Below are 144,179 nucleotides of genomic sequence, written 5' to 3'. Positions count from 1 at the left end.
TGACACCCTGATCATATGCCTCCAAACAGTGAAATAAACATCTGTTCTTTAAACCACCCAGTGTGTGGGATTCTGTCATAGCCCCCCAGGCTGCGGGGTGGGATGGATGTGAGCTCAGCCCCACTTCCGGGAAGAACGCCATTGTCTTCAGACTTTCCCACCAGAGTCCTGGAAGGCTGGACCTTGGTTTGTGACTCCTGAGGGCCCAGGACCCAGAACAAAGCGGGAGCCCAGTGAGGATACATCAGGGGAAGGCGGGAAGGAACTGGACAAGCTCTCAGGAGGAATCATCCTGGAGCTTAATGCGCTGATTTGAAATATCACCAGGAAGGAAGAAAGAAGCATAGCAGTAAAGGAGAATGTTATCCCAGAATATTAGAAAAAAACAAAGACCTCCCAAGCATATGGAAGAGTTTCAGACAATGAGAGGCTGTCACAGACTTTGTAGCGGAGCCACAGGCCAAGGGGCTGTGAGCCTGGACCCTTAGGCTTCAGGTCATCACATTGGAGCAAGTGGTAATTTGTGTGGGAGAAAAACAGTCAAGTAAAAGTCCTATCGGTGGATCTGAACAGAGCTTGCAGGACCTTGTGTTTTGTTTTCTTTTTTTTTTTTTTTTTTTTGCGGTACGCGGGCCCCTCACTGCTGTGGCCTCTCCCGTTGCGGAGCACAGGCTCTGGACGCGCAGGCTCAGCGGCCACGGCTCACGGGCCCAGCCGCTCCGCGGCATGTGGGATCTTCCCCGACCGGGGCACGAACCCATGTCCCCCGCATCGGCAGGCGGACTCTCAACCACTGCGCCACCAGGGAAGCCCTGTTTTCTTTTTTCTAATGTGTGAAGAAATGCACAGACATCAGGATGGCCACCGACCCTCGAGTTGGGGTCCCCCCCACCGAAGAGCCTCCCGTCCTTCCCCCAAGTGTCCAGGCTGCTTCCCCTCACCCAGCCCCCACCCCCTCCAGAAGGTGTCCTTCCCTGGCTGGGGGTGGGGCTGGCTACACTGGTGGATTTCAATGTTTCTGGCTGTTCCTTTTTCTGAGTCCTCCCAGGTACGTCAATGAGCAATTTGGAGAAGCTGCATGGGGCGCTGTTAGCCAGACACTGTCTTAAAGTGGGAGCCGCAGCTGAGCTTTACTCTCTGCCAACATCCCGCCCGCTTCCAGAGGCACCAGGCATGCTGCTCTGTCTGCACAGCCCAAACACATCCCCACAGCTGACGGCTTTGAATGGGAAGCCGTACCATCGTTCTGGAGCAGGGAGTGACGCGTTTTCGAGATTTCCAACTAGCTTTGAGCAAAGAGCTGTCTCTTTTTGGTTAGCCATCCTTCTGTCACACACTGCTCAGATGCTTCCCCTTCCCAGCGTGGTCAGCATCGTGGTTTCAAGACAAGCACGACTAAGGGAACTAAGACAACAAGGAAATTGTCCATTTCTGGCCTAATAAGAGCATTTATTAACAGCACGAGTACAGTCGTTAGTTGACCCCAAAGTCCTCTCCCGTTACAGATGACCCGTTTCCATCTTCTGGCGCGGCTAGAAGAGACTTCACCTGATTCATTTTCATTATTTTCCAGAAATGATCCATTTTCCATGAAATTGTGTATAGAGTTTATTTCATTCCTAGAAGTCATTATTTTGTCATGAAAAATCCCAAGTGCCCTGGCGCACAGGGGGATAAAATTAGCCTCAACTCTCATCACAGAGCAAAGGGTGATTTTGCCTCCGTGCCTGAGTACCAGGCTTTGAGCAGCTGTCTTAGTCTGCATCGAGTGGGGTCTGCTTTAAGGGATGGGAGGCAGCCAAGCGCCCTCTGAAAGGCTGAAGGTTGCAGAGGGCCTGACAGGCTGTTTACTACGCAGCAGTGACACCTGGGAAAGCATCCCCAGGCCTGGAGCCGCAGGCTGGCAATACTGACAGGTTCCAGGAGGGATTCTCCCAAGCAGTGCTGACACGCATGCTCAGCTCTCTAGTGTGCGTGAAAAGATTTTTTTCATACCTTCAGGGAAGAGTTATTGAGGGGCCGTGGATATGAGACAAGACAGCAAGGTTCTGTTCTCTCGCTCAGTGCCAACATCTTAGGACTATTTTGAATGTCACTTAAAAATCTGTAATGTTCTGGGCTTCCCTGGTGGTGCAGTGGTTGAGAGTCGGCCTGCCGATGCAGGGGACACGAGTTCGTGCCCTGGTCCAGGAAGATCCCACATGCCGCGGAGCGGCTGGGCCCGTGAGCCATGGCCTCTGAGCCTGCGCGTCCGGAGCCTGTGCTCCGCAACGGGAGAGGCCATACCAGTGAGAGGCCCGCGTACCGCAAAAAAAAAAAAAAAAAAAAAAAAAAATCTGTAATGTTCTTAAATAGATTCCGCAGTTAATCAGGCATAATTCCACATCCCTCTGTAATGCGATTTAAGTATCTATAATTCCCAAGCAGCCTCCTGGATCTCGTGTTGTGTGTCAGGCTGCGGAAGACTGGAAGCAAAGCCCACATCTTAACAAGGGCACTTCTTCCGAGTCACCTCTTGGGATGCGAAAAGGAATCATTGTGAAAACACTTTTTCACCTCTATTAACCACTCACTTTATAAAGACGCTGTCAGGCTTCATCAGGAGCTGAGGACGTGGGATGCTAAGTCATATGCCTAGGAAATCTCCCTGAATTCCCAGATGCTGCTTGAGGGAAAAACAACATTGGGTCCAGGAAAAAGCAAAGCGCAAGGTGACATTTACAAGAATTGATGACAGAGCCTTGAAACACGGAGCCTAATTACCCACCGCTAGTTATACCTGCCAGCTGCTGGGTCTCCAAGTCCAGGCCTCCCCACACGAGCCCCTCGGCTGTCAGCCCTGGCTGGGTCTTTGCAGGAGGCAGAGGAACTGCTCAGGTGTCCACATGGTCTGGCCAGCAGCACACTGGCCTCGGGAGGCTTCCTGACGCGGATGCTGGGGCCTCCCTTCACGCATTCACTCATTCATTCATTCATTCAATCTGCCCAGGGCTGCAACGTGTCCCAGATGCCCATCTGTGCTCTGAGGCTTCAGCGCACACCTAACAGAACCACCATCCTGCCTTCGCAGAACCTGCAGACAAGAAGCAAAGTTTGAAACATGTAGACTGTGCCAGAAGGCGATCGGGGCACTGAAGGGGGGGCCAGCAGAGAGCGGAGGGCAGTTTACACCTGGAGGGGGAAGGCAACAAGGAAGTGAGAACAGGCAGGAAGCCTTAGTTCCCCGAGTGGGGGGCAAAGGGCTGTCGGGAGGACAGACGGGCAGCCAGCAGGGAGGGAGCCCCAGAGCAGACCCCTCGGGGCCCCTCTGTTCTCATGGGCAGGCACTCCCTAGGGGCAGGAAGTGAAGCGGGGGCACAGGCCACGCCGGGAATAGGTGGCAGAGGTACAGGTGGACGTGAGGATGTCTGGGGGCCAGGTAACGCCAGGGGATGTGAGCCGAGTGGAGGGGGGATTTCAGGAGAAGGACTTGTGGCCCAGGTATATTCAGGGTCAGCCTTCCTGGATTCCTGACTGTGGGTGATGACAAAACGGAACCAGAAGACTTACAGCTTTGCAGGGAAAGGGCAGGCGCGCTCAGGGTGTGGGCAGGGTCACGCCTGGAGCTCACCGGACCTGAAAGATATAGGAATGGCTAGAAAATGCCATCTGTAAAGAGGAAAAGGCTGGGGGGGGGGCAACTTGAATTAGAAAAGAATAGAGCTCAGGTGTGGACACGGTAAGCTTGAGATGCCTCCTGGACATCCATGTGCGCGGATGTGGGTCTGGACTAGGGAGAGGTGCCGGACAGAGATCTCACAGCGCCACGGAGCCTGCGTCCCCGTCTGTGAAGTGGAGAACACAGCGCTCCTTCGTGGAGCGGCCTCGATCCCCCGTATCACGAGGGAAAGGCAAGAATCCCAAGGAGACAGAAGAGGACAGGCGAGGTACAGGACACCTGCGAGCATCCCTCGACGTCCTCATGGTCTCATTACAGAGCCGCTTGGCGACTTTACCAGGAAGGGAGACGTAAGTCAAGCTGCCAGGCTTCGGTACATCAGGTCGGATGAATTCAGCAAGACAGCCTACGTTCGAATCCACCTTGGCTTCTTTTAGGAATTAACTCATGATGCAATTATAAACTAATTTGGATTAAATAGCAGGAAAATAAAGTTATCTCTATTATTTTAAAGACTGAATCCTACGCTCCTTAATCCCCACTATTTACTAGGCAATGTGGATATCTAACCTCAGTGGACACATAATAACCCTACAGAAATCACTCCTTTGAGCTGCACCTCCGCTGTCTGGGGCCCTCGTCCTGCACCTTCCCATCCTGAGTTCCATCAGGGCTCTCCCTCGGGGGCGGCAGTAGAGGCCACGTGATGGGCTCTGCTAGAGGCCCCTAGCAGGTGGCATGCTGGCCACAGCATCCCGTGTTTACTGGCATGGCAGGCAGCATTACCTAGTCCACGCCCGCATGCTGCCATCGGCTCACGTAAATACGGAGGCTGAGAGGCCCCAGCACTGTGGTCTGCAAGCGGAAGGCCCAGGAAAGCTGGGGGTGTCACTCAGTCCAAGTGCAAAGGCTTGAAACCCAAGGGAGGCCCTGGGATCTCCTGAGACACATGCCACTTTCAAACAGCACAACACCGAGGGTTAGCACGACAGACAACAAAAAGGCGTGAGAAGGAACGGCCTGATTCCACCAAGGGTGCCGAACCCAACAGGACCAATGGCAAATCCTGGTATCAAACGGAGAACAAATGGCCGAAGGACTCACCGCGGACAGTGGAGTTCAGACCCGGGGCTGACGGACACGGCACAGACAGCAAGGATGTGGGTCCAGGAACTGGGTGAAGGTCGGGGTCCCAGGGATGGGTGGTGGGCAGAGCTGGAAGGGCCGCCATAAAAACTGTGGAAGAAAACAGTGACCACCCACATGGGAACAAACAGAGGCCACTTGTGCGGAGATCTCCGTAGCGAAGGCGCCGGCCCCGTCTAGGTGACTGGAGAGACAGGACAGGTGAGAGGGACAGCTTCCTCGTGGCGTAGATGTCAGCCTGGGCGAGCCCTGATGGGGCAGCTCATCAGAGGCAGGGCGTCCTGTGGCTGCTTAGAGAGCGGATTTGCTTTCTCTCGTGGGTCCTGAGTTGGAAGCAGGAACAAAACTTAGGGCCGCAGCTGGGGCCGGTCTGGGCTGACGGCTACGGAGGTTCTGGGGGGCTGCTGCCTGTGGGCTGGAGCCCCCTGTCATGTGGCCTGGCACCTCTGTCCGTTTATCCCCTGGTCCAGCCTTTACCATCCTCTTCCTGTTTCCCCTCCTGGAACAATATGAGACGTTGCTGTAATTTCAAGCAGAAATGTTCCCACCCTCATTAGCTCTATTTATTATACATCGTTTCGTAAACTGTTATGCATCTTCATAAGCAGATATACTTTCTATCTTATGAGATACGGTCCTCCACGTCATTTTTATAGGGGCCAGTACTCCACGTTCTGAATATGGGTTTATGAATGAGTCTAACATAATCCTTAGGTTGTTTGTAATTTCCATTACTGTAAACAACGCTGCGATGAACATCCTTAGAGCTGCATCTTTGCACAGCCCATGAATAGATCCATCAATATTTCCTCAGGGTAAAATGTCTTGAGCATCATATAAGGAAAACTGCTAATGGCACGAGACTTTTAAGGCTTCACTGTACATCTTCAGATCTGCTCCCTGAAAACAGTGTAAATTTAAACAACGCTATGGGAGTCTGCACTGTTCTGAAAGGCATGCCATTGTTGAGTTGAAAAGAAAACAGGAGGAAAATGGTGGGTGTGACCGTTGATGGCTCACCGGGACCGGTGCATCTGAGGCCTCCCAGCTGGGACGAGCCCACACCCGCCTTCCTCAGGCTCTCGGTCCAGCCATTGGCACTTCATCCTCTGCTCCAGTCTCACAGCGGCCCCAGCAAGCCAAGCTCAGCCTCCGGGCTCTCTGCTCGGAGCTCCCCGTGCCAGTTCTCGCCCCCGGGCCCACCCCCCCACCCCATCCTCGCTCCATCCGTCTGTTCCGAGGGGAGGACTGCATGTCGGGTGTTTATTTTTTCCTCGACCCCCAGCGCAATCAAATCATTTTTAGATTTGCTTATTTAAATGTCGGTTGTCTGACCTGCTTCCCATCCTCCCCCCACCCCCACCCCAGGAAATACACGCTCCAGTGAGGCAGGTGCAACCCACCAGCCTCACACCTACTGCAGTGCTGGGCGAGGGACACCTGGACGGGCTCATTTAGCGAACGAATGAATGAATCAGTGAGTGAGGGAGTTAATGACTGAACGAAGGGGCCCTGTGCCCATTTTTTCGTTAGAGCGTGAAAATATTTCCCTTTTCTTTTGAATTGTAGAAGCGCTTTGTCAGTCTCCGTGTTAACCCTTTCCTAACTGCGGCAAGGCCATTTCTTCCTTGTTATTCACAGTCCGATTCTTTTAGGGTCTTTGGACTTTACTTATTTGCAAGCCAGAGTCAAGTTTACTCTCTTCAGTAAAAACAGTCAGAAATATTGGCTGTTTTCTGCCTTTGATCCCACGCTGGACACAGAGTTACCACCACAGAGGTTGTACCAATAGTCATGTATCTTTTCTGATTTCTTTGTTTACAGCAAAATGGTTAATCCTATTGGGATTTGCTCAGGAATCAGAGAAGGGGTGACTGCTCCTTCCTGAGTTTAACTGGATCCCATTCACTCTGCCCGGTTGTCTCTACAGCACTTCCAGGCACCCGCCGGGGCAAAGCAGGTCCAACATGAGACCCCCCTGGGCACACCCACTTCTCCCTAACCAGGCAGACCCTCTGCGTCCACTTCTGCCCATGGCCCGTCCCCAGGGCTCTGTTTCTCTGGGGCCCTGTGTGTCTGCAGGTGGCACCCCGCCCCCATCAGAGCACAAGTGTCAGCGGGTCTTCCAGCTGCTGGTAATCCTGGACCCAAAGCCACAGACTCCCAGCGGCCCCTGTGCGGTGCTTTCCTCTTAAACTACAAAGCACACCGACAGCTGAAAACACAGTGGCCAGCCTGCCCTCAGAGAACCTGTCCGCCCTTCACGAAGACCCCATGACCTTCAGAAAGGAGCTTCCCCTGACCCCTGTGGGGGTTCCCTGACTGCGTGGGGAGGGGCTTCCCTGAGCATTGGGCAGGGGGCGGGGGGGTGGTGTCCTCCCACTTGGATGCTCTGGTACATCAGGCAAAACACTCAGTGAAACAGGTCTGACACCTTCTGTTTTCCAGAGTCTGGTTTTTCTCTCCCTTCCTGGTGAGCCTTCGTCCCTTTCAAGGATGGTCTAGGAAGTCGGCTGTGTTGAACTAAATACCTTGTAATTACTCTTTATCATTTAAAAAAAAAAGAAAAAGTAATAAAATAAAACAAGCTGCGTGGTAGTTTCCATGGAAGACATACAGTCCTTTTCTAAGGAAGCTTCCAGAAGGCCCCAACGTGTAACGGGTTGCCGGAAACCCCCAGTGGAGATGTCGTTTGCCTGTGGCTATGGGTGGGTAAGGGGTGCTCCAGGGTCACAGGAGCCCAGGCAGCCCTGGGGCCACGGAATGACAGAGGGGGCAGGGGTGTCTGACCAGACAAAGAGGACGCAGGTGGAACATCAGATATGGACGAGTCCCATCAGGTTCTTGGCCCCGAATTTGCCTGCCTGACGCTGCCCCGAGTCCCGTCTCTGAGCCACTGCGTGAGGGCTCCAGGACGTGCTGACTGCAGCCGCCTGAGGAAGGACAAAGGGAGGCCTCGCCCACCTGCGTGATCCTCTCCGGGGAACTGAAACTCAGGGATAACGCTGAGTGTTTCTGAGTAGGCAGACTCGGCGACACTGTTCATGTATCTGTCTTATAAATGAATGAACGGATTGTTCGTATTTGAACTGTTGAGTGTGCATCTTAAAATAAAATTATGGGGACATTCTAAGTCAGAAATGTTCCCCAAAAACATGCATCACCCAACTGCTGTCGGGGGGTCGCGTAAATATTCCAGAGCAGCCTCGTCGATCACAATGAAGCTGAACTAATGATACCTTGTCGTAAGGAAGCACAGACAGGACGAATCAAGAGTCACAGCTGGCTGCCCGGGCAGCGAGGGCACCTCCTCCTCGAGCTCCCAGGGCAGCTGGCCGGGGCCATCAGGCCACCGCTCCAGAGTCGCTGCCCTGAGGAAAGCCCAGTGGTGCTCTCATTCGTGTGTGTGTGGTCCCTAAATGTCAGGTCTCCCGCATCTCACTCTGCGCTTACATAAGCAGGAACTTCTAGACTTATGTGAAGATGACGTCCTTCCCAGACCAGCTGTGAGCAGGACCGCCCCTGGGAACCGTGGATTTGGAGGTCGGGCCACCGCTGTCACCCTCAGGGCGCCAGGACACAGAGTGTCCCTCCTTCCCTCTTGTGCGTGCCGATGCCCGGGAGAGAGGCTTCCTCTTGCGTCCTGAGTTTCCGTGAAGTGGAGTTTCACGCAGAATCGTGACTTCGGAGCCTCTTCCTGTATCCGCTCCCCGTGTTGTGGGAGGAAGCTTTATCGCCACCCGTTCTCCTGCGATGCGTCCGTCACTCGTAGGAGGGGGCTCTTCTCACTCCGTGGACACTGGCCACGGCTCTGGACCATGGAAGGTGAACAGACCAAGTCCCGGCGCCCCGGCAGGAGCAAATGGCTTGTGCCCGGCAGGGTGGGCTGCTCTCCTCCAGAGCTGCGTGTGCTGCAAGGGCTGCTCCTCCGACGGCTGCGCCAGCCAGAGTCTCAGCGGACACCCTGGGGCCAGGAGTCCCGTAAGCGAGGAGTCCCTGCTGAGGGCTGGCTTGTTTGCGGCACAGCCGAGAAACGCCCAGGAGGTTGTGTGTGAAAGCAAACTGTGAAGCTGCCGTGGGGCCAGTGACTCCCGCAGAGAGTGTGAATCACTCTTTCCATCACCATCTCTGTGCTTCCCCCCACCCCAGGGAGACGTGTGTTTCTCATGCCTTCAACAGGGACATGGGATCAGGGACCAGCCAGGCGACCTTGCAGTTGGCCTGTTACTGCGCTTCAATACAGGTGAGTATAGGCGTTCCTTCAGGCCCATCAACTACTGAAAATAGATCATGGACTCCAGTCACTAGCTTTGCAAGAAAAGCAGTGGGCTCGAGTTGGAAACTGTTAGGCTAGATGAAATCTAAACTCCTCTTTCTGGTCTAAAATTCTGTCTTGACAGAGAAAAGTGCCTCTGTTCATCATTACTACTCTTACCTTTCTTATTTCCTTCTAGATTTTTCTATGGTCCCAATCGAATATGTTTTAGTATTTGTATTATTTATGGAGGACACAAGGAATTTCAGCCTTAGAATACTTACTTTAAATGTAATAAATATTGGATCACAGGAAAACTCTTTAATTGTCCTCCGATTATAGTCGCAGCTCTAGTGAGGCCAATGTAAATCCACCTGTCTGTATTGTCACAGTATTGGTGGGTAACAAGCCACCCCCAAACCTGGCGGTCCCTGTGAGATGGGTTCATTCTCACGCTGATCAACCTACAGGGCGACTGCAGACTGACTAGCCCAGGCTGGGCTTGTCTGGGGCTCAAGCCTGTTCCATGAGGGGCAATGCTGGGCCCAGGCAGGAGGGGCAGAGCAGCTGGGCACCAGATCAGGGTACCCCAGGGGCTCCAGGGCAAGGCCACGTGAGCACACTGGCTCTGTTCCCGCCCTCTGACACTCAGCTGGCCACAGCATTCGAGTGACCAAGCCCAGATTTTCTCAGACGGGAAAACGCATTCCAGGCAAAGCGATCGGAAGAGGGATTAAATACTGGCTGAAAAATAACTGCGTCTCTTGTGTGTATAATGCACCCACGCATCAGAATCAGGTTCAAAAACACCTGTAAAAAAAACCTCATGTAAGGAAGCAGCCACGGGCTGAAATCAACATCAAACGCCGAACACACAAACTCTGACTTGACATCTCGTGGGGAAGACACCAGATTGGGGCAGCTTGCGGAAATCCGCAGAACACACCCAGCTAATCCTACCGGTGCCCCCCAGGTCTGAGGCTCCCCCTACGTCAAAAGAAAACCTCTGTGAAAACTGGAAGTCTTCATACAATTGTGAAGCTACGATTATTGTCAGCATTAATCAGACAGACCCATTTTCCGATGTACATAATCATTTTGAGATGATTATTAATAAGCACTTAAGTTCTATCGGTGGCTTTTTATTTGTCAATTACATTGCAAATTACAGGACAGCTGAAATCTAAGTAGAATTACTGTTCACATTGTAGGGAAAAAAATGAGCTCAAAGTCAACGATCCTATAGGAAAACATTCTGGCAAAAGTCACATAGGAATCCCTCATAATTTTTAGGAAACGCCAGGGCCAAACCTCAAGCTTTCAGACCCTGGTTACTGAGTTGTTGGAAACCTCCCTGCAGTTCAAAGTGGCTGGATCGGTAATTAACCGAGGGATTCATCCTCCTCCCTGCTGACAGCTCAGTTTTAGTGGCACTAATGGGACCATCTCAGAAATCAGCTGGTCTGCTCTCTAATTGCTGTCAGAAACCAAAGTCTGAGCTCAATTATTCTAAAACAAAAACAGACATTTGGGGTGTGGATCCTTCAATATTTAATTGGACTATATCTGGCAACACTACCGAGCAGGTCAGCTCAATTAGTATCAGGAACACCTCTCCCAGCCAGCTTGCTTTGGAGCTGTGAGCCCCGCACCTCCACATTCACATACTAGCATCTTCATACACCCACACTTACATTTTCCCGTTCGAGTCACTCATTTTTTTCCCTGAATACTTTTATTTTGAAGGGAAGCGTATACCACTGTGAAGTTACAGGTTGGATGACCTAGTTATATTTTTTATAATACTTTTAAAAATAAAATTATCAAAATTTAAAAATGATCATCCCTGTGCAACTAGAACCACCCCGCATGCCTCCAAGAGCCCCCCACTACGGCTGATTCAAGACCCACTTCAAGGAACAGACCTCATGCCTTCGACAGACCTCCATGTCTGTCTCACGGGTGACAGACTTCTCAGCTTAAGTCAAGTCGTCGGCAGCGTCACACCAAGGTAGCAAGGTTTTGGTCTCAAATAATTGCCTTTTGAGTTGGTGTGGGGACCCCTCACTGGGCTTCAACCCAGAAGTGCTTCCAGCAGGAGAAGATGGGCCCTGGTCTGCATCCCACCACCCAGCACCTGCCCCCACCTGCCCACTCCTGGAGAGGCCGTGACGTTTCTACCCGGTGCTGGTGACAGAGGATGACTGCGTAGCTTTGCCCTGGGGCTTGTTGTCTGTTGTTGTGATTACCTGTTTGTTTGTTTCTCTCTTTGTTTGTAGTTTAGAAACTTAAAGCCAACTGCTGTCCCCCTGTCTTCCGACCCCCTTCATTTTGATTCAGGATTTGTGTATTCGTATCTTGTATAATAGAGATGTCTGGAAACCATGTCAAACTCGGGGAAAACACAAATAAACAAGCAAACACACAAACACATACGTGGTAAAAGTACAAACAAGCTACACAAAAACGAATAAGTGACCACGTTTGTAAAGTGTGACCTGGGCTGATCGCTATATGCTTCACACACTGTGTCATTCTTCTGTTTTCCCACTAGTGATTCCTCCACCTTAGCAATTTATCTGGCGCATAAAAGGTGAAGTTTCCTAGTTTCCACTAGGGGGGATGTTCAATTTTGTTTGATTCTCTGGGCTTGGGTTTCTACCTCCAAAAACTCACCCATCTTTTTCCTTTTTTCTTTCACACTGCCACCCTTCTGAGTTCCACTCAGGGGACGATGTATGGGTATTTGTCTGAAGAAGGAGTGGGCTCAGGGCCTCACATCTGAGGACTGGTACAGGGATGGTGCGATCCCACCAGCCTGACCACCCACATCCCTGATGGTCAAATACAGAAGCCAGTACTGCACTGAGATAAGAACAGCTACCAATGTGGATGACCTAACATAGGCAGGAAGGGAGCACATCATCCGTCAGCCCAGACCCACTGCCCCAGTGGGTGAGCGCTGTCAAGGCCGTTTGCAACTCCCCAAAACTTTCAAATATTTTAAGAGAGGTGGTGTTCTGTCAGAGGGTCAGGCTAGTCCAGAGGTTCTTGTCCCTGACACGCAGGCTCTCCCCAGCATGCCCAAGGAAAGTGGCCTGGGATGATCCAAGGTCATGCCAAGGACAAAGCGTTGCAAGGCAGCTCCAACCAGGAGACACAAATGGTCAGTCGCTCTTGAGATAATTGCAGACTCCACCATGAGGGGATGGAGGGGCCCCATGAGGACCCACTAACTTGATGTCATGAGCAGACAACCTAGAGGGAAGACTCAGCATTGACCTGGTCCAACCCCAGCGCAGAGTGACAGCATTTCCGATGTGGCCAGTGTGATGGAGCCCTGGATGGTGCAGACAGCACGTGAGCAAGTTAAAAGGAGGGGCCGGTGATGGTGGTTCCTGGAAACAGTCAGATCTCAGTCCATTCATTTAATAAAATTATACTGACACCTACTATGTGCCAGGAAAATAAAACCGTATTAAAAATGAGAGGCGTGGGCTTCCCTGGTGGCGCAGTGGTTGAGAGTCCGCCTGCCGATGCAGGGGACACAGGTTCATGCCCCGGTCCAGGAAGATCCCACGCAGAGCAACTGGGCCCGTGAGCCATGGCCGCTGAGCCTGCACATCCGGAGCCTGTGCTCCGCGACGAGAGAGGCCACAACAGTGAGAGGCCCACGTACCGCAAAAAAAAAAAAAAAAAAAAAAGAGAGGCATGCTCTCTGCTGGCATGCCTGCTATTTTATGGGTAGATGGAGAGCAGCAGTGGAGAGAGGATTGTGGGATGAATGGGGAGGGCAGGGCGCCCTGGAAGCGTTCGTCTACAACTTTACGTTCTTTTTAAAGTTCCGAGCAGCTCCCTGCACCAGACATCCTGCACTTCTTTATTTATGGTCTGAAATTGGTGCTGGGCTGGACCCTGCCCTGGTGCAGGCCCCTGGAGTTCGCTGTATCCCTGGGCTGATTTCTGTGGCCCTGCCTCACCAATAACATTTTAAGTGACTTCTAAATTGCTTCATTTATTAAATATTCGCATGAGAACAGAAAATAGGTTGATTCATTTTAGTGAAAGGGCTTTTTCTTTTTTTCTTAAAAACTTTGTGGAAAAACACCCCATAGTAATGGTGGGCCTCAGGCTGGTCCAATGGGAGAAGAGAGAGGCATTTTTTCAAGCCATAAATGAGACCATCTCCCAACACACTCTGTGAGAAACTAGGAACAAGGAGGCAAAGTTGTTCGTTGAGAAGCCAGGCTCAGGGCTGCAGGGGAGCCGGGGGACCAGCTAACTTGCTCTGCCCCCCACTTCCTTCTTTCGGGGTCTCCAAGCCCTCACAAGGTCACACGCTGAGCTGCAACCATCCATCACCGTTCCCAAGGCCGGCACGAGGGCTGCACCTGCCGCTGGCTGGCCGGAGACCCAGTTCCTCTTGACCGGATGGGGGAGGCTTCTATGAGGCACACGGGGTGCCTGGGGTCCCAAGCGTCCTCCCTGGGCAGCACATGTAGCCATAGCACCCAGTGCCCAAGCCCTGAACAGGAGATTTATTACCCACGTGCCCGAAGCCTTCATTAGGAGTTGGAAAAACAAAAACATTCTGGAAAATACTGGAAAATAATAGCAAAATACTTATTGGCCTCTGCCCCTGGTTGCTGGCATGGGGCTCCAAAATCCCTTGGAATCTCCTGGGTGATTAGAGCATCCTTTGTCCTAATGAGGCCACTCTGGGTGGGCTTCCGGATGGGGGCTGGTCGCCAGAAAGAGCCGCGGCCAGAAACTTGGGACTCTCAGCCACACCCCCACCCCCCAGGATGGGCTGGAGACTGAGTTAATACTGACCACGCCCATGTGATGAAACCACTATAGAATCCCAATGGTCCGGGGGTTAGGGGAACTGCTGGGCTAGTGAACACAACCACGTGTCGGGCGGGTGACGCACCCCAACTCCAGGAGGACAGAAGCCCCTGCACTCAGGACCCTCCCAGACCTCGCCCTGTGCATCTTCACGTGGCTGTTCACCTGTGTCCCTTATCGTATCCTTTTCCTACAATAAACCAATATATGTCAGTAAGGGTTCCCTGAGTTCCGTGAGCCCCCCCCATCAACTCATCGAACCTAAGGAGCGGGTCTCAGAAGCCTCTGAGTTAGAGCCACATTGGACAGAGGTTGTGGGTAACCTGGGGATTGGCATCTGAAGTTGGGGGGAGCAGTCTTGTGGAACTAAGCCCTTAGGCTGTGGGATCTGACACTAACTCCAGGAAGATGGTGTTAGAACGGAGCCAGTTGTAGGAAACCCAGGGTGTCACAGAGCTGCTTGGTGGGGGAAAAACCCGCACACATCCCGGCTCAGAAGCGTGTGGGTGTGTCAGGCGCGAGAAGACTGAGTTCTCCTAAAATGTCGTTTTCCATCAGCCACCAAGCAGCAAATATTTTTATAGCCGCGCTTCCTAAGTTTCATTTCAAATTCAAAAGCGTGCACATGGAGCCCCACTGATATCATCCAGGTTTGAAAAGGGGAAGAGCCACACACGGTCAGCAGCCCTCCCCAGGGGGACCTGGTATGTTTCCAAACCAAGATGCTCCTTTGCCAGAAACCCTAGAGCCACTAATTATGAGAAGGCTTAATTTGCAGACATGATGTTGCTGAAATGTTCAGACGTCAAAAATGTCAACTAACTTGAAATGTTTTTTCTCCAAAATATAATTCCCACACCATAAAATTCACGCTTTAAAAAAGTATATAGTTCAGTGCTTTTTAGTCATGATTACTGCAGCTTCATAGTAAGTTTAGAAATTGAGAAGTTTTAGTCTTCCAACTTTGTTCATCTTTGTCAAGATTGACTGGACTATTCTGATTACTTGAATTTTTATAGGAATTTTAGAATCAGTTGTCTATTTCTTCAAAGAAACCAGATGAGATTTGACAAGAATTGTGTTGAATCTGCCAATCAGTTGGGGAGATTTCGGAGATTAGCTTCACTGATTTTCTCCATTGTTTTTCTATTCTCTTTTTCATGTATTTTCTAATATTATTTCCTTCTCTCTCCTTGTTTTGGCTATAACCTAATCCTAAAGTGGAAGGTTAGATTATTGATTTGAGATCTTTCTTCTTGTAATATAGGCATTTACTGCTATAAATTTCCTCTAAATGCTGCCTTACCTGCCAATGCTTAGCAGACTTCTTTGAAGAAATGGACAAGCTGCACCCCGTAAGTTTCAATATTTGAGTTTTTGCTTTGATTCATCTTAAAATATTTTCTGATTTTATTTGCAATTCCTTCATTGAACCATTGAATACTTAGAGATACGTTGTTTAATTTCCAGGTATTTGTGAATTTTGCAAATTTCCTTATGTTTTTGATTTCTACCTTTATTCCCTTGCGGCTTGAGAACGTACTTTGTAAGATTCCAAACTTATCAAAATACTGAGGCTTGTTTTATGGTCCAACAGGTGGTCTGTGCCGGAGAATGTTCCACGTGCACAGAGAATGTCTGACATATATTCTCCTGCTGTTGAGTGCAGTGTGCTACAGTGCCTACTAGATCTGGTTGGTTTACAAGTTGTTCAAGTCTTTTATTTCCTTGTTCATCTTCAGCCTGGTTGTTCTCTCCATTACTGAAAATGAGATATTAAAGTCTCCAATAATTATTGTTGAATTGTCCATTTTTTCAGCTTTTGTTCATGTATTTGAGTCTCTGCTTTTAGATGCATATACACTTATAATTTCTATATCTTCTGGTTGGATTCACTCCTAGAAAATATACTTCTTTGTGTTGAGAAACAAATTTTCCTATATATTCCCATAATATAATGTAGCAACTCTGGAAAGTAGATTCTTCCCCCCACCCTCCCCAGGGTTTGATGTTGCTGTTTGTTTTGGTTGTCACTGCTGTCATTGTTGTTTATTTAGTGATTTTCTTAACTAATTCTCTGAATTCAGTATTCTTTGTCATGTTTGGACACTAAGGTTTCTGCTTGGTTAGCTTAGCAATCAGCTAATAATTGGACAGAGGTTTCTAAAACAACTGGAATCCATAAGTCTCCCAATCTTTGCCACGGGGTTCTATGAGCATGTTAGGACACACCTTCAACACTCAACCAAGCATCTGACAACTCTGCCTTAACCTTCACTTCCTGCTTGTGCAGAGCCTTAAGGTCAGCCAGAGGTGAGAACTCAGGGCCTCCTCAGGTCTTCCTAACTGTCTTCTCTGCCCTGTACATGCAAGTATTTTCTAGATTCCCAGGAATAACCCTGGTGGACAACTCATTCCCCAGATTTTTAAAAATCTTTTTAGTTTGTCTAATGTTTGTCTCAACTGTTATCCACCACCTCAGGTAGCTGCAAAGTTAACAATTTCCTCTACTGTTTTTGACAAACGCTTTCCATGAAAAAGGCACTTTGCATTGTGCAAGCTCTGAGTTAGGTTAAATAAAGACCGCCTTGCACGTGAGGTCTTCCAGGGAGCCACCAGACAAGTCCAATCATGACAGCCATCTGCAGATAAGACTTGGAAGGAGCTCCAACCCTGCCCCTTGAGGTGAGTTTTAGGCTGCTGGGTTTCACTATAATTGGAGGCTGCTGGTTTTTAAGGCTACTGTGGAACTGCAGAAAGGATATGAGAATAGGACAAAATAAAATGCTACAAGCTTACTGTTCTGACCAAGATTCAGTTGTTATTATTGAATAAATGTTCTTCAGATTGCTGAAAAGGTTTGGTTCATTTCAGGTTCTGAAAAAGTTGATTCTGACAACTTCTGCAGCTTTCTCATTGCTCAAAGGAAGAGAGAACTTGGGGAGGTTCATAATCCACTATCTTCAGTGACCTCATTCAGCTTGATTTTTATTGTCCCTGTCCTGTCAAGGGTGAGGGTCCATCTCAGAGGGAGACCCACAGCAAGTCTGCGTGGACGAACTAAGTCTGAAGCTTGGGTGAGCCCTGGGGCTCGTCTCCCGCACAGCTTACGTGGCTCACCATGAGGGTCTCCCCCGTGAGCTATAGCTGCACAGCCCTTCCCTCTCCTCACCACGCATTGCATGAAATAACTTGTGCCAGCCCGAAGGACTGGCTTCCAGGAGAGGGCTCTCACCAGAGCCTAGAGTGCCTTGCTGGCGTCCTCATCTTGGACTTGCACCCTCCAGAATACCATGAGACATAAACTTTGTTGTTTAAAAACCACACAGTCGGGCTTCCCTGGTGGCGCAGTGGTTGAGAGTCCGCCTGCCGATGCAGGGGACGCGGGTTCGTGTCCCGGTTCGGGAGGATTCCACATGCTGCGGAGCGGCTGGGCCCGTGAGCCACGGCCGCTGGACCTGCGTATCCGGAGCCTGTGCTCCGCAATGGGAGAGGCCACAACAGTGAGAGGCCCGCATACCGCAAAAAAAAAAAAAAAAAAAAAAAAAAAAATCCACCCAGTCCGTTTTGTTACAGCAGCCCGAGCGGATTGATGCAGGAAGGAATAAACTCAGCCTGCCCTATAGATTCTGGATTTGCCATTCCTATGATCACCTACAATTCCTTGAAATAAACCTCTGTTACACATAAATATCTTACTGGTTCTGCCGCCCTGGAGAACCCTTATACATAGGGCATAATGAATTCTGTCATGGCTTCATCTCTCGGTAAAAGTCATCGTGAAACACAAAGGGCAAGCCGGAATTTAAGGGGGATCGTTCTCATTTAGGGTTTGCCTGTTCTTCGTCCTCTATTTCTCTGTAGTTGCCACGCTGGTTTTAGCTGTTGCAGTCCTCAAACAAGAGGTGAGTCGTCAAGTCCATTACTGCGGCAGCACCTGGGAAGGGCCACGTTCTCCATGATGGCATAAGGACTTCTTGCCAGCAGCCACCTGACCCTCCCACCATGTGACCTTGGCCAGAGGACATGCATCACAACCAGCTAATGATGAGTCAGCCCGTGCCCTCATTAAGACAGGAGCTCCAATCTCAGCTTCTTAATAACTCAATCTGACCAAATAATTAGAATCACATCCTGCCAAGAGTTGCTGGTCTTAGAGAGTTAGGGGGGCTCCATGCAGAAATTAGAGATGAAATTTCACCTGATTTAAATTTTATTTAACAGATACTCATCGGGCCAGGAGCCATTGGGCAAAACACTCTCTCAGCAGTAAAGAAGCATGTACGTCTATAGAAAAATTTAGTGATAATTATATAAATTATATATAATTATATAAATTATATATAAATATAAATTATATAAATTATATATAATTATATAAATTATATATAAATTATATAAATTATATAATTATATAAATTATAAAAATAAAAATAATTACATCTGAAAACTCCTTGGTTTAAAAATTATCATAGGGTCATGCCTGCTTCTAGAAAATTCTGCCCGTGTGTGTGAGCACTTCAGGGCTAGAAATACCAAAATCTGTGGCATTATGGAACTGCAAGTTAAACAACAATGACCAGTACACACCTATTAGAATGGCCAAAATCCAGAACATTGACAACTCCAAGTGTTTGCGAGGATGTGGAACAACAGAAACTCGCATTCATTGCTGATGGGAATGCAGGATGGTTTAGCCACTGTGGAAGACGGTGTGGTGATTTCCAACAAAACTGGACACACTCTTACCATACTACCTAGCATTCACTCACCTTGGTATTTACCCAAAGGAGTTAAAAACGTATGTCCACACAAAAACCTGCACGTAGAGGTTTAAAGAAGCTTTATTTGTAATTGCCAAAACTTGGAAGCAACCAAAATGTTCTTTAGTAAGCAAATGGATAAATGACACTGGCACATACGGAAAATAGAATATTATTCAGCAATAAAAGGAAATGAGCTATCAAGCCATGAAGAGACACGGGAGGAAGCTGAAATGTGTGTCACTACGTGAAAGATGCCAGCCTGAAAGGGCTACAGACTCTGTGATACCAGCTCTGTGACATTCTGGAAAAGTACAGCTATGGAGACAGGACGAAGACCAGTGGTTGCCCGGGGCTGTGGCGGGGAGAGAGGGATGAATGGGCGGAGCACAGAGGATGTTTAGGGCAGTGAAGCCATCGTCTATGATACTGTAATAGTGACACATGTCGTTACACACCTGTCCAAATCCACAGAACGTGCAGTGAACCCGGATGTAAACCGTGGAGGCTGGGTGACGATGGGTGTCAGTGTAGGCTCATCGATCGCAGCCAATGGACCACCCGGAGGGGGGTGCTGATACAGGGGAGGAAAGGGCAGGGGGTACATGCGACACCTGTACCTTCTGCTCAGTTTTGCTGTGAACCTAAAACTACTCTAAAAAATAAAGCCTGCTTTTTAAAGTGAAGGAGGGACGCAGAAGGGGCCGTCAGAGTGCTGTATGTGAGAAGAACCCAGCCTGCCCAGCTGGGTCCCCGAGCCCAGAGATGCTGGAGGAGGCAGGGGGAGGGATCTGGATTCGCGTCCTTCGCGTCCGGGTCATCAGGGTTGGGAAAGTCGTCTTGGTTTCAGCCCAGTGAGACCTGGGCGGGGCTCCAGCCACAGAGCCCTGAGGTAACAAACGTGTGTTGTTTGAAGTCCCGAGGATTGAGGCAGTAACCTGACACCAGCGTTACTTCACACACACCGCTGCCGCGACGCTGCTTTTCTGCAGGTTAATTTTTTTTCACTTAACAATGTATCTTAGAGATTATTCCCCATCTCATTCTTTATCATGGTTGCATAGTATTACCATTATTTATTTACCCAATTCCTATAGATGGGCATTTTGGCCTTTTGCAGTGTTTTTTTTTTTTAACTTCAAACAATGCTGAGCTAACGGGCATGTGGGCCCCCACTTCCCCCTCTGCCATTTTCTGTCTGGGAGGAGAGCCGGCTTTCGGCTGCCTCTCCCTGTGCTGGGGCAGGTGGATCTCACCCTGCGAGCTTTGACGCCGCATGTAATTCCAGAACTCTCCATCAGGAACTCACACACGTCTCAGCATCACCTTGCTGGGGACTCTAGCTGCTAATCACCTCATTTAAATGTCTACTGCTTCCCTCTCCCTCCAATGCCCAGGGGGTGTCAGGCAGGCGCAGTTAAATCAGGACCCTCCCTGCTGAGGCACCTCCCGGAGGCTGGGATCCTGCCCGCCCCCTCCCCTCCGTAAGCGGGAACCCCCCACCCCACCCCGTGAGCTCCTCCGAGATCCCACGGACACAGGGGACCAGGCGTCCAGGAACGGCGTCTGCAGAAGCAGCAATTCAATCACAATCGAGGAAGAAAAACACACATTTTCTCTCTGTCTCTGCCGATTTGGAAAGTGGAGAAAGTTGATTTCAAGGGGCCCTTTGGGAAATAAGAGGCAACAGGATTTGGAATAACTGTGGGAAGGAAGGTGAGGGAGTAATTACAACCGGAGACAACAGCCATCCTCAGAAGGGAAGAGGGGTACCGTGGGGCGGCCGCAGGCAGCTCAGGGGCCCTCGGGAGTGGAGAGGGGCCTCCCCCGAGGGGCGTCTGATGTTTCCCAGCCCCGAAGGCCAAGAGCACGCCGTCCTTCCCTCCGCCCGTCAGACAGCCCAGGCTCGGTGGGTGATGGAGGCATAACCCCAGAAGGGTGCTGGTGATTCCCGCCAGCCTGTGGCGCTCCCCAGGGTCAGGGAGGCGAAACACAGGATGCTGGGCCAGTCTGCAGAGTCACTGGGAGGGACAGAGAACCTGGGTTTCTGACCAGTACCCGGGTGATTTGGACGTGATGGACCAGAGACCCGGACTGGTCCACCTGGCTCCAGCGTGGGCTGTTCTGGCTGAGAAGGGACTTCCTTCCATCTCACTGGGCAGACGTGGAAGGAGCAGGGGGTTCAGACGAACATTTGGAGAAACGTGTGGTTTCCCCCGCAGGTCACCAGGAACCTGCCATCAGCCCTCTGTAACCCCTAAAAATGACAGATGGGATAAAGCAGCGGCCAGGGTGACATGGCATCTGCAGTCCAGCCACACCCTCAGGCCTCTGACTGCAGACCCCGGCAGAGTGACGGGGACGTCGACTTTCATCCCCCCGGTCTCCTCCCACGGGGCTTGGCCGGCCTCCGGGGGTGCCACGGCGCACAGGGGCCGCTGCGCTCACTCTGCTTCTCCTAACGCAGGGGCTGGTGGGCGTGCGGCGAACGCGTTCTCAGGTGCTCAGTGCGGAACTCTGACGCCTTAGAAGCCAGTGGGCCCGTGATCCAGTGTGTTACCTCAACAAACCCCTCTTTTTAAAAGATCAACCTTGTCAGGAAACGAATCCAGATAGACACTGAGAGCCATCGGGGAAATCTGCCATCACTGCAACCTGAAAGTCGCCCCCATAGGGCGACCACAGGGCACGTCAGCTCACGGGAGCCCAGCACTGGCTACACCAGGTGCCCGAGACCCCTTCCGCGGAAGACAGCGGCAGAATCGGATTCTAGGCTGGTCTGAGCTTCAGAGAGCCTCCAGTCCCTTTAAACAGAACTTCTAGATACTTGGGACAGAAGCCATCGGAGTTTATCTCCTTAGGAGACAGCGCTCAGGAACGTAACAACTGTAGAGTGACTTAGCACAAGATGCAGACGTGCCTCTCCCGGAGACCACTGTCCGAATCGTCAGCCTGGCCAGGGGCCCCGTCTGCCCCAGGGCTCCCCCAGACCGCCTGCCTTTGCACCTTCCAACGATCACTTCATTATCACCGAGGTAAAACACGTGCTTAAAATGGCAATGGGTCTATGTCAGACGACACAGGAGCCAAGTCAGAGCTCCAAGGGCCAAAGCTGGGGCATTTGGGAGAGAAAACGAATAATGCAGTATTGGATTATAACCCTAAATGCAGATAAATGCCCGTGCACCCATACAGTGTGACTAGATGACTGAGTAAATAAAGGAGAGAAGAGGCAGGTTCCCGTGCGGCACAACCCCAGATACTTTACGTAGATACTCCGCCCCCGAGGACAAGGTACACTTAGCGCTTCAAGAGTAGAGTGCGGACAAGCAACACCGGAAGAGAATCTTCCGAACAGAAACACCTCCGCCAGGGGTGCAAGGCCCACACCAGCAGTGATCAGTCGGGCTGACAGGATGTGAGGAGAAGGGACCTCACCTCCATGGTCCTGCTACCAGGAACCCATTGCCCAGCCCAGTCATGAGAAAAACACAGACGAACCCCCTCTGACGGACCTTCTACAAAACACCCGCATCACCCTCCCCAAAACCATCCACGTCATCAAAACAAGGAAAGTCTAAGCAGCTCGCACAGCCCAAGGACACACATCTGGTGTCACGTGGGATCCCGGATGGGCCCGGAGACAAAAAAAGGACATCAGATACTACCTAATAAATGTAAATAAATATAAATAAACTGTAGACTTCAGTTAACATAACAGAATTGTCTGTTCAGTGTAACAAACGTCCCCACTAATGTGTCAACAGCAGAGACTGACTATGAGGCCCATGGGAACTTTCTGGACCATCTTTGCAACTTCTCTGTAAATCTAAAATTTACAGAAATTGGGATTTTGTAATTATAAATTTACAAAAATTAATTTGTTATACAATTAAAAGTTTATTTAAAAAAAATTTTAAGTCATAAGACCCTAAAATTTTCTGGGGTCCAGCTCTCTGCAGCTCATGAGGGAGCATTCAGTCCTGACTTTTCTGCCACCAAGAATGCCCAGCGCTGGAGCAGGTGACCCAGGACGTCCAATGAGAGAGCAGGAAGCAGGGTGTGAGCACAGCTGCCCTCCACCCACTGGCCTAATTGTTCGGACGCACGGAGGGGACGGAAGCTCTGGGTGACCTTGCCTGTTGCTTATACTTCCCACCCAGGGTGGTGACACTCGTGCAAATTATTTGGCTTCAGGTCTGATTAGCCCCCCTGGTCAAACCTGCTGACGGCCCACGGCCCGCGGCCCACCGGTGATCTCCTGCCAAAGAGAGTCAGGCACACTGCTCCCCGCACGTCTCAGGAAGGGGTGTCGGGGGCTGGATACCCGGGAGGCAGGTCTGAGGTGAGCCTTGAAGGACAAGAAGAGGTTTTGCCAGCCGGGTGAGTGACCTGGCCCCTGCCCAGGAAGGGCTGTCCACCCTGACTCGGGCTGACTGTGTAGGCTGCTGCCCAGATAAAAAGGTTTTCAGGAAGCCCTAAAAGGAACAGCGAAGGTCTGAGCAACTCCACCATCTGGGCAAGCTCTTCCCTGGGCTCCCCGAAGGCATCTGAACCGGAGCAGGGGGCTGGCTTCTCTCTGGGCAGGATTGGACTTCCTTCCAGCTCCAGAGTCCAGTGGTGTTGACTCGACCCCTCTATCTCTGGCCTTGTACTTAGATTCTGCTGTGGGCGGAGGTCTGTTTCTCTTCCCATTTCAGGTCTATTTGTCCTAAAATCCTGCTTCAGCGTGAACAGGCTGATATCCTGTCAGTTACCTACCACGTTCCCGGGGCCAGGGGCCTCATGGTACCCTCTCCGCGCCGCTGTCCACCCAGGACAAGGCTGTGAGGCTGGCCCCTGACCCCCTGATCTCTGGGGCAGTGGCAAGAATCAGGATGCGTTCCCACCGCCCTAGAGACCCTCGGGCTCCTCCCCTCGCCTTCAGCCTCTCCTTCTGAAGCAAGTCACCAGAGTCCAGCCCGCACTGGAGGGGGTCCCGGGGGTGGGAATGCTGCTCCCCCTCCTGGAAGGGGGATGGGCCACACACATCACTGGAAGTTCTCCCATCCAGAGCTTCTTCCTCCCAGGTCCCCCACCTCTGCCCCGTCCCAGGTTCTTAGCTGGGAGGGATGCAGCCTGGGTGGTTTTAATTCTCATGCGATTTCAGTGCCCCTGAGGCTCAGACCTGACTGTGTAAGTCCCCCCACCCCCGCCTGGGGTGGCTCCGGGCCCTGTGTCAGGGTCGTGCTGGTGAGAGCACACAGCCCAGGGAGTTTCCTCCGCAGCCTCGGAAGCAGGGACCAGGGTTAGAACAACCCCAAATCCTGGTCTGGAACGCACACCTCCTCCTATTTCTTGAATCAGGAAGACAACAGCTGCTTCTTTCTGATGTAAAACGTTTGCAGAAGCCACTAGAACGTGTGCTGTCAGCACGGGGGGCTGGCGTCTCCCCACCTCGCCCTCGCCCCGCCCTGTTCCGCTCGGGTGCAGCTCTAGACTCTGATCTCGCCCCACCTGTGTCCTCTGCCCGGAGCCAAAGACATCCAAGCATCCACCTGCAAAATAGAGCTTACACTTCTTTTCATAACTTTCTGTACTTTTCCTTTTTCTTTTTAAAAGAATTGCTTTTAAAATTAGACTGAATGCTTAATATGGGTAAGTGTGGTTAAAAAGAGAAACATCCTTAAGTACAGATTTTTACCTGTACCGTCCCAGAATCAGGGATTCCTCCTGTTGCCCCCAAGGGCACAGCCACCTGGGCCCAGGCACCCGGACGTCAGGGACCAGGGTCAGGAGCGGGGTCCCCAGACCCCGGCAAGCTTGACAAGTCCTGCGCACCAGAGGTACCCGGAGTCTGGCGGGCACCCGGCCTCTCCAGGCAACGCTGCACTGTGTCTTCACTCCAGGGCTCACCGCACACGGGTGCATCTCCCACCATCGGGCCCAAGTCTCAACGTGTCGAAATTTCTCGCACTGAGCCTTCCTGGTCCCTCTACCACTGATGCTGGCTACACAGTGACGGCCCTCGAGGTCTGGCCTCTCTGCCCGGAAGGAACCCGGGGAAGGTGCTGCCCTCCAGGCCCCTGTCACCCCAGTGCCACTCACCCCACAACCCAGGGGACACGCAGAGTCCCTGAGCACCAGGCCTGCGCTGGCCCTTCCTCCTCCGGCTGCTGCCGCGTCGGGCGTGAGCCTCACGGGGGCGGCGGGGGCATCGCTGTTTCTCCTTCACGTAACTCATGAATCGTTGATCACAACGTGCTCGTCTCCAGCGGAGGCCCGTAGGTGCGACCTTCAACCTCATAATTGCAGGATGCTTCTCTCTGCCTTGCTTTCGATCAGCCCCAATGCCGGAGGCGGGTGGGGGTCTGCTGGGCGCTTGAGCCTGAAATCCACCCCCCGACCCCGGGACAGGGGCCAGCCAGGGAGAAGGCTGTGTAAGAATCCTGTCCTGGTTACTCAGCGGTTTTGTGCCCACAATGTCTTAGTTCAAAATCCCAAGGTGTGAGGTCCCTGAACACCTGTGTGCCCGGTTCCTCTGGGGACAGAACAGGCTCGTAAGAGAACAGTCCGTTCAGGGTAGCAGTTTCCCACGTGCTGCTCTCGGCCATGAAGGAGTTTTCCCCGGAGAAGAGAACGTGGAGGTCAGTTCGTCTGGCAAACATGCAGTTGAACCACGTTTGGTGGCTTGAACAAGCGAGGATCAGAAGAGGAGGGTGTCCTTCAACCGCCTTCGAGGACATCTGGCTCGGGGCGCATCCGCCATGAGTCCCTGGGAACCCACCTGAGACCTGCGAACCCAGCCCCGCCCCGAGGCTCGTGGGCCAGCCCGGGTGAAAGGGCTGGAGATGCTCTGGGTGCCCCTGAGGTTGCACCACACGTGCCGCCACTCTCTGCCTCCGATTACACAGCAAACGTTCATCGTGCCCTCTGGGGGCCAGCTCCACGGGGGCCAAATGCCAGCCTGGGTTTGGGGGACGCAGCTTCCCTGGACCTGAGTGTCCAGTGGGCACTGAGGGTCACGTCCTGGATTCATCCTGCAGCTCCTGGGAAGCATCCAGGTGGGAGAGCTCCCTGCACGGGCCCTGCACCACGTCTACCTTCCCCCGTCTGTGGCCCTCCCCGTCCAGACCGCAGGACTCAGGGCTGCACACATGGACGGGCCCTCCTGTCCTCCTGTCCACCTTCTCTTCCTCCCTGAGTGATCAGTAAATCCCATCAGTCTGGCCCGTCCCTCTGACGCTGCCCCTCCCAGGCTTCTCCAGAGGATTTCAATCAGGTGTCCCAGTGTCTCTGGCCATCTCTTCCTGGAGGTCCAGTCAACGCTACGTATCCCTAATACACAAACATTAGACCAGGGTTCTGCACAGATAGATGACTTATTACAAGGAAGCGGCTCGTTGATCGTGGGGATGGAAAGCCCCACCATCGCGGCCTGCAAGCTGGGTGCTCAGGACACCAAGGGTGTAGGTTCCAGCCCAAGGGCAGAGGGAGCCCCTGCCCGGCTCGAGGCCAGCCAGGCAGAGAGAGCAAAGCTCCCTCCTCCCCCTGTTTCCTCCACTCAGGCTTCGCAGACCGGACGTGGGCCCCACGCTGACGAGGCGCCCGCTTTGCTCTGCCCTCTGGTGCAGATGCTAATCTCTTCCCGAAACACCCTCAGACACACCCACAAGCATGTCCAACCAAACCTCTGGGCGCCTCGTGGCCCCCCGCAAGATGACACATAAATTCACCATCACACACCACGTTCAAATAGATTCTCACTCTTCCACATTCCAGCCCCGACGCCCCCTCCCCGCCGCCGTCCCCATCAGAAGATGGTTTACCATTCACTGGGCGCTATAACCACAAATCCCAGGAGTCCTTTCTTGTCCCCACGTGACGTCCGTCCCAGCAAGCCTCGCTCTCTGTACCTTCGGAACATCCAGGGATGGGTCTACTCCCTGCGTCCCCCTATCCACTCGATCCACGCGGCCACTGCTTCCCGGGACCACGCCACCACCTTGCAGGGGGGCTCCGGTGCCCTGCTGACTTGGGACATCTCAGCAGGGGGACCCCGCCCAGCCCAGGCTGCCCTGCTCCTTCCCACCGTCTCGCACCTTCCCGGAGCTCCGCCATCGGCCCCCATTCCCCACCCCCACCACGGGGCAGCTTTAGGGAGCAGGAGGGGCCCTGGGGGGGCAGAGGGTGATGGACAGTGTTGTCCCCTTGAGGGCCTCATGCCGATGGACAGACACGCACGGTCCCACCTATGTGGGTGGGGCTGCAAGGCAGGTGCTCAGAAGGTCAGAGGCGCCAGGACAGGCGGGCCCACTACCGGCGGGTGTGTGGTGCAGATCCCTGAAGATGCAACGCAGGAGCCCAGCCAGGCGGCCTGAGGGGCGCTGGGGACACTCCAAGCGGAAGGATGGGAGATGACAGGCCCGCAGGGACCACACGGAGCTGCTGGTCTGCGGGACCAAGACGGGGACGGGGAAGCCCCCACAGGTGACGGGAGGCTCGGGCCTTTGATGCAGGAACCACAGTTGGGCAGCTCACGCAGGATAACCTGGTGGCCGCCACTCAGCCCGCCGGACAGGCTCCTTCCTGCATCTCTGCTCTCTGTGTCCTCAGTCACCTCCCCGGCCGGCATCACATGGAGGTAGAAACACATAGCAGTATCGAGGCAAAACCTGCTCCTACTTGAGCTGCAACCGGAGGTAGAAGGACTGACCACGGCGTCCTGGCTGGAGCTGCCTGGGATGGCCACCCCGCTGGCAGAGCAGAGAGGGTGAGCAGTGCCACTGTCCTCCCGGCACGGGCCCCGTGGACCCCACAGAGGACACCACACACAGAGGACTCTGCTGGTCTTTCAGCACCTTCACCTGTGGGACCCGCCTCCATGGGGGACCCAGGATCCCTCAGACACACTCTCTCAGGGGCGCTTGCAAGGAATTTTAATGCTTCATCAACTGTCCCTGCTATTTCTAGGAACTCTGCAGGTATTTAGTGACTTGATTATTGATAAAAGGAACATTAACCCCCCCAGCCCTGGCCTCACATGTGCCAGGGCATCTAAGGCAGTAAGAGGAACATGGGCAAACGCCCTGCCCCCGGGAGCCCCTGCAGGGGAGGAGGGGACACGCTGGGAGTGATGACACCCTGGATGGCCTGGCGGGGTCTGTGTGGAGGGGTTTTGGGACAGACCAGGCATGGCCCTGTCTCCTTTCAGGGCACTGGGCCCTCGGCTGCCCCAGCCCGGCTTCTCCCTCCCTCCAGATGCCGGCTCCTGCCCAGAGCTGCAGCTTATTAAAATTTCAGGCCGACTGGTCTTACCTAGAGCTGTCTCTTCCATTTTTAATGTCTTCGGCTTATCAAACCTGCATAAGCGGACGCACCCATGGTCCGCGGTCCCTGTCTTCTAGCAATCTGTAATTTTTCCTGTTAATTTCACAGCGATGGAGAGCGGACGAGAGTTGGTCAAACTACATGAACTTTCAAATTACACGGCTCTTTGTGTCAGAGAGGAGGGCTGGACCCGGGGGCATGTTGCCGAGACTGCCTCCCCCGTCGGTTTCTTGTGGGGGGTTAAAGACAGAGTGAGATCCGCAAACAGAGGGCTTTAATCCAGGCCTGTGTGGAGATGGGGCCGCAGCCTCCCGCCGCCGTCCAGGCTGGGAAGCCATTCGAGGAGGAGTCCTAGCTCCCTGGGTGTGGCATCCAGTTGCTCAAGAGCAAAGACCGGCCAAAGACCTGCCCGGGGACTTCCTGGAGCGACTTGAAGCCCTGGTGGGGTGCTGTCCCGCTACAGCCCCGAGGGCAGTGAGCGCCAGCTGAGCCCCCGTGTCCAGAGAGCCTCAGACCCAGAACAGAACCAAATAAACAAGCCACCATCGCCCGAGCCTCCTGGGCTCCTTCCTGGGAAGGAGGCTCATGGACCCAAAGCAAGACGCGGGGCCATCAGCTGCCCCCTGTACAGTGTGAGCTGCCCCAGGTTCCCCGAGACTGGGGGATGGGGTGGCCCTGGGGAGGCTGGGGACGGGCGAGTCTCTGGGGAGAGTGTGAGGGGGTAAGACCGGGGGTCCCATCGGGGCGCTCGGTCAGGGATCTCTAGAGAAACAAGCCAAAAACGGATGCTTTAAACGACTTGCTTGGCTTCCTTTTCACTTAAACAAATAATGGCCCCTGAAGAAGAAATGGAAACTACAGATAAGAAAGAATAAGCCCTCTAGTGACATCTGACCTGCAGGAGGTGCCGCCCCTGCCAGGCGCGGTCCCCTCAGGCGACCTCAACTCCGCCCCACAAGGTGGCCGAGCCCCTCCCCCCGGGTCACCCTCCGACCCGGACTCCGGAGAGGCCGCGTCCCCCACCTCCTGGTCCCCCGTGCGCCCACGCTCCTCTGAGTTACCGCTGTGCGTTTCTTCCTTAACATCTGGGCTCCCGACCGTCTGGAGTTTCCAGGGATCCTTCCCAGCGCGGAGCTCCCTCCGATCCCCTGCGGGGTCCCAGGGAGGGGTCAGTGAGACTCGGGCCCACAGTCGGGGGTTCGTTCCATAAACGCAGATGGAAAGTTCTGGTGAGAACAGGGCAGGAAAACCACCCCGAGGGTCAGGAGGGCAGGAGAGGAGATAGGACCCAAGTGCCCCCCTTCACATAAATGCTTAAAGTTACAGGTCACACAACAAACTGTGAAATACGATACACGCCACATCCTGCTTTGACAAGCAACACAATTCGAAACCGTTTCTAAACGACAAAAAGTCTCTCAAATACCAGAGACAGCTAAGCGTCATCATCACCTGTCCGGGTGTCCTCTGCGTGGACCATGACATTTAGTTGAGCCATGAAACAGGCACAATTCACACTTTTTTTTTTTCTTAACTGTATTTCAGCAAATCACTAGATTTTTATCAAGATACGTCTACTTTGTGTTTGGCTAAAAACAATGAATTAAAGATTTAAATAATAAAATGTAACTGTATTGAACATATACGCATCGTGGATACATTTTCATAAAAATGCAAATGAAAGCTTAAGAGAGAAAAATAGAAACATTTTCTATGTTTTTTTAAAAAAGTTATTTTATCCCAAAGGATTAAGGATTATTTATTAAAACTAAAAGGCGAAATGGAAATTATAAAGAACGAATGCCATGGGAAAACACTAGAACAATAAAGGAATCGTGTTTGTCCCGAAGAAAATCTCAGGTGATTGAAAAAAATACAAAACACGCTGCCATAAAGTTTGAAATTTTATGAATAATTTTTGTTGAGTGTTTATTAGACTCCAGTCACTGTTCATTTAATTGTCACACCAACCTAAGCATTTAAATTAAAACGACCTCAAAGAGAATAAATCTGGTTTCGCTTTTTTTTAAGTGAATTAACTAGTATTAAATTTTAATCAAAATAAGCCTGCTGGTCAGTCGAATACTCGATATCCATCTAGCTGTCAAAACGTCGTCACTCTCAAAGGGTGGTCCCGAGGGGCTTGGGGGAGGGCAAGGGAGGTGTGGGTCCAGGGCACCAAATCCAGCTGTGGGACGAACGAGCTGGGCGGCTGTGCAGTGGGGTTCCAGTTCACAGTCGAGTGTCGTGTGCGCGGAACTCGCCAAGAGGGCGGATCTCAGGTGTTCCCACCACACACACAGAACCCGGGGGAAGAGGGTCCCGGTGGGGGCGGCGTGTTAATGGGCTTCATTGCGTGGCAATTTCACAGCCTGTGTACACAGCGTGTCCCCAGGTTGTAACCCCTACATGCATTCAGTTCTTAATTGTCCGTTTTCCCTCCGTAAAGCTGGGAAACGTCCCTCTCCGAGAGCGTTTTGTCCGCACCTACGAGGGTGCAAATTTTAGAACAAGATGAACTGCTTCACGATCACGAAGCACGGCAGGTGCCCGAGTCCCTTCAGACCGGGCGTGGACGGCACAGGAGCTCAGACGCTGGAAGGAGGCCTCCTCCAGGGAACCCACCCGTACTCTCCACCTGGGCAGCAGCTCGGCACCGACCTCCAGGCACGAGGCATCCATGGGGCGGGAGAACGGAGCATCCTCCCTGAGGCCCGAGCCACGTGGTCAGAGGCTGGAGTCTGGGGCCGCAGGAGCTGAAGCAGGCCCAGGCCAGGTTCTCCCCAAGAAGGTGACCCTGAGCTGTGACCACAGGGAGGGTTAGTCTGTGGGCCAGAGCTTCCCGGACGTGGACGGCAGGGCTGCTTCCAGGCACGTGGGCCAGGTGGGTCCCCGACAATGCGACCTGGCCCTCCAGGGCAGAGAACCCTGCTCTGAGCTCACATCTCCCTGGGAGCGTCCATCAGAGAAACGCTGGTGGAGAGCAGGAAACTACCCGAACACACCAGGGACACCTTGCTTCAGAGGGCGGCCGCCGCGGCTCTCACACCCGCACTGGGGGTTGTGCGCAGGGCCGCCGGGGGTCTTGGGCCATCAGCACAACGTGCTCTGGAGCATAACCTTGGCCTTCCCCTGCCCCTCCTCCTCCTGCGATCCTCCCCCAGTGACCTGCTGGGACCCCGGCCACCCCGTCCTGCCCCACACGCCACCTCGGCTTGTCCCCTCCGTTCCTTCCCTGCCCTGTGAGCAGCTGAGAGATGGTGACGGAGGCCCTGCCCCAGCCGGGGCAGTGGAATTTCCAGAAGGGATTTCTGCAGCATCTCCAGAGGCAACAAGAGACCGAAAGAAAGCAGCTGGGGGAGAGCATGGAGCAGCTGACCCGTGGAGAACAGGAAGCCACAGGAAACCCCGCGACCGGCATGTGCCCCCCGGTCCCTTCCTGCAGGTGGAAACTTCCGGAACATTTCTGATACCAGGCAGTAAGGGAGTGGACGTTTCCTCCGAGACCAGTTAGCCGTGGGGTGGGAGTTGCCCGCAGGGTTTGCTGTGGCCGCCGCAGGGCAGACCCAGGAGCCGGGTCCTGGGAAGCCAGGTGGTGCCGCCAGGAGGTGAGGTCGCCCGGCGGCTACTGATTGACTCCACTGCATCCTCTCCCTGCAGCACAGCTGTGTGACCAGCTCACGTGGCATCGGCAAATCCCACACGGGCGGGGCGTCTCCTGGACCCCTACACAGCCTAACCGCAGTTTTAACTCTCCCCGTGCAAGGCACAGGGCGCTGGGGATGAGAGCAAACAGCACCTTCACATGAAACCCCTTCAATCTCCAGACACTGCCGGTGAGCACAGTTTGCACAGTCTGGTGACTCAGCAGGAGGTGCACCACCACCCAGGTCCTGACCAGAGCCCTGCGAGCTCCCTCCGGCCCCTCCGACGGCCACCCGCGTCCTGAACCCTGCCGCCACCGGGAGGGTGGAATGTGGGCAGCCGGGCGCAGGTGAGGCCCACGAGTCAGGAGGGGTCACGTGAAGGACAGAACGACAGCAACGCAGGACTCCCTGCCTCCTTCCATCCCACACCTGTGTCAGAGGACAGGTCAGCATCCCGTGTACAGGCTGGGGCGGGGGTCTCCCCTGCGGCAGGACAAGGACAGTGCTTAGGGGCCCAGCAGCACTGCTTGCAGCCAGGCCTGCAGGGCCAGCGACGCAGATGGGCGGCGGGGACGGGAGGGGACAGAGGGCAGTCCAGGGGCCGGAGCCCCGGAACATCCCTCACGGCCGGCGCTGAGCAGGGCTTCTCGGGGCAGCGGCTGGAGGGCTGGGAGCCCCCTCACCACCTGACAGAACCGGGGGGAGCCCTCCTTGACCTCAGATCAGGCCTCTGTCTTCCTTCTTGGCAGACGCCCTGCCTCCTCTGGGCTCCTGCTTTGTCACCTGTGAGCGAGGACAGCGCCTTCTCTGGTTTGTCCAGAGAGTAAAGCCAGGCTGCTGGAAGAACCCGCCCAGCCTTACTTTAAGAATCGTAAGCTGAGAGCACTTGGCCCCAACAGAGAAACAGGCCAGGGACCGGCTCGCAGGAGACCTCACTGGAACGAGGGATTCCTTCTCACTGAGAGGTCTGTTTCAGGGAGGAAATGCGGGGAATTAAGACTGACTTTCTGCACATTGGGTATCGCCTCTCTGCTGGGGCTCTAGACGTGGCCTGGACGGGCTTTGCCTGGCCGGGCAGCAGGGCGGCTGCCTCATCACCCGCGTGCGGCGTCTGGACGTGAAGGGCGATGCAGCAGGGTCCTCCATCCCACGCCGAGGGGCCTCCGAGAGGCACAGTGTCCCTGGGAGAGAAGCAGATTTTCCTGCCAGCAACTAAGAAGGAATCAGCTGGACGGAGCCAGCAAGTAATGCCACCAGGTTTGGGAGAAATGAAAGTCTGCGTCCCAACGAGGAAGGATGTCACGGTTGCACGGGGAGAAGGAGAGGAGAAGCCGCTGGGAGTGAACCGGGCTGGGGGGTCCGCCAGCAGGGCTGTGGGCGTGCGCTGTGCAGTCAGGGGCACAGCCACCAGGAGGTGACCAGAGAGGTCGGAGGAGTGAGGGAGGCCCTCTGGGGACCGACCAGTCACCCTGCTCCATAGGTGGGCCCCTGGGATTTGCGCTGTGCCTAGGAATGGGGTAGCGGGGAGAGGGAGGAAGGGACAGGGTCTCTGTCTGCCAGGCTCCTCGGAGAACAGGGGCCCTGGTGCTCCAGGTCTCTTGGCTTTAGCTGGCCCGGGCGGGTCAGGGGGACAAAGGGGCAGGCCTGGGCCTCCAGGTGAGGCCGGGAGGGACCTGAAGCCCGCTCGCAGCCTCCTGGCTGACCGGCCCCTATGGGGTCAGTTTGCAGCCCAGAGGGGCCCCAGCCTCACTTCGGGAAGCTCCCAGTTCCCTGGGCCGTCGGTTCCCTTGGAGCCCCCGGTCAGGCGCCTCCAGCCACTCCCAGCCCGGGAATCAGACCATCAGGGCTGTGGCAGCCCCAGAGCAGCTGCGAGAGCCGCTGCCGGAGCTCGGGGAGAGCTGGCCAACAGTGCCCCCCGGTGGCCGCTGTCACCTCTGCGGCCGCAAGCCGCCTTCCCGGGTCCGGCCTCAGCGGGACACTGGGCAGGGGACGCCCTCCATCCCTGGTCAGGCCTGCGTGTGCCGCGGAGGCTGGCTGTCTAGCTGAGTGTCCGTGTGCTCGTCGTGAGTCCCTCAGTCCTGGCCACAGCTGCTCCGGGGCTGTCTCTCTCTGTGTCTCCGCCAAGGGGGGAGGCCTCGAGGTCCTGGAGGCGCCCCCGAAGGGCATCTAGCCTGGCCTGGTGGATGGGTCTAGGGAGGGCTTCCTAGAGGAGGCGACACCACGCTGCCAATATTGCAGAAAGACTATGACATTGGCCAAGCAGAGGTGTGAGCTCGGGCACATGGGCGCCTAAATAGAGGGGAACCAGGGGCGAGGCGGGAGGGAAGAGGGGCAGCACATGCGGAAGGACCGGCCCCGGAGCGGAGGGGGCAGCGGAGGCCGTGACGAGTCATCATCTTGCAGGTCACGAGTGTGTTTATCCACCACGTTGCACACCTTGAACTCACACAAGGTTGTAGGTCAATTGTGTCTCAATCCAGCTGAAAAGAAGTCTCTTTGTGGAACATTAACGAAGAACAGGTGAAACACAGATAAAGCCTGGAGTTGGGGTCGCGGTGAGGTGCCCACGGCCGTTTCTCCCCGTTGCCAAGTGCACGGTGGGGTCGTAAGGTTTCAGTGTCGGAGGAAACTGGGGGGGGGGGGGGGGCGGCGTGTGCAGGTACTTTCTGTGCCCTTTTTGTAAATTTTCTCTAAATCTAAAATTATCCTAAAGTAAAAGTTATTTTTTTAAATCCACCTGCCCTCTGACCCCCTCCCCCCAAAACAATCTCTAGGAACCACTGGGGGGTTCACTGGAGGCTTGCCTCGGCCAGGCCTCTCCTGGGCACGGTCCACTCAGCCACCCGGGCAAGCTTGGAGCTCTCTGGACAGGAGGTGGCCTGGTCACTGTGTTGGGGGCCCTCAGCCTGGGAGGGCGGCCCCTGGAACACTTCGAGCGTCGCCTGGCGCCTTTCCTGCGCCGGCTGTGTCTCCGCTTTGTGGAAGGAGGACGATTTTGCTGATATCACAGGAGAGCTGAACCATCCCCTTGGGTCACGCGGGCAGCAGGTTCCAGCCGAGGTCTCCCAGCCTCAGCACCGAGGTGGCTGCCCCACAAACGCCAGCAGCTGTGTGGGGAAGTTGGGGACACTGCTCTCTGCTCCAGATGGAAGGCCTGGCCCCGGGGTGCCCTTGGCTGTGAGGGGTGTCTGGCCCGAAGGTGGGGTCCCAACGCTAACAGGGCTGGCCCCTCCGGTCCACGGCCTGTGAACTCCACCTGTTTGTGGCCTCTCAGGGGGTCCAGGGCGCGGGCAGGGCTGCGGGGATGGGAGAGGCCGGTACCTCCAGCAGAGCCGGCTATGGGTGAGGCGGGCGGACTTCTCCCTCCTCGGCCTGGCCCGTGCGTCACTGCCTGGGCCGCCACCTCCTACTCTGCCTTCAACCTCCTCCGTCTCCTCTTCCTCCCATCTTCCCCCCACCCCGCCCTCCCCTGCCCTCCCCCGCCCTCCCCTGCCCCACAAGCCCCCCCGACCCCCCCGCGCCCCCCCCGCCCTCCCCCGCCCCCTCCTCTGCTCACCTCTGGTTCCCTTCCAGCCCCTCCCACACACAGCCACAGCCCAAGGCCCCGTGAAGGCAACGACGTTCTTCCTTTCCTTGTCACTCCCGAGTGCACACCTTCCATCTGCCACGTGCTGCCCCTGTTCCTTTTCCTCTGTCCCCACGTTTCTCCTCCTCTGTCCAGTTCCGCCAAAGCCCGTCTCTCCAGGTCAGAATGGGCTCCGTTAGACTCCAACTCCTCCAAACACTGTCCGCAGCCCTGAAACCTAGCTCGGAGCCCAGGGGCTGCGCCCCTCGACCCCTGGGGCTGCTGAGAGGAGGGGGTTCGTGGTGTGATTCGCCGAAAGCACTCAATCACCCCAGCGTCACCATCTCCCCGGCTTCGGCTGGGCGCACGGTATTTAATAAATGTTTAACAGCAACAATAATGGGTCAGCCCGGCACGGCTGAAGGTTTTTGTTCAGGGACCTGGCCGTGCTCTGGGTCAGTAATGAAATGCATCTTGACAGAGCTACCGAGATGCAGGGCGGTCGGGGGGCCCATTTGGAGGCCCTCGTTGCCTTATTCAGGGAAGTGGCCAAGGAAGAGGCATGACAGGGACCAGTAAGGACCCGTCTGTTCCTCCTGGAAAGCTCTGACCACAGGGCGCCGCGTGGACCGGTCCCCCACTCAGCCAGGCCCAGGGTCCTCATCCACCACGTGGGGTGCACAAGAGCAGGTGCTCACGGGGTGGCTGTGACGCCTGTGTCGTGCAAATGCTGCGACAAGGCGAGAGGCGCTCAGCCAGGCCCCTGGTCACCAGGGCTCAGCAGTGGCCCCCTTGGAGGGGACACCGGGAGGCCCGTGGCGGTGCTGTGCCCTTCTTGTCCAGTTTCTCCTCTGTCCGCTTCTGATGAGCTGGGGGGTGAGGGGGGCCGGTCCTGTGAGCCCTCAAGACCCAGAGAGAGCTCAGCCCTGGGGGGGGGGGTCCCAGGGAGGTGGGCTGAGGAGGGGTCTGGATGCAGCTGTGAGAGGCCACCGAGGCAGCAGACGGCACTGGGACACCAAGGACTCGCGGCACCAGGTCACTATCACACCCAGAACTGTGACCTGACCTCCCTGCCCACCTGAGCGGCTGGCGCCCGACTGCCTGTCCACCACCTCCCCCTCCGCGGTCCCATAATCACACATCTAAGGGAACGCGGGACAGAAATCAAAGAGGAGCGGAGTCCAGGGAAAGGGGCCGCACGTGGGGGCAGCAAAAACCGAAACAGTGACACGCCTCACACCAAACAGGGGTCCCAGGGACAGTGGGGTCCAGCCTGAAAAAGACTTTCCAGGGAAAAAAGATTTTCAAAGTAAAATTCGGTATAACGATGCGGATACCATATTGATGCTACAAGGCGCAAACCTCAAGGCGGGAACCATAAAACCACGAACACAGGGAAATCTCGTGAAAAAAGGGTGAGAACTGTGAGGGAAGGTGGGAAATCCGGCACGTGAGCCGTTCGAATACCAAAGGAGAAAACAGAAGAGAAGCTGTGGTTGAATAAATAATAAGAGACCATTTCTGTGAAAGGAGTCGGCTGACCTGGAGTGCTCAGGACCCAGGCGTATCTAGGGGACCTGGCTTGAGGCTGTCCCTGTAGAATCCCCAGATAACAGGGATGGGAAAAGCAGGTGCACTTTGGGGTGGAGAGAACACAATTCAGACAAGCCCTAAGAGCACACGCTGTGATCACGCTTCCCACGGGCCACACCAGAGCATCTCCCGACACCGGGAGGGAAGAACCAGGACCCCAAACCCGCACGGAGAACATCTCATCGGCACAAAAAAAGGCAGTTTGCAGACATACAGGTCACACAGCAGGTACCACCTGCTCGCATCATCTGAAGAAAACTCAGCGAGACAAAAGTCAGCCGCAGATGAATGGATCTGAAACATTAAGAAACAGCAGCTTCTCTGCAGGGAAGCAGGAAGCAACTCATTTCTATGTATCCTTCCAGAAGCAAACTCACATCACATGCAAATGGGAAACCACATGCCCGGCCTTTACAAAGGGAATAAAACAGCATCATATTATATACATTGTGCTGTACTTCGCTTTCTTCACTGAAGATATTTCTATAGCAGGATATAAAAAACCTCTAGCTGTGCTTAACAGCTGCATAGAGTTCAATGTCATGAATGCAGTGTGATTTATTTCATCAGTCTCCTATTGGTGGACACTTGGGTTGTTTCTCGTAATTAACTTGCACTAACCGCTCTGAGATGAACATCCTTGTTCCTGTATCATTTCTTATATGAGTGTATCTGCAGGCTAAAAATATAGAAATGCAATTGCTAACTAAAATGGAAATTCTAATAATGGTCTAGAAATGAAAAGATTTTACACGATCTCAGCACAACCAGGAAGGTTGAGGAGGAACAGAGTGAAAAGGAAAACTGAAAGGACTCGTTGAGTGGGAGAAAAGCCTTGGAGGGAAACACAAATCTGAACCACGTCACCTCACTGGGCTGCGGGGAAGGACTTAGCCCAGAGGTAAGTGTTGGCATCACGGTTTCCAATTTTAGAAAAACAAAATCCCCGAAAAGAGAATGTAATTTGCAACAGAGCTTTCAAATGAAAAATGTAACCGTTGGGGGAAAAAATGTAGTAAACAATAATTTGACCAAACCTACCCCGTAAAGTAGGTAAAATGTGTGGAACATGTTACGTACGCGGCAGACAAGAAACCCAAACGCGTAAGTCATCACTCAGTGTGGATGGACCACCTGCCCCGTCAGAGACTACGACCTTCAGTTTTGATCAACAGCAAAACTAAGCTATGTGGACACGAGAGGAACAGAAGCAAAGTAGTAAGAAAGTGCTGGAAACAAAGGAAGGAAACAGGGCGGCAAGACCACAGAAAAGGACACACGGGCAACAAGAAAATATAGCCCCCAAAACAGTGGTAAATCGGGAATCGCAGGAAGATCCTTACTATGCAATAAGCATTTAAGGTTAAATTACTAAGTGGCATAAAGGGGGCCAGACCCTCGTAATAACAGGCAAATTTTATGAAGAAGTTAGGATTTTCTCTGTGCATCCAAAGGGTGGCCATGGTCGCTATGGTTGCCCATAAGGGATCCACCAGGAACTCTGCCGTGAAGCTGGGGCCCTGGGTGGGCTGGGTGTGAATCTCCATCTTCCTCCCTGTAACGGTGTCCCCACTGCATGGGGCTCCTGTAAGGACCACTGGAGATGCTCCAGAAAGCCCTTAGCGAATGATAAATGTGAGTGATTCTTACAGCAAGAGCTGCTAGAAATCCACGGGGACTTGATAAAAACTGGCACTACAGCGAGCTGTCCCCACACCTGTTTTATTACTGTGCAGATCGAGTAGAGGATGAAAACGACAGTAAATAGAGACTTGGAGAAATCTCATTGAACAACCACTAAACGTGATCAAGTGGATTTACGACGTGCTAACAACCTTCACACCAGCACGGCACACCAGCATCCTTCATAGAAAGAGCTACTTGCCGAAACTCTACAAAAATCAGTGAAGTGCTTGGCCTCAAATAAAACCTTTTGGCACAATTAAAAGGAAAGTCAAAACTCGGCTGGTCATGTAATCTGATTAGGAAACAGTAAAATTGGAAACAATAATGCAGAGTTGACCAACTATAGCTTAAGGGCTTGAACAGTATGAAATTTACTTAAGACCATCCTTGGACCAAAAAGTTAAGAAAGAAATGATAAAGTACCTCAGAAGCTTTGAAAAGGAGAACATTTCGTGCCAACACCAGCTGGACGTGGGAAAGGCTTTATTGAAAGAAAATGCAGGACTTCCCTGGTGGCGCAGTGGTTGAGAGTCCGCCTGCCGATGCAGAGGACACAGGTTCGTGCCCCGGTCCAGGAAGATCCCACATGCCGCGGAGCGGCTGGGCCCGTGAGCCATGGCCGCTGAGCCTGCGCGTCCGGAGCCTGTGCTCCGCAGCGGGAGAGGCCACAACAGTGAGAGGCCCGCGTACCGCAAAAAAAAGGAAATGCATTACCTTATAAAGAGTTTTGTTATTTTAGAGGAACAATAAAAATTAAGGTATTTGGTACTCCACTAAACACATTAGGAAAATAAAAAAATGAACTCAGAGAAATTAGGAGGAATAAATTTAATAAACATGAAAGCTAAAAATAATGATATAGTAAAAAAAGTAGGTAGAAAGCATGGCTTATTCCAAATATGATTTTAAAGTTAAACCTTTAGAAGGTAATTATGAGGAAGAAAAATAGAGACAGACAGGGAGAGAGAGAAAGAATGAAAGGGGGGAGGGGGGATGGAAGACCAAAAGTGAAGCGTCATCACATATAAAAGAAAACTTGAGAGAATTATAATTATGAGGTAATAATGCATCTAACTCAATGGAAACATATTTATAAATCTAGAAAACTAGATAATTTCTTAGAAATGTAAAAAATTCACTAAATATATCCAGGAAGAAGTGGAAAAAGTTGAATAGGCTAATTACCATTAAAAAAACTGGAAAACTGATGAAAGATCTACCAGTGAAAGAAAATCACCAAGACTAGATGCATTCAGACCGAATTTCAACCAATCTAATAAGGTAGAAAAAGATTATCTATGTCACTTAAAATATTCCAGAACATAGAAAGTATTTTAAAAGAATAAATGTCCTTTGAATTTTATGTAATTTATATAGCTCTAAAAACAAAACTGAACAAAGACACAGCAAAATTATTGAAACTACGAATATCATTTATGAACATAGATACAAAATTCTATTTAAAATCAGTATCAATCCATGTATCAGTAATAACAATAACACGTTATGACCAAATAGGGTTCAAGGGTGCTTGCCCTTCCCACTCTCCAGGTCCACTTGACATAATCGGAGTGGACTGGGTACTGGTCTACAGAGAGTCCGGATTGTCAAAGTACCTTCGGAATCTATCTTGACAGTGTTAGCACGACCCCAAACAGTACACAATAAGGTTTGTCTTGTAAAGACAGACTGTCTTGAGCCTCCCTACGGATGGAGATTGGGGGGAAGAAGCATTTGCGAGATCTATAACCGTGCACCAAATAAACGCACAGGTAGACACGCAGTGCTGCCCCCGGAGAAGCTGCTGAGGCTTGCTGTAAGAGTACACAGCACGTGCCAGAGATGGTGCTGCTCTGGTCCAGTAAACGCGACGGCGGGAGAGCTCTGCATCTGAGGTTGCTGCTGAGTGAGGTGTGTGGTTCAACCGCGAGCTACAGCTTCGACCAAGGATGAAGAGTGAGCGAATGGGGACTTGATGGTGGCCCTAATCTCTGCCGTCCTCCTGGGAACGGGCGTACTGATGTAGTAGTCGTGGTACTGGGAGTAGTATCTTGGCCAGGGGAGGCGGCAGTTACAGGCGTCCTATTGGTCCTTCCTATCATAATACCTTTGTTCTTCGAGAAAGAAGAACCAGTGTAACTGGATTCATGGAACCAGGCTTATTCCTCTACCAGTCATTCACTGGGACGGATCAAGAAGCTTGGCCCGTGGGCCCGATGAGCCTCTGTAAGGCTGAACTGCGTCCAACTCCATTTCATCCATGGACCACCTGAGCCCCCACTGCAGCTGGAAGACCACAGGGGCATTTCAAGTCCATTCATGTCCGTTGAAATTCAGACTCTCCCTCTAGTGGTCCTTGAAGAGAACGGGTATGTTTCTCCTTGTTGCAGAAAGAGCCTGACAAGTGCCTACAGGACCTTTGGAAGAACTCTTGGGAAATCCTCCCCATGTATGCTTGCAGGGGGCATTTAGAATCCTTGCCCAAGGGGAAGGCCTCTCTCGGCAGTTGGTACTGGACCTGGGAAGTTACTAAGATGTGTATTCTTAGGGAAGGATTGTGACTTTCGTTGTGGGACCAACACTTCCGCCTACTTGTGAGATCTCAACTTTCATCTGTCATATAAGCTGAGCAACACACAAGCAGGCAGCTCTCTCTCACTCCCAGGAAGACGATGGTTTGTTAGCGGTGGTTTCCTAGCAATGACCCTGATTGCCATTCCGGCTTTGCTACTGAAGTTGAGGGCAACACGTGCCTTGCTACTGAAGAGTACCGATCCAAGAAAATGGGTTGAATCTTGGAAAAACAGTAAACTTCATGGAATTTTCATGTATTCCCATCCTGCTCTCCCCAGCTGCTAGGTAGTGTTGAAAACCAAGAGTCTCACAACAATGGAGGCTGCGGACGCCAGCAACCCGGCAGCCACTAGGGGCAAAATGGGCCTAAAGCTCCAAAGAACCCATCCCCCAAGAACTGTCACCATTTGATTCCTCTGCCAGTTTCCTGAAGAGCTGCACTCCGGAGACGTGTATGTAGGTGATCTGACTCAGAGCTCAATCCGCTCAAACAAACCTGTGTCCAGCCCGTTTGTTGAAAACCATCGGCAGCAATTAGCAATTACTTAGCACTGCAGCTCCCCTGCCGGGAGACCTGCCGCAACTTAAAAGGGAAAGTTAGTGAAATGAGACGCCTGTAGGGAGATTTGAGAAGCTCCAGCCTGCTGCCCGGAATCTAGAAGACCACGCACGTGTGCAGGACCCACCGATGCCCTGACCTCTGCCTCTGGCTCACCTGGAGGCTTCTCACACAGGGGGAGGGGGCTGAGGCAGCGCGGTCACCTGCCTGCCTGGGTGGGGGAGGGGAGCCCCACCACTCACAGGACCCTCCACAACGACTGAGAGACATTAAGGAAGTCTCTTCATGTTAAAGGACATCAGGAAGTCTCTGTCCCATCCTTACTGATCTCCAAACTAACTTCACTGTCCACACACAATAAAGACCGCAGACCTCATAGAACTAGCCGGGAGAAGTCCTTAAACGAACACATTGTAAACTCTGTGTTGGGGGAGGGGAAGGAAGAAGCCCGATTTCCAGACTTGCTACATTGTATCATTTAGAATAGCCAGTTGTCAACCACAAAGTAGTAGGCACACAAGGAAACGGGGGGAAAGTAGCTGATAGAAGCTGCCCCTGAGGAAGCCCAGGCATTGGACTTACTAGACAAAGACTTTGATCACCTATTATTAATATTCTCAGAGAACTAAGGGGAAATTTGTCTAAGAAAATTAAATCAAAACATGAGAATTACATCTCACCAAGTAGAGAATATCAATGTGGAGAGAGAAACTAGTGAAAAGAATCAAAGAGAAATTCTGGAGTTGAAATATAATAACTGAAGCAAAAAAATCACATCTCCTGAATCCAACATAAACATCATAATATATTATTCAATAATTCTCCAAAGATTGTGTCTGCTTTATATAGCTGATTATACACTAAGGTTATCACAGACCACCCTTAGTTATGGGACTAAAATTTTCTACTTAATACTTTATGGTCTTGAAAGATTAGAAAGTAGAAAATCATTGTCAAAAATGGTAAAAACTCGGATTTTTTAAAGTAATATTTTGATAGCATATGATACTTAACATGGTTTGTTTTCTGCTATTTTGAGAAACCTGATGTTTAAAATAGTCATATTCATAACCATTGCTGAAACTGCTATCTTCTGATGGTAAACAGGCTTATCCAAGCATAAATATATTGAGTGCGCACACACACACACACACACACACACACACACACACACACACCAGGTGGAACGCATTCTGTCCATTTCTGGCACAGCCTAAGATTTCCTGCACAATGAGCTACGTTTTAGTGAACATTCCAGGGACTTGGCTTGTAAGAATCCAGTGACCTTCTCTGTGTCCACCAGGCAATATTCAGGCTGTCCCAGAGAGGACAGATCCGTTTCTCCCTGATGGTGCTGTGAACACGCACATTCCCTGGGCTGGTCTGCACAGCTGCTTCTACCTCAGTCCCCGCAGCTTCCGCTGGAGCCTGACCCGGAACGTGAAGCTTCAGGGCTCTGCGTAGGAGGGGCCCAGAGCGAGGGGCATTTAGCTGTGGCCACTGAGGGCTGAATGGACCTTCACTGGTTTGGAGAAAAGGGCCATGGGCATTGGTGGGTAGACGCGCTGCAGACACACAGGTGGTCTGGGGAGGGAACAGGGAAGCATCCCTGCTGGACCACATGCCATCTCTGCCAGGCGCCACCAGAACGCAAACTCGCTGGAGGAATTACTTCCACCTTCACACTGAGCCAGAGCCTTGGGTCAGACGTTTCCAGAGCCTCGTCCGACAGTGGAGGGTCAGTCCCCAAGAGACCCTCGGGGGAAATCAGATTTCCGGGCTGTTCTAGACAGGAAAGCCTGGAGCCCAGACAGCAGCTGCAGGAAAATGCGCCTCCCCTGGAGAGAGAGGAGGTGCGGTCAGGTGATGCGGGGCCCTGCGTGCAGAGGGGCAGCCACGTCGCCCCTCACCTGAAGCCCCCGCAGGGCTGGAGGTGCCCAATGAGGAGGTGCTTCTCCTCAAGCTCCTTCCCGCCACTCACTCTTCTGAGCCTGAGTGGTGCAGGGCTTCTGGCCAGAGGTCTCGCGCACGGCTGTGGCCCCGTGGGGTGGGGCGAGTTCACGGCGGCCTCTGTTCAGGCTGCTTGCTTTCCCACTGCCGGCAGCCCATGCGGGCTGAGCGATGGTGTCCCTCACCCACTAGGACCTCCGCACTCGCTCCCCGTGGGGAGTAAAACCCATTCCTTCAGACTGTCCGTTAAGCTTGGAGGTGCTCTATCTCTGGAGGTGCTCTATCTCTGGAGGTGCTCTGTCTCTGGAGGTGCTCTGTCTCTGGAGGTGCTCTGTCTCTGGAGGTGCTCTATCTCTGGAGGTGCTCTGTCTCTGGAGGTGCTCTATCTCTGGAGGTGCTCTATCTCTGGAGGTGCTCTATCTCTGGAAGTGCTCTATCTCTGGAGGTGCTCTATCTCTGGAGGTGCTCTGTCTCTGGAGGTGCTCTATCTCTGGAGGTGCTCTGTCTCTGGAGGTGCTCTATCTCTGGAGGTGCTCTATCTCTGGAAGTGCTCTATCTCTGGAGGTGCTCTGTCTCTGGAGGTGCTCTGTCTCTGGAGGTGCTCTATCTCTGGAGGTGCTCTATCTCTGCAGGATTCTGCGTTTCCTTTTTTTCTGTACGTTCTTCTCATGATCAGTGAGCCCTGCCTTTCAGCACACACCATCTAGAGTGGATTGCAGGGAGGGGCTCATTACAGAGGGTGCCGCCTCAGAGCAGGGGCCCCGGCACGGGGGCTGTGCAGCCGCCCCCAGGCCCCCAGCAGTCGCCCCTCTCCCACCTCTGTCTCTGTTCTCAGCTGATTGACACCAGTGCCCCGGGTGGCTCCCAGACAATGCACAGCCTGGCTGCGCTTCACCCTGGTAATTCCGTGACAAACCCTATTTCCTCACTGCCAGCGTGCTTGCTGGGCATTCGGGGTGGATCCATTCCAAGAAGCTGCGCTCCCCACGGCAGAGCCTGAGTTATCGTCAGCTTTCCATCTGCTTTGGGAAACCACGGGACCACTCACTGCATTGGCGTCTCACTTACGATGGAGGCCCATCTCCTGGAAGGCTGGTCTGTGGGTCCTGAGCCGTGGGGATGTGTTTATTCAGAGGTGGCAGTTCGGGCTGTGCTTCCTCTCCCTGGCGCTCCTCACGGCGTGCGATGATGATGGAAAATCTTGGGGGACCTGGAGGAATTAGTGCCTGTGCGCGTGTGTCCCTCTGATCCACAGGGATCAACCTGCCCGAGCTGCCTGCCCAGAAGGTGTCTCTTCTTCAAACGCAGCTGTTCTCAGGTCCCACCCGAAAACAGGAAACACGCCCAGTAAACCGGCATAGAAGAGACGTGACTTAGTTTTAGCAGTTTTGTTTCCGGAAAGGTATAACAGTGATGATAAAAATTGTGTGTTTAGCAATTTGTTTCCAGAAATGTACAGTAGAGATGGTTTGGAATCTCCGCACCTGGTGGGTGACACAGGAGGCACCGGAAATCATCAGCGGGGTCTGGGTCTTGTGGGCCCCTCTCCAGAGCTCAACACATCTGGCACACGGTAGGCACTTGGGGGTCTTCCTCTGAATGAATGAATGAATTATTGAATGAATGAATGCTGCAAGTGTGCTTCCACCAAGGGCACAAAAAGCTGCAGATGGGCAGGGAGGAGCAGCCCCTCCAGCTGAGGCCACGGGGACACACCTGAGGGACAGGTGTTGGGACTTAGAGACCAAGGGGAGGGTCCTGCCCCCACAGGGGTGAACAGACAGGAGGCTGGACTGGTGCGTCAGGACCAGATCTCAGGGCCCTGGACCACAGCTTCCGGGGCTGGATTCCCCACAAGGTTCACAGTGGGGCCCTCAATGGGGCCTCAGGGCAGGGGTGCTGACAACGGCAGTTCTGGTACGGAGTCGTCACTGGAGAATAACTCCTAGTGCCTGTGCAGTAACATAAATTTAAGGAGCTCAGGTGGTTGGGGGCTCACGTTAAGGAGACTCTCCTGACCCGGAGCTTTTCAGATTCTTGTGAAAGACCTAAAAATTCCGGTCATGAAGTTGCGAAGCCTAAGGGCGGTTTCTCCCCCCTCCTCCCCCCTTTTCTCTCCCCCTCCTGCCCCTTCACCCCCATGGTCTGAGCACAACACTAGTGACAGAATTAACATGGATGAACATGGAGTTTTCACCCTTGGCTGTGTAACTGGGAGGGGCGGATGGCGGTGTGTAATGCAGAGGCGGGGGACCTGGATCGCAGGGAGTTTTCCCTTCCCAGCTGCCTGACTCCGGGAAAGGTGAGCATCTTCCAAGCTCAGTTCTTCCTCATCTCCAGGGCCCGCCTGCCCTTGGGAAGTAGATAATTTGCAGAAAGGCTACAACCCCTCTCCTCCTCGTATCCGGGAGGACCCCCCGCCTCGGCTGCCCCCAGAAGCACCACAGCCACATTCGGGGGTGTCCCAAAAGACGGCAGTTTTTCTGTATCCCTCAACTCAAGTGGGTCGCTGGATCCACTGGGGGCCCGATGCCATGGCCCGGACCATCCCCGTGTGGTCTGTGAGGGTCTCCCCTGGACGACATCTCTCAGCCCTTGGACGGGGGCCGCGGGGGCCACAGGGGCATCGTCTGGTTGCCTGGACCATCATCTTCTCAGGCCGGGCAACAGGGTGAGGTCTGGGCATCACTCCCACCCCCGGATGCCGTACCCCTGTCTAGACCAGGGGCCCAGGACGTCTTAGTTCAGTGGAGGCTCGGTGACATCCATCCACCTGGGGTTCCAGTGAGACAGCTGGAGACATTCGACATGCACAGTGGACGCATGCGGGGACCAGACGTGAGAAGTGTGGGGAGTGGCCACCTCCGGGCCCCCTACTGCAAGGCAGCGTTGCCCTGCACGCCCCTCTCTCCCCCTCCCTCCCTCACCGCCGCCGCTGGGGGTGTGGGCCCGGGAGGTGACCGCTCTACCTGGGCATCCATAGCCGTGGAGGGAAGATGAACTTGAAGGTCATGGACTCAGGCACACAATCCAGGAAGAAAACGATGTGTTCTGGAAACTTCTAGAAGCCCTCCTGGGTCAGAGCCAATGCTCCTGCCAAATATACGGATGGCCATTCTCCAAGAGAACAGGGTGTCCCCCGCGCTCGGACAACACGGCGAGTGGAGCGCGCCTCTCCCAGGCCCCCTTCCTCCTGCCCACAGACCACGCAGGGTCCTCACGGTGTCCGTCAGCCAGTATGCTCAGAGACAAGACACCCGTCTTGGGCCTTGCCGACGTCTCCGTGGGGCACGAGCTGCTTACCTGAGTTAACTAATTAATGGTGGTCATAAATCCCTGGCCAATCGCGTAATGAGATTTAATATTTGATGTCAGATTATTAGAATGTAATGAATTTGACACTTTAATATTGATGGATAATCAGTCCCATTGAGGTGGTGGGGACCAGAATTTAGCGCAAAGAGAAAATTAATTGCTGAGGTAATAACACGCATCCTAAAGCGAGACGGCCTTGTAGCACCGTCTCAACTCGCAGCTCGGTTTCCTGACCTCCCACGGGGAAGACCCATCAGCTTGTCTTACCTGGGTTATCAAAGTGTCTTTCTTCGGAAGAAGACCGGAAAGCTGAGGCTATAACTTCTAGGAAGACTCAAATGGAACAGAGCAAGGGTCATTTGCAGGGACAGAATTGTGTCCCCGAGATTCACATGTTGAGCCCCAGGGTGACTGCATTTGCAGATGGGCCCGGAGCGGGTGAGGAGATTAACGCAGTTGTGAGGGTGGGTCCTGACCCCACAGGCCTAGTGTACTTGTAAGAGGAGGAGACACCAGGGATCTCTCTGTGGGAAAGCTGCAGGTGAAAATAAGGGACCCCCGCCACGTGCGACGGGAGGCAGGACGAGTCCTTGCAGTGAAAAAAGAACGAGAAAGAGGCTTCCGGGAGAAAGGTCTCCCCTGTCATTGTGGGACCTCGAGGGAGCTTACGGTTCACTCAGGTGTGAACAGAGTGACTGCTAAACCGCTGGAGCCTCGCTGTGACGTTGGGACACAGAAGTCAGAATGACTCGAAATGTAATTCCCTTTCTAATTAGAAAATTAACGTCCCGGCCAAATGTGCCGAGGCCTGTCGTGTCCGTGGCGGTCCCGCAGGACCCGTGAAGCCTCCCGATGGGAGTGGGGGAAAGGCGGCCAGAGCGGGACCTGGTGGAAGCCCACCCCCCAGAGGCTGGGGGGTGTATGCAGTCATGCTGCCGGGGATGGGGCCAGGCCTGGGGACCCCTCCTGAGACAAGCTGGGAGACAGAGCCTGGGACTCGCACCGGTCCCGTCCGGCATCAGCAGGCTCAGACTGGTTTCCTGTCCCCAGACCTCAGACTCTGGCTTGTACCAAGGACCCAGGTGCCCACATGGCCTTCCCGCTGCTCGGGCAGGCGCTATGCTGTCTCACTGCTCCCGGGCACCTCTGGTTTTGGCTTCAGGGCATCTGCCGTGGGAGTTGGCACCTGCAGCCCTCCTGCCTTGTCACCCTGTCCTCCAGGGGGCGTCCTGCTGAGGCCGCGGGGACCCCAGCACAGCCTGCAGTGTCCTTGTGCCCACGTCCCAGGGAGCCTGAGAGAGTGTGGGCGGGGCAGGGGGGAATGTGTGCATTCGGGCAGAAAATGGTTCTGTTCTCACTGGACAATCTTTAAATCCCATTGCGTGTGTATGGATCATATAAAGTCCACGTCAAATTCACCTTAGTGGCTGGGTCTGCCGGCATCTGACACGTGACACGTGTTGTTGGTTGAATCATGTCCCCTAAACCGTGACTGGGACGATTTGGAGACAGAGTCTGCGCAGGTGCCGTCAAGTTCAGGGGCGGTCACACTCGATGAGGGTGGGTCCCAGGCCTATAGGACTGGTGTCCTCACAAGAAGAGGGAGCTTTGGACGCAGACACCAGAGAGGAGACCGTGTGACAACAGAGGCAGAGGTGGAAGTGATGCAGCCACAAGCCCAGGAACGCCAACGATCGCTGGGCCCCCCAGGAGTGGGAGAGGCAGGAAGGACCCTCCCCTGGAGCCTCCAGAGGGAGCGCAGACCTGCCCACACCTGATTTAGGACTTCTGGCTGCAGACGTAGGGGGAGAAGAGGTTTCTACTGTTCCACACACCCAGTTCGCAGCGCCTGTTACAGCCGCCCAGGAAACGGATACGGCAGTCATCAATGACTGTTCAATGAATGAGGACCTCCACACTCAGAACTATTTAAGATATTTATTTTTAAAATTTGAACCTCACAGGCTTATGCTCAGGTGAATCCCGCCAGCCTGCAGACAAGTAACATCTCACCCCAAATGAGAGTGGCACCAGTGCCCAGACTAGAGAGCCAGGTGTCTAAGGGCCACGGAAGAGGCCACTCTTCTCACCAAGGCTGAGGGCTGGATGGGTCATTCGGGCTGTGATACACCATCAGCCCCAGGGTCAGGTCACAGAATGGACCTCTGTGGCTGCCCCGAACCCCAGGGATGCACCCGCATCGCAGAAGACTTATACATACCCAGTTCACGGCATTTTACCAAAGGGCTTCCGTTTTTAATTTTTATAGTGTGTAGTCTTCCCATTTTCCTTTATTATTTCTTTTATTATTTCTAAATGTATAATGCTCTTTCTCCTCCATGTTTTGATAAATGCTTAATTCAATCTTTATGGTGTTTCTTTCAGGTTTTCAGGTTTGATTTGTTAAATCCACAGCCCATCGATGCACCTGGAATTCACTGCAGGACCCGGTCGGGCTGTGAGCTGTCAGCCCAGCAAGAAGGGAGGAGGCCTCACCCTCCAGGCGGCTGCTGGATGCAGCTTTGTCTTTCTCCTGTGGGTGTGTGCACACGCGTGCACACAGACACACATGAATACACATGCACATACGTGTGTGCCAATGCAGACGTGCACGTACACGCATCTGCACTCAGGCACGTGACAATAGCCATTGCTACATGTGGCGATCGGCACATCTTCAATCACAAAACCCAGGTTGCTTTTTTTGTGTGTGTGTTCCAATTTTCTGTCTGTGTTCACTTTCTGGTTAGTGACTTCAAATTGGCTTTTCACCTGAAAACTACACAAAAGTACACTTTGGATAAATGGTTCTTAAATGGGGCTTTTCGCCCCCTAGGGGACATTGCAATGCCTTCAGTGATCATCAAAAATTGGGGAGGGGGTGGGCTTCCCTGGTGGCGCAGTGGTTGAGAGTCCGCCTGCCGACGCAGGGGACACGGGTTCGTGCCCCGGTCCAGGAGGATCCCACATGCCGCGGAGCGGCTGGGCCCGTGAGCCATGGCCGCTGAGCCTATGCGTCCGGAGCCTGTGCTCCGCAACGGGAGAGGCCACAACGGTGAGAGGCCCGTGTACCACAAAAAAAAAAAAAAAAAAAATAGGCGAAGCAGGAAAGACACACAGGCCATTTTTCACACAGCGTGGAGATGAGTCAACACGTCAACGCTAGAATGAAAGGTTGTGGGTGTGATTTCAGGAATGGGAGGTGAAGGGGCCATTACAAGCGTCTGTTTCAGAAGGACCGGCGTCGCCACGTTCACGTGGTGTAAACTGAGGGCAACGAGGCTGAGACGGTCAAGTGCTCACAAAGCAGCCCTCTGTCTCCTCCATCCCTGAGCTGGCCCTGCAGGGAGTGGGCCCAGGGTGGATGACGGGCACCCCTCCTGGGGCCGGGCCAGGTCTCCCGGGAGGGCCCTTTGCCCGCGCAGGTGGCTAGAAGGTCTTGGCTGGCATCGGAGGCAGGAGGGGGGAGCCAGGTCCCCACGTGGCTGGTCTAGAAGAGCTGTCCGCTGGGGTCCCCCATCTGGACGATGAGGAAGTGCACTCCTGTCTGCGCCCGCGGAGAGTATGGGCCACCTGAGGGAGGGCCGGCCCAGGGGTGGACGGCCCCACACATCCCCTCCACCTGTGCAGACCACAGCATCTGAGAATTTCAAACCAGACCCAGCCTCCTGGAGCCCCATCGCGGCTGTGTTCAGACGCAGGCAGGCGTCCCACATTGCTGCCGGCCGGGTGCGGCACAGTCTGATTTCTAACCAACAGCCGCGTCCCAAGGTTCAGGCGTGGCCAGTTCCCTGGTCATCTCGGGGCACCTGCAGCCCTGCACGTCTCCCCAGGCCGGTCTCTTTGTCCCACAGCTGCTCTGAGTGTGAGCCGGGCCTCTGCTGGCCACTCTCCCAAAAATGACGCTTCCTTTTTACTTATTGTATTTTTAATAACCTTTTTAAAAACTTAGGACAGTTTCAGATTTGCAGGGAAGTTGCCAAGGTGCCTCAGAGCGTCCTCCAGCCCAGGCCCGCCCCCGTTGCAGGCCCCTCACCTGACTAAGTCACACGCGGTACAGTTAATGAGCGACATGGGTGCCTCTTCACGGACTCTGCTTGCATTTCCCTCGTTTTTACCCAATGTCCCTTTTCTGCCCCAGACCCCACCCAGGACACACGACACCAGCCGTCACGTCTTGCCTGTGTTTCTCGGGTTTTCCTTGTCTTTGAGGACCTGACAGCTTTGAGGAGAGCAGGTGGGGGTCTGCTGGGATTCGTCTGACGTTTTTCCCACGATTAGACCGAGGTTGTTGGTTATTGGAGGAGTAATAACCAATCCCCAAGGGCCCCCCTTTCCCACATCCTGGGAAGGGCACATGCCGTTAAGGTGACATCACCAGGTGAGGTGTGCTTGGCAGGTGGTCAGAGCACGTCTAGCCCCTGCAACACCTGTGGCTGAGGTGTCAGGGTCCTGTGGGCTCAGGGAGGAGCCGGGGCACAGGGTCCAGGCAGACGGCCAGGGCTGGTCACCAGGGAGCTCGCCAGGTTCCAAGTTATGCCAGCGACCACCCACCACCTGTGCAGCGGCCTGGCCCTCCTGGGCTGTGTCTGAGACAGTGGAGGGCGGAGCTGTGGCAGCACGACGGCCACTCCTGTGTCTGGTGGGAGTCTTTCCAATGTCACCGTCACCTGTGCTCGAACCTCAAGGAACACCCTAGATGGGTGAGGTCTTGAAAGTGTCTCCACCACCCAGGGGCAGGGTTCTGTTTGGGGGAGAGCTCCGCTCGGTCCCCTGAGTTGTCTGCAGGACAAGGAAAGCCAAATAAAATCCGTGAGAGCTGCCGCGGTCACATGAGGCTGCTGGGCCGTCCACGCGGGCGGGTCAGAGCAGTGGCTGCGCGGAGGGGCCGCGACCAGGCCACTGTGCTGCAGCTTGTCGCCTGGAGCGGAGTCCCGTGGCTGCTTCCTGAGGATGGACTCAGGGCTGCAAACCATGGGGGTGGGGCTGTCGTTTGGTTACGAGCCTTTCCCCAAATCTCTTATCACCGCGTGACGTGAACCATAAATCAGTCAGTAAGTAATCGACACAGTCTGATGACACTTGTCTCGGTCAGTGGGCCAAGGGGACGCAGTTTCGGAACTGAGGCCACACTGAGCGTCTGAGCCGCTGGCTCTCCCTGAACCGGAGCACTGGCTTCATTCCTTTCCAATCAAAATTCCACGCGATCGGGAAGGACTTAACAAAGCGATGATGACGGTCCATTAGGAAAATAAACAGGCTGAGCCCCGTCGACGGCCACGAGCTCACGGGCACGGCCGGGTGCCACTGTCACTGCAGCCGCGAGGCTCTGCGGCATCCCAGGATGGGATACGCTACCAAAGCTTTCAGAGACCCCACGGAGCTCGGGGTGAAGGCTGCACCTTTGGGGTGTGTGCAAGGTCCAGGGGCCAGCTGACCACCCCGGCCTGGACCGCCCTGCTCCCCTCACAGCCCCATTTGCAGCCCCACGGATCCTCCCAGCCCCCCTGGCAGGACCTGGTCCAAACCACGGCTTTCTCCTCGCAGCCACCTGCTCCCGGAGGGTGTCGAATAAAAGCAAACGCGGACGAGATGAGGAGAGTTTACGCAAAGAGGCTGTAGTGGCAGGGAGGAGGCTCCAAGCAGGATCTGCAAGCACCCCCAAATCAAACAGCAGGGCAGAGGCACGGCCGGCAGCACGTGTGGTCGCAGACCCTTGGGATAAACCCATGAGGAGCGGGTTCTGCATTCAAGTCCTGCTCTAACGCCCGTAGCAGGAAGAGCCTGGCTGCAGGGACCGCCTCCCGCTGCAAGACCAAGGCCACCTGAGGCCGACAGGGACCAGTGGAGGGAAGGTGGGGCCTGGCCTGGCTCACGGGCTCGGGGGCCGTGACCCAGAGCTGGGACTCCTGGGTAAGGCGACAGCCCGGCTGTGCGCACTTGACAGGTTCACATACTTGGCTTCAATGAAGGGAGAACATTTGGGAGAAAATGGGACGTATCAAAGTAAAGAGAATTAGGAGATATGGCCTCATCGATAAAGTCTGTGTGTCGAGGCGAGTCCCCGTAGAGCCGCTGGCGGGGAGCCTCGCGGTGACAGTGGCCTCGAGGGGCCACGGCTCAGCCTGACCTCACAGGTATGAGATCTCTCGGGGTCACACCCGGCCGGTTCCAAAGGATGAAACATGCCTGCCAAGAAGCACAGCTACTGCCGGGCAGCCCGAGACATAAAGCTATTTTCCCTCATTGAGGGAATGAAAGTTATCAGTTCTAATCAGAGTTGCCAACTTTGAAGTTGCCCTTCACATCTCACTGGTCACCTAACAGCCATCCGCGCCCGGGCCTCCGTCGGGCTCCGTCCTAATTACTCTGCACAGCCTCCACTATAAACAGCCGGAGACCCACGCAGGGTGGGTGGACCCGCCTTCAGTCGGGTCAAGTATTTCAAATTTTGAAATTCATCAGCACCACCAAGGAAGCAAAGCGTGGGCTCCGGATCTGCCGTTGTGTACGAAGGGTGCATCGCTCCTGGCCCTGTTTTAGAAGCGGGGCCGTGGGTCTGGCTCTGCTGGGAAGGGACAGACCGGTGGCTGGGAAGCTTTGCGCCTGTTCATCCGGCACCACAGCCCACAGGGTCCAGGAATAGCGTCCGAGGCTCAGGGCCTCTCGGCTGGGCCCCTCCGCGCACTTTTGGGCATTTTGAGGCCTAGTAATTAACAGGTTTACGGGGAGTCCCTCACTTCTGATCAGGCTTGGCGTTCCCTCTGGGCCGGGCTGCAGGCATCCCTCCTGCCGTACAAGCATCCCTGCTGCCTCCCCTATGTCCACCCGCCTCCGGGGGCGCCCCCTAGAGAGCATCCCGCTCCCCCAGCCCCTTCCTGACAGCTCTGTGCAGTTCAGACTTGTCAAAAAACATGCGCTTCCCAAGCCTTCCGCAGCCGGTCAGGTACATCCCTGATCTGAGTCCCACTGGGCCGTGAATGTCTCCCCACCTCTCCCATTCCCTGAGGACATTTTTATTGAACTTCTGAAATAATAGGTGGACTTTGAATCCGTTCAAGGGGGACACAGTTTATTTTTTTCCTCTAATTATCTGGAGGAAACTGAAGCATGGCTAGAGCGCAGATGGGGATCCCGGCCCGGGGGCCCTCGCCCACCCGGTTACCCCGGCACACAGCTCTAAGACAGGGAATCGTAACACCTGATCCTGATGCCGTTTCAAAGAGGGAGAATCAGTGCCCGACGTAGGAAAGGCCCTCGAGGAGGGTGACCCGGGCTGTCGCTTGGGGTGATCATATTCCTAACAGAGGTGGGGACGCGGGCCCTGCAGACCAGCCGCCCATCGCTGTGCGCGAGTGCACCCGACCAGGCTGGCGAACTCACTTCATGACTCACTTAGGTAACAGGACCTTGGGACAGGGACTCGAGTCACCCAGGCCCAAATAAAACACTGATGTCGGGGGGACCTCACACTCCTCTCCCGGCCATCAGCAGAGCTGTGAGGCCCCCAGACCGGATCGAGGTGGGACGCAGAGCGGCTGGTCCCGGTCACCTTTCTCAGGCCAGTGTTGCCATGGAAACTCTGCAGGCTCCCTGGAGAATTCCCCAGCTGTTTAATTTTAAGCTGGGAATCACCAGTAAATACCCAAGTAAAGTCACCTTCTGTTCAGAAAGAGCTTTGCTCCCACTTGCAAATTAGGGAAATATTCTTTGAAGACTGCCCACTCCAGGGGTCAAAGCCAGAACAGGGGCCTGCGGACCTGTGACCTCAGCCAGAGTCAGGCCCCCGGGGGCTGCTCGTGGGAGAAGCTGCTTGGTCCACACTGGGTGCCTGGAGTGGGGGGGGTGGCGAGGCACTTTGTCAGGAGCCCCCACTTTGGCAGCCACGCGGGAATGAGGGCGAACATTGAGGACGTGAAGGTGGAAGGGGGTTTCCATGTCCAGATGCCCATGCGTGAACATTAGCCACTGCTCCTAGAGGGCATTCAACTGTACATCCAGTAAGGACACCGTTTGTTCAGGTGTTTATTCCTCAAATATTTATTGAGGACCAGCTGCAACATGCCAGGAACGGCACAGGCTCGGGGAAGCCCAGGCCCCTTTCTGGGGTCTTGGTGGAGCCTGGAAGGCTTAGGGAGGGTGGAGAGTGGGTCGCAGGAGCGATGTGTGGGGGTCAGGATGCAGGTCGTGAGGGACGACCTGTATGGATCGATTCCCAGATGTCTTGGGGAGCCTGGTGGGAGCTGGGACTTCAGTCATGACGGGAGTGGCCACCTGTCCAGGCTGCCAGCATAACCTCAGGTGACACTTGTTGTCTAGGACAATCTCGGGTGACACTTGTTTTCTTGATCCCAGAAGTGGTCTCGTTTGGATGATAAAGTTTGTGGGTATTTATCTGAAGAAAATGAGAAAACTAACTCAAGAAGATACATGCACCCCAGTGTTCATAGCAGTGCTATTCACAATAGCCAAGACATGGAAGCAACCTAAGTGTCCATCAGTGGATGAGCAGATAAGGAAGATGTGGTCCATATATACAATGGAATACTACTCAGCCATGAAAAAGAATGAAATCCCGCCATTTGGGATAACATAGATAGACCCTGAAAGTATTAAGCTGGGTGAAATAAGTCAAACAGAGACAAATACTGTATGGTTTCACTTATATGTGGAATCTAAAAAAGATTAAAAATTAAAATAAAAAGCTCAGAGATACAGAGAACAGATTGGTCAAGCCCACGGGCAAGGGTGCAGGGGGTGGGAGAAATGACTGAAAAAGATCAAAAGGTAAAATTTTTTTAATTTTTAAAAAATATATGGAGCTTCCCTGGTGGCGCAGTGGTTAAGAATCTGCCTGCCAATGCAGGGCACGGGTTCGAGTCCTGGTCCGGGAAGATCCCACATGCTGCAGAGCAACTAAGTCCACGCCCCACAACTACTGAGCCTGCGTTCTAGAGCCCACGAGCCACAACTACTGAGCCCACGCACCACAACTACTGAAGCCCGTGCGCCTAGAGCTCGTGTTCCGCAACAAGAGAAACCACTGCAGTGAGAAGCCCGCGCACCGCAAGGAAGAGTAGCCCCTGCTCCGCAACTAAAGAAAGCCACGTGCAGCAACTAAGACCCAACGCAGCCAAAGATAAATTTAAAAAATAAAATAAAATAAATAAATTTATTTAAAAAATATATATATGTATATATATATGGTAACCTCTTCATATATTGTTGGGATTAATTGGCTAAATTCGTGTTTAGAATTTTTGTCTCTATGATCATGAGGGATACTGTTTGTAGTTTTACTGTAACACTGTTGTTTTTTATGCCAGGGCAATACTGGCCTCGTGGAAGTAATTGGGAAGTATTACCTCCTTTTGAATTTTTTGGAAGAATTTGTGTGGAAACACATAATTTCTACCTTACATGTTTGGGAGAATTCACTATTGGAGTCATTTGGGCCTGGGGTTCCCTTTGTGGGAAAGTTTCTAAACTCAGATTCAATTTCTAAAATAGCTATAGGGTTATTCGTCTTATCTATTTCTTCTTGAGTGATCTTTGGCATGTGTATTTTAAGGAATTTGTCCATTTTATCTGAGTGGTTTAACTTACTGGCATAAGATTGTTGATGATACTTTCCTATTTGTAGTCTCTGTAATGACCCCTCTTTAATTCCTGATGGTGGTAATTTATGTCTTCTCTCTTCTATCCTGACCAGTGGGGCTAGAGGTTTATCAATTGTATTGATTTTTCTCAAAGAACCAGCTTTTAGTTCCAGTTATTTTCTCAATTACTTTTCTGTTTTCTTCTATTTCATTGACTTCTACTCTGATTATTACTTTCTTTCTTCTGTTCATTTTTTCTAATTTCTTAAGGTGGAGGGGTGATCACTGATTTAACACCTTTCTTTTTTCCTAATATAGAAATGTTCTCCTAAGTACTCCTTTGGCAATATCCCGTGCATTTTGATATTTTTTTTCCATTTTTGTTCAGTTCCAAAGACTTTCTAAGTTCCCTTTTGATTTATCCTTTGATCCCTGGGTGATTTAGAAATGTTATTTGGTTTCCAAATATTTGGAGATTTTCTAACGATATATCTGTCATTAATTTTTTAGTTAATCCCATTGGGATAAGAGCACACACTTTGTATAACTTGAATCCTTTAAAATTTATTGAGACATGTTTTACAACCCAGAATATGGTCTACTTGGGAAAATAGTCTATTTGGGCTGGAAAAGAACGTGTGTTTTGCTTTTAATTAGTGGAATGTTCTATAGATGTCAATTAGGTCGAGTTAGCTGGAGCGTTTAAGTTTTCTGTATCTTTGACGATTTTCTAACCATATTGACAGAGGCCTATTTAGATCTCTGGTTGTAACCGTGGGTTTTTATGTATTGACAGAACTTTGAAGTCAGTTCTACTGTTGCATCTTGGGGCACGTATTGTTTATGGGCATCATGTTATCTTGATGCATTCACCCTTTTCTCATCATAAAGGGACCTATTAATTCTAGCGTATGTCTTTTCAGGGTAATTTTCAGTCTTGTTTTTCTCCTCATTATGAGTCCTATTTTCTTTCTTATATGCCTCGTCATTTTTACCGGATACCAGACGTCGTAACTTTTTCCTTTTAGTGTGGCCAATACTTTTTACTCCTCTACATAGTACTGAGCTTTGTTCTGAGATGCAGTTAAGTTTCTCATCCCTCTGGGTCTTGCTTTTAGGGTTTGTTAAGCAGAACCGCACACTGGTCCAATCTGTGCCACCGCTAGGGAAGGTCCCGGGAGTGCCCTGCCCGGCATCCACTGGTCTTGGGTGTGTCTCCCTGGGTTTTGGTCTGGCTGGTGGGAGCAGCTCACAGGCCTTGGTGAGCATAGGCCCGTGGTCCTGCCCGGAGGTCCTTCCCTGCCCTCAGGTACTTTGCCCCTACACTGGTGCTGACCAGGACTCAGGTGCGCATCTGCATGGCCCCTCCTCTCTGAAAATGTCCCCTCCTATGAACTCTGCCTGGTGTCCCGAAACTCCCAGCCACATCCCCTCAACTCAGGGCTCTGCCTGGGGATCCCCCTCTAGGTAATGGGAGGGGGGCAACCACGGACTCACCTGGTCTGTTTCTCATCTCTCAGCAACCACCGTACTTTGTGCCTCTGCCTGTGTCTTAACAGCAGCGTCGTAAAACTCACTGCTTCACTTTTGTACTGTTTTATGCAGAGGGTTTCCGTGGGCCCTTTTACCCCATCCTTTATGGAAGCAGAAGTCCTCACCCAAAAACTTACAATGCGGCTTCCCCGGTGGCGCAGTGGTTGAGAGTCCGCCTGCCGATGCAGGGGACACGGGTTCGAGCCCTGTCCTGGGAGGATCCCACATGCCGCGGAGCAATTGGGCCTGTGAGCCACAACTACCGAGCCTGCGCGTCTGGAGCCTGTGCTCCGCAACAAGAGAGGCCGCGATAGTGAGAGGCCTGTGCACCACGATGAAGAGTGGCCCCCGCTCGCCGCAACTGGAGAAAGCCCTCGCACAGAAATGAAGACGCAACACAGCCATTAATAAATAAATAAATAAATAAATAATCCTTCCCTCTACAAAAGGAAAAAACCTACAATGGCTCTCCCCTGCCTGTCAGGTCTACTTCTTCTCCCCCTCCCCCCCCATCATCTCCTTCACCGTCATCTCCCTCCTCTTCCTCTTTTAGCTCTCTGAGAGAGAGAGACTTCATAACTTGTCAGGTTCTTGTCTTCTGAGTATGAAATGTATTAAACGGTCCCTCACAGCCCGAGCGCCCCCGATCCTTGCCTCCACCAGCACGGCGCCTCCCTCCAACCTTTGGTTCCGCCAGCCTCTCCCATCTGCCCCCAGACCAAACTCCAGCCCAGGGCCGGGCCTACTGCTGCCTCTGCTGCGACCTTTCTCTGCAGCCTGTGACCCGCCTGCGCTGCCCTCTCCTGCCTGCCCGGCCTGAGGACTACAGGGAATGAACAATCCTCCATTAGTTCACTGAGTTTTTCAAAAATACACTCACTCGGGCTTCCCTGGGGGCGCAGTGGTTGAGAGTCCGCCTGCCGATGCAGGGGACGTGGGTTCGTGCCCCGGTCCGGGAAGATCCCACAGGCCGCAGAGCGGCTGGGCCCGTGAGCCATGGCCGCTGAGCCTGCGCGTCCGGAGCCTGTGCTCCGCAGCGGGAGAGGCCACAGCAAGTGAGAGGCCCGCATACCACAAAAAAAAAAAAAAAAAAATACACTCAGTAATTCATCGAGTTATTTGTTGCTGCTTGCCGTGCTGAACCTAAGACCAGGCAGTGTGCGAGCGTGCACGGGTGGAGTGCGATGCCGCCAGCAGAAGCCCTGCCTGTCAGCACACCCGGCCTGTCCTACTGGCCACACGGTGGTCTGAGTGGAGTGACTCTTAGCATGAATTTCTCAGCTAAGCTCCCTGGGAAAAGCGTCCGTGTCCACGCTTTGAAGCCTCTCATGTTTTTCCCTTGGAGGCATTCCAGGAGCTTTGCAAACCAGGCTTTTAGGATTTTGACCCAAATGTATTTCTGGGGCAAATTCGCAGCTGCCGTTGGCTCAGCTTGGGCTGCTCAGGGGACCCCAGGCTCAGAGCGTTCTATTACTCGCACGGCTGGCCACCCAGTGCTCCTCTGCCTTTGTGGCTCCTCTGTAAAGACTCTAACAGGAGCAAGTGACCTTACAGGGCAGGAGGAGGACCGTGCCGGAAGCTTCCATCCCCTCTAGCCAAAAGCATTTCCTTTTCTCCATTTTTCAATCCTCCACTAAAGGCTAACTTTACAACTTTTACTATAATAGACTTTATGTACAACAGTGAAACTTTACTGCAACCTATGCCCATTTTATAGATTCAGGCATAAACATATTTTAAAGTCCTTCCAGGCTCGTAATGCAATATGAAACCCACACCGTATTTTCTCCATACGGTCATTTAAAAAAAAAAAAAACAGTTCTTTGGAAAATATTATTAAGAACTTTGACTCCGGGGTGTAGACCGTCTGGGTGTGTGTGAGCGCTTTGCTGGAGTAGATTCAGACGGACGTCCACCCCTGCGGCGCTGAGAGGATACCGTCCTCGACACCCCGAGGAGACAGCATAGCGGGACATCCGAGCAGAGCTGTCGGGGGGTGGGGACAGCCGCCAGGAAGGACCGAGGGAGGCGGTTTCTGCTTCTGTTTGGGAAATGAGATGTCACATCAGAAATTACACACAGTTATTTATCACCAGCTGGAGACTTCCAGCCAGACTGGAAGAAATTGAAACAATACCTCCAAGTAATTCTAGCCCTTTCTGGATTAGCATCTGGTCTCAGGAAATCCCTGTAAACGAGGTGATTCTGACTATTACAAATTGTGAGTTTTTCCCCGGGTCCAAACCCAACAGATTTATTTTGAGATCGTGTTTGACATTGCGCATTATATGTGTAACCGAGGGACCGTAGAAGCCACTTTCCTGCAGGGACTTTGCCTCATCCCCCGAGAGACTTGCAGGCAGTGCCCAGCGGCCACGGCCACGCCAAAGACAGGTGTGGCTTTCAAGTGATTAGAGTCTTCTTACACGAAATTACTAGAACGTCATTAATGAATACAGGCGGCACCCTTACAGTGGTTGAACTTACGAGTTTTTGACTTTGCAACGGTGTGAAAGTGACGTGTATTCAGCAGAAACCACACTTGGACTTCTGAATCTGGACCTTTTCCTGGCTAGTGGTATCCGGCCCAATCCTCTCTCTCCGAGCACCTGCAGGGCTGCTGCCAATCAACAAACAGGGCTCTCAGAACCACTCTGGACCCAGACAACCATCTGTTTTTCACTTTCAGTGAGTGTTAAATTCATCGCATGAGACAATCCACACTTTATTAGGAAACAAGCTTTGCGACGAGGATGTCGCCCAGCTGCAGGCCCACGCGAGCGTTCTGAGCACCGTGAGGCAGGTGAGGGGAAGCTGGGATGCTTGGTCGCTTGGGGGTATTAAATGCATGTTTTCCGATTGCAGTGCGTTTGTTGGGGCGCCCCCGCCTCCTTGTAAGAGGAGGAAGATCTGTACCCAGAGCGTGACCCCTGCAAACAGTCTGATACAACAGCCAGCCCAGTGGCGCCCGCTGGGCCTGCAGACGCGAGAGCCAAGGTCGCAGAGCTGCCGCCACGTGGAGGACACGGGAGCAAAAGTCGATATGACCTCGGTTCCAGCGCCACACACTCGAGGAGGGACCGCAGCTTGGCCAGGACAGGGCGGGGGTCACAGAAACACCTGTCTCAGCTCCTCCACGACTGGGCAGCTGACAGCCAACAGAAACTCTCTCAGTTCTGGAGGCTGGAAGCCCGAGATCAAGGCGCCAGCAGATCCGTGGCAGGTGAGGACCTGGTGGTTCCTGGTCGGTGTCTCCTCCCCATGTCCTCACCACGGGGAGGGGAAGGGGAGCCCTCTGGGGCCTCTTATCAGGGCACAAATGCCATTCACGAGGGCCCCATCCTCACCTCAACAGGTGACCTCATCACCTCCCAAAGATCCCATCCCGTGATGTCAGCACGTGGGGGGGTCAGATGTCAATGTGTGAATCTGGGGGACGCACTCCCCCAAGTGTCTGGGAGGACGACAGGGTGCAGCCCGGGGAAGCAGCACGTGCAGGGATGTGCATGGGGCACGAGATCACGTAGTGCGGGGACAGGAGGGCGGGCAGACGCCACCACAAGCACGGGAACTCGAGAAAGCAGGGGGTGAGACGTGAAATTCAGGGTTAGGTCACAGCACTAAGATGGTACATTTTAACACAATTTCTAAATTATAAGAAAAAAATCCCTCTTGATGCCTATGTTCCAAAGTATACCGCAACCCTCCTGCATTCGTGCTGGGGTGACTTCATATCTCCTAATGACTTTTCTCACCCTGACGCCCCTGGGCTGTGATGCAGGACGTCCTTGGGGCCACCGACTGCGCAGCTCAGCCGCTCAGCTCTGCCCCGTTTCCGCCCGGTGCCTCCAGGGCTGCTCTAGGCAGTGGAGATGCCAATGTGACAGGACAGACAGACACACGGTCTTCTGTACCAAACACCACTTTTAGAAGCTTGTCACTAAGGACCAGGGAGAAGGAGGTCGGTGTGTGTGATGTGAGTGCAAAGCCGGCCCCAATCATGGAGCTCCGAGTTGCCTGCAAGGACCAGACTTTGGATAACATGTGTGCACGTGCATGTAAGAGCGGGGATTCCCCCCCACCCCAGGGTCTCCACGCGCAGGCCCCCTCCCAGGGAGAAATCAAATGGCAGAAGGGCCCAGGTTGACACCACAGTGACGCCCAAACACGTTACAAGTCGCTGCACAAGGGTCTAATCTCCAGATAAAAGACAAGTTACAAATGATGGGAGTCAGGGGTGGGACATTCCTAAAGGGTCCCAGGTGAGAGGGGCTTTGGGAAGCAGGGAGGGGCAGGGTCTGAGGCCACAGGTCTGTCCTCAGTCTGAATCGTCAGCACCAAAACCCTGCACTGTCACCCACATAATGGTATTTTATCAAGTTTTCTTTGGCATCTTCCCAAAGTGGGGCCTCCAGAGGCAAGCAGCGTTGCCGACGGGGTTGCTCTGCTCTGGGAAAAGCTCAGTCTGTGGCTGCGGCTTCAGGAGTTGCTGTTTATAAGAAGACGGCATAGGATGATGACTGATAATATCACTTAATCAAAATGAAAGTGGGGTGCATAGCTGTTACGGGCTGAACTGTGCCCCCGAAATTCATGTGTTGAAGCCCTAACCCCCGGGACCTCAGAGAGTGATTGTAGTGATTCTTCTTTAAAGAGGTGATTTAGGTAAAATGCAGTCATCAGGTTGGGCTCCGATCCAACGGGACTGGGGTCCTTATAAGAAGAGGAAGCGACCCCAGAGGTGCACAGGCTCAGGGGAAGGACCTTGTGAGGACACGGAGAGGCCAGCCGTCTGCAGGCCCAGGACAGAGGCCTCGGGAGAGCCAGTCCTGCCGGCGCCTGGATCTCTACTCGGGCCTCCAGGCCTTCAAGACAAGAAATCTCTATTATTTAGGCTCCACCCCGTCTGCGTCCCCAGCCGACCGCGGTGCCTGCAGAGGCCGTGTCCGTGTGTGGCCTCTCGGTGGGACTCTGGACGTGGAAACCCTGTGAGCAGGGACTTTGCAGCCCAGCCTCCCTCCCACGTTTAGGGACCTGGGCAGGGGCCTGCGTGGGGTCTCCTGAGACACCCCCCCCGACCTCCCTCCCCAATTCTCACAACTCAAGGCCCCCCACACCCCCAGCATGGGACAGGAATTAGACACGGGGGCATCCTGGCCATTCAGGGACTCCCCTGTCCCCAGGCCCCCGGGCAAAACCAGGGTCTCAGGGGTGAGTGACCTTTGTCATCGGGGGAACAAGATGGCTCTACACCAGCGGGGTTCTGGGGATCCTGGCATTCCCTGGGTCACCCCCTTACTTCCTGTCCCGAGGTAAAGTACAGCAGAAGACAGCAGCAGCCCTGCCTGTGAAGACAAGGGCTGAGACCTCTCGGGGTGGACGTGTGTGTGTCACTGCTGGGTGGAGAACCTGGGGACTGGGCGGGGCCAAAGGCGGAGGGAGAGGGCCGGCCATCCAGGAGTGGAGTGGGCCAGCTGTGCCCCAGGGAGCAGCGCACAGAGCAGCTGCCTCTTCTTTCCTGCAAAGCTCCTGGGCCCCCAGAGGCTCCCTGCGTGCCGGCCTGCAGCTGCTGCTCTGTCCCCAGACCAGACAGAGCTGATGTGCACACTCTGGACTCTTCTGGGCTCCAGAGGCAGAGTGGCGCCCCTGGAGGCTTATACCTGTGTGGAGCGATGGGCAGAAAAGAGGCAAAGAGATGAAATCGGGCAACTGTAAGAGGAACACCGAGGGGTGACGGGGGGAGTCAGGCCCCCCGCCCCGGGGGGCGCTCACGTCAGGCACACGCTGCTCCAACCAATAAGCCTAGTGGTGCGTGAAATGAGGGGACAACCACAAAGACACCAGGAACGGCATCCCAGGCTGGATGGGGAGGCCGGTCGGGGCCAGTGACCAGGCATCAGACGGGCAGCATGGCAGAACCGAGGGTTTAGCCCCTTAATCCTCCTCTCTCCTGGGGTCTCTGCGGGAGCTGCTGCTTTCCCCTCTGTGATGTTTTCCGTTGTCCCTTTCTGTCCTCACATCCGGGGCTCAGGGGCTGCGGTGCTGCCCAGGGCCATCAGGCTCCCAGCTCAGGTGAAAGTGCACCCGGTTGGGCTGCCCCCACTTCCCTCCTTTCATGCTTCTTCCTCAATCTTGGACCCCAGCCTCCAAAACCATGGGAAATAGACGTCTGTTGTTTAAGCCACCCTATCTGTGGTGTTTGTTACACAGCCTGAGCTGACTGAGGCAGAGCCCACGAAAGACCCCACCATGTCCCACAAGGCCAACCCCAACAGAATGGTGTTGCTTTTCTCCTCTTGGGGATAAATAGCCCATCTGTGTTGACTTTGGTCAGAGGATGCTAGCATGTCTGGAGCCTGTGAGAGGCGCTGGGATTGTGCCCTGGTTTGGTGGAATCCCTGGAGAGTCAGACAGGGATCCCAGTCCCCAGGACCTGTGACCCCCTCCCCAGCCTGGGAGGCAGAGTCAGGGCCACCGCTCAGCAAATCCATCCAGCGGACACAAGTTATGCGCCTGTGTTTCTCATTTACTGTATTCACAGTGTGTGGTTAAAACTTGATGTATCATTTCAAGGAACCATGAGGGCGTCTGCACTGGGGACCACAGAGCTCTCATTTCCGAATAGGGTGGCTGAGGGTCACACATTTTCCTGGTTAATTGGTGCATTCCAGGTGTGTCCTCTAGAAGTCTGAAAATTTGCACAGGAACTGAAATAACTTCTAATATCATAGTATCTGCTAGAGGAAATTCCAAACAAACCCTCAGAGATGAAGAAAACAGGGGAATAAGCAAAAACACTTGTTAATTGGTCTCCGTCCTTCCCTCTCTCTTTCCTTCCTTCCTTCTTTGAACTGTTTCTCTCATACACAGGCAGCACAGGGAGATTGCTAACGTAAGAAAATTAATCAGAGACAGCAATGGTGTCACTGCCGAAGTAAGAAGCCGAGCAGACACACAAAGTGTGAAAATTGCAGAGTCCTCCTTAGGGACCCTGACTGGGTCACGATTCTCAGCTGATGACATTTTTACGTGCATCACAAACACAGACAGGTGTGATCGCTGCTTCAAGTCTGGGCTGTGATGCGAAAGGCAAGATGCGTGGAACGTAAGCTTATTTATAGAAGCCTGGACACTTGAGCCCAGCTAGGCCGGTGTTACGTGTTCTGTAAATGCTTGACCGCATTGGAGAAGTGCATCGGCTCGATGGAAGGTGAGGGATCCCAGCTTGAGCTGGTGGGTAACAAGGATGACCGGGGGGCAGGTGGGACAGGATGACAGGGTGATGCATGTCGCCTCCATCCAGGTCCACAGCCAGCTCAATCTTTCGCCACGACACCTGGGCACAGGGGCTCAGCTCCAGATCCTTTTATCAACAGCTGGACTCCTCTGGAGTGTGTTGGTAAGGAGAGCACATATTTTTCCAACTCAGAGACGAGTCCTTAATGCACTGAGGAAGCCCATGATTGATCATTGCGTGGTGATCAGTCAGACACGAGGAGTTAGGACACCGTGTTCATGATAAAGGGACTCAGACCCTTGAAGAACACGAGTGAAAGAGCCTCATGGGACACGCACATCCTCTGTGAATGGCCCATATTCCAGCGAGCTTGTTAGCAGAGGTCTGGATGCCCGTGACCGTGTGCCTTCACCAGGTCCCAGGGGAGAGAGAGACCCTGCGCACTGCGTGTCTCTGCGTGTGTGTGTGTGCTCAGGCACGTGTGTGCGTTTTAAACTTTGACCGTGGGAAAGAAGGAGCCGCAGAAAGGAACCATGTGCCTTGGGGAGGGACAGAAGGATATGCACGTGCGTGTGAGTGATTGGCGTGTGCCTGCGTGCAGCTGTGTGGTGTGTGCCTGCGTGTGAACGTGTGCATGTAAAGCAAACGCGCACCCACGTGAGGCACACGCCATGGGGAGGAGCCGGGGGACGGAAGCTCTCTCCAGAGTCAGGGCCTCTGGAAGAGGACTCCCCTTCCAGTAGGTACCCTTTGGATGAGCTGCCCTGCTGTCAGGGGCTTGCAGTGCCCTTCAGCTGGGCTGGGGCAGCTGGGAAAGAAAGGTTGAGGGGAGGGTGGCAGGAGCCGTGCCCCTCCCAGGTCCAGGGCCGCCTGAGAACATCCAGAGGGAGGGGGAGGGAGTCAGGGCGTTCCGCAGAGCAGAGTCTGGTGGGAAGCCAACTCTAGTCACTAAGTTCGGGGCTTTTGGCACTGGAGCTGGTCCTTTTTTCTTTTTTCTCTTCCCTTTTTGTTAAGGAGAAATTATAGACAGGAGCTCCCATATTTAACAGCTGGTCCTTTTAACAGAAGAAAGTCGCACTGAGACAGGAGTCATCAGAAGGGTCCACTGAGCTGGACGTGCAGGGTGGCTCAGCCAGTGGCCGGCAGCGATGGTGGCCTTCGCCAGGGGCTCAGCTGGGCTGTCAACAAGGTGATCGCACGTGGCCTCTGCAGGCGGCTTTGGCTTCCCAGAGCTGGGCAGCGGGTTTTGAGATGAGACATTCCAACAGCAGGCATCCCAAGAGACCCAAGCAAAGAGGCAAGGTTTCTCACACCCTGAGGCTCATTCTGCTGTGTAAAGACATGGGCTAGAGACAGCTATGTGCCATCACAATGGACGCAGAAAAATCCTTGGAAAATCCACCATCCACTCACGATAAAAATTCTCAGCCAACTGAAACTCAGTGAAAAGTGTAGACAGAATGCCAGCCGCACACATGCCACGTGGTGGGGAGAGAAACAGTCTCGGCTGTAGATCCGGGACGAGGCGAGGACACCTTCCTAAGAGTCTGGTCCAGAGTCCCTGGAGCCGTTCAGAAGAGCCAGTGATGAGGTGAGGGGGGGACAGGAAAAGGGGAGAGTGGCGAGGAGAGAAACAAAGGTGGCACTATTTGTGCAGGGCAGGGAAACCGTCTAACTTAATGACTTTAATCAGCAACAGCAACAACAAACAATGAAGCCAGTGAATAAAAGTAGGAGAATGTGAGCACACAAGGAAACATTGTGCCTCTTCCTTAAAGACTGTGAGGTGAAACTAACTATGTAGCCAAATACCTCGCGTTAACCACCCGTTATTTGATAGGAAGACTCAAACGCATAAAGAGGTCGATTGTCTTAAACAGTGTTTGTGGATTTAACGCAATTGCAGTCAAAATTTTGACGGGTAAAATTTAACTCACATTAAGTTCCTACTCTGTAAATTAAAGAAAAATCCATTTCTGACACATAAAACCTTAAAGGTAAAAGGCAAAACGGTAACTGCAGGAATAAGATTGGAGAGTACCTTATGATTTCGGGGTATGATAACATGTCTTCAGACAGAAAACTCCAAAGACAGATAACGTCGGCAATATTAAAATTAAAGTTTCCTGCATCCAAAAAAGCACAAATGTTCTGAGAATTCAAGCCACAGTCAATAGAAACATTTGCAATAATGTGCTCCAAGGAGAAAATGAGATGGGCTTATAAATTCTAAAGAATCTGCATTTTTTCTAATTAGTTAAAGAAAGGCCAATGAAACTCAAATTGAGATATCATTTCACGCTCAATAGACTGAAGAAAAAAAAAGTCCAAAAGTCATGGGAACTTTCACTCATTGCTCCAGTGAACGGAAATTGATGTTGTCACTGTCGAGGGTTTCGCAGCATCTGGTGCAGCATCATGGACAGGTTAATGGCTGCTCAGTGTGTCCACATGCAAACCCCCAAAAGCTGCCAATCGGTTACGTCACACGGCAGAGGGGGTTCACACGGAGGATGGATCGTAGCTCGTTAGTCAGCTGACCTTAAAATGGGGAGGGGACCCTGGATTCCCCAGGTGGGCAGCGTAATCACAGGGTCCTGAGGAGCAGGGGACGGAGGCAGAAGAGAGAGCGTCAGCGCGAAGTGATGGGGGCCCCTGACCACCTCTGGTTTGACCACAGAGATGAAGGTGGAGAAAGGGCCATGAACCCGGACGTGCAGGGGCTTCTAGAAGCTGGAAAAGGCAAGGAAGTGTGTTCTCCCCTAGAACCTCCAGAGGGGACACAGCCACGCCCACACCTTGATTTGAGCCAATAAGATGCGTTTCAAACTTCTGACCTCCAGGACTGTAAGAGAATACATGTGTGTCATTTTAAGCCACTAAGTTTGGGGTGACCTGTTAAAGCAGCAGTAGAACATTAATACATGAAGTTAAACTTAATGCTGCTGGAACAACAATTCCACTCTCAGGAAAATGACTTTGAAAAGTTCCCGCAGATATGAAGATCCAGCCTGGAGAGTGATTTATTGACAGCTTCCTTGAGGTCTAATTGAAATACGATAAAGGGCGTAAATTCAAAAAGTGCAATTTGATACGTGCTCACCTGTGAACTCATCAACACAATGGGGATAGAGCACAAATGCAGAGACCCCGGAGTTCCCTCCGCTCCTTTTCCCAGCCACTCTTTGCTCTGTTCCCTCCATTCCCAAGCACACACTGGTCTGTCTTCCTTCACTGTGAATTAGATTGCATTTTTCAGAATTTCATATAAACAGAATCATACGGTGTGTCCTCATTTTTCTCTGGCTTCTTTCCTTCCATTTAATTATTCTGAGATCATCCATGTGGCTTCATACATCAGCGGTTCATTCCTTTTTAATGCTGGTAGCGTCTCGTTGTGTGGGTGTCCTGCATTTCTTGACCCATCCACCTATGATCATTATTTTTAATCTTAGTGATTCTAATAGGTGTGTCATGGTATCTACTGTGGTTTTAATTTATATTCCCTAATGACTGATGGCCTAGAGCTTCTTTTCAGGTACTTATTTACCATCTATATATAGTCTTGGTGTGTCTGGTCAAATCTACTGCCCATTTTTGTGAGTTTCTGGGGTTTTTATTATTGACTCGAGAGGGTTCTTTGTACATTAAGAATTCAGGTTTCATATGAGATGGGTGATTTGTAAGTATTTGCTCCCAGTCTGTGGCTCGCATTTTCATTCTGTTAATAATATACTTCAAAGAGCCAAAGGTTTTGTTTTAGATGAATTTTTATGAAATTTTCTTTTGTAGATCATGTTTTTGGTTTTAGGTCTAAGAAATGTTTGCCTAACCCAGGCACGATTATTTCCTCCTTTGTTTATAAGTTTTATAGTTTCATTCAGATCTTCCACTTAGGTCTGGGGTCCGTTTCGAGGTGATGTCTCTATCAGGTGCAAGTTATGGGTAGAAGTTCATTTGGGGCACGTTGATGTGTATTCAATTGTTGCAACACCATTCGTTGAGAAAACTATTTTCAATCTACTGAATTGTCTCTGCATCTCTGGTGAAAACTGCTTACTAGCTTTGCGGCGTCTGCGCCTGCCCCTTTGATCTATTTGTCTATCTTTATGCTGGGACTTTCTTCTGCTCCATTGATCTATTTGTATATATTTATGCCAGGATCGCATTGCTTCGATTACTGTAACCTTGTAATGTCTTGAAACCAGGTAGTTTTAGCCCCCCCAGTTTTGTCCTTCTAAAAATTGGTCAGTTATTAATTGATTTTTCTTCTCACGTGTCATATTTTTCAAATTTTTTTGCATATCTTTACTTTTTTTTGGATACCAGACACTGAACTTTATCTTGTGGGATGCCAGCTATTTTTGTGTTCCTGTAAATATTCTTGAGTTTTGGTCTGGGATGCAGGTAAGATACTCAGAAACAGTTTATCCCTTGGGTTTTGCTTTAAGGTTTATTCACAGAACAACAGTATTACACGGCCTAGGACCGGTTATGCCCTCTTCCTAATGAGGCAAGACCTCCAAGGCAAGTCCTTGACCCAGTGCCGTGATTTGTGAAATGGTCGAGTCTGGCTGGGGGAGACATGAGCTCTCTGTCCCTGCCTGAGCATCTGGTGTGCTTCCCTCTAGTTCTTGCAGGAAGTTATTTCCACAGCGTCGGTCCCTGATCAATACCTGAGGGGCCCCCTGCAAACCTCCAAGCTTCTCTCTGCCCATCTCTCATCTCTCGGGCACCATGTCTTGTGCAATCCAGATGTGGTGGTCTCTCCAGACCCTTAGCTCCACATTCTCAACTCGGAGGCTGGGGTGGGGGTGGGCTGCCGGTTTCCACCTGGCCTCACACACAACCATCTGGCTCCCCAGCCTGCAGCACCCCAGGGGCTTACCTGGGGCTCTCTTGGAATCTGGTTCATCTCTGAGCAGTGACTGCCCTTTGTTGACTGGTGTCCAGCATCTTGAAAACCATTGCTTTGTATATCGTTTCTGTTTTGTGTTCTCTGTTTCTTTCAGGCAGGAGGGTAAATCTGGTCCCTATTCCATTTCGGCTGAGCACAATTTTTAATAGGAAAAAAAAAGCCTGAAAACGACCTAAATGTCCATCAACAGCAGACTGTAAAAATACAGTGCCCCTCACAACCAACCCCATATAACAGTGAAAATACTTTATGCACTTCAATGTGATGAATCTCAAAAGATAGTGCTGGGCAAAGGATCAAATCAAAGAATGATAAATACAGAGCTGTCCCATTTATAGGTCAGAGCAGACAAAATTAATGAATATCTCGTTAAGGATGCACTGATAGGAGAGACACCATAAAGGAAAACACAGAAACGGTGAACGCACGATTCAAGAGAAAATCTCCTCCAGGGCAGAGCAGGTGATGGAGTAAGAGAGACACACAGGAAGCTGGTGTGGTCCAGGGGACCCAGTATCTACCCAGTGCAGGATGACGCACTGCACTGATAGTAACCCTATGACCAATGTCTCACAATCTACACGAAATCTTGTCACTGTTGTGGACATATACAAACATATCCTATATTTTACAGCTTACGATATTGTTTTAAAATTTAAACGACCTATGCTTCTCAAAATAAAAATTTGCCTAATCTGTCAGAAAACAAAGTTCACTGATTTGCTACTTGTAAGGGAAATGCCTAAAACAAAATATGAATATTTTAATTGCCAAAATTAATAGGCAAATGAATTCAAGAAGATAATAGAGAATATACACAAACAGCATCACAGGAGACACTAACCCATATATGTCTGTATTTGTTACAACAAATAGAAGTGAGATTGTAAAAGTTCTAACAATATACTTCAGAAGCAATTAATTTATCTTAACTGTACTGAAAAGATTTCAAAAAATAAATAACCTAATATCCTACATATTCAAATAAAACACTGTTCAAGAACATCCAAAATCATAAATTATATGGAGAATGTTCCTTGATGATGTCAAAATAATAATAGAGGACATATGCAAACAAAACTTTAAAAAATGACACGTATCTTGGGATTGAAGAAAGAAAGGATGACCCTTCTCTGTGACAGAGACCTTCGTGTTTTTATTAGGACTGTTAAGCCCTGTGAGGTTGATGGTATTTTATGTGTATTTGTCATTCATACAAGCGTATTTGAATTGCCTGTCTGTATCTTTTTCCCATTCTTTGTTAGTTGCATTTTCGTTGCTGTTGATTTGAAGGATGCGTGTGTGTGTGCGTGTGTGTGTGTGTGTGTGTGTGTGTGTGATCTCAATCCAGGGGAGTCTGAAGAGTCTGACGATTCAGTTCCATTTAACACTACCTGATTCGGCCAAGGACCCGTCACCCCTGCAGAGGCAGCAGTTGGGGCTCTGGGACGCTCGTTCTGTCCTGGGGTCACCTCAGCTTGGCGGGGAGGGCTCACGGGAGACCTGCAGAGGGAGGAGGGAGGCAGGTGCGGGCTGAGCAGGCAGAAGGGAGAGCGATCACGGGTGGTCCCTGTCTTGGGGTCATCTCCCCTCTTCCCCAGGGATGGATGCAGGAGAGGCAGCCCTCCCACCCTTCCCCGGAGCACGAGGGCAGCTGGTGCCCACAAGAAACTCACGCTCTCCAGGGAAAACACCCAGAAAACTGAGGAGTTGACTCCTGTCAACAAGGAAGGCCAAGGACATGTAAGAAGATAAGGGAAGAGATGGGACGAGGAAAATTCACTGGAGAAGCAGCCAGCGGGGACCTCGGGCAGGAAAATGTAGCACTTGAGATGTAGCACAAGGAAGCCGGATAAGTGGTAGAATGGGCAGAGCCGGGGAAAACCGTGGGCTTGCAGACCACAGGGAGGAGCAGTCGGACATCACTGTGGGACGTGAGAACACCACAGGCAGTGAGAGGGTTACAGAAGCTGCAGGGAACGAGCGTCTGCTCCCAGCGGCCGCGCCAGGACCCCCACCAGAGGTCTCTGCCCGCAGCCTAGTGAGTGTTAGAGAAAAGAGGCTTCGGTTTCCACATTTATCACTGAGTCGTATTACTGGAGTGTGACTAAAAATAAATAAGTAAATGGTCTTTTTTGTTGAGATAGAGTTGATTTACTGTGTATTAGTTTCCGGCGTACAGCAAAGTGATTCAGGTATATATAGATATAGATATAGATAGATTCTTCTTCAGATTCTTTTCCCTTATAGGTTATCACAAAATATTGAGCATAGTTCCCTGTGCTATACGGTAGGTCCTTGTAAGTAGAAATAAACTCTTAAATTCCTCAGATAAAATCAGCAAATCCAGAGAATTCACAAGCTGTATGGAGAATAGGATGACCTAATATCTAGGCGCTATTTTTGTCTTAACATATAAAAAATAAAGTAAGCCAAAGAAAAGGAAAAGAGAGAGAATATTCATGACAACTCAGGAAGGAACACAAATGTACCAAAACAGGTGTCTTCTTAGAGGAACAACAGAAAAACTGATAAGGCAGAACTCAACAGCAGTAGGTAAATATAAGTGTGGTCTTAAACGTAATCACCCGTAGAGTAAAATATATAGAACATATAACAATAGAAGAAAACAGGAAAGAAATGAAGGTGAAACAAATAAATGGGTAAGTAATAAATATAAATGGAAAATAGAAAATAAAATGGCAGAAGTCCTAGTATAACAGCATTTAAAATAAAGTTAAAAGATTTAAACTTACCAGTTACAAGACACAATGTCTCAGGCGAATGAAAAATAATAAGACACAACAACACAGCATCTATCAACATATGCATACTTAAGTGCAGAACAGTCGGCACTGAGAAGATGGAAAAGACATTCAACCTGAATGTGAGCCCAGGGGAGGATGGCTGGTCATCATAATATTGGACAGAATAAAATGTGGCTAAAGCACGTCCTAAATATCAAAGCAGGTAAAAGGGCAACTCCACTGACACAGAGCCACCGCTAACACGTATGCCCCTAATCATACAGCTTAAAAGTATATCAGTAGGGCTTCCCTGGTGGCGCAGTGGTTGAGAGTCCGCCTGCCGATGCAGGGTACACGGGTTCGTGCCCCGGTCTGGGAAGATCCCACATGCCACGGAGCGGCTGGGCCTGTGAGCCATGGCCGCTGAGCCTGCGCGTCCGGAGCCTGTGCTCCGCAACGGGAGAGGCCACAACAGTGAGAGGTCCGTGTACCGCAAAAAAAAAAAAAAAGTATATCAGTAAAAACTGAAAAAAAAAAAAAAAAAAAAAAAGAAACCTGGTGGAAGAGAGGGTAAGTCAGATGTTGTGACTGGCAATTTTAACTCCTCTGGACTCCTTTGGGTCCAGCAGTCAACCACGCACCCAGAAAAGAGAGACACACAAAGAAAGAGACGTAAAGATTGAATCAAGTTCAAGACATGTGGAATATTTGCAAGTGTAGACATATAAAGTCTCAACAATTCCCAAGTTTCAATATTATACAGAAAACATATCCCAACTACAAAGTTTTAATATTATACAGAAAATATATCCCAACTATAAGACAACCAATGTTGAAAATACCAAAAAGTATCCAAACTGCCTATACGTTTAGAAATGAAGTGACATTTTATTATAGAAATTCTGGGTTATAAAGGAGAAGAGAACTAATTAAAAACATCTAGAAGTGAAAGTAAATAAAACACTACACGTAAAATCTGTGGATTTAGCGGAAGCAGCACTTAATGGGGGATTTATGGCTTTAAATATATTAACCAGGAAACAAGTGAGGTTAAAAACAAACACTCTGAAGATTCAACTCAAGAATTTGGAAAACACAACAGAACAGACCCAAAGAAACAAGAAGTGAAAGAAAAACAAGAAAGAAAAAGATAAAAGTCAATGAGATAGAAAAGAGGATTAGAAGAGAGATACAACCAGATTTGATTCTTTAAAAAGAGTAATGAATCAGCTTTCCACAAATCTGCATACGGAAAAAAGTAGGAGGATGGAGAGAAGATTAAAATGACACAGAAGGGATGGGGACAAAAATGATGGGGATTCAGAGGGACTAGCAGAGACAAAAACACTTCACAGGTATTTCAATAGGATATGCCAATGCATCTGAAAACCTAGATTAAATGGATAAAAAGACACAATGCAAAAACTGGCTGAAAAATAAATAGGGAATGTGAACGATCTGCTACTTATTAAAGAAATGAAAATTACAGTCAAAGACATCCGTCTTCAAAACCCTGGAAAAGACTGTAAAAAATTCTTCAAGTCTATCAAATTTTCAAGGAACAAATACAATATAATATAATGCAATATAGTAGAGTATAATATAAATATCCAGCTAGCTTTATGAAACTCATGTAATATTGGTTTTAAAACCAAGAAGGGTTATAAAGAAAATAAAAAATATGTCTTCTTCAGTGATGAACACAGATACCAAAATTACAAATAAAATATTAGTTACAGAACACAATATTGTATTTAAACAATACATGTTGAAATTACAGACACACGGGCCGCTCTGCAGAGGAACTTGAAATGCCTTCCCTTTAAGACCAGCTCAGCACTGAAGTTCCGTGTCCTCTGGAGAAGGAAGTGAGTGCCCTGGGGGGAGGGCGAGTCACCATCGTCTTTTGCAGACATAATGATCATCTTCCCAGGAAAAAAATAATCAGCAGAATCAACAGACATACTAAGAGTTCATCAATATTGCTGGAAACAAGGCCAACATATACAACCAACAGCATTACCTGGACCTTTAATAATCAATAGAATATACGATAAAAATAATATGCCATTCACAACAGCCACAAAACAAAATCTATGTCTGGGACTAAATTTAACCAAACATGCAGGAGCCCTCCTCGGAGAAGGTTTTAAAATTCTGATAATAGACAAAGGGAATGATCTGAATAAATGAACAGGGGTGCCATCCCCTAGGATATAATTATTTATTACAAAGATGTCAGTTCTCCCCAAATTAATCTATGCATTCAGTACAATCTGAATTAGATTTCTAATTGGAGTTTTGGAAAAAAACAGAATTATTTTAAAATTTGTATGGATGAATAAATGTTCTCAAATGGTTCCAGTAAACTTAATTTTTTTAATGCAAGCATGTGTTATGACAGACTACTTGGCCACAGTAGCAAGTACGGTGTACGGTGTAAGGGATGCCAGTGCAGACCTGAAGAGGATTCAGAGATGGCTTAGTGCACAGGGTGTTACATGCGTGCGATCAGTGGGACGTCCAGAGGGCTCACTATTTACTGGAAAACAGAACTGTCCCCACGCCTGACAAGTGCAACGATGGACCCCAGCTGTGAAAGATGAAACCACGATGTTCACAGAATAAAATGTAGAATCGTATGTTGTATCACCCAGGGAAAGAGAAGGGCTGCTTTAAAGAAATAGAAACTTCAAAAGCACAGACCAGGAGACCTCAGACTGATAACATTTTGATACCAATGTATTCATTTACAGTTCTAGAGCCCAGGAGTCTGACCTGGGTCTCATGGGGCTTAAAGCAAGGTGTGGGCAGGGCGGGGTCCTTCAGGGGGCTCCAGGGGAGGAACCATTTTCTTGCCACATGCCTTGGTACCTCCAGAGAGGTGCCCCTTCTCTCCTCAGAGCCAGCAGTGTCAGGTCCAGGTCTCAGGTTGCATCACATGACCTCCTCTCCTGCCTCCTTCTCCAACTTATAAAGACCCTTACTGATAGACAGAACCCACCTGGATAATCCAGGACCACCTCCCGAATTTAAGGTCCACTGGTTCGCAGACTTTGTTGCAGCTGAGGCTTAAACCCCCCTTGCCACGCAAGGCAGCATGTTCACAGGCTTTGAGGACTATTATGTGGACATCTCTGGGGAGGGCTTTATTCTGCCTACACCATATTAGATAATATTATATTATGCTATATTGTGTTACATTTAAGCACCTATAATTTCTAGATAGAGACGTAGATGATGATGATGATTCAGTTAGATAGATGACAGATAGATAGATAGATAGATAGACAGAAAGATAATAGACAGAGAGATGATAGATAATATCTTGAAGAACGCCCACATGCCAAATGGTTTTCAGTGGTTTTCTCCCCAGAGCAAGATTCAATCTTGTCTTTTTCCATATACACCCTTTTCCATCATCTCGGTTACTATGACGAGTGTGCATTATTTCCATATCTATGTGTGTGGGTTTCCATCACAGAAGGTTTAAATGAAACTGTAAAATAAGACATGGTGCAGGTGTCAACTGTAGGTTTAACTCGGGACGTGTGGCCACACGGGGACAAAGGTCATCACTCTGACTCCTTGGGCCACACCCCTGGACGCGTCTTCTCGGGACTCACAGAGCACGCAGACACGCCCACGTTCGCCTGGCCATGCCTGGACCCTGGAAGGCGCTTGTCTGGTTCTGCTTGGTGTTTTCTGGCTCAAAGAGGAAAATTGCAGGTAAGAGGCTCCCATTAGGAGCTCTCGTATTTAAGTAATCTTCAATTATCGGACAAAACCAATCAAAGGTGGCCTCCACCAGGGAAATCACTTGCAGCATTTATCAACTTGCTCACCTCTGTAACCCATCCACACGGTAAATCAAACGCTTGCGCCTTTCCAAGGCAAGCAGCAAATAATTAATCTGTCCATAAAGGCAGGGATGTCGTAACAGGGTTTAATTGTGTGTGAGTCCACGGCTCAGGGGATGGGGGGAATCCGTGGGAACCCAAGAGGAGGTCCCACCTTAGCCATCCACCTGCCCTGGTGGACAGCGCCATGCGGGCACTTTGCCTCCCGAGGAGGACCCCATGCAGACGGTCAGTCTAAGGCCACTGGTGAGCTTGTGGACACACTAGGAGAGTCAAGGCCACTGTGATTACCACCCAGCCATGCCCGCCAACCTCCAACTCCAAATTCTGACTCAGCCCCTTGGTCCATGGTTCCTCCCCGCCGAGGGAGCCTGCATGTCCACCACCGCTTTGACCCTCCACGGGCCTAGGGCACTGTTGGTCCTCGAAAAATGCCAGGATTACAAGGCCACCCACTGGGAGGTGACCGCCCCCCCCCCCGCCAACCACTCAGACTCCGGGCTCCCTGAGAGGGGTGGACGAGAGCCCTGGAGGAGGGCGGACCCCCTCTCCACTCATTCATGCTCACTGCGACAACTTTGCACAGAACTGCAGGTAAATCGGGGACCAAGCCCTCCAGGATGAGACGGCCAGGTCAGGGGAAATCCCATTCCACGTGGTGGGGTCAAAGTCTCGGTGTCTGGACGCACCACTTTCTTTCACACCCCAAACCTAGTCCACCAGGAAGTCAGTCCAGCCTCCAGAAGTATCCAGAATCCAGGCTCCTCTGGTTGCTTCCACTTTCCCCACCTGAGCGCATCTCCAGAGTCTGGGCTTCCTAAGAGGCCCCTGCTGCCAGCCAGGCTTCCTGGATTTCTCCCACCGCTGCTGCAGGAACCCAGGCCCTGCTACTCTCTGCCCGACACCTGCAGGGCCCTGCCCTCTGCGGAGCCTCACGCCTCCAGGGCCGGCCTCTCTCACCCCTGGACTCCTCTCAGGACTCACCAGGTGGGCTCCTGTCCCAGGGCCGTTGCCCAGCAGCCTCCACCTGGGATGCTCACTCCCTCACCTCTTGCAGGTCTTTGCACAAAGGTCCCCTCTTCCAGGACGCCCACCCCACCCCTGGGGAGACAAACCCTGCTTCCTCCACAGCCCAGAGCCCCGGCCCCCTTGTGCTCGTAGGTATTGATGAATGAAGGGATGAACGGACGAACAGGGTCAGCAAGGGTGAAGCACGTGTGGGATGGGCTCCGAGAGACCCTGGTGGAGGTTCAGGGCTCGGAGCGGCCTCTCTCTGGGCTGCATGAAATGCAGACCTGAACTGGGGTGCTCGGGTCAGGAAGGGCGGGACGTGGCCAGATGCTCGGCGCTCAGGACTGGAGGGGACAGGGCTGGAGCCGCAGGTGGATGCAGGGGTTTGAGGAGTAGGGTGAGGTGTGTGTAGGGACTAGACGGGCAGCCTGTCTTCCATGGAACGTGGAGGAAAGGAAGGCAGGCCCTGTGCCCGTGCTGTGCTGGGTCAGCCGTCCTGGTCCGAAGCTCGGGGAGCCGTGTGTGTGTGGGACCCGCGGCTGCTGGAACCGATCCCTACCGCCTTAGTGGCTTAAGCAACTTCCGTTGTTGTCCGGCTCTGTGGATCACAGGCCACGGGAGCAGCCTTGGGGCTGAGAGCAGCACGGCACCCACACCAGCGTTTCAGTGGGGGAAGGGAACCCACGCAGCGTGGGCAGTGGCGGAAGGAGCTTTTGGTTTTTTATGAAATTATTACTGTAATTTTATGAAATGATTGCAGAATACACCATTACATCATTACAAAGTCCAGTGTAATGGACTTTGTGTGGGCCGGTGTCCATATGGAATTCGGGCTTTCTTGTATCGTATCCCTTAAATCTATTGCACTGGGATGACTTCTAATGACATTTTCAAAAAGTCATTTTTCGTAACTCATCCAAGTTCTGAGTCCGTGGTCAAAGCCGGATTAAATTGATCAGGGCACAGGCGGTAGGCAGAATAATGGCCCCAGAGCTGTCCCCGCCTCAGCCCTGGAGCCCGTACGTCAGCTCACGTGGCAAAGCGAAGTAAGCCTGCTGATTGGCTGACCCCGACACTGGGTAGTTATCCTGGGTCATCCCAGTGAGCCCTGTATCCTCATAGGGTCCTTAAACGTGGAAGCGGGAGGCCGAGGAGAGCCAGGGACATGGCAGCCTAGGAAGGACTTGCAGGTTGGAGGAGGGGCCAGGAGCCCAGGAGTGCGGGGCCCCTAGAAGCTGGCAAGACAAGAAGTTCTCCCCTGGAGGCTCCGGAAGGAGCTCGGCCCTGCCGCACCTTGATTTCAGCCCAGAGACACCCGTTTTCAACCTCTGACCTCCAGAACTGTTTAAGTCCCTGAGTCTGTGGTCGTTTGCCATAGAAACCAATACAGGGCCTCACCGATCACTCACCAGTGACACGTTTCCCGAGCCCTTTTGGTACAACAGGCAGGAGGCAATGATGGAAACGGAGCTGAGCGTGGTGGCTCTAGGCACGGGCCGTGCAGCCTGCCGGCGGTGACCCTCCGTAACCCACGTGTAGAGCGGGAGCGGTCCCGCCAGCGACACGCCCTGTACCTCAGCTGTGACACGTGTGCAGCGGAGGGCGGGTCCTCCCCGGAAAAGGAAGGGTGAGGTCCACGCTGAGACAATGGCGTGAGCCCAGCTAGAGAGTATTTCGGAACAAAATTGGTGAGACTTGCCTGCGATCCACCGGCCATGGGGATGCAGGAGAGGATGGGGCCAGAGCAGGGCAGCCCGGTGGATGGCGTGGAGAAGGCATGTGATGGGGAGGAAGTAATGGAAGCTTCGTGGCTCCATGTGGAGGTGACCCCGCAGGGCCGGCAGTGTATCCCTGGGAAGATAGCCCACGGCAACTGTCTGTCGTACTTTCCCATCATCTTTGCCTCTGAATGAGCTGGAGCCCATACATCCCTCCTGCCCCCGCCCTGCGGGGTTAACGGATAACGGGTTCAATAATGTGCTTTGACTTCGTATTCATGAGCCCTGGGATTTCACGCTTTTGATCAACGCACAGGAATATTTCAGGTGGATTGATTTTAACAGAAGCGTCACGCCCACCCAGCAAGCCTGGGTGCCCATATGCTTCAGTGAGAACTTGCCATCTGCGTCCCTGGATCTCATTTCAGCTCGTAATTGGCTGGACACGGACCTGCAGGTGCCGGGGACACAGCTATGCCCCTGGAGCCGGCCCACCTGTCCACACAGAGAGGGTGGGTCTTCCTGGCTTCTAGGGATAATTGAGTGTGACACATCCGGCACCCAGATGGATACAGACGGGCAGTAGGGAGTGGAAGGGGGAGCTCTGGGCCCCCAGTCATGTGTCTGTGATACAAGAGCCCGTTCCTAAACCACATCAAAAGTACCACGACAACAGCTGGAACATGGCTAAACCCACACCCTGGAACCCAAATTCTATAGCACGGATCTTTGCTTTGTGATAAAACACACAGAGCATAAAATGTACCGTCAGCGACGTTCGGTTCATTCACAATGTTGTGTAACCACAGCCACTGGCTCATATGCCCCCAAAAGGGAACCTCACACACATGGGCAGCCGCTCCCCACGCCCCAGTCTCCTCACAGCCACTCCTCTGCTTTCTGTCCCTCTGGGTGTGCTATTCTGGACAATGCGTAAAAGTGGAATCATATAGCGTGCGTTCTTCTGGGATTGTCTTCTTGCACTGGGCAAGACGTTTCCAGGGTTCATCCACGTTGCAGCGCGTGTCAGTGCTTTATCACTATTCATGGCCGAATAATATTCCATCGTGTTCAATCAGAAGCTTGCACACCGAGGTGCACAACAGCATTAACCACAACAGCCGAAAGGCAGAAACAGCCCAGGTATCCGTTAACAGGTGCGTGGACAAATAAAACGTAGCCTAGCACGTCTTTGTGGTCTTGACGCCCACACTAGAAAGCAGCCGAGAAACCAAGAAAGTCCTCCTTCCTGGTGGGTCTGCAGTCACCCCCTGAGGCCCCCCGTCCAGGTGAGATCAGTCTGATTCACTTCACACCGAGCGTCTGACACACACCGTGTATGCAAATCTCACCAGGGACGCAGGACCAGAACCACGACGGTGGGTGGTGGTGGGAGGGCCGGGCTGGGGGTCAGAGCAGGGCCGGGGGAGTGAACACGTGTCTGTCTTCTGGAAGCTCGGGGAACAGCACATGCAGAGCCAGGCGGCACGAACAGCAGGGCAGGGGCAGGAGGACAGGCGTCAAGGCCGCGGAAGGCTGGCGGCAGTTTTACTGGCAGGTGCCCGGGCAGGGACGCCCCCTCTTCCAGAAAGGGGCGGGGAGGCAGGGCTGCCGTCACTGGCTGCGGCTCCCGTGCAGGTGGGGCGAGATGAGGGACCCCTGGTTGTCATACTGGCCGGCGCACAGCAGAGATAGGGCTGCAGGCAGACGCTGCCCAGAGTTGCCCCTTCCCCGGGCTGGCGCTGGGCGTGGACGGGGGACCCTGGGCCGGGCTTGTGCAGTCTGCGCCGTGGGAGACGTGCTCAGGCCGCTTCTTCGGGCATCGGTCACCAGCTCCTTCTCAGTGACCGCAAGGCCTCGTAATTCAGTTAACTGGAAGTCCGCATCCTCCAAACTCAAATCTGATAGCATTTCATTATTGTGCGGGGGGATGAGCCCTTTCTTCTTTGTGGCAAGTTTATTTCAGCCTAAATTATCAAGCAGATTGTTCAATAATGCAAGCCCCACATTGTGGATGGAAACACAGATGCCACGTTTCAAAGCATATTGTTTCCGGAAGGCAGTGGGCTGCTTCTCTCTCATCTGACAGCACAGGATCATCTGTTCAGCAAGATGAACGGATTTTTCTTGGTTAGTAAATGAGGCTGGGCCCTGCCTTGCCCACTGAGGCGGGCGATGGGCACCTGGCTCTTCTTTCTAATTTACTGATTTGTTTGCGTTTGACGAGGTCCCCAGGATAGATGCTGACCATAGGAGTGGTTTCAGAGAAATGCAGACGCTCTCGTGCACGCCTGTCGCCAGGCGCACACCCCACCCCGTGCGCTGGGCACTCGTGTGAATGGTGGATTCGCGTTACTCAGAAAGGATCCATTTCCAGGGCTAATTCTCACTTCTTCAAGTGCCCTCTCAGGACGCACCCTTCATGCTCTAGTGGCGAAGCTCACTCCCCAGCCGGGCCTGAGGGTCTGAAGGTCACTGAGGAGGGAGCAGAGATGGGAACTTGCTTTGCATGGGAATGCAGGCTCCAAGCCAGTTCCACATTAATTAAGCATAAGTTCCTCCCAGCAGCCTTACCCAAAGGCACCTGCTCAGGGCTCAGCCTTGCACCAGCCCCGACGTCTCCGGGGCCCCGTACGTTCCAGGTCCTTCTCTGCAACCAGGGAGGCTTGGGGATGTGTGGAACGCCGTTTGCAAGCTCTGTAAAGTCCACCAACAGCACCATGAGATTTTAGAGCAGGAAGATTTCCTGGTTGGGATTTTCCCAACTCTAAAAGGGCCTTGGGAAACTCAGAGGAGGCAAGATGTGCAGCCGTGTGGTGCCCCATGGGAGCGTGGCCAGCCTGCTAGGGACACCACCAGGCTACCCTTCCCTGGGCCCGCCGGGGGGAGGGGGCACCAGTAATGACGGGGGACATCAGACAGAAAGCAGGACCGTCGGGGAGGCTGGCACCTGGACGCCTTGTCATGACCCCGGGCCCCGCCAGCACGCGGGCTCTCTTCAGCTCAACCATCCTCAGACGGAACTGTGGAGACATAGGGAGGCCTCCCCTCCATCCCACGGCCCGTCCCTCTGGGACCACTGTTTGGACCCTCACATTCATTGGGCCTGCGGTGATGGGCCACGGTGAAGCCCCCAGGCCCAGCAGCACTGGGTTCCCACTTTAATCCATGTGGAGACCAGCCAGGCGCCTGCAGGGACAGAGGATGGAGAGGACAGCAGGTGACCCCTCCCCAGCAGCCGTGCTTCTGGCCCCAGACCGGTGAGTTCTAACACCGATATGTGGAGTCCAGGCCCCCCGCTCCCAGGACCCTCAAGGTGCCGCGGGGATGTGGAGGGAGGCCGAGGGGGAGCCTGGTGAGGGCGAGACTCGCCTTTGAGCACGTTCGTCCAGCACCTACTCCAGAGGCGGGGCTGCCATTCTCCTCCTGCAGAGACGGGGCTGTCACTCACCTACTCCAGAGGCGGGGCTGCCATTCTCCTGCTCCAGAGGCGGGGCTGTCACTCTCCTGCTCCAGAGGCGGGGCTGTCACTCATCTACTCCAGAGGCGGGGCTGCCACTCTCCTGCTCCAGAGGCGGGGCTGTCACTCATCTACTCCAGAGGCGGGGCTGTCACTCTCCTGCTCCAGAGGCGGGGCTGTCACTCATCTACTCCAGAGGCGGGGCTGTCACGCTCCTGCTCCAGAGGCGGGGCTGTCACGCTCCTGCTCCAGAGGCGGGGCTGTCACTCATCTACTCCAGAGGCGCAGCCCCTTCCCCGCTGTCCCCAGGATGGGCCAGCCTCTTGGTGGTCCTGCAGGAGGCACCCACGGTAGAGGGTTGTTGAAGGCATGTGGCCCCCTTGGGCGCATGCAGGGGAGGGTGGACTGGGTAGGGCAGGGGTCAGCCAACCGCAGGCACTGCCTTGAGGGTGGGAGCAGCAGGCCGAGCTGGAGGCTAACTTCCGCTTCACTTTGCCACGTTGCCAGGTTGGGTTTTATAACTTACTCATGTGTTCTTATTGTTTACGTAGGAAGAATGGTTCCTTGTCATCGACCTTCTGATGAGAAAACACAACTTCCACGGCAGACACTCTTCTCCACACTGCCTTTGCCCCCTCTCAGCTGCCGGGTGTCCCCTTGATGGTTAAATATTGCTCTGGTACACCCCTCTGCGCATGCCGTTTTGCCGTTTTTGAGTGAAAATACTTTGATTTCGTTGTAGAGAAGCACTTGGGATTGTCCTCTGCTTCCCTTGCATCTCTTGCTTTCTGTATATAAATAAGTGGAATTTAGAGGAGTCCCAGCTGTTTCCCCGACACTGAGGTCAGAGGTCAGGGAACCAGGGGTGGACAGGTGGAGGGAGGGGAAAGCAAGTCTCACTGCCCCACCCTACAGTTTCCTACGTAGAAGGGGAAGTTCTTCTGTGGGTTTTGCAAAGACTTAACTATGACAACATTTGTAAAACTGCCTAGCACAATTTTGAGCTGAAAATAGGTGTCCCCTCCCCTCCTTCCCTTTTCCGTCTCCCTCTCGTTCTTCATTTGCACTCACTTGACACTCATTCCTCTCACCTTTTAAAATTACCTTCTCTTCCTATTTAACTCTCAATTGCTACCTGACTTCACAACCGTGTTATAAAGCCTGGGTATCAGGTGACTGTGACAATCACTTATTTTAATGCCATTCTGGGTCCACACCAAATGCCAGTCTTTCTTTGGTGTGTTTGAATTTTTTTTCATGTTTACCAATTTCTGGTTTTCTTCTGGATCTGGATACACTGAGAACTCCCCTTCATCTTTAAAGTTAGGCATGGCCCATGTCACTAGTTGCAGCCAATGCAGTAGGGGTAAAAGTCGTTGAGGTCAATCCCAGGTTGGAGCATTCACCAGTGACGCTGGGCTCCCAGCCTGCCTTCCTCTGCAGCAGGGAACTAAAAGGCGTGGGGCTAAAATGTCAGCAGCACTTCATGGAGTGGGAGACTGAGCAGCCTGGGAGGTCAGTGAACTTGGTTACATTCAACCCACCGACCATCTGGAGCTATTTGTTACTGCAGCTTAACATACACTGACCTGGACACACGGAAAGCAAGAGAATGCAAGGGAAGCAGAGGACAATGCCAAGTGCTTCTCTACAACGAAATCAAAGTATTTTCACTCAAAAACGGCAAAACGGCATGCGCAGAGGGGTGTACCAGAGCAATATTTAGCCATCAAGGGGACACCCGGCAGCTGAGAGGGGGCAAAGGCAGTGTGGAGAAGAGTGTCTGCCATGGAAGTTGTGTTTTCCCATCAGAACGTCGATGACAATGAACCTGGCCGTGAGGGGGGTCCTGGTGTCTTTGATGCCCCACGGGCACGTAGACGTCATCCAAGTGCACTTTCAATTTGGTTTTCATTTGACGTTTCATTTGCTATTTTGCTTTTAATGATTCATTTTTTAATTGATTTATTTTTTAATTTAATTTAAATGATTTATTTTTTAATTTTAATAATTATTTATTTATTTTCTAATAAATTATTTTTAAATGATTTATTTTTAATTGTAATTTATTTTTTAATTGTACAATTAAAATTCATTTTGATCCATTTAGCAAGTGACAATATAAAGAACACATATTATCAGCATCATAATAACGACAGCAGCTAACATCTATATGACCTAGACTTTACCAGGTCTTGTTACAAGTGCATTAAGTGTACTAACTAATTTAATTACCAGCCAACCCAATGCTGCATATAAGAAAAACAATTCACTGTAATTTAATATTTCAAACGTGTTCCATTCCATTTTCTCAATTTAGCTAATATAAAATGAGATTGCATATTACTCTGATTCAATAATTGTCATGAAATTGCATATATTTTCTTACAAATTCATTGTTATTGACATCAAGAGTTAAAACTACATCAGCAGTAAAAGAAGTATAATCAGTGAAAAAGCAGAACAGAAAACTATGCAGAGAAGACGTCCAGCTTTTTGTGTGAGAGTATTCACTGTTGGAATGAGATGCTATTTAGCAATTTTTCTTTCCTGAGAGATGGATTTATTTTGGACCTTATTTCCATCTGGGATCTAGACTCAGGACATCACCCCATAAAAAATTCCCATAGTCCACAATAAGTGCATGGGAATTTTTCTTTTACAAAATGTGTACACAATGAATTATTTTAAATCTCTACATGCAAAGTAAAGTTTATGTTATTCAAAGTGTAGAGTGTAGAATTCCACCCCATTCCCCCTGCTCCTTCCTAAGAAATAAGGGGGTGACCGACAGTTCCAAATGAAGTGGAAACGTGTGTCCAATGGCTGAATTAAATGTCATTTGGGTATTTAATTGGGTAGTACCAAGTGTGTCTCTCCCTGGTCTCCGCAGGTCCCAGGAGGGAATTCGGGGCTCTGGGCTGCATGGTCGCGGAACAACGCCAGGTCCCATGTCCTCCTCTCCTCTCTCACACTGTGAGTTCACACATCCACCACAGCTTCAGAGAACCCGGTCTGAGCTGTGCACGGGGATGGGTCCTCAGTGGGGGAAGCTTTAGCCCGACTCATTTGATGAGTTGATGCTCCAGGCCCTCAGCCTCCTCCAACCACTAACATGAGTCTTGCAATTTGCTTCTCCTTTGTTTACCCATCTCAGAATGGAAGGCCTTGAAATATTTAAAAACATCAATTCCGCATCCCCCACCAACATTATTAACAGGGAACAAAAAGTTATTTCATACCCTCATTGTGTCAGTTGCCAAAAGGACTCAGGGGATGTGGGGGACTTCAGAGTGGGGCATTTGCAATGTAACAGATTGCAGATCCTTTCAACACTTTCAGCTAAACCGTCTGCTAAATAATTGAGCACATGTAATAGCAAGCACTTAAAAGTCAGTCTCAAGCCGGGGGCGCAGAGATGCTCCCAACCAACACATGTCCCCACGGAAGTACCACACTGGGTGGGAACACAGCCCTCGATGGAGCACTTGGCAGAATTCCTGACACTCCAGGAAGCAGAATGAGGCTGGACATGGAGGGGCTGAGTGCTGGGAAAGCAGGACCATTCTCAAAATCATGACTTGGATTTCCTCAAAGACTAGAACCTGTGGGGTTTCAAGGATCCAAATTGTCAGTTAAAATGGTGGAATGCAGGCTCAGACCACAAAGCTAAAAGGAGAGAGAGCCAACCAAGGACAACTCTTCCTGAGTCACCTCTGCCTGCGACCGATGCACCTCCAAACACAAAGTGGCTGCCTTCCTCACCACATCAAGTCTTCCTCCTGGGTTTCCAGCTCTGTCGTCCCCGTGTTGGACCCAGACCCTGGTACTGCCTCACTGCACGGAGTAAGGAGCTCCAGACCGTGCATCTGGTCACTTTGCCAAAGTCCCCACCTGGTATGTGGTGCGAACCTCCAACTCGACAGGTACAGAGTGGAATCTGCTGCCTTCTTCCTCAAATATGCCCACTCGTCCTCTCAACCTCCGGGAAAGCTCAGTATGTGGAGGAATCTGTGAGTCATTCTCGACCCCCGCCATCCCCACTCCCTCCAGCCTGGAGTCAGGTCAGGACACGCCAGCACACCAGAAACGCTCATAATTTGAGAGTTTTGCAAATTGGTCATCCGTTCCTGTTTGCCAGGTGTTTGCTTATAGGGTTGGGGAGGGCCCGAGTCAAGACCAAAGACAACAGACCTCGGCGTGAGCTTGGTTGTGGAGCTGCCCCAGAAGAGAAAGGCCCTGTTCTACTCCACAGAGGAAATTCTCGGCAGGAGCCGGAGCTACTCAGCTCAGAGGCCCCTCAAGTGGCCAGGCCACCAGGCCAAGGCCAGCCGTGGGGTCCACCTCCCTGAGTCTTGGGGCCCAATGTCAGAGTCCCAGGGTGTCTCTTTACCTCGAGCCCATCTCACTCCATCTCACTCCATCTGCCCCTAAACCACCCCGAGTGGACACCAAGCCGGCGCCCCTGCTGTGCGCGCTGCCACCCACTTCAGACGACCTCTAATTTCTCTGAGTGTTTTCTGTTTCGAGGTCATCCACACTTCTCATTAAATTTTTTCCTATGTGTTTAATATTTTTGATAGTTATTTATATAACCTCTTTTAAAATTCCACCTCTAATTGTTGGCTTTTATGTAAAAACAAACTTGATATTTACCTTGTTCCAGCAAACCATGATAAATGTGGCTTATTAATTCTGATAATTATTCTCTGACCTTTCCGAAGTTTTGCATAATCAATTATGTTGTATTCAAATAACTTTTATTTCTTACACTGTGATTCTCTTACTTTCATTTTTTCCCCTTGCCTGAAAGTACCATCTAAAAACCTCTGTTTCCACGTTAATCATGGTAGTGACATAAGCGTCTCTGTCTTGTTCCCGATTTCAGGTAAAAGGCCTGACTCTTGCAGCGTTAAGTTGTTACTCTATCAGATTAAGGAAGTTCATGCGATTTCCACTTTGCTAAGAATTTTTGTTATGAATGAATATTGATGGTTTTCAAATCTTTCTTTCATGCCTATTAAGGGGGTCACTTTTTCTGAGCTTATTCTATTAATGCGGTAAATTATATTAATTTTTTTCTAATTAAGATGTAATTGGGACTTCCCTGGCAGTCCAGTGGTTAAGCCTCTGAGCCTCCACCGCAGGGGGTGAGGGTTCGATCCCTGGTCTGGGAACTAAGATCCCGCATACTGCGCGCTGCGGCCGTAAATAAATGCATACATACCTATAACTGACACAAAATCCCAGAGATCTTCATCGCTCAGCTTGACGAGTTTCAGCAATTGTACACGTCTGTGTAACCATCATTCGAAACAAGATCGCCGACCCCCGCCCTCCAGAAAGTCCCTCCAGCCCTTTTCACGTTTCCTTTCCCTCCTGCCCACCCAGGAGGCACTGCTTTCTATCACCTTAGATTAGCTAGTCTGCCCATATCTGCATTTATCCCCGTGGAAACACCTCACATGTATATTTCCGTCCTCGCTCCCTTGCTGAACGTGTTCTTGAGATTCACCCCGTGGCTGCATCACAGACCGCGGTCTTGGTGACTGGTTCCTCCCACTGAGCAGCTCCTGTGGTTTCATCCACGTGGTGTCCTGTGCGGGTTCTTCTCTCCTCTGACGCCCGCGATCGGTCTGCCCTCCGGATCCACCACACTTGATCTAAACATTCATCGGTGTGTACGGTGCGCGATGGCCACCGTGAGAGCGCCTCCCTCAGTCCGCTGCCTGCTGGTCCCCAGCTCCAGGAAAGCTTAGAAGTGGGCAGTGGTCCAGAATGGCACTGGGGCCCCCGGGTCTGGACCCCTCTCTCTCCCCGCCCCCCGCCCACTAACGGTTCTTTGATTCCTGGATTCCCCGTAACTGGCCGTTCTCTCCGCCTGTCTGTGGCCATTTGATCACACTCAGCATCTCCGGCTGAAGCCACCGCGATGGCCCCGCCTCCACGGCCCCCCCTCACACCCTCTCCGCGCCCCGCAGCTGCTGGAGGGATGCTCTGGGCCCCCAACGGAGCCTCACGGCTTCTACCGGAAACCGGTGCCGCCTGCCGGGACGCCCTCCAGGACTTTGTGTCCCCAGGCCCTGCCCACCCTGCCCCGCCGCAAGTCTTCCTCTCTCCCCTTTCCTCCCGGCCGGCCTGGACGGCTCCACAGGGCCGGGCAGCCACAGTCTCCGCGGGCGGGGGTGTGGGTGGGGCGCCGCAAAGCCAGCCCCGAGAGCGGAGCTGCGAAGGGCGCGGACTGCATCCACACAGGCCTGCGTCCCTCTTACCGGGCATCTGACCACAGAAGGGGTTCTACTCTACTTCCACACCAGACTCAAAGCCAGCGCGACTGTCATAAATCATTCTTGAAACAAAAGGCGAATGCCGGTAACACACCGACTTAAAAGGTCGGGTACAAAATGCTAGATTTTATCTGCGATCCCAGCAGGTGGGAGGGGAGGGTGAAAAAATACAGCACATCCTACATCATCCCACAGACAGGTTGGTGCAGAGCGGCCGCATCGGGGTTTCGTTAGTAATAACAGAAATGCGGGTGCAGGCGTAAGCGTTCTTACTAAGGATAACCGCTGTAAGAGTCAAGGAATAAGATACCTACTTTCTAAATAAATAGGGAATTCTATGTCACATAAAGCGTAGTACAGAAGGCGAAAGATGGAAAGTCCGTGAAACAGCAAGGAAGCAAAAAAGAGAAAAAGCAGAAAGAAGTTTTGGTTCTTTTTAATTGGAAACAGTTGAAGCAAAAAGCACCAGGGGTGTCAAAACAAGCTCGAGCCCATCAGTTTGCACAGCAAATGCAGATGTGGGGACCAGGCTGCACACGGGGTGCACACCTGCACTGCTGTGCCCACCTCCACCTGCCTGGGAATCGGGGCTCCTGAGGTGCACAGCAGGAAGCGTTGGACGCGCTCCAGCGCCAGATTCGGACGGAGCTGCACCGCCACGCGGGGACCTGGACGTGGCCATGTGACCTCCCACATCCTCCTCTCCATCCCCGGGGGTCACCGGCTGGCTTTCCTCTTTTGAGTAAATGGGGAGAGAAAAAAGAAAGAATGAATGAATTGGTTAAAGCAGAATTCTATTGACATCACTTTAAAAGAGTGCTTTTATTTTATAAAATGTTAAAGCCAGGGGAAAAAAATTAAGTAATAAAAAATAAAATGTAAAAAATGGACTCAACACCTAAACATCTCAGGAAAAGACTTCACCTTGAGATGCCAATCCCACAAGTAATGCCTGTAATGACCAGAGGTTCAGGTTGTTTTATAGAGGGCTTGCTTTAGTGCTGGAAGGAGAGAGGGGTAGAGCCATCAGGCTGCAGGGGGGGCTCCATGCAGGTCTCCATGTGGGATCCGGGCCCAGGTCCCCGTTTACAGCCTTGGCTGGGCCCTAGGAGAAAACCACAGAGGAGGCCCGTTTGCAGGATACAGTCCCAGGGCAGCCACCGGGGCAGGAATCAGGAACTTCATGAACACTGCGGGGTCCATCATGGTTCTCAGCCTCTATGAGCTCCCCCGAGCGTCCCCTCAGAGAGGTCACTCGGGGACACAGGTGACGGGCTTTGTCCTGCTGGTGTGTAAAGCAACAGCTCATCACTAGGTCACCGACATCCAATAACGGATGACTGGATGTCACACAGCTGTTACACACCTTGTTTCAATGTGATATTTAATGTTCTCATCACAAAATATTATCCGTGTAGATTTCAGTCAGCTTTATGGAAGCACGCAGCCGTCAGCGGGGTCGGGCTGTCCAGGTGACACTCCCAGGCCGTCACTGGTCTGTGATAACCCCTGAGGTCAAGCATCTTCTGGCCTGTCTGTTGTCCACATGCCTGTTTCCCTTTGCAGGGTGTGGACCGCACCTCTTTCTGTCGGGGTCTCTAACAGCAGGAATTGAACACTGTCAGTCTTTATCTTCACTGATGCCCACGTGTCGGGAGGGTCCCTGTCTGCTTGGACCAGCAGCGGTCACGCCTCTCACCTCCCAGGGCTGCTCTGCTGTGGGATGAGCCCTGAAGGAGCCTCTGTGTCCAGTGGCCGCGACCAGATGCCGAGCCAGGGTGTTCTGTGCACAGTGTGTCTGGCAACACACACACTAATTTAATGGAACTTGGGAAGGTGTCTATAGAATATTTAACCATCCGAGACGTGAATGGAGCACGCAGGACTCTCGCCCGCCCAGTGCTAGGAGTCCAAGGCCATCGCACCCTCACATGTAGGTGAGCAAATACCGATGCCCCTCCGGTCCTTCAGTCCGGGACGCTGCGACCTGAACTGGTGACTATTGGAATTTCTCATTTTGTGCGATTTCAGGAATATATCTCAACATTTATCAGCTTAGCTATCCCTCCAACCCAAGAGGACTTTTTTGTAATTCTTTGAGCAGAGCAGGAAAATTGAATATTTGACTGATTTATGGACACATTTATGGCTGAGGAAACATAGGAAAAACTCACGCGGAATATTCAATATCAAAGCGAAAACCTCTGGGCTTCCCTGGTGGCGCAGTGGTTGAGAGTCCGCCTGCCAATGCAGGGGACGCGGGTTCGTGCCCCGGTCCGGGAAGATCCCACATGCCGCGGAGCGGCTGCGCCTGTGAGCCATGGCCGCTGAGCCTGCGCGTCCGGAGCCTGTGCTCCGCGACGGGAGAGGCCACAGCGGTGAGAGGCCCGCGTACCGCAAAAAAAAAAAAAAAAAAAAAAAAAAAGCGAAAACCTCTGCAGTAGAAATGGAAACAGTGTCCTTGAAGTCCTTCTAAGGGATCATATTTTCCTTATATTTTTAATAAGCCATTGTCTGATTAAAAAATAATTTGCAGTAGATGAAGAAATCAAATTCCTGGCCGTCACTGAGGCAAACTTAGCTCCAGGCCACCAGGAATGAGCACAGCTGCCTGAGGACTGAGGTGAAAGGGGACATTTTTAGGGAGCGTGACAGACGCGACAGACCCTTCCTTCCTGCTCCAGATACGTAGCAATAGAGGAAGATAGAAGACAAAAGTTAAAACCATGGCTAAGCTCTAAATCAAGAAGCTAAGTCTAAAGACAAGTGTCGTGTGCTGTCACTTGCATGTGGAATCTAAAAAATGATACAAATGAACTTATCTACGAAACAGAAATAGACCCACAGACATAGAAAGCAAACTTATGCTTACCAAAGGGGAAGGGTGGAGGGATAAATCAGGAGCTTGTGATGAACAGATACACACTCCTATATATAAAATAGATAAACAACAAGGACCTACTGTAGAGCACAGGGAACTCTACTCAATGTCTTGTGATAACCTATAATGGAAGAGAATGTCAAAAATAATATATATGTTTATGAATACATACGTATAACTGAATCACTTTGCTGTATATCTGAAACTAACACAACATTGTAAATCAACTATATATCAATAAAATTTTTTTAAAAAATTTGATAGGACAAGGTTCCTTAGCATTTTAAAAAATGTTCGTTTATATCATGCTCTCATTCATTCAAAATAAACATTTAAAATCAAGTCACAGAACTTCCCTGGTGGCGCAGTAGTTAAGAATCCACCTGCCAGTTCAGGGGACACGGGTTCGAGCCCTGGTCCAGGAAGATCCCACATGCCGCGGAGCAACTAAGCCCGTGCGCCACAACTACCGAGCCTACGCTCTAGAGCCCGTGCTCTGCAACAAGAGAAGCCACCGCAATGAGAAACCTGTGCACCGCAACTAGAGTAGCCCCCGCTCGCCGCAACTAGAGAAAGCCCACGCGCAGCAAGGAAGACCCAATGCAGCCAAAAAATGAAAATAGAATAAAGTCTCACACACACAAAAAGAAAGCAAAGTCTCAGGTGCCAGAAACACAGAGTGATTGGCAGTGAGGTAAGAAGGCCCAGATGAAGGGGCCACAGAGCCCAGGGTGGGGACTTGCAGGGGACAGTGACCACGGGCCCACCATCACTCATCCACTGGCTCGGCTTCCCTCATCCCCACAGACCCTGAACTTGACGCTTAAGCCAGGACCACACGCAGCAACCCCTTCCCCAGCAGGTCCTTTTCTGGCATGCTGGCCGCTGCCCGAGGCCTGAGCCCTCACCACGAGGACCTGGAGGCTGGTTTCCTGCAGAGGATACTGACAGGAGGCCGCTTCTGCTCCACGGCCCAGCTCGGCTTCCAAGCTCTGGCCTCCTCGTGGGAAGACACACGGGCACAAGCACTCCAGGAAACAAGGCAGCATCACTGCGCCAGGAGGCGTGTGTGCACAGCCCACCACCCCTCAAATCCACTCTCACACACAGTCTGGGGGATGCACAGCGTAGGCTTGGAGACAAGTGAGAGGTGTACGGCCTGGACAAATCACACGTTCTCATCAGCAGCAGAATAACTAAACTGTGTCTATTTGCCCATTAGAATGCTGTACATACGTGAAAACGCGTGCATTTCAGCTGCACAATTGAAATGGATGTCCCTCAATGATGTAACAGTCCCATAAGGAAATTCACAGAGTGAGTCCTTCCATATAAAGTCCAGAAGGACGTACAGCTCTGGGACACACTGTGCAGAGCAGTGATTCTGAAAGGCTTTGGTCTTGGGACACGTGGCAAACTGGAAGATCGTGGACACCACAGAGCTTTTTAATGAAGATTATGTCTATCACTATTTATTAGAGATTAAAGCAGGAAATTGAAAATATTTTTATGCTCCTTTTAAAGTAACAGTAATAAACTCATTACAAGTTGCTATAAACTACATAATTTAACGGGCAATGACGTATTTTCCCAAACCAAAAACACGTAGCGATCAGAGAGGCATCACCTTCTAGCTTTGCCAATCTCTTAGATGTCTGGCTTCATAGGAGACTTCCGGACGCTCACACCTGCTTCTGCAACCAATATTGTGATATCACATGTCGTGGAACTTCTGGAAAACACCACTGTATTCTCATGGGAGAACGAGAGTGAAAATGGCACAAAGCAAAAAGCGTCATCATATTGTTATGAAAATAGGGTCCCAGGGACCCCCAGATAGAGCCTCGGGGGCCCCATGGGTCCCTGGAACGCGCTTTAAGAGCCACTGGTGTAGAGACACACAGCTGTGTTGTGAAGGTATCAAGACAAAAGCAACAAAAGGAGAAGGCACAGACCATGAACACCTGAAACCCATCATATCATGGGGACTCTCACACACACACGCGCACACATGCACACATGCGGGTGCACAGGCACATACATGTACACATGCACACATGCACTCACACTCAATGCAACAGGCCTGAGCTAAGTGCCTTAGGGAAAACATAAACAACATGGTATCGAAGCAAAGAGAAGGGAAAACTGATTCTCACTCTGGGAACAAGGATTTGCGGGTAGAGGGAAGCTCTGGGTCCAGCAGCCCAGGGAGTGGGGCAGGTGGAGGGGGGGGATGAGCAGGGCTGGGAGGAAGGTGGGGTGGGCAAGTGGGGCAGCACTGTGAGCTGAGGGGCCGTCACAGACCAGCCCCAGCAGGAGAGGAATCTCCGGCGCGGCGGGGCCTCTGAGACAGACGGGCGGTGGCCCCGAGCTGGTGCCCACGAGGCGGGGGCGTGTGCGGATGGCATATCCAAGGTGCGTCTGCACAAAAGGGCAGGACTGCCTCCGGGCCATCCGCACAGCGGGCCGGCCATTCCAACCGAGCCAAGTTTGCCACAGCAGATACTGTTCTCAAACTTTGCTCAAAGTGGACTTTCTTGGAGCTCCGCGCTGGCCCTAAGTTTCCTATAAATAATGCAGAGAGAGAGGGGAAATAATAGCTAAGGCAGATTCCTATTGCCCAGTTCCAGAAACAGTCTGTTCCTTTTTCTCATGTATCAAGCGTCAGCCCTCCAGGTGAGTGCTTTATACAGACGAGTCAGCAGCCCCCCACCTAAATTTTTGATGAATTCAACGGCAAAATACTCGCAACCCGGAACTCCTTAATATGATTCATGCTTTTACCATTTATTTTTTTCTATTTGGTCCTATAAAGGAGACAGAAAATATGAGTCATGTGAACAACACGGGGACAAGATCAACAGGAAAATACTCTCCTCTGGAGTAAATTAAATCGTCCTCCAAATGCCCAGCACACCCAGGGGAGCCACATTTATTAATTCTAAAAGGTAGTCAAAATGAATAAAGATGCATCGGTGTGGAGCGCGGGTGGCGATCGCTCCCTCCCCCCTGCTGCCATCGGTGTGGAGCGGGGGTGGCGATCGCTCCCTCCCCCCTGCTGCCTCTTGCGACGTGGTTGCTCCCACATGAACGTGCAGCAGGAAGCGAAGTTTGGAAATGGAGCTCGTGACTCATTTTGTCGAGCAGGTGAGAAATGTCCCTTTTAATGGAAAGAAACAGAAATGGATGATTACTTTTTTGATTGATGGTTGCTTTCTGTTGCTCAGATACAAAGGGGTATAAATACATTTAAGCGTGGTACCCTCGCCGCAGGACGGTCCAAACACGGAGCCCTAATTGGGGCGGCTCTTCTGTGCCGGGAGACCAGCGCGTCCTCCCACGTTTCAGCCTCAGAGCTTCAGGTAGGGGCTCAGATCCCTTGTGTGACCAGCGGGGGTCTCTGAGCGTGAGTGTGAGGGTCACCAGCGTAAGCACCTCATTTTACAGGTGGGGAAACTGAGGCTGGCGGGAATCCACCCTGCCTGAGCTTGTGCTGTGACAGACACAGGATCCAGACCCAGGTCTTCCCAGGATCTAGAACATTCTGTCCACTTTATCTCCATTTGTCATTCTCCAGGAGATTATTGGAAACTGAAGTGGATTTGTCAAAATTATAATGGAAACTATCTTTAATTTTTTGGAGGAAATTTGATCTCTGAGTTCAGAGCTCGGCCCCTCCTGTCCACCCAGCTCCAGCTGGTGTCCTCTGTCCCCTCCCTGTGGACATTCCTCCGCCTGCATCCTGGGTCTGGGGTCGCCAGTCTTGTGGGACAGGGATGGAGTCTGAGGGGCTCTAGATGCCAGGAGCTCCTCAGGTGCAAAGGAGGGGGTTCCTGCTCACAGGCAGCTTCACCCCTGGACAACCCCCTGCTCCCCAGGTGTCCCTGAGGCCTTGGGGCTGAGTAGCAAGGGAAGCAGCCCCACCTTCCACACCTGCCGAGCCTGGGGACAAAGCGAGGCTGAGCTGTACTTTCCGATAGCACACTGGAAGCACGCTCCTTTTCGACAGCCGAGGATACCGCGGAGGGTCTGCAGTCATCTGTGGACAGTGTTCCGAGCTCTCGTTCTCAGATGCCCCGGGGCCCTGCTCTCCTGATGGTGGCGACCTTGGATTCTCACGGGGGGCGTTTCCCGCATTCCCTCCCCACCGAGAGAGTTCGGAGAGTTCGTGAGGTTCTCATGGGTTAAATAAACATCCTTCCCAAACTGCCTGGGGCAGCCATGAGGACCAGAAACATGCGTGTAAGGGACTTGGGACAATGAAGAGAGCAGGACCCGTGATGAGAGAGGGGTCCCGGCGCCGCCTGTGTGGTCACGACCGTGGCTGGACCTCGGCTCCAGCTAAATGGAGAAGGGTCCGGAGGACCCGAGTGGGGAGCGTGCCCGGCCTCCCTCTGCTGCCTCGTAATCGCCATGCGTGGTTTTCTGTGGGGGTTGAAATGTGGTAACGCAGAGCCTGGGGTAGCAATTTCTCAAGCCGCCTTTTTAAAATCTTCTGAACGGTGACACCGCACAGCGCATTTTTTTGTAGCCATTTGTGTGTTTTACGGTTGGGACGTTCTTTATCTGGATCTAGACGTGGCCCTGCGCCTTCCAGTGGGGGGTCCTGGGTCCCTGGGGTACCACACCCGTGACCCCCGAGGGAAGCGTTGCAAACAGCCTCCCGCCACCCAGGTGGTGAGAGCCTGGCTCCTGGCAGGGCTCCCAGGGGCTGATTAGGAAGCACACATGGCGACGGAGACGGGACACGGGGCACCAGCAGGACCCGAAGCTCCAGGAGGGCGGGGGCTCCATGGAGACACAGAACCAGAAAGACACACGGGACTGAGCTCATCTGGGCCTGGGTCAAGGTTGGTCTTCATGACTCCTGGGACCCCAGCCCCCAGATGCAACGATTTCCTCAGAGACACCCGGTCTGAGTGCGTAAGTGCAAAGGCAGACGGTGGGATTTGTCCACAGTTGGGCTTTTCTAGGTGAGTCTAATATGTCCAAGGATGGACCACTGCCAAGCTGAAAACGGTGGGGAATTAAAACTTGAAGGGTCTGGAGAGGAAAGCCCGGAGGGCTGTGATAACAACAGCTAATGTTTATGAAACACTAACTTTTTTCTGCTGGACAGTTTCCCTACACTTCGTGCCATTCCCATCTTTACACGTCGTAACAATCCTATGAACTGCATTTCACAGGTGAGGAAGCTGAGAAGCAGAGGCCCCCCGCGTCCCATGGTCACGTACTAGCGAGTGGCCGCCTCAGCTGCTGTTTCTACGGCACAAACCATCCCCATAAAGACAGCCCACCTGTTGTTTCCCGCGCATCGGCGGGTCAGTGGGCAGGTGTGACCTCCGCTGCCTGTGATGCCCAGGCTCTGCCCGCACAGCCTCTCATGCCTGGCCTGGCTGTTTCCCAGAGGTGCAAAGGTAGCAGACTAACCTACCTGTTCAGGAACCCCGGGCCCCGGGCTCTGACCTGGTTTGCCGCCGCTTCCCTGCACCTGCTGTACAAAGCAATGCCCGGAGCCCCCAGCACTGAAAGCGGCCTCCAGGACAGGAGGCACGGGGAAAGGCCCCTGCAGGCTCTCAGCAGGGGCCACTGTGTCGGAGCCAGTGAGACACGGGGTAGGTGGTGGTCAGAGTGGGACGTGTCAGTGCCATTTTGATGTCAGGTTAAGAAATAGTGGAGTTCACGGAGAGCGTTAAATGTTTTCTCCACTAATTCTTAGACTAAGGGAAGACTTAAAACTCCACGTGTTACACCCTCAAGGATGTAAGATACGTGAATGAAGAACGATTGAGATAATTTCCCCAACATTGAGCTGGGATTTGTCCCCAGGGGACAGAACCGTGGACGATGGCCATTCACGTCTTTCTATGTGTGTCCGTCTTCCAAATGTTCCACCGTGAGAAGGCCCTAATTACACGTTGCAAAACGATGATTTAAGGGCAGCATAACTGGGCTTTGCTTCCTGGGTGTGGAAATGCCTAGACCGTAAATACCCCGAACGTGACACACTCTGACCAAGTCCTCAGGGCAGGGCACGTGTGGTTCCAAGCCGTCCACGACCACTCCTAGTTGGAGTCTGGGCCTCTGGGCTTGGTGCGGGGTGGGGGGTGGGGGTCTCTGTCTGAGGAGCCTGGATCTCCACGTGGTCTTCCTGGACTGCTGGAGGATCCAAGTCCAAGTATCACAATCCCACCTGAGTGCTTGGTCCAGGTGTGAGATTCATAATGCAGAAAGCTTTTAATAAGAAAGAAGATGTACTATCCTGAATACAAATTATAGACTACCTTACCAAAAGTAGCAAATAATGGGATGTCTATTTCTTATGGAAGGGCGCTCACCGCGCCTCCGACGCTGTGCTCAGCCCTCAGTGCCTTACCTGCCAGCGCACTTCCCGTCACAACGGCGCACAGTGAATTGTAACAACGGCAGCTGACGCCTGCGTCCTGGTCATCACCTGCCAGGTGCTCTACTGGGTCCTTTCCACGTTTTGACCCCTTTCAGCTTCAACCCCGACAGGTAGACGCTCCGCCTGCCTCTACTTCACTGAGGAGGAGACGGCGGCGCAGAAACCGCCGGGCTCCCGCGGGACAGGGAATCAGCGAGCTTCTGGGCTGAACCACAAGCCTATTATTTAGCCTTTAACCCCGCGCTGTCTGTGAACCTGCAGGGAGACAGCAGGAGCTGAGTCTGCACTCAGCGTCAGGGTGAGCGGGAGGGAAGGAGAGACGGTGGGGCTTGGAAGGGGAGAGAGCCGTGGAGGATGGAGACGGCCAGGGTGGCGGCAGCAACCGCGCTTACGGCACACGGCGCCCTGCCAGGCGGTGTGTTCACACTTCCTTATTCACATGCTCAAACCTCCTGACAATCCTTCGATTGCTAAGGCATGAGAAGATGTCCTCAGTGAAACAAGGACGAGAACACATGGAAAGCACTGAAAGGAGTGAAGGTCCACTGCTGTGCGAGCGGAGTCCTAGGAGACGAGGAGCAGAGATCAGAGCAGGAAACTTAAAGAGGGGATGCCCAGGGATCTTCCAGAACTGATGGAAGGTGTCAGCCTGAAAATGTCAAAGCTTCATGAGGGGCTTCCCTGGCGGTCCAGTGGTTAAGACTTCGCCTTCCAATGCAAGGGGTGCAGGTTCGATCCCTGGTCGGGGAGCTACGATCCCACATGCCTCGTGGCCAAAAAAAAACAAAATATAAAACAGAAAGCAATATTGTAACAAATTCAATAAAGACTTTAAAAGTGGTCCACATCAAAAAAAAATCTTAAAAAAAAAAAACTTCATGAACTCTAAGCAGGGGTCACTCGGGGCGGGGGTGTGGTTCTCATGGGGTGATGTCTAGACCACCTGGAGGTGGCGTGGTCCCCAGCACAGGGATGGGTCCCCAGCTCTGGGTGTGGAGGAGCCTGGGGTGTCCTGAGCCACAGCAGAAGGCAGGGCTCCACGGGGGAGACGAGAACAGGAGATCGGGAGGGGGAGGGCAGGGGCTGGAACACCTGGCCTTGAAGGTCATGGTGAGGTGTGTGGATTTTACCCCAAGTACGTGGAGAATCCATGGGGGTAGGAGCGTGATCCACTTGTGTTGACAAACATCGGTCTGGTTGTTGTGTGAACACTGGGCATAAGGAGGTGAGGAAGGATTCGGGTTTCCTGGGAGACCCCTGTGGTCCAGCAGAGAGGGGATGGGGGCTTAGCCCGGGTTGGGAGGACAAGGGGCTTACAAGTGAATGGATTACAGGTATAACTGGAGGAAGAAATAGAACCCCTGCTTCCAGCTAAATATGCAGAAAGACAGCTCTTCCTGGGGCAGAACATCCAAGGGAAGAGAACCGTGTCACGTGAAATCCAGGGCGAGAGCAAAGCAGCGGGAAGACAGATGCCTCGGGGCTGATTGACCCGCCGCAGGGAACCCAGACCTTGGAAGAACCGCGTGGGGAGAGGGGAGAGTTCCAGGAACAGAGAGGGGAGCGTGAGGGACACAGTTCACAAACCTTCCTAATCCTCCCAGCAGAGAAAAGCCTGGAGGAAAGGGGAGCCGAGGGGACGACCTGCATTTTCACCATTACTTAAAATATTCGAACTGTTCTGTCATATCCTTTCTGACTCCTTTAACCCATGAGTTATAGAAAAGAGTTCTGCTTAACTTTCAGGCGCTGTGGAGAATTTCTAATTTTCTGCTACTGATTTCCCCGTTAAGTCCCCACTGGTCTGAGGATATGATCTGATTTCTATCCTTTGACCTTCATCTACCCTTGAGTGCCTCTACCCCTCTGACTTAAACATTTCCACGTGTTCAAAGTGCCCAGGACATGTGTAAGGACACGTTTTAGCCTGGAGATTGTGACGGTTTCTTTTTCTTGTTGTTTGGACTTTTGAAACAATTCAGTCTTAAATACTTTCTGATTTTAACATTTTTAAATCTTGTTTAACAAAATGTTTATGTATCAAGATACCATTTCCCTTTCATCATAGAACTTGTTTATAAAACTTCATTTCTTGAAAAATCAGGAAAACTGAATTAAAATTAAATTAAATTAAAAAATTAAAATTCCTTTTAATGTTCATCACAGCATTTATACTGTGTTCACATGCTTTTTGACCAGCCTTAAGCATCCCACATTGACATGAAAAGGATGCCTATTCTGCATTATTTGGGTACAATGTTTCTATAAATCTATTAGCTGACATGGATGAATCATGGTCCTGAGCTTTTCTATATCTTCCTGGATTTTTTCTTCTCCCTTTAGGAGTTACTGAGAGAGGAGTATGAAAACCCCCATGTATAATGGTCAATTTGTTTACTCTTTCATGCAAATTTACAAGCTTGTAAATGCTTCAAAGCGTCATACTTCCTGTTGAATGCGCCCTTTCATCATAAAGAAATGTTCTTTTTCTCTCTAATAATATGTCTAGTTTGTCTGATCTTCGTAAAGCCTCTGTTTTCTTTTGGTTTGGGCTTATGTGATATATATTTGTTTTTATTTTTGTATTATCGATTCTCAAATTTCCTCTGTGCTTATTTAAAATGCATCTCTCATAAATAATTGTTGTTTTGTTACAACGTGATTTTCTTCTTTTAATTGCTGTCTTTTTTTTACCATTTGCAAATAATGTGAATACTGGTAACATATGTTTTTAGTGGAATACTTTCATCATTTGTTTTCTACTTGTCCCCTCTATAACTAATTCTTTATTCTCTCTATCTCTCTCTCTCTCCGTTCTTTAAACTTTTTTGCTTATTTAGGTTTTTTTAATGAGTATCTATTTTCCTCAATGTTTCTCTTTTAAAAATTTTCTATACTCTTCTTTTTCACTTTTTGCATTTTTAAGTCTGAAATTACTCCAAAATAAAGTTTTAAATAATAAAGTTTAAGGGCTTCCCTGGTGGTGCAGTGGTTGAGAGTCCGCCTGCCGATGTAGGGGACACGGGTTCGTGCCCCGGTCGGGGAGGATCCCACGTGCCGCGGAGCGGCTGGGCCCGTGAGCCATGGCCGCTGAGCCTGCGCATCCGGAGCCTGTGCTCCGCAATGGGAGAGGCCACAGCAGTGAGACGCCCGCATACCGCAAAAAATAAAAATAAAAAAATTTTTTTAAATAATAAAGTTTAAAAATCCCCCTCTAATTTTAGCATTCATTCATCATCCTTACCCAAACCAGTAATTTCTCTGGTGTTTGTGCTACCGAGTCCAAGCAAATCCTGCTGGCCACTCCCGCCACAGCCCCGGAACCAGCCGTTTCACTGGGAAAGATATTTTCATACAAATATTTTCATCAAAATTATGCCAATTCCAATGAGCATCCATGGAGTCTGAATTTTCAAAATTCTATTGAACCAATTTAATTCTTTCATCAAATTGCAATACTTGGGCAGACAAGGTATTCCCCACATACTCACTTGCGTTTTAATTTTATTGAGTTATTTTCACTGGGATCACATATTTGACATTTTTCAAAAAGGTATGAATAATAGTTCTTCCCACCATGTCAATTTTACTAATTACAGTTTTTGCCTTCAGGGATTTTTGAGGGAACTGCGTCAATAAAGTGCACCCTGAAGGTGCTCAATTATACGTCCCACTCCTCTTTCAAGCATGATTCACTCCTCTTCCATCCTTTAACTGACGCGTCACTGTCACTTAATCTTAACAAAACCGACGACCGGTGTTGACGTCTCAGCTGATCTCCTGCCCCTGCCAAACGTCTCCCCAGCTTTGCTGCAGATCCCTGAGCCCCTGGCAAGCCACGTCCTCCCCTCCTACCTCTGCCTACCTGACTCCGCCTGGGCTTCTGCGTGTGGGTTCCCCAAACCCACGGTGTATGTTCCCTCGTCTCTGCTGTACTCGGAACATCTCCTATTTCTGGTTCAGTTTCTTATCATCATGAAACATCACAACTCTAACATTTGTTCACAGCCTTCTCCAAGCCAGATACTGAGACCTTGTGTTTTTCCTTTTAATTCTCCCACCATCATATGAGTCACACAGTATTTTTCACCCGTGTTTCTGGAATATACACAAATGTACATAAATATTTATGTACAGGCGCCTCAGGGACATTGTGTGTTCAGTTCCAGACCACCACAATAAAGTGAACCTTGCAACAAAGCAAGTCACACAAAGTGTTTGGTTTCTCAGTGCATATAAGGTTGAGTTTACATGATACTGCAGTCCATGAAGTGTGCAATAGCTCTGTGTCTAAAAAATATGCACAGACCTTAATTAAAACCACTTTATTGCTAAGAAATGCTAACCATCAGCTGAGCCTTCAGTGAGTCAATCTTCTTACAACGGAAACATCGAAGATCACTGCCCACAGTCACTGTAACAAATGTAACAATAACAGAAAAGTTTAAATATGACAAGAATTACCAAGATGTGACATAGAGACAAGAAGTGAGCAAATGCTGTTGGAATAACAGCACCAAGAGGCTTGCCCAGCACAGGGTTACCACAAACCTTCAATCTGTAAACAATGCAATATAAGCAAAGCATGATAAAATGAGGTGCGCCTGTGTATTATTCATATAAGTACATACAATATATTACATTATATTATATATTATATTACAGCATAGTATAGTATGTATGTTATACAAAATAAAACATAATGTTATATATACTATACATTATGTAGATTATTGTATGTGATAGATAATAATACGTACTTTCATATAATATACACATATTTGTGTAATATGTATTTTATAATATATCAAATATTATATATGAAATGTATAATAACTATATATTATTTAGATTTTAGATAGATAAATATAAACTAGAAGAGACTTGCGCAGGGTGTGGCCAGCACAGACCTCAGGGCTGTAAGCCCATCCGCTGCGCAGTTGCCAGCCCTACATCCTAAGGGCAGCCTCGGCCGCTGCCCTAGATGGACGGAGGGCTCGGAGGGCAGGTACCGGTCTGCTTCTCATCCCTGTGGCCCCACTATGAACGGGCTGCTGGTAGATAGTAGGTGCTCAGCATCTGTTTCTTGACTGACCAGAGGGGAACTGTGTTTTGTGTTGTCAGATAAATAATTGAATCCAATGGGTCTTGCTTTGTCAAAATTAGAAGGACATTATTTTAAATCATGGTCTTAAGGATGGATTATTCATGGTACTGGGTCACTAGTGAGGCATTTGGGTTGAGGGAGGGACCTCTCCTTAATACAAATTAAATTCCAGAAGGTTAATGACTTCATTATAAAAAAGATGCAAAATAAAATAGAGAATAGTTTTGTCGGGAAGGTATTTTTTTATTTTTAAAAGCACTTAACGCAGACAAAAAAAGAAAGATTTGGCTCCATAGTAGTGTTCAAGGGAAGCACAGATACAAAATTATATAACTGCAAGCTGTAATAACTCATTGCATCATATCTGCCAGACAAAAAATTTCTATCTATAAAATATGAAATTGCCTCAAAGTCAACACAGAGCCTCAATTGAGAAAAAAATTGTCCAATGTGCTAAAAAGACAAAAAGAAGGAGGAGGAGGAGGGGAAGGAGAAGAAACAGTGAATAAACAAGAAATTCAACCTCAATAGAATTAAATGAAGAAAAATGGAATAATAATAAACTGTTATTTGTGAAGTCGGTCGCAAACATTGGAAAGATTGCTAACGCTCAGTGTTGACGAGGCCCTGGGGGGCAGCAGCCCCACCTAGTGGAAGGACCTTGTGGAAAGCAGTTTATCACATTTACCAACATTTAAATTTGTGCTCATGGTAAGCTGGCATCTTCCAACATCCACGGAAAAACATTTGCAGGAATATTCGTGGCAGCCCCGTGCACTATGGGGAAACTGGGGACACCATGAATGACCACCTGTTGAACGAACACAGGAAAGGATGGATGGCCTCAGGTGGACCCACGACCTGCCCGTGTCCACACGGAGATGCCGTGCACTCCTGCTTAGGGGGAGCAGGACACGGTCCGGGTGTAGACTGGCCCAGATGATGCTCAGACACCTGCCTTTCACACTGGATTGTGATCCCAGAGGAAGGATACAGGCCCCACAGTGGCTGCAGCCTCAGCGATTTATCAGAAATGTGCATTCGTGATTTCAAGGATCTGGTCAACTCTCCTCAGCAGGGTGGCAGTTGTCCGTGTGCGGGTTCTGGTTCTCCTGCCCCAGCTGGAACCCAAGCTCAGATGCTCAGGTCACGTGGGAGTCTGGCACGCTGTCTGTCATTGTACCTTCTGTGTGTCCTCATCTGGGAAATGGGAGTGAACTGTCAGCTCGGGCTGCATGACAAACACCGGGCGGTGTGGCTTAAAGAACAGACACTTACTGTCTCACATCTTGGAAGCTGCAATTCAAGATCCAGGTGTCTCAGGGCTGGCCCCTCCTGAGGCCTCTCCTGGGCATGTAGACGCCATCTTCTCCCCCTGTCCTCACGTGGTCATTCCCCCGTGTGAGTCCGTGCCCTGATCTCCTATTCCTATAAGGACACCAGACCTATTGGATCAGGGTCCCACACTGGTGACCTCATTTCACCTAATAATCTCTGTAAAGACCCTGCATCCACATACAGTGACATTCTGTGGTCCTGGGGGTTAGGGCTTCAACATATGAATTTGTTGGGGGGGGATGCAGTTCAGCCGTAGCATGGCGACCTGCTTCACAGTGTGGCCAAGAGCCCCGAGTGAGTGAATATTTGCAATCCATGTAATAACAGGCTCGGGGGAGCTGCGGTCCACTGACCTGCGTCAGGCTCAGCCGCCAGGCCTCCGCCAGGCCTCTGAAGACCCTGAGCTTCCTGGTGGGATGACATTACAGTCATTAAGGGAGGTTTAGTGATAATAACAATAATAGTGAGCTGCTCAGAGGCATCAGAGCAGCGTTCAAACCTACACCTGCTGCCAACACCCTCTCTGAACTGCCTTCCAAGCTAAAATGGCACAGAATTAATGAGAAGACATTTCACAAGAATCTCATCTAAATATGTAACAGGAAGGAGTGTTGGTGATTAAAGCTGGTAAGGATGGGGGACAGCGTGGTCCCCAGCGAGGGTTGTCTGCACCCTCAGCAAACCTGTGCATCAGTTGTCGTCTGGAGCTAGGAGCTCAGCCTCAGGGGCCTGGGGGTCATCGGGGGTCCGTGTCCCCCACCCTCCAGAGCAGCAACGTCAGAGGGCTCTGCTCCAGTCGCTGTGGTTCTAGGAAGTGAGGGGCTCAAGCTCCGTTACCTGCAATCCTGTCTGCTTCACTCCCGCGTCAGGAATGAAGTTAGTGGAACCGCAGAGAGCACGTTGCAGCCCCCCACCAAGTTCTGGTCACAGTACTTGTTGCTGAGTCTCAAAGCCTGGAAATCGCTTTCATCTCATGCATGAGGGGCTCCCGGCTGATTGATGGCAGCCACGGACCCTTCCCGCACCCACGGAGTGGCACTAATTTGCAAACTAAAACAACATTAGCAAACCGTTAATGGGCCATGAAACTGCAGTGCGGCCGTGATCACGCTCAGAACGACAGCTGCATACCTGCGTTCCCACGCGGCGGCAAGAGTCGAGGATGCTAAACCCTGCCCCGCGGGAGACCAGCTGCACCATGGCGACAGAGCTCCTCGGGACGCTCGAGGCCGGCACCCAGGGTCCTGGGCCGTGGCTGGGATTGGACCTGCACGTGGGGCAGAGCCGGGTAACTGCCGGCCACCTCCCGTCACAGCCAAAGCGCCACGTGTGCCGGGTTCCTGGCCGGGCGGGGCTCGCTCTGCTGGGAAACGACCCCATGGCCCCTGCTGCTCTGCGCATCCTGGACAGGTGGTTCCCAGGTGCAGCCAAAGCCTGAGATGCTAAACAGGCTGTCGGGGTCTGGAGGGGACCTGGCATCCCTGCACCAACGGAAGATGAGAAGGGCTGTCTTGTCAGGGAACCACAGGGTTGGGTGGCAGAAGGTGTCACAGTGGAGGACCTCGCAGGTTTGAAAATACAACACTTAGGGCCAGTGAGAGCAGGTTTCAGGTCTAGAGTAAGCTGATGACTTTGACAGGAAGGTCAAAGAACCTGCAGGGTGTGGCTGTAATGTCCAGGAGAGGTTACTGTAACAAGTGACTAGACAGTATTTGGGGACACAAGTGTCTGCCTGTCTGAGCTGCGTGGCTTCTGTACCAACGTCGCTATTGCTCAAGAATATTGAGAACTCCAGGCAAGGGCCATTTTCAGTCTGGTCATTTTGCAGCCAAAACGCCACGGGTCCCACAGGGATCCTGCCTGCTCAGCATTGGGAAGGAAACTCTTCCAAAACATCCCACCCTGGACACGCTCAGAGGGACCGGCCAGGCTCTGCAAACGAACATCAGTGAGACGTCACAAATATGTCCGGGATGGGTTTAGGAAGCTTTGCATCCCCAGAAACCCCAATGCGAAGGGAGGCCATCAGCCATTGCTTTCTGTGTGCGTGTGTGCATACGCGCGTGTGCGTGTGCACGTGTAGGCAAGTGGTGCATAGGAGAAGAAAGAAAGAACACGCTGATTTTCAAGAACGCACAGTCAAGTCCATCCCAGGAGCTCAGAATCGGGCAGGCTCTCCAGCCATGTGGAGAAATTCCGTTTCTAGACTCTAACAAGCACGTCTCCTGAAAGTTCCCTGGGGTCGCCAGCCACCTCTCAAGGCCCCGCTCTGCGCTGGGACCACACCCCACCTATCACCTGTTCTTCCTCCAGTGGCTTCGAGATGACTTCTGACGGACCTAATCCCAAAGCTTTATTTTTTTCTTTGAAAACCTTTATCCAGGGCTGCTCAGGGCCAGCCCTCGTCACGGTCAGCGGTGGACAAGGCAGAGACCTGTCCTCAAGGGGCTTCATCCAGTGAGCACGAGACCGTAAGAGAGAATAAACTCATTAATATGTTACATCATCCTGTTTTTAATTAAAAGCCTGATCATTGCATTCTAATTACTTTTCCAAAAGGAAAGTCAGCAAGAATTAATTTCAAGATCGATAACCTGAGAAGTACATGTAATTCAAATGAAAGCTTAATTCTCCTGATTCAGAATTCAGTGAATTTAGACAATGGCAAAGCCGTTACAATTTGCTGTATAAAGACATATTACACGTTTAAAATGTAAAATAAATGCAGAAGCAGAAGGTGGCCAAAATCACGAGAAATCATCTTTGCTGACAGTCGACATTACAGATCACTGTTACTTATTGTCGTGGATTAAGAGCCCCAAACTCCCGTGCCAGGCAGGCCCTCAGCGTCCTGTGTTCATTCATTCACTCATGGACTCAACGTGATTTCATTTGGCATTGTGACCGACCGGCACATGTAGGGTTTGAGGATGGGGGCGTTGATGATGCTGCTGCAAACCAGCCACAGGGGTGAGCTCGGAGCCTGGTGCCAAGAAGTGGGATGGAAACGCAGGTGTCAGCCCATCTGTGCCCACCACACTCTCCTAGAGCAAGAGGTACCATCAATACAGTTAAGACAACTTTACAAGAGGAAAGTTCTAAGTTATTCCATCCCACAGAGAACATTATTTTTTTTTCCCTTTAAGGACTCGGAGAGTAATGGGAATTGCCAAGGAAGGGGGGTCAGAAAGTCGGGCTGGACGGAGCAGGGCAGTGACCTGGCGCGGGTGGCCACCCGAGGGCAGCTCAGCGGTCAGGAGAGCATCTCAGGTCAACCGTGACTCCAGAAGTGGACGGACCAGCGTGATCCTTGGAGAAAGTCACTCTCAAAGTGACCTTCATGATTTCCAGCAATTAAAGCCTCCCCAAAATGAGCTCACATCCAAAAATCGCCAAACACACAAGGGAAGCTCTTGCACAAATGAGTCAGCGGTGACGTAACAACGGGGACCTCATCCCCACATGGCCCTAACATGGGAAAACGTAAACTGTAGAACATAAATTAACCATCTGTAAAATGCTTAAAGAGATAAAACTGAAATTACCAAAAAAAAAGAGAAAGAAACAAGAGGTCGTCAGTAATGAATTGGCAGGAATAGAAAAAAGTTACCTCCTCGAAATGGAAATTGGAATTGTTGACATAGAATTCAGGCGATGGGCACACAGCTGAAGAGAGAATAACCGATAAGCTAGGAGACGCATCTGAACAAACTACCTAAATGGGTCATAAATGAAGAAGGTAGAGCTTCCCTCTCATTAAGGGCACACCTGGGCAAAGAGCACACACCAACAAAGGTCAAAGAATACGTGTGACAGTCCGTTACATCGGAAGGCAGCCATAAACAGATGAATTGTTTAAACTCACATGTTTGGAAATTGATCGACGCATTCCTATATGGGAATTAGAAGATACTTAAAAGTGAAGGATAGTCAACGTACCACATCAGCAAGACGGGTGAGATTCAGAAAAAGAGGTAGTTTGAGAAAAGGTATAAATTTAAACCTAGGATGTAGAAACCTAAAATATAGAAAACCAAAAGGTAGAGTCCATAAGAAATGCTGAATATAAATGAACCTGGACCCCCCTTCCCCTGTGAGTGGTCAGCTAAGGGCAGGGCCCTCTGCCCTGAGCCCAGCGGGACGCAGGGCTGGGATGTCCTCTGCTAGGGCATATGGTTCAGGAGATGGAATCAAGTGCACAGAAGGAAGGAAACACACCTGTGACGCCCTGGCAGAAGTCAGAGTTCACGTTGACACGTAGCCCATTCCAGGATCTTTCTGGGTACAGATGCATCCGTGTTACAATGGGAGCACAGCCAGCACCCCAGTTTTCGGCCAGTGTCCTGCTTGTAAACAAGCCTAGTTTGGACGTAGCAACAGAGCCACCAAGGTGATGGGTGGCGACCCAGGCTGGCTTGTATGCTCTCCTCACCTACTGCTGGTTACGGTCATGGTGGCGATGGTTTGCTGCCATCCACGCTCTCTAACCCACCCCTGGAGTCAAACGATATTAAAGACCCCAAGTACTTAAGTACTTTGGGGGGGGTTAGATCCATTGAACTGAATGAGCCAGTTCTAAAAATGAATTATTTAAGAATATTATTTTTAGCTTTTGAGTCATTTTTTAAATGGGTCTTTAAAAATGTGTTCCAGTTGACATTCTTATACATTGCGTATAAATACATCTTTTCCCAACTTGCTGACATTAGGAAAACGATTTTTTTAAGTCTTTGCATAACATAAGCAAAAGGAAAAAAATGTGGAAGTTGGCGTTTTAATTAAGAACACCCTGATTATATAAAACGTGTATTAAAAATGTTGCGTCTTTGTGTATTTGCTATTTTGTACCATTGGACTACTTTCCTAATAGTCTCAAGAAAAAGATAAAATCATCAGAAACATTGAAAAACTCCTTTTGAGGCTTTGGAAGTAGGGTTTTCCAGCTTCTGAGCTGATGGAAAGCCCCCGAGACCCACTTTATCCTGAGGACCATCGCCTTTCCCACAGAAGCAGAGCGACTTCCTTTTCTCTTGTCTTCTTGGGAAAAATAAATTCAGTCTAAGCTTTTACTTTCATTTCCTCCAGGAAAAGGGGGTGAAAATAGAGTATCTGGGGCTCCTGCTTTCCTCTCTCTTCCTGAGACTTGGGTTCCTGTTGTTTAGCTATTTTATATCTAGGAGTTTGCAGCTGCTAATCCCAAACTCCTAATCTATCCGCCACCACCTTCCCCCTTTGGTAACCATAAGTTCATTTCCTAAGTCTGTAAGTGTGTTTCCGTTTTGTAAATTTCATTTACGTCATTTTTCCAGATTCCACATATAAGTGATATCATATGATATTTGTTTTTCTCTGTCTGGCTTACTTCATTTAGTATGGTCATCTCTAGGTCCATCCATGTTGCTGCAAATGGCATTATTTCGTTCTTTTTTATGGCTGAGTACTAGTCCATTGTATATATGCACCACATCTTCTTTATCCATTCATCTGTCGATGGACATTTAGGTTGTTTCCATGTCTTGGCTAGTGTAAATAGTGCTGCTATGAATACTGGGGTGCGTGTATCTTTTCGAATTAGAGTTTTTGTCATTTCCAGATATATACCCAGGAGTGGGATTGCTGGGTCATAGGATAGCTCTATTTTTAGTGTTTTAAGGAACCCCAATACTGTTCTCCACGGAGGCTTCACCAACTTACATTCCCGCCAACAGTGTAGGAGGCTTCCCTCTTCTCCACAGCCACAGAGAGGTTTTTTAAGTAATGGATGTTGGATTTTATCAGATGATCTTTCTGTATCTAGTGAGAAATCATACCACTTTTCTTTCTTAGTTATGGCAAATTTCATTCATCGATTTCTTTTTAAGAATTTACCAGCAAAATTTTGTGAAACTGCTTGAACCTACTTGAGGAAGATTTCTCATTTGTTTCTCGACGGGTCTAGAGCTCTGCAGACCTTGAACTTCTTCTAGGGTCATGTTTTCCCTTCTTAGACATTCATCATTTTTATCAACACTTTCACAGATTCTTTTTCTATTGTTCTATTGGTTGTTTTCTTTATCATCAGCTCACACTCGATTATTTCCTTCTGCTCCTGTTAAGTTTAAGTTACTTTCTTTTTATAACTGCTCGTGGTGAAAACCTAGATTACAGAAAACATTGCTCATTTTCCAGTATAAGCATAGAGTGATCACACTTCCTCTAATCCCTGATTTATCTGCATACACACATTTTCACTTTGTTTTCATTTTCAAGCATAAAATACTTTTCATTTTCCCTGTGGCCCTGCTCATTTTCTTCAGTCTCTGTTCTCCAGCGAGATCATTTCTGTTGATTGAAAGTTCACCGACCTTTCCTTCTGCCACCCCTAATCTGCTGCAGAGCACCAACACTGATACCTTTTTTTCCCCAGTTTTTGTACATTTTGGTTCCCACTTGGTTGTTTTTTATAGTTTGCTTTGCTGAAGCTCTCGGCGGGTTGAGTCTTCAAGAGGGGAGGCTAGCCCACTAATTACCCCGCAGAACTGCCCGTAGGCGAGGGTCGGGGGCCTGTGAGGCTGAGGATGGGGGGGGAGCACACTGCCTCATTTGAATGAGCGAGGGATTGAATGAAGAACAGAAAGACAGAGAGGACGGGGGAGACCAAGGATGGAGACAGGAGACATGTGCCTCCCCACTTCTTCCCACCCAGGTTTTGGGTCCAGCGTGGTCCAGGGCCCAGACAGCAGGAGAAGCTATGCTGAAGCGGGTGGGCATCTGGAGGACGCCCAGTCCAGGCCTGGTCTCTGGGCATGGGGCAAGAGCGAACGAATCTCCCAGAGAAGCGTGAACCGCAGGCCAGGGGGGATGCTGGGCTCAGGGCTGCATGGGGGGCAACCCCTCCCTTTACCAGGAGGAGAGCCGCTGTGGAACACATTTTAAATGAGGCTGTTTATCAAAGGAGGGAAAGAGAAACTAATTCCATGACATGAAAGATGTTCCCTTCCCCGGTTGCTAGACGGAGGGTCCTCTCCAAGCAGCAGGATGACAACCTGATGCACACACATGATTTTGCACATGAAATAACACGCGGACGGCTCACCGCTTGGCCTGTTTCACAGCCTGAATCAAATGACATGATGTGCCTTTTGTCTTTAACCGGCTTTCTTGGAAGAAGTTGGCTGATTTGGGGGCAAAGAGAAAGGAGTCAACAACCTGGGAGGCCGGGACTAGATGGGGCGCAACCCATGCTGGGGGAGGGCGAGTGGTCGGGCTCTCAGACTGCAGCCACCAAGCTCCCGGGCCGTTTGTGTGGCCTCTGGACCACAGAACCCAAGGAAATGTCCTCGCCGAGGATAGCAGCCCAGCAGCTGCGGCTGGAACCCCCCAGCTCCCTGGATCTGGATTTCGACAGACGTGGACCGCCAGAGCTGGTTAGTGCAGGGGCCATGTAAGCCCCCCGGGGCAGCACTGGGCGAGAAGAGCTGCATCAAACGCCCATCAGGCCAGCCCGTGCCCTTGCACCCAGCTCGTCTCCCCACAGCCTGGTGGTGCCCGCCTGTCGGAGAGGTTCTGTAAAACCCCGATTCACAAAGTAGGCTGAACACCTGACTGGCCGTGATTAAAGGCACCCGGCCCTGCCCTGCGCCTCCTTCCACAAGTGGGTGTGACAGTGCAGTCACCAGAGCGAGAGGCCTCGGTTTCCCCATCACTCAGGCCAAGGGCTCAAGTCCCTTTGAAATGCTAATTCTCTGATTAATTACGCTTTCCACTTCTCCGGCCGTTTTTTATATGTTTATCCTCAAACTTCAAGAGGTTTTGCTCTGATAGAATGATAGCGGCAGCTACCCCCAGGCCCAGAGTGAAATCGCCCCGGAAGTGCGAGGAGGCTGTACCAGAGGGCACCCCATCCATGGTCCGCGGCCACGCTGTCCCGCGAATGGACAGCCAGACTTGGAACCCTGAGAAAGGGCCCTCGCAGAGGGGGTGCGGAGTCGTCACCCCGTGGAGGACAAGCCAGGGCCAGGGCCAAAGCCAGGACCACCAGGCAGGAAGCCAGCACACGTGGTCCAGCCGGGGCTGGTGTCTCCCTTCCTGGGAGCAGAAGCTGCTTCTCCCCAGGCGGTCCTCGCCAAACGAGCCCCATTTATAACAGGCCCGTTTATGATGCTTTTGTCTGTGTGGTCACCAGCGCACCAGCGATTCCTTCCTTACCCTCTGCCCACGTCCAGGGGCCCCGTGACCTGGGTTCTCCAGCCACTCACGTCCCCTCTAGCACAAAGGCCCCTGTCTGACTCTGACTTTCCTCAACTAGTAAAATAAAAAGCTCTTAACGTACTTTCGTTTTAAAGTTACAAATCAAAATAACGTAAAGGCTTTGTAACGAGAACCGGGGGATGGCTCTGGACGGACGTGGGGTCCCTGGTAGTAGCCGTGGGACCTGCTCTCAGGGGAGCCCCAGCCTCAGCCCCGGGGCCATTTCAGCACATCACCTTGACATCACCCCAACCACCCGCCATCCTCTGCCAAAGAGAGAAATGAGACGTGTGACATGAGAACTTGGCCTGGGAATTTACGACTCTGCCGTAGGAAAATGAGCTTATTCTACACGCACAATAAAAATGCAAATTAAATTATAAATGAATCAGAAAAAAGATCCCGTCTTTCCAAAGCATCACCCCGGTTGCACGTCCCCCGAATGCCTCCCAAGACCTCCCCTAAAAATGCCTTTAGGTCTGTGAATGTCCTAACGGCTGTCCTCCATCAGGAGAGATGACAGCATGTTACCGTCAACAGAAAGACGTTTGTGCCTTTTGGCTACAATTGAGACCGAGGTTGGATTTGCACTTCACTGTAATTACTAATAGATTCATCCAGATCTAAAAGACCATCCGTAATTAGCATTGTGTTGATTGATTTGTTGCAAAGAAATGACCCGATTATGTTCTTAGTAATCAGCTTATAGCTAAGTGGCTTCCTTTCATTAAAATATAAAGAGACATCCCTAAAAAGTGGCCAAGGTGTGTGGGATCATACGTCAAAGGCTCCATTACTTGTCACGAGCGGGCCTCTTTGATTTTCATGGAAATCTAATTATTCAGTGAATTAAGGGATTTGACCTCCACGGGAAGGCTGGGGGTGACTCCCAGACATTGATCTGAGGGGGGAGGCATGGCAGCCGGGGCTGATGCATCGTTGGCAAAAGCAGCTGCGTCAGTAGACAATAATTACAGACCCCCCACGCAGCTTAACAACGGCAAAATATTGAGAGACTGCAATTAAATCCTTGGCAGTGACAATGCCTAATTAGGTGTAATCCTTCTTACTCCCCGATCAAAACAAAACAAAACAATTCCCAGAGAAGCAAGACCTGAAAGGGGGGACATTCGTATTTTTAGCAAATTTCAGCTGCCGGCCGGAGCACCCGGCCTCCACGTCTGCGTGACCACAAGGGTCTGCACTGAAAATGCTCAGTTATTATCACCCGTGGGCTTCAAAACCACCCCAGGGGTTACCTCAAGCCCAGGACGAGTGCACCTACGTGCAGATGAGGGTCTCCTTGCAGAGCTCGCTCCCCTCCAGCAGCACCACCCCTGGGGAGGGCCTCGGCTGCTCCCAGACCTGGGTCTGCCTATCCTGAGGCGCAGCTCAGTCTGTGGCTCGTGTCCACGTGGCCTTGGGCCCCTGCAGCGCTTCCTCCGAGCGATGCTTTGACATTGCGTATTTTCAGCAGGGGTTCCTTGTTATCCCTCCTGGCTGCTCCTGGTTTCCAGAGAAGCAATAAACCTCCCTTCTGTGATGCACGAAGTGTAAGCAGACCCTCTCCTGCAGCTGATGACATGGGGCACCCGGGGCCTTCGCAGTGGCCACTGCTACCCCCCCCCGAGCACACCGTGACTCTTGCTCTGTGAGCTGCAATGCCGCCTGTCCCAGGTGTACACGGCGTCTGGACGACACCAGAAGAAAGACACCTCCACTCAATCCACAGGGCCGGGGCTGCGGCCCTGATCTGCTTCCAGGGCGGCCGTGCCTCGGACTGGGAGGCTTAAAGCACAGAGATTTCTGGGGACCAGGTGCGGACAGGGCTGGCTCCTTGGGAAGGCTCTGGTGTTGCCACCGTCCTCGGCATCCTGCGCTCGCAGCCGCATCACCCCCACCTCTGCCTCTGTGTCCACGTGTCCTCTTCCTCCCCGAGTGTCCCTGCCCTGTGAGTCCCTTACAGGGACACCAGTCACTGGATCTAGGGCCCACCCTCATCCCAGGTGAAGTTGTCTGGAGATCCTCAACTTGATCACGTCTGCAAAGACCCTTTTCCAAATAAGGTGACAGCCACAGGTTCCCGGGTGAGGAGGTGGACGTATCTTCTGGGAGCCACCAGCCCCCAAGCGCGCCTTGCAGCCAGGCCGGCCCCGAGTCAGCAGGGAGGAACCTACTGAGGGCAGGGGAGCTGGGAGAGCCCCCGACGAGGTAGGCAGAGGCCTGGCAGAGGGAGCCAGGTGAGGAAACAGCCGCACACAGGAAGAGAGGCCTCCTGCCAAGGAACAGCGAGAAAGTCTGCCCAGAGCCTCCTGCTATGGGGGAAGGAGCTCCCAGGATGGTGCCGTCGGCCCTAACCGGGGGCTGGGATGAGAGCGGCACGTGATGGCAGCCGTGGTGAAGCCAGGAGGTTGGTCAGTTGCTGGCAGGCTGAGGACCGAGTGGGAGGTTCATGGACGGTCACTGCAGCCTCATTCCAGTCACCTGGGTGCAGGACAGCAGGAAACATCTCAGGCCTGGGTTTGGGGGGATGAGACCTGAAGGTATTAATATTAGGGGGGTGGGCAGGGGGCACTGAAAGGACAGTGGGAAGCGGGGTTCGGCCTGTGGGGAGGGAGGTGAAGCGCGGCGGGGGAGATCTTAGCTCTTCCACCCCAGGGAGTGGGTGTGGCTCCCGGGCGCCTCCAGCCCCGCCTCTGGCCTAGACTCCTAACTGGAAGCTCTTGACTCTCCTGTCCTCGCAGTTTGCTGGTGAGCACGTTCCAATCTAGGAAGGGCCGTCGTGGGTTCAAAGTGTCCCCCTGAGCCTCCGGGGGCTCCGTCCTCACGGGTCCCCCACCCTCTTGTCATCCAGGAGGATGTGACCCCTGTTACCAAACAACAGCACAGATTCAGCGATTAATGCTAGAAGTGCTTTATTTTCAGCTCTGACCATCCGAGTCCTGCTGGCCGAGATCTCCCGTGATTGCCATCCACTCCTTTCCCTTTGGTTTGGGGACGGACCTGGAGCGGGGGCGGGGGACCCCCTGCCCTCCTTCTGCATCGTCTAAGGCTGTCCCCCGCGTGGTTCTCAGGCCACCGCCCTGAGCACAGAGGGCTTGGCCAGGGTCTTGTCTCCGGACCCCGACACATTTGAAGGGTCAAGCAGGTCCCAGGATTCGCGGGGTGTTTGCAGACCACCCGCGACTGACCACCAGCTGAGATGGGGAGTCTGTACTGGAGAAGGACGGAGGTTACACGTGGGGGCCGTGTCCTCGGGCTGGCCTTGCAGGGAGGTGCCGGGAGCAAAGGCTGCCCCTTCTGCACTCGCTCTGCTCCCTTTACTGCCCGTGATCCGCATGTGCAGTTTTGCACGTAAATAAAAATTCTGAGTAGTGGGCAGGAGGCCGTCAGACACCAGCCCTGCGTTAGGCACCGAGGCAGCTGACAGGCAGGGAGAAGACCGGGGCCCTCTGAGCGCTTGGGCAGAGAGAGATCCGCCCACCGACGGAGCAGTGGGACCGGCTGGTGTCAGTGGACTCGCGCTCGCTCCTGTGCAGCGGGTTCGGACTGGCCCCGCGGGGTCCGCGTTCTGAGCCCGGAGCCGAGTGCAGCCGCAGCCCGTCACCGGCTTCCTGGAAGAGGAGGCTGGGGCTGATCCCAACTGGGATCCCACAGGACGGTGAGGGACAGTGTCCTGGAGCCGCGGGACCGCTGTGCACGCCCCACGGGCCTCAACCCCTGCTGAGCCGAAGGAACAGGGACCCTCTGTACCCCCGAGGACGCTCATCCACCCTCACGGCACAAAGCCTGGTATCGGTGGAGCCAGAAATACACCCCCAGGCTCCTGGCGAGTCACACAGAAGTGTGCTCTACGCGGAGGTCTCTAGGGACTCGGGCGGCGCAGGGGGTCGGGGAGAGACCTTGGGTCGCTGTGTGCGGCCTCGGCGGACATCATCTCAGGGCACCTCCTGGCAACCCCTGTGTCTTTTCATCCCTTTATTTTTTGGGCTGCACTGCACAGCTGGTGGGATCTTAGTTCCCTGACCAGGGATTGAACCCACACCCTCAGCAGTGAAAGTGCAGAGTCCTAACCACTGGACCACCAGGGAATTCCCTCCCATTTTTCAGACGACAAAGTTGACGTCCACAGATGTATTCAGGTTAAAAGACCATACAGCAGCCTTGCCCGAGGGCAGCTGGCACTGCCCCTGGGCTGCCCATGGACTCTGCACCCCCGTGGCTGCAAGGAAGCCCCCACGTCCTCTGCGAGCTCAGCATCCGTCATCTGCTGACAGCTGTCCGCTCTGACAGGGACAAGGCCAGTTAAGGCTCCGCCCAGGCTGGACTTCACCACACCCCAGCCGCCCTGGGAGAAAGGAGCCTGGAAGGCACGGGAGCAGGGGCTGTCCTTCCCGCCACCATGTGTAGCCAGTTCTGCAGACCTTCCAGGTGTCACACCCAGGGAGCACTGCAGCTCGTGGAGATTCCAGGGATTCTCGGAGCACCTGCCGTGCACAGGGGGCCCCCCTCGACAGACACGTGAGGACCCAGATGCTGACAGGGCCACGGTGGGAAACCCGCCTTGGGCAGAGAACAGCCTGCCGAGCGGTCCCAGTGCCCCGCTCAGAGCCGACCTGATCAGCCCTACTGCGCGTCCAGGGCTGCGGAGGTGCTGCAGACCAGCTAGGCTGGGCCCACGTACCCCCAAGAACTCGTCCTCCTCAAAAGGCCTGTCCTGGGGCGGTGCCCCTGATGTGATGGTACCCTGGGGAAAGGCCTGGGGACGGGAGCACGGGGCACCCTCTAAATGACCCCCAGACTCCCGTCTACCCTATGCTGCCATCTCCCCCCTCCCGCCGCCGGTGAAATACAGCCCCAACCCGGAACCCCACCTGCAGGGGCTCTGCTCCCCCTCTACCCAGCCCCCCGGAGCACCCCTCCCCAAGGCCCTCCCCACTGCAACCCCCAATGAGCCAAGCCAGGTCCACCCAGACCAGCCTTCGCTCTGGAGACGTGTGCTGAGACGGGGCTGTCACCCTGCCCTGCTCTGGGGTCACATCTGGTCCTGGCCTGGCCACTGCCCTGCCCTGACTCTCCTTCTGTCCCAGACATGGCCGCTGGCCCCCTCAACCCCCGGCAGCTCCGCTGGACCCCAAACCTCTCCATCCAGAAGGGCTGGGCTCATGTGGGCACAACGCCAGCCTGTCAGGCTGCTCTGAGAGCTCGGGGGCCTGTGGGCGGGAGCAGGGGGGCCGGGCTAGGTCACCTGCGAGGCCCGTCTCACCCCCACCGGGACGAAGGCCGTAGAGCAGGCGGGCCCTCCTCGGGCACACCCACCTTCCTGCGCCGGACTGACCAGCCTTGCCCTCCCTCCCGGGGGCTGTAAACCCCTCGGGCGGGGGTCCACAGACCAGTTGTGCTGGGGCTCAGCACGCACCCCCATCCCCTCCCTCCTTCCCTCCCGGGAGGGCCCCACACACCAGCCTCACGCTTATCCATCATCTTCTGCAATTCAATTTTCACTTTTATCCTGATAGCATTCGTACATATTTTAAAAGGTAAACATCACTTAATAGACATTTTCTTCTTGCTAAAGGCGCTGTTATTTGGGGATTTCTGTAATTCACAGCACAGCTGACGCAAAGCAAGGCAGGAACCTCATGGAAATTGCAGTGAATTTACATATTCATTTAAGAGAAGGAACACTTCTGTGATATGGTGTATCCTTACCCCCTAGTAAAGGGTTTATTCATTTCCCAGCTATTCTTCTGCTGTTTAGTGATATATTATACTTTTCTTCACGTGTGCCGCTTCTTGTGAAATTTAGTCTTACATAGTGTGTGTGTGTATTTGTGTGTGCAGGTGAGATAGAGTATTTTTATTGAAGAATAGCTTATTTACAATGTTGTGTTAGTTTCTGCTGTACAGCAAAGTGAACCAGTTATACATACACATATATCTTCTTTTTCCTATTCTTTTCCATGATGGTTTATCCCAGGACATTGAATATAGTTCCCTGTGCTATACAGTAGGACCTTGTTGTTTATCCATCCTATATATAATAGTTTGCATCTGCTAACCCCAAACTCCCACTCCATCCCTCCAGTTCTCTATGTCTGAGTCTCTTGCTGTTTCGTAGATAAGTCCATTCGTGTCCCATTTTAGAGTCTACATGTGAGTGATACCATATGGTATCTGTCTTTCTCTGTCTGACTTACTTCGCTTAGTGTGATCATCTCCAGGTCCATCCACGTTGCTGCAAGTGGCACTATTGCGGCCTTTCTTATGGCTGAGTAGTATTCCATTATATATATGTACCACCATCAACAGATGAATGAAATAGAGTATTTTTCTCCTTTGATGTCTAGGTACTGATTGCTGCAAGAGAGAAAACTGTTGAGTGCTGTATGTCACGGCTGGATCCAGCCACACCACTGCTTTTTCTTCTTGATCTGAGTTGTGTCTTACTCCGAAGCTGCTTCAATGTCTCAGGTACACGAACATCACATTAGCAAAAGGAGAGAGGACTGTATTTTTGCATGTCAGGTTTTCATTAATCTTTCACTTTACTGTCTTTGCTAAACCCTCTAAAATATAGAAGGCCTGGCTTGTCCCCGTCTCTAGCTGAAACGCTTTTAATGTTTTACAATTTAAGTAAAATGTATGAAGTTGTTTCCTTCTTCTGTTTGGTTTAATGTCTTCGTTAGGAAAAGTCGCCAATGTCATGAGATGTAACTTTCGGAATCCATTCGTAATAAGTTTGTTCCTTTTGTTTATTGGATTTATATGGACCGTGTGAATAGATTTTCTGATTTCGAATAACCCTCGCATGGCTATTAAAGCTGGGCTCTCTGCTCCACCGCTGAATCCACCTGGTAATGGCCTATTTAGAATCTCTGCAAACTCCTCACACGTGAGACTGGGCTATAGCTTTATCTTGTTGCTCGTTTTGAGTTTTTTGCGCCCCATCAGATTTCGATGATAAAATCGAGCTAGGTTTGTAAGATAAATTGGGGCGGGGGGTTTGGCTTTGCCTATTTCTAGAGACTCAAGTCCCTTCCCCAGCATCGCCCTGAACTTTCCTTAAAGGTTAGGGGAGATGCACAGTGAAGCTGGCCGGCTGCCTTCCCACGGGGCTCCCAGCCCGCCCCAAGACGCCCTGGGCCGTCCCCGACTCCGTCCCCGGTCCTGGCTCTTCCCGAGATCAGTGCCAGCAGCTTGCCTTTCTCCAGAAAGCGTTCTGTCCCTGCAGGCTCGCACGATGCTGCCTGTAGCTCTCGGTCGTGAGTCTCTCATCCCTCCACGGTGGGTCTGTCACCTGTGCTGTCCACTCCTGACCTGGTCTATTTCAATCTCTCTCCTTTCTCTTCAAGCCTGTGAGGGGCGTATCTATTGCATTAGTCTCTGGAGTTTTTCACGGCAGCAGCAGAGTTAAGTAGTTGCAACTGAAACTTATAAAGTTTGAAATAGTCCCTTTCTGGCTCTTTACAGAAGAAGTTTGCCGACGCTGAAAAGGACGACCCAAAGCATATATACAGTCTCTACAGATGTGAACGTGGCACTGTGCCTGAAACGGAGCATGCCCTTTCCAAAGCACACTGAATGTTTAATAACATTTCCCACATCACGAGCCATAAAGAACGCTCAATAAATTTCAAACCCTTAAATCGTTCCAAGTTTGCTTCCTGGCCACTGCAGAATTCAGCTAGAAATCAGTCAGTTAAAGATATCTAGAAAATGTTTGAAAGTTACTACATAGTATGCGACTAAGTAACCCATAGTTCAAGGAAGAAGTCATAAAGAAATTAGAAAATATTTTTTTATAAATTTATTTACTTTATGTATTTTTGGCTGTGTTGGGTCTTCGTTGCTGTGTGCAGGCTTTCTCTAGTTGTGGCGAGAGGGGGCTACTCTTCATTGCAGTCCGTGGGCTTCTCATTGCAGTGGCTTCTCTTGTTGTGGAACACAGGCTCTAGGCACACGGGCTTCAGTAGTTGTGGCACGTGGGCCCAGTAGCTGTGGCTCGCGAGCTCAGTAGTTGTGGCTCTCAGGCTCTAGAGCACAGGCTCAGTAGCTGTGGCGCACGGGCTTTGCTGCTTCGCGGCATGTAAGATCTTCCCGGACCAGGGCTCAAACCCGTGTCTCCTGCATTGTCAGGCGGATTCTTAACCACTGTGCCACTAGGGAAGCCCTAGAAAATATTTTAAACGAATGACCTTAAGATGTGTTCAAACAAAACTCATGTGAGTAAATTTTTAAAATTTTATTGGCTTCATTTGACAATTCATGAATCGGGTGGCATCCCACTAGCAGACAGAAAGGAGCTCTGAGGAGATGCTCAAAATGAAAGACTTTTATAGGCAGAAGGGAGCAGGGACAAGAAGTGATTTAGGCGAAAAGGCGGGTTGGCTGGAGCAAGGTCACTTTCCTTGAGGGGACGGCAGGGGTCATTCAGGGAGACGATCCCCCAGTGCTAATCAGGGGGTTCCTGGCTGACTCGTTCATGATTCCATTTCTGAGAGAGCCGAGACTCCGATTCAGTTAAGTCTCAGTTTGGTAACGTGGGGCTTCGTATAATAAGCCAATTTATTTGGGGTCTATATTGTCTTGTTTTTAACAAATGCAACTTATTTGCAGGTAAAATAGTAATTAGAAGGAAATTTATATCCTTGAGTACTTCTATTACCAAAGATTAGAAGCTAAAAGTCAAGAATCTAGCTCTGTATCTTCAAAATTAGGAAATGTACAGCAAATCAGTCTCAAAGAACGCAGAAGGAAGGCAATAAGAAAGAAAGGAATAGGAATCAGCGTACAGAAAACAACCGTACAACAGAAAAATCAACGAAGCCAAACACTAGCGCTTTTAAAAGTCTTACTGAAACGATTAACCCCTAACAAGCTTGATGAAAACATAAAGGTAAAAGACACAAGCTACCAAAAGCAGTGATGGAAAATGGACACCTCTGCAGAGCCTAAAGAAAGAAAATGGGTAATAAAAGGAAGTTATGGACAACTTTATGCCAACGTCACAACTTAGATGAAATGTACAAAAAAAAGGGGGAAAAAGCACAACTCACCACAGCTGACACAGGAAGAAGCAAAGCATAGGCTCCGAGGTCAGCAAATAAATCTAAACTTCAGTGGAAAACCTGTCCACACACAAAAAATCTTCAAACCCAGACGACTCTAGTAGCAACTCCCTCTAATCATTGAGATTTGAGCAGTGACGATACTACACAGCCTCTTCCCAAAATGAGAAAAGAGTCCACACATCAAGAATCAGGAGACCCGAGTGGCCTTGACCCCAAACCCTGACAATTAATTTACAAAGCGGGAATACCGCAGAATCATGTCTCGTGAGGATGTAAGTTAGAATCCTAAACAAAATATCAGTAACTTGAATTCAGCGATTTGTAAAATGTAGGCTACATCAGGATCAAGGGCATTTAATGCAAGGATGCAATTGTAGTTGCACATGAAAGGAATTAATTAACTCACGTCACCCCATTGACAACAAAGGAGAAAATCACACAATCATGTCAATAGATGATGAAAAAATATCTGATAAAATTCCACATCTATTCTTGTTAACACCTCTTAGCAGACTAGGAATCAAAGGTAACTTACTATAAAGCTGTAGTAATCAGGGCAGTTTGGTTTCAGCATAGACATGTAGACAGTAAATTAGACGGAGAATCCGAAGCCGTCCCAGGTCCAGCCCCTCCCACAGGACACAGGTGACCTCGCCGTGGGAGGGCGTGATGTTTTCATTAAATTGTGTCTCATCGATTTGGGCAAAAGAAAATGAATCCTTCTCCTACCTGTATCATTTTGAAAAATTAGTTCCGGAGGGATTGTAGGTCTGAGTTTTGTGAAAGATAGAAACAAACAAACAAAAAAGCTGGTAGAGGGACACATAGGACAATATCTATGATCTTCAAGTGGACAGAGATTTCAAACTGGCTCCAGGAGAGAATTCAGCACAAGCAGAATGTATACACTGGTAGACACTCAAATTAAAAACTTCTCCCCTTTAAAACACAGCTCTCAGAGAGTGAAGAGTCTCGCCAAAAAGAGAGCAGACATTGATAATACTTCCACCCACCATGGACTTGTGGCCAAAACACATAAAGAACCAGTACAATTTACATTCCCACCAACAGTGCAAGAGGGTTCCCTTTTCTCACACCCTCTCCAGCATTTACTGTTTGTAGATTTTTTGATGATGGCCATTCTGACCGGTGTGAGATGATACCTCATTGTAGTTTTGATCTGCATTTCTCTAATGATTAGTGATGTTGAGCATCCTTTCATGTGTTTGTTGGCCATCTGTATGTCTTCTTTGGAGAAATATCTATTTAGTTCTTCTGCTCATTTTTGGATTGGGATGTTTTTTTTTTGATATTAAGCTGCATGAGCTGCTTGTAAATTTTGGAGATTAATTCTTTGTCAGTTGCTTCATTTGCAAATATTTTCTCCCATTCTGAAGGTTGTCTTTTGGAAAACAGTATGGAGGTTCCTTAAAAAACTAAAAATAGAACTACCGTATGACCCAGCAATCCCACTACTGGGCATATACCCTGAGAAAACCGTAATTCAAAAAGAGTCATGTACCAAAATGTTCATTGCAGCTCTATTTACAATAGCCCAGAGATGGAAACAACCTAAGTGTCCATCAACAGATGAATGGATAAAGAAGATGTGGCACATATATACAATGGAATATTACTCAGCCATAAAAAGGAATGAAACTGAGTTATTTGTAGTGAGGTGGATGGACCTAGAGTCTCATACAGAGTGAAGTAAGTCAGAAAGAGAAAAACAAATACCGTATGCTAACACATATATACGGAAACTAAAAAAAAAAAAAAATGATCATGAAGAACCTAGGGGCAAGACGGGAATAAAGACACAGACCTACTAGAGAATGGACTTGAGGATGGGGAAGGGGGAAGGGTAAGCTGTGACAAAGCGAGAGATTGGCATGGACATATATACACTACCAAACGTAAGGTAGATAGCTAGTGGGAAGCAGCCGCATGGCACAAGGAGATCAGTTCGGTGCTTTGTGACCACCTAGAGGGGTGGGATAGGGAGGGTGGGAAGGAGGGAGATGCAAGAGGGAAGAGATATGGGGACGTATGTATATGTATAACTGATTCACTTTGTTATAAAGCAGAAACTAACACACCATTGTAAAGCAATTATACTCCAATAAAGATGTTAAAAAAAAAAAGAACCAGCACAAACCAGTAAGACAAAAAAAGGTGAGTCTGCTGAGAAGAGCAAAGGTCTGAGCCAGGCGCCTCCCGACAAGGATGCTTGTGTCCGTCAACACGTGAGGACACCCTCAGCCTCGTCAGCTCAGGGCAACGCGAGTTCATCCTGGTGCCACAGTGATGCCCACCTACCAGGGCCCAGAGTGAAAACCACAGATGCCGCCCAGCCCCGGTGGGACCCTCGCTTGCTTCTGTGGATTTTAGCTGCTTCAGCCCTTGGGAAAGCGTCTTCTAAAGATGAAAACACACCTGTGGCCAGCAAGCCCGCTGCTGGGTTTCTACCCCATCGCGGCGCCATCCAGGAGAGAGCAACCCGAGATGCTTCCTCTGAAATGGGGTGGACGAGGTAAATAAAGTACCTCTCTAACCGGGCGCCCATCCTAACAAACAACTACCGCTGCGCACAGCAGCATTCCTGCACCTGACACACTCACGGCCAAGCGAAAGAAGCCAGCGTAAAGGTACAAGCTGTGAGACCCCATTTACATGTGGTTCAGAAGCAGCAAAGCTAAGGAGTGGTCAGGGATGCCAGGACACCTTAGCCGGGCCGCGTCCGGGAGGCGCTGGGAATGCACCCCCAGCCCCATGATCTGGCCGATGGCTCTTCCCTCGGAGAAAACCCTCAGCTGCTCTCAGCACCTCCCTGGACTGTCTGCAAGGTCCCTGCAGGGACCCACCCCTGCCCCATACCTCCTCTCCCAACGACACCAAGTCCGCGTCACCGCAAAGCGGACAGTGCTCTCCATTAGTTGATGAGAGCCAGAGGACCTGTTCCCCGCAGGGGGTCCTGTGGGAAATGACAGCCCCGTGCCCAAGGCTTTCTGGTTCCCGCTGGTGAGAGAATCACGGCTCTTCTACGGCGGAGTCTCTGTGTATTAGCCTCGGCTTAGCGGTGAACTGAGTCCCTGTGGCAAGACCTCGGGGTGACACCTGTCTTCCCCGTCATGAGCAACGTGCCTGCACACCAGTCTTGCCCATTTCAGCCTCTGAAGCCATCTCTCCAGGCACCTCTGGGAGCCTGATGGGAGGTCACTCCGCCAGCCTGGATGAGAGCATCTCCACGCCCCTCCCCCGCCCCCTGTTGTCACCACCGGAAACAACACCTGTTCCGACGAGGCACTTCCTGAGGCCTGAGGTCCATGTCCTTCTGGCCGTCGGTGGGCTGGTGTCTGTTCTGGTCTCTTCGTTCCGCATGTGTGCGTATCCCTTTCCAAATTGCCATATGGTTTTCTTGGCCCATTTTCAAATATTTTCATCATTTTCGTATTGATTTGTAGAAGCACTTTCTGTGCAGAGTGTATTTACTCTGTCATATAAATCTCAAGTATTTCCCTATTTGCTGGCCATTTAACTTTATTTTGGTGCACAGAAGTCACAAATCTGTGTTTGTTCAAGCACCACATATTTTATACACGGCTATTGCCACCGTTGCAGTGTTTTGGAATGCCTTTCCCGGCCTGTTATTCTTTATAACTTTTAAATCTCACACCAGAAAATTTTTTCTCATTTACTTTCTTTATGAGAATCCCAGGAATATTGTTTTCACTATTAAATGCAGAAAAGAACATTACAATTGCATATTGTGAGCCAATCAGCTCTATATAGTCCAGCCTGGGAACTCAACTACATTTCCATCAGTATATGGGGAAACACTCTGCATTTCAAAATGACATGCAAGTGGGCTCCTGAACCACAGTCTCCTGTAAATTTTAGATCCCTCTGTCCAGGCCACTGGGGAACCTGGGTGTGGTCTCCTCTTCTTGTTTTCTGCACCATCTGGCCCATCCTAGAGATGCAGGCAGCTGGAACAATGCCCCTCACAGCTTCCCCAGCAGATGAGGCAGCCGTGCGGTCCAAGCCAGGCTATTCTTTTGATATGGGAACTCCCGCCAGGAAGGGCCCGGCGGAGGGTCACAGGCACATCCGCATCCTTCTCCTGTCATCTGAGCATCTGCTCGGGTTCCTGTTTTCCTTTCCGTAACTCCAGCCAATTACAGACTCAGTGAGCTGCCAAAGGAGGCCCAGGACCTGGATGAGCGGGGCTGGGAGAGGGTGGGAGATGAGGCGACGTCCCCGCCCTCCTGCCGGGAGGACCCCCAGCCACGGCTCCAAGTAGTCTGAGGACCACGTGCTGCCTGCTCTTCCCGGCCCATTCTCCCCTCACCATTCTCTCCCCAGTGAAATCAATTATCTCATTGCTACAGTCAGTTAAGAGTGAAATTAAATGGATTCTGAACATTAATAACAGGCTGTAATAAGAAGAACTACCTCTTAATGATGCATAGAGGCCTGATGGAAATGAATTTCCTTTTGGTGGGGGGGGTTGTGAGTCAGGTGGGAGAACACAAGAGGGAGTTTCATCTGCTGAATTGAAATGAATATTGATTGCACAGCCGATAATTAATGACAGCAATTTTTGATTAAAAATGAGTTCATTTAGCAAACAAGTGGAGTGTAGCTGCATATTATGTCTAAAAATAGAACCGAGAAGAAAGGATCCTTGTTACACGGCAGGATTACAATGAGTGCTTTCATCCTCGCGCTGATGCCTCTAGATTTGAAATGAGCTTCTCCATTCAGAAGCCCCCGGAACACTGGTGTCCAGGGATGGGGAGGCACCTGCCTCTTCCCGCTGAGAATTCATTATGGCGAAGGACTAGCCGTGAGCCACCGGCAAGATTGAGGGATGAGTGACCCAGGTGTTTCTCTCTGGAAATCCTGTGTCTCGGGGGATCCAGCAAAAATGGGACACAACAGAGTATTCATCATGGAAGTACTGAACTAAGAAACTCCCTGCTACCACCACTGGAAAATCTCACTCACATACATGTGCACATAGATCACACACACAAGTAATAAAAGGAAATGTTTATGCGGCTATGGTCAGGGGAAATGAGAAGGCCTTCTGGTTCGGAACAGTTAAAATCCTGGATCAAATGCTCATAGCCCTTCGGGCGGTGGTGGCTACGCTAGTAATAAAGGTCTGTTAGCAGTCAGGGTCCAGGAACGACGAGAAGTGAGACATCAGGACCAGCCCTCCGCGGAGCAGGACAGGCAGACAGGGCTGGAAGGCCAGTGCGCTCCAATGGGCTCCGTGCTGGGGAAGGGGACAGGGTCTGGGCCCTAAAAGCGTGAGAGTTCAGAATGGAGATGTCTGTGAGCCCAGAACACCCCAAAGGGCAACAGAACAAACAAAAATGTGTGGACTAGAGAAAGTCTAATTTTCACAGGAAAGAGCTGCTTTCTCAACCACGGCACTGAGTGAAACAGGAAAAAATAAAATACAAAGATTCCACCCACAGAAGGCACAACAAGCAGCGTGAGCCCTGATGTCAACTCTGGGCCGATTGTAAGAAGCGTCCCTCGCTGGTTAGTGGTAGGGGAGGCTGTGCACGCAGGGGGAGGGGTGTAGGAGAGCTCTGAGCCTTCCCCTCAATTTTGCTATAACCTAAAACTGCTCTGAAAATTGCCTAAAACTAAAAGTAACTTTTTACAATATTAACCTTAACCCTCACCTCTCGCCCCCAGCATGCCCTCACCTTAACCCAAACACACACTTAGTTTGGTTTGCATTTGGAATTCACTCCCTTGTGTCGCCCACCCCACGCCAAAAAAAAAGAAGAAGGGAGAAAAGCCAAATATTTAAAGAGGGCTGGATTGGCAGTGCTACCAAGCAATTAGCAGAAGCCAGCATGAAGCTTACCTAGAGGGTTATACTTTACACATTATTCAAGAGAGCATGAGATTATAATTAAAAATCATGCACCTCATAAAGGAAAAAGCCACCTGAATGTGTGAGTCAAGGGAAGAAAATAAATGCAAAATCAAGTCAGCAAAGCCTGAGGATATTGGAAGTATCCCATTCAGAATTTAAATAAGCATATCTAATAAGTTCAGAGGAAAAGATGGGGATTGGAAGTATGATGGGGGAACAAGAGGCTATCAAAACTGAAAAGGTGCATTTATAAAAGAATGCAATAGAACTTCTAGGACTTCAGAGCATAATTATTGAAATTTAAAACTAACTGGCAATTCAACGCCACTAAGTGGAAAGAGGTGTCACTCAAAAGCTTCCCCGCGAAGCAGAAAGCCAACGAGACTGAAAATGCAAGGGAGATGAAACTCGAAGAACAGATTAAGAAGGTCTGACGTGTCTACGAGAGTCACACAGGAAAAAAAGAAAGAATGATGGAGAGCACAAGTTTAAATGGATAAGGTGAAAGGAAAAATACGGAGACAAAAATGAAGGACAATGAGAGAATCAATGTCGTATCCAAGAACCACTACAAATTCCGAGGAGGATAAATTCAGGGAAGTCCACACCTAAACACATCATGGTGAAAACACAAATCCCCAAGTCAACCCAATCTGAAAAACAGCCATGGAGAAAGGACAGACCCCGCGCAGAGGGAGGGATTCCAGACAATTGCCCCTCAGCAGCCCTGGAGGCCAGAAGACAGCAGAGTGAGATCTTCAAGGAGCTGAAAGAAAAGAGCGGTCCAACTAGGGTGGCCAACCCATGCAATATTTTTGTTAAGGAGAAGAGAGATGGAGTATTTTCAGATGAACAGAACTGAGAGTTTGCAAGCATGAATAGCATCACTAATGAATTTCAAAGCGATATATTTCAGGAAGGAAAGACAGGAGTTAGGAAGGAAAGCGTGTTCGCTGCTGGCTAGCACTAGTCTTTTTCTATTTTTTGTTTCCTTTTTCATCTCACAGCGGAGAGGCTGATGGTCAGTTATCGTCAACATGCTGGGGGTGGCAGAGCATCTCCTGTGTTCACTGTCCCCTCTGCCTTGTCCTCAGGATGTTCTATGGCTCAACCCCTCGCTCCATTCAAGGGTCCTTGCCGTTGTCACTTTAGCAGAGGGGCCTCCATCCAGCTCACCTTCACTCTCCAGTTTCTTACCTACTAATTCCTCTCGATGGTTTTACCGTCCCCAGAGTGTGCATAGCTGTGCCTCTGGCCAGGGGAGTACGCGCCTCCCCACATCAGGAGCTTTGCTTGGTCCACTGCTGTCTCTTCATCACCCAGATCAGAGCCTGACACACTTTGGGAGCTTGATGCCGCCTTACAAGTGAGTAAATCACCTCATTACACCTTCAAAGGGACATTGGAGTAGGAACTATTAATGTACTACTTGTGAAGGTGAGAAAACCAAAGCCTGAAAGGTGTGGTCATTTCCTCAGAGGTGGACACATAAATGAGGACCCTTGACCCAGACCCACATGACTCCAGAATACGGCCCGTGTGGACAAATAGAGAAGCTGGACCGTGAGACCACCGAGGCACACGCAGTGGGGTCCTCCACCTCCTGCTTTTCCTGAGACACTTCTCATCCCCATCGCCCATGAGGCCCTGCCCTCACTGCTCTCGGATACGTCCCCAGCCCCTCCTTGGTTCCGGCGCCTCTCCCTTCCCCTGGGAGTGTGGTCAGACAGCCTCCCCCGAACCTCCCACAACCACTCAGGTCTAGATAACACCCAGCACGACCACCAGCTTCCACGTGGGCCAGACACATAGGTGAGTAGGTGGCAGCTCTCATCTAACTGAATTCCCCCAACTTCTCGGCAAGGAGCCAGAAGCACAAAGAACGAAATACTTGTGCAAAGACACACAGCTGTTATGTCGTGGAGGCTGAACTGAGACCCAGACAACCCTGTCCAGAACCAATGCCTTCAGAGCTGATGACTGAGATGGGTGGATGGGTGGACAGACAGATGGCAGGATGGATGGAGGGATGGATGGAAGGGAGGAAGGAGGGAAGGAAGGAAATAAGGAAGGAAGGAAATAGGAAGAAAGGAAATAGGAAGGAAGGAAGGAAATAAGGAAGGAAGAAGGGGGAAGGGAGGGGGCAACAGCTGGATGGATGGGTGATGCATGTGATTCTACTGAACTGGGCTGACGATAAGCTACAGATGACCGCTGGGAGAGACGTTGCCATCCGTGCAGGTCTCAAGGGCACCTTGACTGGTCAGGGCTCAGAGTAGAGGAGGACATCAAGCCCACTGGCTCTGCCCACTGAGCCCCCCTGCCCTCCTCAGCACTTTCTCTCTCCCTCGGTCTTGCCTCCCGTCTCACCCCTGCTGTGTCTCTGGCTCTGGTGATTTCCGCGGCCTCGCCCTCCCTGCCTCTCTTCTCATGTCTCATTAAGGCCCTCAGTGGAAACTCTGCTCCCTCCTGGAGAAGAAACTTTGAAGCCGCATCCATCTGTTCGGTGACACTGTCAAACAGCTCAAGATTCTTCTTTTAAGCCATCGCTATGCATCAGCAGCTGCCTTTTGAGAAGGCAAAGCTCTTCTGCTGGTGAAGAAAAGAAGTGGAGAGAGGAGGGAGTTTATGCAATCAGCCTGGACCCCTGGACGCGGGACCCCGCAGCCCCCGTGTTTGTTCTCCACCCTCGCTGGACCTCACCTTTCCAGGGGGCACCCTCAACCTTGCCTGTCTGGGAGAAAGCGTGCCCACTGAATGTGTTTATGTGCAAATGTGCTTTTAAATTTCTCCCTTTCTATTGTTCACCAAGCAATTCAATTGCTCTCATATGGAAGAAAAGAAAAGAGAAATATAAAGGCACATAATTAGTAACATATAAAAGAAATGGTAATGAGAGCACAGAAGGTGGAAATGCAAATGACCCATGTGTCTTTGTGGATGAAGGTCTTTGAGTCGAAGGACGGTCCTCTGGGCTCCTGTTAATATGCTGACAGGAGCCCATTATTCAGCAGATACTTAATAAACACTCAAAGTAGGCTTGTGCCTGGCCCGTGATGGAAGGGGCTCTCAGACGTCTGGGGGAGATTTTCTGCTAGAAGGAGCTCGAGGTTTGGAGTTTGTGGGTAACGGAAGGGTAGAGATTTTGCACACGTCCTGGGTAGGGAGTTTGCCCCACCAGGTCCCCTCTCTCTGCTCCGTATCAGGGTCACCCCACTGCCCACCTATTCTCCTGGGAGACTCAGCGGGGTGGAGGACCCCCACCCCCACCAGGGTCCACAGCCAAAACCCTCAGCACAGAACAGAACCAGTGAGACTGGGAGCGAGGATCGGGGGCCACGGAGGGGCTGAGGGTGACTCCAGTCTCCTGCTTTTTGCAGAGACGGCACACAGAGAAAGGTCTCCTGTCTGTCTCCCATGCAGGACCCTCCTGGTGAACGGTCCACCGTGCGAGGATGGTGTGACCATCCCGGTCCCATAGATCTCCCACTAGAAGATCACAGCTGGGAGGTCTGTCAGGAAAAGGTCCCTGCGAGCCACCCCACGGCAGGGAACGTACGTTGCCAAGTGTAGGCGACAACATGAGTATTACGTGGAATTGGCATGAAGAGCGTTGTTCCTGCTAAATGTCTGCATGTGTTTGGGTAACAGAAACTGAAACCTACCAAACTTTTACTTGGGATTTTAGGGGCCTACTTTACGAGTAGATAAGAACAATGTGGCATTAGCATCGTAACCATTTCCAGTTTCCTGAGGATGCTACTCGGGCTATATCCGTCCACCACAAGGGGCTGAAATTCATCAACTTATAAGTAAATAATGAGCCACCGGCGAGACCCTTCTGCACGTGACACCAAGCTCCAGGCTTTCTGGGGGACGTGAAGACGTGGCACCCCGCAATAACACCCCAATACGCCACGGCTGATGAGGGAAGGGGTCACTCAAGCTGCCCACCCCTGGGTCCGACATCCAGTCAACCAGCGCTTCTGGGATGGATGGCCTTGACCCCTGTGGAGGGGCAAGAGTCCGGCAAGAAGCGCCAGAGGAAGGAGGTTTGGCTATTTAACAAACGTTTAGTACCTTCCCTCTGTGTGTGAGAGGCGCTGTTCTAGGTGGTGGGACTACAAGAGTGAATGAAAGAGACGAAAATAAAATCCCTAAAATCTAGCTGGGGAGGCAGACAACTAACCAAATAAGCAAGGTGCACATCACGGCAGGCGATCAGCGCTCTATGAAATAAACAAGGTGCACATTACAGTAGGTGATCAGCGCTCTATGCAAAGCACAAAGCAAAGGGGCGGAGGCGGGTGGCGGCATGCATGTGAGTGCGTGTCTCTGCCTGCACACGCGTGTGGCGTGCACAAGTGTGGGAGTGTTTGCATGCACACATGTGTGTGGCTTGTGTGCACGCAAGGGGGTCAGGAGGGCGTAGTTAGGAGGGTAGTCTCTGGGCAGAGCCTGAGGGAGGAGGGGTGGCCGTCAGGAGGCAGGTGGACAGGTATCTGCACAAAGAACTTTCTGGATGGAGAGAGGCCAGGTGGGCCTGTCGTGTTTAGGGAGCTAGGAGGTCTGCACGGGCAGGAGTCTAAGGGGGAGCCCCTCCCAGCCCCAGCCAAGGGCAGCGGCAAAGCGTAAGAAGAAACCAGCCATCAGGACTGAAGGACACAAAGCGAGGACCTGCAGAGCTGACGTCCGTCTCCAACGGGAAGACGTGCTCCAGTGAAGCCCCAGGGTCCCGCCAAGCCCTGTTAGGTTCTGGGGACACCCCAGGAGCCAGGCTGCTGAGTGCCTGCCGTCTGGGAGGCCCTCCGGCCATCCAGGTTCCCACGTGATCACCGCGGACTCAATGGAAATGTTCATGGGAGGTGCGGGACTTTCTACAGTGATGCTAACCTGGTCAGGCAAAGCAGACACGGAGCGGAGGACTCTGGGTCAGGACACATCCATGCTCCTGATACCCGCGGGATCCGCAGACACAGCGGGGAGGAGCCCATCCCAGCAAGGCTGCAGACGTGTGGCAGGCAGCGGGTCTCTCCATAGTCACTGCAGTGCTGCCCCCGGGTGTCGTTAGGCTGGGCCCCCATCCAGGGCTGCACGGGACCTGCGGGTGGACGGCACAGCCCTGCAGCTGGGACCCTGCGCCCCCGGGCCAGGACACTGCCCGTCCCAGGCGAATGTGTCCCTGTGAGACAGAGAACAGGGCATTTCTACAGAAGTGACACGGAATTCCAGCCGCTGCTGTGGACTTTCAGCTCCTGGAGTTTAGGCATCAGGCCAGCTCAGGTCCCCCTCAGCCCCTCTCATTCCTTCCCTCGTCCTAGATCTGAGGAGGCCACTGTCCCCCCATCGCACAGAGAGGGGGCAGCCTCAGTCACTCCCCCCACCACTGCCCAGCCTCTGGGAGGAACCGGCGCAGGGCCTGCAGACTTTGCAGGGCGGGTGGCTCCTTTTTAAACAGTGAACCTCGAATGACCCAGGTCACCAGCTGCAGACGGCAGCATCTCCGCCGTCTCAGTTCCCTCTTCACTCCCTCACCCTAGACTCCCCCAGACCCCCTGGCTGGCTGCCCAGAGCCCTGGCCTCGCCTGGTTGTGACACTGATGTCTGTGTCCCAACCTCCGCCCCGAGGTCAGTGTTTCCGTCTCTCCCTCCTCAGCATCCCGGGAGCCAGCAACCGGAGAGGTTAGGACCTGCCATCTCTCTAGTCTGTCAGCGTAGCTAGAGCTTGGTCTCCGTTAAGTCCCCGCAAACAGCTGAGGACGGACCCACAGACAGACGGGGGGGTGGCAGAGGGAGAGCAGGGTCCTCATCCTGACCCCCACCAGGCGGTGCCAACTTCCCAAGGTCTCTGTCAATACACGCATTTCATTTGAGTGTTTACTGAGCTAGAAGTGCTGCCTTTTGGTTACTTCTGTTTGAGCAAGTACATGCGCTTTCCCTTTAAGATACAAAAATAAATATAAGCAACGTTCACCGATAGGTAGATTCAGTGATCGACTGTTGAGAACCTGCCGCGCGCCTGGCGCTGTTAGGTTGGAGGATACGGTGGGGTCAGGGGTCAGCAGAGCTGGAGGCTCTGCGTTTCCCATGACCTTGGCGAGCTGCTAACCTCCTAAGCCACGTCCTTGAAGCGGTACCAGCGAGAGTTTCTGCAGAGCAGGTGGGCTGTGCTCACGCAGCCCCCAGAGTAGCTGCATTTAGCTTTCGCCTAATGGTGAAGCTGGTTCTTTCCCCCCCATCACACGTGGACATAATCCAGCACCTAAGAGAGTCCTCAGCCCAGCAGTCTGTTTCCTGAGCTCAGAGAGCTTTCTGAGATGCTCGGGTGTCCGCATGCTCTGGGCTACACTAAATCCCCCACCGCCCCAGGCGTGAATTGCATCCTGGGGGAGGCTGCGAGCAAGGCTCCTTTGCAGCATTTGAGGGACCCGCTTCCCAGAGTCCTTTGTGCCCTTCTGTTTGCTTCCAGTTGAACACTTTTCCACCCAGCTCACTGTGCTTCCCCAGAGAACTCATGATTTGTGGAAATAGGATGGGAGATGCATATTTTGTTTCCTCTAAATAAAATTCACTGGTATATGCAGATTTCATGGCTAAGTGCCTTTTTTTAAAAAGCTTCCATCACACAGTTTCTTCCGTATTGACGGGTCGCTCCATGTTATCTAGTGTAATTAGATTTAGACTTTCAGCCAATCTTATGCATCACTTCAGCTATTTCAGAAAAATGAAGGAAACTTTCCAAATGTTTTCCACAGTGTAACGTGGTGCCTAGGGACTGTCGTGGCAGCACTGGGCTTGGAATATCTTCTTTTCTCTCCTTTGCTCTCTAGGACGGGGAGCCCCTCCAGCGGCTCCAAGTACAGGGCACCCCCACCGCTCAGAGCAGGCTGACCCCTGGCCCCGAAGCCCACCCAACCTGGCTCACTCCCTCTGCGTCTCTACAAGGACAATCCTGTTTTTGTTTCAACTCTTCTGAATTCTACCCGCATTGCCCAAACACGAAGGGGGTGGGGAGAGGAAGAGAGAAAACCACCTCTAAGTAAATGAACCTGCAGTGCTTTGGGAACGTGCCAAGCCCTTTCTATGAGGAGCTGTTATATCAGATTTCTCAGCAAGAAAGAAACAAGGAAATTAGTGTGCAGTTGAATTGGAGACTAAAATTAGCCATCTTGAAAAACAAATCTCTGGTAAATACAACCAGGATTTATGGCTAAAATTACAGGCAGCACAGATGGCATTCAATGGCATTTTATCTCAAGGGGGAAAATATTCCTTTTACATTAGCACATCAGCGTTATAGGTTCAGGGATTATGGCGGCAGAGACTCTTACACCATTCTGTACGCACAACCAGCAAATCCTGGGAGTGTCAGCTGTGTGAGAGATGCTGGAAACGCAGAGCCGGTGTCCTGAAAGGTCACTGTGGCCAAGCCCCTGTCTTCAGGCTGACGCATAGCTCATGGCACAGGTAAATCTCTTTGGTTTCACAAGACACCCCAGGAAAGGAAGCTCCGCACCAGTGGACTCCGGCGTCTTCCCGACGTCCATCACCAGGTAGCATGCTTGTTGCTAATGCTGTCTGTCCTTCCTTCCTCACTCGGAACCTTCTGTTTTCCTCTTGACCTTCCCTGGGGTTTAAGGTGGAGGACTCCAAAGACACAGCTGACAGATGCATCCTGACAGGCGACTGGGGCGCTGGCCTGATGTAGATCTGGTTCCATTACATTGTTTTCTTGAATAAAATAAAGACACAGGACGAATGCCCTTCAGAAGGACAAGGCAGCCTGTGTCTCTAGGGTAACAGGGTCTTCTGGGTCGGGTTGTCCAGGGGCATCTGGCAACAGCAGCAAGAGAACCAGAAGTGTTGGGTCCCCGCAGGGCCAGACCCACCGTAGGGAAGGGCAGCCAGCGTGAAAGGGAAGCCCCAAGGTGGATGCCGGTGTCTGGAGGGTTTTCCAGCCTCTGCAAGTCTACCTACCAATGGCGGTTTCCTTTTGGCTCCTACACCCTCTTACTATGAAGGGAAGTGAACCTTCCAGTGAACCGAGAGGGGTCGCAGGTAGGTGACCATCCAGCCTGAATGTAAAGGGAGGTGTGCAGCCTTGGAGAAGGAAGGAGTGTGCAGTCCTGCAGGGTCCTGCCTTTACAGCTCCTCAGGGTCCTGCACTTACAGCTCCTCAAGCTTCGAAGGAGCTTGTTTTCCCCCACAGAGCATCCTTGATTGGCCAGACTTTTCACTGTTTTTTTTTTTTCAACTTGTTCATAAATGCCCCAAACTTAGATCACTGAAGTACAGTCTTGGAATTGTTGGTTTCTGGCTTAGGATTTTGAAATCATTTTAGGTTCACAGAAGAGTTGAAAAGATAATACAGAGAGTTCCTGTATACCCTTTACCCAGCTTCCCATAATGTTAACACAGCTTAAGTTTATTAAAATTGGATCATTATTAAGTGGTGTAGATATTGAAGCGAAGAAATCGACATTGACTCTATTCTATGAATTCAACGAAAGATTTCATGAGTTTTCCCCACGATGACCTTTCTGTTACAGGAGTCAGTCTAGGACATCCTGTTCACATTCGTCATGATTCAGTGATTACGTGTCCCTCGTCTCCTCCGATCTTTGCACAGGTCTCGGTCTTTCTTTTTTATCGTGACCTTGACACTTTTGAAGAGTGATGATCATGTATTTTGTAGGATGTAATTTCTCTGACGTTTTCCCATGATGACACTAGGTTTTGGGGGGTGGATGTCACAGAGGCGATGTGACATTTTATCTCACCTCTTAAGGGTACATGACGTCACCATTATTCTCTTTCCACGCTCTGTTTCTTAGGGGAGAGCCACTAAGTCCAGTCCACACTCAAGGGGAGGAGAGTCAAGCTCCACGTCCTGGAAGAAGGAGTAGCCAGTAATTGGCGGTCATGTTTTAAAGCCACAGCTGTCATTAGTAAACAGTTCAGGGGAGACACTCCAAGACTCTAGTCGCAACTATCTCATTTCTCCTTGGAGCCCCTGTTAATTTCAGACTCCATCAGTGGCTCATTCCTGCAGCTGTTAGTACCATGGTGTTCTGATGATTTTCATTTCACTCATTACTTTTCCTCTTATTATCTGGAGTTTTTATACAAGAAATATCTGTCCGTTTCACGTATTTATTTATTTATGGAGGTATTTGTTGATATCAGTGTGGCCTCGTGGACGTTTATTCGGGGGGGTTATAAGTCAGTTATATCATTATGCGTTTGGTTGTCCCAGCTGGCCCAGCTATGGCCTTGGAAGGTCTGTCAGGTTGGCGGCTGTGTCCTTTGAACTGCTCCCATCTTTTTTTTAGCACTTGGAGATTCTGGACTGCTGCAAGGTGCCCCTGGAGCTGGATTTTATATACACAGCCTGGGTGCCTGTTCGTGTGTGTGTGCGTGTGCGTGTGTGCATGTGCGTGTGTGTGTGTGTGTAGCTTTCTCGTGTCAGAATGAATTCAGCATCAGAGTCCGTTCTAGTCTTCCCTTTGTTTGACTGTCACGCCTTCTCTGACAGTGAGAGATCGACATCACGTACTCACTCGCCCTGGTACACACATAGCTACAGAACTGCTGACCTGTGAGAACCAGTTTACCACCTAGAGAACAGGGCCAACACCAGTTCCTTTGTCTACCTTTACGGTTTCCCATCACAGCGCCATTTCCAAATTTACTTCGATAAGCTCCTTCTCTCCCACCCCCTTCAGCAAGTTCATATCATACATGTTTAATACAGTTAGATTCATCTGTCAAGGTCTGCATTTCATCTTGGGATCCCCTCACCTTCTGGTTCATTATTTTAAGTTTCACAAAGTAAAACTCACTTTCTTCTGTGGGTTTTGATAGATGCATAGAATTACGTAGCCACCACCACGGTATCTTACAGACCAGTTCCGTTACCCTAAAAATTACCTTCCGTGTCCCCTTTTTCAGCCAGTCCTGTCCCCACCCCCAAACCCTGAGAACCTTCCATATGTGTTCCGTTCCTATAGCTGTGCCTTTTCCAGAATGTGACATAACTGGGGTCAGACGGGACGTATCCTTGGGGGCCTTAGCAAAGTGCACGTAAGGTCCGCCCATGCTGGTGCGGGTCTCCCTTTTTGTTGCTGGGCTGCCTTCCACCGCAAGGATAACCACAGGCAGTTTATCCAGCCTCCTGCTGAAGGACATCCCGGCTGCTTTTAGTCTGGGCAGCTATGAAGAAAGCTGCTATAACGTCCACGTACCGGTTCTGGTGTGAAGGTAAGTTTTCGATTTGGGTACATTCCTGAGAGTTGGGTTGCTGCTTATGTGGTAACCAGACGTCTAACTCTGGAAGAGACGGCCCGGCTGTCCTCCAGAGGGGCCGGGTCACTCTGTGCTCCCTCGACGCCCTCCCAGCACGATGCACTGTCCGCTCCCTGCCCCCACATGGGTACCACAGTGGGATGTCACAGCCCCACTGTGTGTGGCCTTACACTGTGTTTCCCGACGGGCGGTGACCTTGAGCAGCCTTCCATATGCGTCTTTGACGTCGATACACCTTCTTTTGTGAAGTGACTGTTCAGACGCTTTGCCCACTTTTTAAAATCAGCTTGTTTGTTTGGTTAGTCTTCTTGAGCAGCTCTAACCGTGGCTGGTTTCTTACCTCTAGAGGTAGCTGCAACCGGCAACTTGGACCTTTAGAAAGATCTTCCTGAAGAGAAATATTCTTTTCTTGTTTCTGACCAAGGGGTTGGGTCTGATGCCCACAGAATGACCCAAAGGGCAGCCACTTCGGCCCGTGGCTTCAGCTCCAGCCTTGGTGAGGGCCCACAGACCAACGGGGCTCCGACCCCCTCCCTCCCTTCCACCTCCTCCACCTCCATCTGGAACTGAATTTTGTGCTGGTCTGAAGCAGGGATTTACTTTTCTTTTTCAGGAGCTAACGAGTTCTTCGAAGGTCATTCCTCAGCTGGCCTCTTCTTCTTCCACTGATTTAACAGAGCGAAACAGGAAGTGCTTCTGGTCGACCTTGGCTGTGACATTGGTCTGTGTGTCTGTAAAGTTCGTTGTTTACATATGAATTAGATTAAATCATTGGTTTTCTTTCTTTTTTTAACTACCCCATAGATGGGACAAGAGAGAAAAGCTGATGACTTTCTTCTGGCTCAAAGAAAACTGCCAAGTGTGTGTGCTTCCAGGAGGCAAACATGGGTTTCAGGACCGTGGCCAGAGGGTTTTCTCAACAGGCAGCTGTGGCATCAGCTCTCCTCCGGCCTCCTCCTGCCCCACAGGGACCGGACCCAGGGGTCACAATCCCCAGACTCTTTGCAGGCAGAAGGGACTCAGATCCCACCGATCTCAGATGCTTCGGGGGTGTTTGAAGGTGGAAATGAGGGCTCGGTTTCCACCGACGGTGTCCTGGGGTCAGCGCAGGTTTCTGGTGGCAGCTTGAGCAGAGGTTCCGGGTGGGGTGCCCGGCTTCGTGGGTATCAGAGACAGGGCACTGTGCACGTGGATTTGCTGGTCTAGAGCCCGGGGGTCTTTGCATCAGAGCCTCGTGGACCTTGAGCCACAGCTAAGAGAGCATGTTCCTGGCGCCAGCAGCTTCCCCCAGACCTTCCTGACTGCAGCCATATCTGGATTTTTCTAGAAATCATTCAAGGAGGGCTTAGCACCCCTTTTCCAGACCTTCCCATGGTGTCGTAAGCGCGGGATCCTCTAGTTCACGTGGTTTCTGTTGCCTGCGACTGAACCCTCACGGGGGCAGTGACTGGGAACGCAGGCTCCTGGCGGCCACGGTCGCTTTCTCAGCTCCGGGCCGGCAGCATGAGACAGAGCAGCGTCTGCTTTTCCGCAGCCCAGCAGGGAGACAGCTTGTCAGCCGTCAGAGGGTCCTACAGCTGCAAAGCTACATTCCGTGATTTCATGACTAGCTCACGTGGAAACAAAAGTAGGCTGTGAAGACCAGAAGCTGTGATGTGAAAAGGAAGGGCACGCAGAATTTTCCAGATGGAGCACGTCATGCTCAGTGCAGCTTTGCGGTCTGTTCTCCTCCCTGGAAGGCAGGACCCGTCTTACCCCGAGCAGCACTGTTACCACCTAAGCCCAGTCCCAGCACCCCCGACCCAGCCCGCATCCTCCACTCCGGGCCCCAAGACCAGTAGGAGGCAGCGGTGCCTGGCGGGGCCACGGGGCCCTGGAGGGGAGGGCCTGGCAGCAGGGACGGGGGGGCCACAAGCCTGGAATGGGGCCTCTGGGCAGAAGGACAATTGGGGCGGGAGGGGGGTGACGTGTGCAGTGCACGGCCCACCGTTCAGAACAGGCGGTCGTGTGCCAGGTGTGAGGATGGAAGCCCGCACAGGTGGGCGCCCGAGAGCGGAGGGGCCCCACCACTGACCAGCATGCGCGTGGGATGACCTCATGTGGTTGCGGTCTGAGGACGGCACCTCGCCCTTGTGGGGACCTTAGGGAGGGCTGGCGTGGGCACGTCTGTCTTTCAGGCTCCCCCAGCCCTTCGGGGCCCCTTTCTCAACTGTCCCCTGGAAAGTCAGGGTCCACCCTGGAGGGACAAAAGCCCTGTGGCCACCTCCCCTCGAAGTGCATGGGTCACAGAGAGCGCAGCCCAGCCCGCGGCGAGCTCCCAGAAGCATCAGCAAGACAGCTGCTGACGCCTGAATCCGCTTTGCAGCCGATGGCGTTGTGACAGCCCAGGAGAGGTTAAGGGGTTGGTTGGGACGGGGTTGCCTTCGCTTGCGTTTCTGTGACAAACTTAGATTTTTGCGTAGGTGCTCGTGTGTATACCGAGTGGGGGAGGGGGAACTCATTCTGTGCGTGACGGGTTTGTACGTGCAGTGGGGCAGGGGGCCGACGGGGACCCCTGAAGACACGGTGCCGGCGGCGTTCGGTCTCTTTACAAAAACATCTTGAACGTCCACAACAGTGTTCCTCAACTCTCTCCTTTTGGAAGTAAAATAAGGTGTAATTTCTCCACCGGTTGAAGTGTCTGCGCTTCCTCGTGAGTGATGAGCAGGTGGGGCGAGAAGGAGGAGGGGATGCAGGTTAGCAGAGGCCACACGTTCAAACAGAGAGAAGCGTCCAGAAACTCTGGAGTGAAACAGTGCAAGATACCTACAAAGACAGGGTCTTGGCCTTTGAAACGTGAGGAAAGCGTCCTCTGGCATCACGTGTGGTGCAAGTTTAAGCCCCTGTGAAGCAACTTCTAAAATAAACACAACTCAGTCACGGATCCTAGTAAATTATTTCCAGTCCTATCACTGCATGAGTCTATGAATAAAATTGGTTCTCTGAATTGTGCCACAGGGTAGCGAAAGTTGACTGTCGTCAGGCGGACAGCATTGATTTTGACTGTGCTGATTTTGACACACAGCAAAAGATTCTCAAGCAGAGACAGGGCAATAGTGGGAATATTAGTTCAAATTGCAGAACTTCATAAATACGCATATAAACCAGACTCCCAATGCAGCGGGCACTCTTCCTACTTTGCTTTTTTGTAATTACTGTTCTACAGGTAACTTCCCGATAATCTATGTGATTCCCCCTACATACCAATGAATCGTGCCCCTAAAGTTTATTTGTAAGTTGTTTTTACTTGAAACACGTTTTCCTAGAGAAACAGTGTGGTTAGTGGTATTCCCACCCCACAATAAAAACTTCTAGCGCGTGAGAAAGTTCCAGTTTTTACTCAGCAATGTCACCAGGAGGCCTTGTTTGTACATTACAGAAATCCCGTTATAACAGTCAAAAGAGGGGAAAGCATGGGCGGCACACGGAAAAAGGGCAAAGAGGGGGGATCTGCCTTCGAAGCTACTGGAACTGGGGACTGGACGCCAGCAAACAGCCTCCGCCCCGTCCTCACCTCGATTCTCCCCTCTGTTGGCTAATCTTTGCTCCTCCAGGGTCTCCCCGAGACACGGGACCAACTGACCATCAATTCGGGTCCCGATCCGAGAGCCCCCACCAGAGACTTGGGACCAGGTGTTCATCGGCCCAGGCACCTGTCCTGGAGACCCACTGATAGAAGGGCAGAGACGGGCCTCCGTCCTGTTAGAGGTCCGCACGTCCCGAGGAGCTGTGACTGCCATCCTGCGATGGGTCCCTGGCACGGCCAGCGCCAGAGGATGTGGGAGGTCCAATCAGCAGGTATGCATGGCCGACAGAGTTCAAGTCCATCCAGCGAGACACACGGCAAAGGAGTCCCTACAGGAGGAGGGGTCCCGGTACTGTCCATCCAGCCCGACAGAAGGGCCAGGACCACTCTGTCCAGACCCGGAGAGAGGAGCTGGGCGGGAGCTGGGGGACTGTCCACGCTGTCCTCAGAGGTGGCAGCCAGGAAATGGGCAACACCTTCGCCCCAGGGGGAGGAGAGGGAAGGAGGCCCCGGGGCTGCCATCATGCAAACTAACTGATGGTGTCTAAATATAGGCAATGCAGTGGTTAAGAATCCGCCTGCCAGTGCAGGGGACACAGGTTCGAGCCCTGGTCTGGGACGATCCCACATGCCGCGGAGCAACTAAGCCCGTGCGCCACAACTACTGAGCCTGTGCTCCAGAGCCTGTGAGCCACAACTACCGAGCCCACGAGCCACAACTACTGAAGCCGGTGCACCTAGAGCCCGTGCTCTGCAACAAGAGAAGCCACTACAATGAGAAGCCCGCGCACCACAAGGAAGAGTAGCCCCCACTCGCCGCAACTAGAGAAAGCCCGCGCGCAGCAGCGAAGACCCAACGCAGCCAAAACCAAAAATAAATAAAATAAATAAATGTATAAAAATAAATAAATTTTAAAAAAGAGGCGATGACCAAGAGGACAAGTCTGTGATTTGGATTTTTAAATCCATATGATACAGGACACACGTCCAGTCGAGATGCAGCCAGAGAAGCAGACTCCAGACCGGAAGTTTCAGCAGCGGGTAATCACGCGGGGGTTGGGGGGGGGGGTGTGGAGCTGGGCTCAGGCCTGGCCGGGGTCTGGTTGGGCGGGGGCCTGAATGAAGCTGAATGTTGTCGTGACTCTGCTGTTCCTGGGGTGCTGCTGGTAGAAACAACGGACTTGAAGAAAGGCCCTTCCCCTCGCCTCCTGCCTTGCGGTATCTGCACCCACCCCGTGCCCTACATGGGCAGAAGTCAGGGAGGATATGGCAAACTCCGTGCCTGGGGGGTGAGGACGGAGGGGGGGTGACCGAGGGCAGCCCAGCGCTGGCAGCGGGAGGGGAAGGGGTCTCAGCCACGTGGAAGGTCCGTCATCTCAGGGAACAGCGAACACAGCTTCAGCCGGTGCGTCCGTGTGGGGATATGGGCTGAACATCGCAAAATCTTTCCACTTATTCAGGAGAAGCCAGAAATCTAGATTTTGTTGTGAAAATGTTTCAACTTAGCAAACAGCATTGACCCACCAGAGCTCCCTCCGGGCCCTCCTGGGTGTTGTTCTGTCTTCCAGTGAGATTCAAAGAAAAGAAGACGTAGGAGGGAAATTCTGCCAAAGACATTTTTCTAAATTAAGGGTTGGAGAAAGACAGGAACTACAGACCCAGTGAAAAAAGGTGCGTGGTGATGCGTTAATATGGAAAGTGCTGTGAGAAGAGGGGCATCCCGCAGGCCAAGGGCCCCGGAAGGCGAGGGCTGAACGGCGTCCACGCTGCGCCTGGTCCTGGTGGGAGGGGCTCTCGGGCCGCACGTTGGATCCAGGCCGGGGAGGCCGCAGCACGTGTGTGAGGAAGAAGCAGGAGGGTGGAGGGAGGCGGGGATCTCTGCCTGGTCCTCCGAGCCCTATCCGCCGCGGAGACAAAGGGAGAGAGGGGCGTGACCAAGGAAGCCCTGAACCTGCAGGTCAAGGCTTCCCGTGAACGTCTCTGAGGCCCCAGGGACGCGACGCGGCTGGACGGTGGCTGTCGTCACCCATTCTCCACGGATGGCGTCCATGCAGCTGTGTCCTGGGCAGCTGCGGGCACCACGGCTGCTGTCACACACACGTGCATGCACACGTACACATACACAGACATGCAC

The sequence above is a fragment of the Stenella coeruleoalba genome (assembly GCF_951394435.1).
Source record: "Stenella coeruleoalba genome assembly, chromosome: 11".
Taxonomy (NCBI): Eukaryota; Metazoa; Chordata; class Mammalia; order Artiodactyla; family Delphinidae; genus Stenella; species Stenella coeruleoalba.
The sequence above is the reverse complement of the archived record's forward strand: the minus strand, read 5'-3'. Positions refer to the sequence as shown.